Below are 144,179 nucleotides of genomic sequence, written 5' to 3'. Positions count from 1 at the left end.
AAAGAATTTGACAGTTTCTCCCAGGCACTATCACGCTAATGAATTAGTCCAATTTTTCCACTACTCTTGCTTCTATAACAAGTATTTACTTGTGGAAGTCACTTGAGATCGGGAACTGCTTTCCTTTTCTTGCCACCGTTATCAACCTCCACCCCTTCCCACTATGCCAGCAGCTAGTAGCCCTTGTCAGGTCAAGATAAATATGGTTAAGCAAATTATTCTGAGGGGAGAGGGAATACTGAGCTGAAATTGAGAGTGAAATTTAATAATCTGATAAGACTACAGATCATTACACCCCGAGACAGACGTTTTCAGGAGAAAATGAAACACTTTAAATGGGAATCTTAGTCTTCGCTCCTCCGCTCCTCCGCACCCTTACCCTCAGGCCAGAGTGCAGGAGGAAAGAGAAGGGGGAGGGAGCAAACCTATCACCCTCAGGGAAGGGGAGATAAAGAGCCACACCTAGAAAAGCAGAAGGTATTATCAGATACTTTAAAAAATGGCTTCATGTCGGTAAGATACTCGGGATCAAGTCCCGCGAGGGAGTGGTTGGCTGAGCTTGGTGACACACAAGCCCATACAACTGCTGTATGGAGCAGAGTGAGGAAGGATCCGATGTAAGGAGGCTCCAGCGAGCTCACTGGCTTCCCTAGTGGTAAAGGAGGCTCTGAATTTACAATCGCCCCAAGCCACACAAAGCAGGGGAGTGGCAATTCGTCAACAGGAGATCAGTGTTATCTTAAAAAAGGGGAAATGGATTGCTGGGCAATCAATCCAAAAGGATCAAGGTCCAGTTAGTGTGGCAGAGGCAAGAACAGCAACCAACAGTACCTCACCAGACACTTAGTGTCTGTTATCTGCCAGGCACTGTTTGAAGTACTTTACATTTGTTCATCTTCACAACCTCCCTATGAAGATGGGGTACTAATTTATAACTGTAATTTTAATAAATAAGTTGCCAAAGACACTCAGATGATCAGGGATGGTTCTAGGATTCACACCCGACCTCTGGACTCATGTTCTTAATCCCTACGGACACCTTCAATAGCTGTTTTAAAATAGATGCAGAAACTGCTTTCATACAGCTTCTTCTCACAAAAATAAATGCAAAATCAGAGCTCCTTGAAAGTACTGAGTGTATAATCAAATATACTCAGAAAAATGTATGTCAAATATATTATTTAAAAAACCCCTCTAGGACACGGGTTTGAACCCTGGTCCGGGAAGATCCCACATGCCACGGAGCAACTAAGCCCGTGCGCCACAACTATTGAGCCTGCACTCTAGAGTCCGCGAGCCACAACTACTGAGCCCATGTGCCACAACTACTGAAGCCTGCGTGCCTAGAGCCCGTGCTCCGCAACAAGAGAAGCCACCGCAATGAGAAGCCCGCGCACTGCAATGAACAGTAGCTCTAGCTTGCCGCAACTAGAGAAAGCCCGCGCGCAGCAACAAAGACCCAACACAGCCAAAAATAAATAAAAATTAAATTAAAAAAATAAACAAATAATTAATTTTTTAAAAAAAACCAAAACCCCTCTAGTATCAAGTTCATACCAAAAATAAGGCTAAATAAATGAGGCCATAGGTGAAGGTCAATATTATTTTAGAAAAAATAAGAAGTTTTTTTTTTTCCTAATGGTACAGAATTTAAAATTGCTTTCTCTGAAAACGTATCTGTCTATTGTAGACAAGGCCTTTTAATTCCTTTTTCTACTTGCATATTTTAAAAAACAAAAACAGTAAGGAATATGTTGCCAATAATTTTATAAAAATTCAGATATTCTCCAACTTCAAAGGAAAATTCCTTGTCACTGATGCCCATATCCTCTGCCAGTCCCATTCCCTAGATGAAAATAGTGTGAGGTGTCATTTTTTAAAACACCCCTGTTCACAAAAAACAGGCAGACTCCTTGATGGCTGTGGGATATTTCTATCCCAGAATCAGAGCCAAATAATAGAGAAAGCTATTAACTGAAATTTTATGTCACCAAATCTTATATGTCTCATATTTCTCTCCAAGAAAATGATAATCAAATTATTTGAGTGGCAAGGTAAGAAATTGAAGAAATATATCTTCTACTATATCCCAACTTCTGTCACTGCTCTGTAGTCTTAGTTTCAAAAAAAAGGAGTGATTTTTTTTTAACTTTGTCAATGTTAAGATCCATGGGAGAATTTGATAACCGAATCTACTCCATCTCCTTCTTTTAGGAAAAAAAAAAATATATATATATATATATATATATACACATATATATATGTATATATACATATGTATATATGTATATATATACACACCCATACAGACATAGGTACTTCCCACAAGTCTATAAATGATTTGGAGGGGGTTCACTGCACAATAAAGTCACTCAAGTGACAATAGTTTTATGGTAAGACATCTCATTTTCATTTAGTATTCTTTCATTTGAGAATCAACTTATGGAAATGTGTACTAAGAGATTAAACCAGGAAATATGACTTTTATATGCAATGATGTCCATATATATTATACATGATATAATATGCTATAATATAGATTATAAATATATACTATATATGTTATATATGATATAAAAAATAAAAGTTATATATTATTTTGCTACAAATTTAAATTGTGTTTCTATCACATAGATTGACATGGTACAGTGAACTTCTATTATTTTGAGTATATTCTGAGAAATATTATTGACTGCTAGAAAATTTCACTTTTGGGGTATTTTTCAAATTTTAAAATTAGCAACACTTTGAATATGAAATGGGTGAGAATAAGACAGGTTAAAATGAAACTTGAGTTTACTAATTTTTCTCAGCATTCCCAGGCTTTTCTGAACATTTCTAACCCTCCTCAATGCACCAGCTCTTTCTATAATTAAAAATATGCAGGATGAGGCACCACATATGTGTGTATGGGACACACAGGGTTTAACATTTTCTCATGTCCAGAGTAAACATTAAAGAATCTTACCGTGAAGTTCCCTCAGTATCTTCTATACCTAAACCAACTTTCTTATAAAGAGGCTCCTTTAGCTACTCAAACAGCATTTCTTCCATTAAATCAACCTTATCATTTTCTATTGCTTAACTCTTGAAATGAGTCATTTGTTAGATGTTTGATGATAAGATTATGAGATCATCATAGAAGGTGGATTTTTCTAGGAAAATAATTTATATAGATGTATTCTGCTACATGTGGGGAGGATAAAGAGGGGTCTGTTTTCATTTGTACCTTGGAGTGACCCTAACTTGAAAGGTGATTGTATCAGTATTACATTTAATTAGAAATTTGTTCCATGAAGAAATTGAATGTCCCAAGAACAAGCTTTAAGTCCCTGCAGGAAGGGGAAGGCTCCTGTCTGAGCAACTTAAGGCAAAGCCCTGTCTGTATACACAGAAACCCCAAGAGCATTTTTAATCACCTCACCTTAAAAAATGCATAGGCAACCAAAGATGACTAAAGAGTTGTAGAAAAGAAGCAGAATGAGGCAAACAATGAGAAGAATAAAGAGAAGAAGAAAGAGCACACTTAGGACCTGGGACAGCCATATAATTTGTGGTGCCCAGTGAAAAACAGTTGGGTCCCTTGTTCAAAAATTATTAAATATTCCAAGACGGCTACAGCAGAGCATGAAGCCAAGAGAGACCTTCTAAGCAGAGGGCCTTGTGAGACTGCATGATGGCACACCCATGAAGCAGGCCTTCCCCGTTTAGAACACAGAGCAAACTTGAATAAACCTTTATGGGTTACCCTCAGAGAGACTTGAAGTGATAATCATTTCCACAAACCAAGAATAAGACAAAATAAAGAAAAAAACAAATAGAAAACAAGAAATAACTCATGAAGTTTAAATACATTGAAAGCCGCATCAAAGTTTTCCTTCAGCCTTTAAATTTGGCATAAATCTGCTAATTGGCTTTGGCTTCAACCTCGGCCTTTGGAAAGTCAAAAAGGTGAATGCTTCCACGTCATTTCTGGCATTTCTGAGCTTGTATATGAAAAGTAACTGGATTCCCATGAACTCTAATTGCCTTATCAATGCCAGTAAAAGAAATAGACCACGCCATTCAGATTTATTCTTCATAACTGAATATTTACTTCCTTTGGAGTAAAAGATTCTTGGGTGTTTCATATGTTGAATCCTATTAGTAATTGAAGTATAAATATGTATGTATTATTACAAGTGTAAAATTCTGTATTATTTATATGATGACTCTATAAATTTGCATTTTTGTGAGAAAAGCAGTTATTTTCAAAGAGTTAAACTGAGAAATAAATCAGCAATCAAACTGAATATTGAACAAAAACTCATAACCTGAATCTGTGGAAATTAGTGGCATAGTACAGAATGCGAACGTTATAAATATTACAAGCACTTTTCTATATTTACCTTATTGGAAGCTCAAAACAGTTCTTTGAGATAAGTAGAGATCATCATGTACATTAGGTATTTCAGAACATGGAGGCTCAGAGAAGTTAGATTTGGCCAAGGTCACCCAGGTTGATAATGGAGGCAAGCAGACCAAACCAGATTTTGTTGCTCAAAACCCACTGTTATTTATTTCATACCATATGTCTTTTCAGAAGAACTGTGGATGACTCATGTCAAATATTTTTATAAATAAATGGAAGAGATAATTATTTTTCTTTGAATAATCAAAAAGGGAGATATATTCTTAAGGAATGCGTAGTCATTGTTCTTAATGAACCATTGGACCAAACCTTTTTTTTAACTGTCAAAAGACTCCTGAAAAGATTGTTTCAAACTGCGCATGGTGCACCAAGATGGTAAGATGGTTGGGATGAGGGTATGTAGGCCACTCTGGAAGCTGGAAGAATGCCAGGGTACCATCTCTGCTTCAGTCAGAGAAGATGGAGTTTTATCTGTCTTAAATAGGAGGCATATGAGTAAGCTATCTTTTGAAGTAAGGATTTCATGACTAAACAAAAAAATTTTTAAATAAATAGAATAAAATTATAAAAAGCCAGTGACACACTGATCTAGCTTATTGTTAATAAAACAATGTGCCCAGTGTTTTAACTATGGTCCCACAGATAGCAAATGAATAACTGAAATTTTATGTCTTGCTTAATGATCCCCTCCATATAGATCTTTATGGACAGCACACTGCCTATGATTTAATCTTGAACTTCTTTTCGGTATTATTTTCTACAAAGTAAACCATGACCACGGGCTTTGGTGTAATGGCATTTAAAAGAATTATTTTCTAGTATTTCAATCTTTTCCTGAAAGAAAAGTCATTATTTCCATTATTCCTATTGTTATGGGTTCTCAGTAATTCCACTTTCTTCTATGCACGAATACCATGATAACAAATCCCCTGGAAAAAAAGCCCCATTTTACACAGTCAACCATGTGTAAAGCCAGATTTACTAATAAGTGCATAAATCATGCATTTGCACCTGCATTAAAAAATGCTGCATTGTACAAATTATTTGCTCTTGCCAAGATGATGTTTAATAGAGCCAAGCCTAGCAAAACTGGCGTTTTCTATTCCTTTCCTCTGTCTGAAGTTTCTCCCATGCTTTGCTGAATCTATGTCCTCCAATCACATCAGTAACACTGGCTATCATTTATTAAACTCCTCTTCTGCACCAGGCATTTTACATGTGTTATTTGTGAAACTCAACACAACTCTGCAAGACATTTATTAGTTTCCATATTTTTCAGATGAGAAAAGTGTGGTTCAGGAAACTAAAGCGAGTCACATCAATAATCTCTACAGTTTCATAGCTACTTTATCACTTCACCTTCTGGAAGACTTTCTTTCCAGTCTTTGAAAGGAAACTCAAGATAAAATTTGATATATTCTCTTAATGGTGACTTTGTACCAAAAATAAAAGTAGCCTAGACCTATTCTGGAAATTAATTCGATCATACTTAGAGGAGTTGCTGAATATTGTCTTTATTCATATTTGATATCTTTCCTGACTTTCTGATACTTTTCAAGATCAAATCTCCAGGAGTAAAATTTGTCAAGAGTGTGTCACAATTTCATGATCAGAAGGTAACATTTTCTAACATTTTCACTTTGTAAAATAATGTTTATTTTTCCTTTTTATTTCACTCTGTAAAAATATCAACTGTAGGTATTGCTGACTTTATTTGTATTATTAACCTTATTATCAGTGACATTGTTTCAAGTCTTTCAAATGCTCATTTCCTTCCCCATGTTGAAGATCTGCATTTCAGCCAAATTGTTGACATTTTTAGTGTCAATTTTGTTGTTCAATTTTGTATATTTTGAATAGATTATAAAAAACAAGAATGATTTTAGTGCAATGGTATTTAAAGTTTTAGGATTTAATGGTGTTATGACTTATGTTTCAGTATTTAATATTCACATGAAGGAAATAAATGAATGATCTACTTTGCCATACATAAACCAGCCAAGGAAAAAGAGAGCTGGAGGGCATGAGAGGGTGGTCACTGGGAAGAGGGTACTGCCGGGCTACAGGGAAAATGTAAATGACTAAAATAATCAATAACTTACTTATTCTCAGGATGACTATATAATAATTTCTATAGTTTTATAGATAAATCTATTTTGTCATATAAATTAATATTCTGTGTCCATTTCAATTTTTATTTTATTTTGCTTTTTTTTTAGCTTGGTGTGTGGTTCTGTAACATGCTTTCTTAAGCAACAGAAGTAAAAAAGAAAATAACACAGGGATTTCTACTGATCTTATTACAAAGTAAGATGTGGATGGATAGCATCCTAATTCACAGGAAACACAGTAATATGTTCCTCCCTATTTCAGTTTATGGACTTTGTTCCAATTAGTCAGCATGAATCTAAAATAATTCTTTAAACTACAGGTAAGTCTTAAATGTTTCATGATCAAATTCTTTTATTTAAAAAGGATCAGATAAATAATTTATTCCCTTTTATTAGAAAATTCATGCTCTTGAACCACTTTATTAAAAAAAAATCTCTAAAATGTAAACTTTTACTTTTTTAATTATTATTATTTTTTTGCGGTACGCAGGCCTCTCACTGTTGTGGCCTCTCCCGTTGCGGAGCACAGGCTCCGGACGCGTAGGCTCAGTGGCCATGGCTCACGGGCCCAGCCGCTCTGCGGCATCTGGGATCTTCCCAGACCGGGGCACGAACCCAAGTCCCCTGCATCGACAGGCAGACTCTCAACCAACCACTGCGCCACCAGGGAAGCCCTAAAATGGAAACTTTTTATACGGGAATTTATTTAAATTTGTCACCTAGTTTTACATGCTTCCATTTAAACCTCTAGTTAAGTATGCCCACATTTTGTCAGTTACAGAGATACATGCAGAATATTTTATGAGAGACACTATGGAACTGTAAAAAAGTGTTCTGGACTTTGAATCAGGAAAACAGATCTCTAGCTCGTGTTTGCGAATAACTGTCTGTGCGCACTGCAGCAAGTCACTTCAGTGATCTGGGCTTTAGTTTCCTAATCCCTGAAGTGCAGTGGTTAAATTACATAATTTCTAACTCTTTATGCTCCAATATTCTAATGAGTCTATTCTTTCTCCCCACCTCAGTGGAAAATCACAATGATGGAGAATGATGAGAAAGACTTTATAAAGTTTTATTTGTTTCCTTTAAACACGTTTAAACACAAATAAAACAGATGTCATGGTCTTCAGAAGAAATCTCTCTCTCTCAGAGCTATCTATAAATTTTAGGCATTGAATAAATTCACTGTGTGTGTGTTCTTTGGTAGACTGGCAACTATTAATGTGACATTTCCTTCTTATTTTTCTTTTCAGAGAAAAGAAACCAAATTTAAAATTAAACATTATAACCCTTATTATTTCATTCTCTGTAACTGCATAAAATGGTCTACAAATGAGATTAGTATGTATTTGAGAGAGAAATTTGCAGGTTAATCTTCTTGATATTAGTTAATTGCAACCTTCTGTGAGTCTATGGTAACCTTATTTCCAGGGTTAGAGCCAGTTTTTTGCATTAGTTCTTCCAAAGGGACCACATGTCAAATATCCTTGGAACAGGGTACAATTTAAATTACTGGTGGTCTACTAGTTATTTTCAGTCTAGGAGAACAAACACCAGATGTATTATAGACAGACTTTAAAGGGCATTATAAAGAAAAGCGGGTGGCGGTAGGGGGAATGGTCTATTTCTCAAATTGTGGGATCGACCCATTGTTGCTCTGTGTAATAATCTCATTCCAGAAGAATTCAATTCATATTCGTCACCGTGTTCTTTGAAATGATTCCATGAATGAAGACTCTGTGCATAAAGCAACCTCAGAATTCACTACTGATCCCTAGCAAGTGACTTGGAATTTGCGTGCCTGATTTAAAGAGACGAATTGATGATGTACAGTGTGTCAAATCTTAAGGTTACCTGATAGTGTCCTGTGGTTTTGTTTGACAATCAAAATGTTTACTAATTCAAGAAACTGTTTCAAACAAAAGCCTACAAAATGAAGCTGCTTATTAAAGGTGAAATAAGTGTTAAAGCCCAAATCATTTTTCTTCTCTGCAGGGCAAGGCTTTCCTGGGAATTTTCCCGATATTTCTCTTATAACCCCGTCTCCATTTTCCTTCCCTGATCTCCAAGCATACACTGCTTTCAGGGTGACACTGACACTCAGCATAGCTATTAAACATGACTTTGTTAACTGCTCAATGAGGCCTGGTGTGAACTGAGTGGCCACCGTTGCCGGCTGTGCAAAGCCTTTGATCTTTATTTACATTTTGATTTCATGTTTTGGTGCTGGTGGTGGAGATTTTCTAACCAGCACTGGTTAAATGGATTTAACATTCTATACAAGTATTATTTTTAGCCACTATCTAATTAGTTATAGTCTGTTAGTAACATTTTCAACATAGGGTTATAACACAGTGAAGAAAATAACGACCACTTACTTTTCCCAAACATAGAGAAATATACACACTATGTTTTAAGGTAAGCATATTTCCCATTGAGCCTTGACTATTTTCTACCCTACATCTACATTTACATCAGGAGTAATTTAAATAAAAGTTCTTATCATTTATACCATCTCATGAACTTCACTGAACAATGTGCATTATACAGTTCCCCTGAAAATATATGCATTTTATGTGACAAAGAAACACAACTCCTTAAGGTATTATTTAGAGAGATCAAGATCAATCAGGGAATTCTATTAAAGTATCTATGTATTTGTCAATACGTATATTTTAAAGTTCTTTTAAATCAGAAGTAGGGGTTATAGAATCTCTCAGGCGTGACTAAATATGTCAGCATTTAAATCTGGAAATTTTACATGTTCTCATGCGTTTTGATTTAGTAAAGCATATATATACTTGCAATCAATATTTATAGAACAATTTGTATATCTATCTCTATCTTATATGGGATCAAAGAATTATACGAAGCCAAAGAATATTTAGAAGCTAATGATATCATTCTCTTAGACATTTCAGAACACATAATCTATAATGTTTAACCTGTTTCTTAATGAAAAGATATTATTTTAGAAGATGAGGTATTTAATCTAGAATTATTTACTATAAATCTAGAACCAGCCAAATCTATAATAACCCTGTTGGTCACCTAAAGGAACATCTTGAATGATTAATCTGATGTAATTATTAGCCCCTAAAGATTCTGGAGGTATAAGTATTCCTTTTTGTCCTTTGAAAGAGTATCATATGGCATCTCCATTAGCATTTTAAGTGGATCACACTGTGTACTGAAATGTGGACTTAAAGCTGTCCCCAAAAAGAATGTTGTTCAAAGATAATTGACAAATCTTTCCTCCTGGGAGTGGCTTTCCAATGGTCTCAATGGTCATTGAGCAATCTCAGCAATCTCAATGGTCATTACTTCTTCCTTTTTTTAAAATTTAATTAATTAACTTATGGCTGCTTGGGTCTTCATTGCTGTGTGCAGGCTTTTCTCTCGTTGCGGTGAGCGGGGGCTACTCTTCGTTGCGGTGTGCGGGATTCTCATTGCGGTGGCTTCTCTTGTTGCAGAGCACGGGTTCTAGGCACGCAGGCTTCAGTAGTTCTGAATCTTGGTGTCTAGAGCGCAGGCTCAGTAGTTGTGGCGCACGGGCTTTGTTGCTCCGCGGCATGTGGCATCTTCCCGGACCAGGGATCAAACCTGTGTCCCCTGCATTGGCAGGCGGATTCTTAACCACTGCGCCACCAGGGAAGTCCCTGGTCATTGCGTCTCTTGCTGTTACTCTTTAGTGCCAACAGTAATATCAGAATTTGTAAAAGCTGATTAATGCCCTGAGTTTTTGTTGTTGTTGTTTGTTTTACATATTATATGTGAGATAGATATAATTACCCCCATTTGCAAACAAGGAAATGAAACCCAAAATATTGTGTCCAAGCAGATTGTGGATGAACCATTCATATTAGGGACATTGGTTAATGGGCTTCCTGGAATTGGGATGGGGGTTGAACAAACTTCTGAATTCAAAAAAGTAACCTAGCAGTTCTATCAATCTACACTTCAGAATTAGTAGAAAACTTTTAAAAAATATATTCTTCTTTAGCCACAAAATATTTAGCATTTGTTTTTTCAACATTCATGTTTCATTCCTCTAGTATGTGCCTCAAACTGAAAATACATGACATTAATAAAGTCCTTGCCCTCAAGGAGCTAAGAGCCTAAAGTGAGAGAGACAGCCACATGACAAATATTGTAACCAGTTCATTGTACAAATGAGGAGGGAGGAACTACTTTTGTCTGGTGAAGACAGAGAAGATACTTCAGTGAAGGTGTTGGATTATAAGATAGAATGATGAAGAAAGAGCCAGAAGGTAGATAACTGGGAAAACTGTGTTCCAGGTGGAGGGGACACTCCATGGACACTTCTGAGTTAAGTGCATGGGACATTATAAAGTTTCCCAGTAGTTCTGATGAGCATTTCCTTGAGTGGAGGAATTTGCCATGAGATGAAACTGGAGATTTTGATTAGAACTGGGTTGGGTTCACCACCAAGCTGTGTGCATGTGGATCTAACAGCCGACTAGACTTTGAGAACTGAATTAAGAGACAGACCATCACCAAGATTGCAGACTGGCCCAGACTTTGAGAACTGAATTAAGAGACAGACCACCACCAAGACTGCAGACTGGCTCCTGGTGATACACACATGGGGCTGATACAAGTATCACCGGTAAAGTCTTTGAAAAAAAGAAACATGAAGGCTTACTCACTGAAGGCTGATCAGAACTTGTGGTCTGAACCAAACCAAGTTTTACCTGCTAAAACTAAAATATCAACATTCACATCAGTTCCTCAGGCAAAGAAATAACATGATCATATTTTGAGATCATTCTGGTGTAGAATAAATTTGAGGACAGATAATGGAGACAATGGAGAAATGTAGAACATTATTAGAGTAGTACAAGAAAGAAGTGATGAGAATGTAAACTAAGTAGTAAAGAAGAGTAATAGAGGTTATTTGAAAAAAAAATGCATGAACAGGTAGATATTGGGGATAGATTTAATATAAAAAGGTAAAAAGAGAAGAAAAAGTTAAAATGACTGCTGTTTCTTCCTTATGAAATTCCCACTAACAGAGATACAGAGGAAAGGCAGTGAGGGTGTATGGAGGAGATACAGTCACTTTTGGATCTTAGGACTCTCAAAATATCCACATAGATGGTGCTCAGTAGTTAGCAACTCAAATCTAGATCTCAGGAAGAGGTAGAGATGTTATGTAATAGTATTGTAGTCATGGGACTGTACAGAAAGCAAAAAATTAATTATTATAACAATAATATCATTAATATTAATAAACAAATACCATCTGTCTTAGATTAAGTTCCAGAGAGGCAAACTCTGAGACAAGGATACAGCTATGAGTGATTTATTAAGGAGGAAGCCCAGATAAAGTGGGAAAGGAGGGGAGAAGCAGGGCAAGGTAGGGGAATAAGCCAAACCAAGGAGCATCTCAGGCAAAATCCTCCAGAGTGGAGCTTCAGCCTGATGCTGTAGAGGGACTCAGAAGTTTAGGATGTGCCCCAGGGCTAGTGCCCCAGGCAAAAGGGAGCTTGAAAACCCTCAGGACTGCTTACCATTTAGAGATAAACTCCCTAAGCCCTTGCAGTCACCCTCAGAGGAAGAGGCACAGGTGCTGGATTTTGAAAGTGAAATCACACAGTGGATGGGTGCATGGGAAGGGCACACACTGGGGGGAAGGACAACAGCATCCACCACTATCTAAACACAGTGGTTAATTATAATTTGTTTTTAGAATATTAGGCACTCTTTGATGTGGGAAGGAAGCATGAAGTGGCTGGAAAACTGGAGTAGGAATGAAGAGATTTGGCCTTTAGACTATCTCAGTCCAATGTAGTGGGAAGTGGTTAGTTCCTTGACCTCTTTATACTACAGTTTTCTGATCTGTTAAATGGGCGAAATAACATTTGCCTTGCTGCTTGGGAAGTAATTTGGTGTAATGAAAAAAAAAAAAGGAAAGTAAAATTTCAAACTGGAGCTGAAGAATCTGTTTCAAAAGTTTCTTTTTTGGAATGTTACAACCATTAAATAATCTTTAATAAACTACATATAAATGCCAAGTGTTATGATCAAGACCTCTCTCTACTGTACTACCAATGCAAGAATGATTTAAGGACTGGGGAGAAATCAGCTTTATCAGTAATGATTAAAATGTTTCTCTTGAACATTAACTCCTATTGTTCAAATTCAGAAGAAAGGAAATTGTTGCCATCAACAGCTAAGAACTTTGAAAAAACAAATATTCTTCTTTTCCTGGTTAAAAGTTCTGTTCATGGTTAATATTCTTGTATTCATCCATCTTCTGTGGAGAGAGATGACCTAGATTTATAACCACTAATAGCTGTATGAGTATAGGACATTTGTTTAACATCTCTGTGTCTCAGTTTACTTATCTACAAAATGGGAGATAATACATATTTCATCAGTTGTTGGAAATATTAAATAGGTAAAGTGCTTTGAGCAATTTCCAGCACGTAAAAAGACTTCTGTAGTTGCTGGCTGATATATATATTTATTATATATCATATACATTTATTATATATAAATATCATATCCTATAGATCATATATGCATACATCTACTATATAGATATATATAATAAAACATAAATAATTTTTTGCATACCAGAGGATTATAACTGCTAAGGCCATAGAGAGAATTCAAAAAATATATGTTAAATGAGTGGCTGAATTCTGTCCTATGATTCTTCGGCTTCTAAAAATAGGGATAATAACTGAAATTATTAAAAATAAAAATTAAAAATATTCTCTCTTCTATTCTGCCCCCAATAATGTCCATGATATATTGAGCCTGGGGAAATTTACTTACTTTTGTGATCACAAATGTATTTAGTGGATTATGCAATTCATACAGTTTATATTCTTAAAAAGGGGGTTTACTATTTTGCTTTTATCTTGTATGTCACATATGGGATGAAATAGTTAAAATTTCAGTTATTTATAAAGTAGCTTTTTTTTTTTTTTGCGATACACGGGACTCTCACTGTTGTGGCCTCTGGCTCCGGACGCGCAGGCTCAGTGGCCATGGCTCACAGGCCCAGCCGCTCCGTGGCATGTGGGATCCTCCCGGACCGGAGCACGAACCCATGTCCCCTGCATCGGCAGGCAGACCCTCAACCACTGCGCCACCAGGGAAGCCCTAAAACAGCTTCTTTTTACACATAAGATGGTGTTGGACTAATAGCGAAGATATTTACTTAACAAGATTGCTGAGAGAATGTCAACCAAATTAGAAAAATGTACAAGATTAAATAATTTACTTAAACATGATTAAAAAGAGAAATCCTTTTAAAGTGTTTCATTGTATATGCTATTTATGGACTATTTCATTTTGTAAATGTCATAATGTTTTCTGTTTGGTAGAATCTAAAGTTTTGCTCAGCATTAATGGTTCACAACTCTCTTACAGTTAAAAAGCACACAGCAGAACTGGTGGACCAGCTCCTACACCAAGAGTAGTTGGTTATCTGTGTCTCTAAAAACATCCAAGTTCCACACTTGTTTCTAGACCAATTAAATTCTGCCACCTATAATTAATTTACAAAATCCACTAAGGACCTTAGAGAATGATTAATCATTAAATGGAATGGAATACCTAGAGGTAGGATTAAATACTGTTGATATTATATCTATCATAAGAAAATGCTTGCAACATGGACAAAGCCGTGGTGAGGAAGGCAGCTGGGCTGCATCACTTTCTGTTCATCCAACTTGACCATGGGTTACCAGGGTTTTCAAAGCCAATGCTCTTTTTATTAATGCCTTATTCCCCTACATCACCAGGCTCGTTGTTTAGTCTAATATACTTTCTGCTTAGCCAGTTCCATTCAGGATTTTCTAGTTCCTTCCCATTTGGCTGTGGCAATGCATTCTTGTGAATGGGGGACATTCTGAAAAGTTTCCATTTTTCTCTTTGGGAAAGAATGTGGAACATAGAGCTATTCTAATTTTTATTCAACAGAATTCCATTTAGTATGATTTTCCTGAGAAAATAATTATAGTACTGACAATAACAATAATAGCTGAAATGTATTGAGTATGTAATCCATGCCAGGACTGTGCTAGACACTGTACATTTATTATTTTATTTAACACTTAAAACAACCATAAAAAGTAAATGCTAGTATTATCACCATTTTATAGATGAAGAAAATGAAGTGTAGGGATGGTAAGTAGCTTACTTCTAGGCCCTGGAAAAAAGTGGTAGAGCCAGGATTCTAGTCTTCACAAGCTGACTCCAAAGACTGGGCACTCATGATAAGTTTTTTAAAAGATGTAGATAATTATCTCATGAGCTTCTTGGGACTTAGGAGAAACTCATACATTGAGTAAGTAATAAAAATGTATACAATTAAATACTGTACTTTTAGTAGTTACCACAGACAACCGAGAGAAATCAAAAGATAAATGTGAATCTGGGAATCTTCAGGGAAGATGGTCAAGTTTTTGCATTTTAGAAAAAAAAAAAAAAAGAAGAAAAGAAAAAATCAAGAATTGAAGGTAGGAGCATTGGAGTGTAAAAACAAGTTAGAGGGTAAAAAGAAGGAAGCATTTCAAAGACATCAAGAAAACAGCCTGGCTCCTTCTGAAAGGCCAAAGCACCAACAGCAGACAAAGATGCATGAATACTCCTCAAGCCCAGTGGCTTCCAAGGGCTCTCCTGAACTCTAAAATTCTTGGAGTCAAGTGACACCATGCCTGCTTCAACTGAAATTGCTCTCCATCTACCTGCACATACAGATACAGATGTACATTCTGGCGGACACACAGCAAGCTTAATCCAGCCTCATGGCTTGTTTCTTTGCCCTAATCACTTTTCTTGAAAAGTTAATATCCACAATGACAGCTTATGTCTTTTTTTAGGTTTACAGTTCACATGAATGGGTTTCATGACATGATATCCTTTAATATTTATTACAATCTGGAGCATAGTAGGTGTTCAGTAAATGAATTAAAAAAGAAAAAAGGAAAAGGAAATGTCATAGATATATCAGGGACTCCTACTTTCTTATTCCCCAAGAACAAGATTTTAAACTTTTGAAAGTTTATTTTCCACTATTGTCTCTCTTCTGCCAGATTAGATCTGAAAATAAAGAAATGTAGAGTACTGGGTCTCTTTCTCCCTGCTTGTAATTATTTCCTCCAATCCGGATGTAGTTTCAAGGGTGGCCAACACTGTCAATCACCTCTACCCTCCTTTGAAACTCCTTGATTATGGGAAAGTGCTTTGCATGTAATCACTTCAGTTACTCAGTAAAACTTCTCGTGTTCCTTCTGCTGTTTTTTGAATTTGGGTATTTAAAGAGGCTTTGCTACCTTTTCCTTATATTCTTTAAAAAATATATTTGGAAGGAATACAACAAGATGGTTTTTAAGTATGATCACACATCTAGTTGTCCAAATTAGCTTACCCAGCCTGGAGGGTCCCTAGGATTGGAGCAGACTATTGGGATGGCAGAGGCATCAGAATGAGGGGCTTTTAGCTGAGGGTTAATCTGAAACTGCAGATTCCAGGGAGATCACAAGCTGGGAACTTGGTAGCAAGCTGTTGCATTTGAAACCATTCATTTTGTCAGAAATTCCCTGGCATGAAGTTCTGGGGTAACTTTATGGGCGATACACTTCTCTGGCCTTGAATTTGGTTTTTTAAAGAAAAGCAAAAACAAAACAAAACAAAACCAAAAACAAATAAAGCGACCACAGCAAATGACCCTCTTTGCTGGACCTCCCAGTGCAGGGAATGATAGCTTCAGAAAGAGATTCTCTCTTGATCTTTGAGGGCTATGACCTGCTCTATGATATTATAGTCACTCTGCTGGCAAAATCTGCAAAGGAAGCTGCCAGGCTCCTGATCACAGGGGGTGGTGTGGGGTTTACAGGACTGGGCGAGGACTCCCTTCCCAATTGGCTCAGTGACTACAGTCCTTTCAGAATAACCAGTCACTCAAACCACACGGTGCCAGGGGTCACAGATTTCCCCACGTGAACCTCTGCACCCTTAGAAACTCAATCATGGGAAGTATGATGAACTTTCAGATTCAGTAATACATCCTCCTCTTATTCGAAAACTTACTCAAGACTGTATCAGCATCACTTGAAAATAAATACATTTATTAAGCACCTACAATGTTCTAGGAACTATGCTAGGCACTGGTGATACTGAGGTGAATGAGATCTGGCTTTGACCTTCAGGAGATCACAGTTAAATGGAGAAGTTTCTCCTTCTAATGGAGATTGGAATCCTCCTTCTAACTTGCACTGGGCTTAGGCCTTCATTCCCAAGGGATTATTTCTGGTGGAGCAAAATCAAATGATACTTGAACTGCCACAACTCTTCTCAAAGACAGTTTCTGTCCCCTATAACCAATTCCAGTCAAAATCTCCAGGCTGTATGCTCCTGTGTCCCAATTTCCATTTGCTTGATGTAAGAGAGCTAAAGGCAGAAGGATTCTGAATTTTTCACTTAACAGCCAAAAATTAGAGAAAAATTCAAGTAAGAAGAAATGAGGATTTGAATCAGATGGTGACATTGGGAAGATAAGAGCAAAACAAAACAAAAAAAAACCTGACAAAATATTTTACATCAACAGGAAAGTAGTTTCTATATTAATTCCTTCAGTTCCACAATCAAAAGGACAAGGAAGGTGCTTAACACTCATTAACTGTTTGTCAGGTTTTTTGGTGTAATATCTTCCCCTTATTCTTTATAAAACTCTTGTGAAGCAAGTACACCATTTCTATTTTATGAATTCTCTTTTTATAAGATAAGGAAACTGAGATTAAACTAAGTTGTCACATAGAGACGGTGTGGAGAAAAGGGAACCTTCCTACACTGTTGGTGGGGATGTAAACTGGTACAGCCACTATGGAGAACAGTATGGAGGATGCTTAAAAAAACTATTAAAAATAGAGCTACCATATGACCCAGCAATCCCACTCCTGGGCATATATTCAGAGAAAACCATAATTAGAAAAAATACATGCACCCCAATGTTCATTGCAGCACTATTTACAAGAGCCAGGACATGGAAGCAACCTAAATGTCCATCAACAGAGGAATGGATAAAGAAGATGTGGTACAGGGCTTCCCTGGTGGCACAGTGGTTGAGAGTCCACCTGCCGATGCAGGGGACATGGGTTCGTGCCCCGGTCCGGGAAGATCCCACATGCCGCAGAGTGGCTGGGCCTGTGAGCCATGGCAGCTGAGCCTGCGCGTCCGGAGCCTGTGCTCCGCAATGGGAGAGGCCACAACAGTGAGCGGCCCGCGTACCGCAAAAAAAAAAAAAAAGAAGAAGATGTGGTATACACATACAATGGAATATTACTCAGCCATAAAAAAGGATAAAATAATGCCATTTGCAGCAACATGGATGAACCTAGAGATTGTCCTACCGAGTGAAGTAAGTCAGATGGAAAAAGACAAATATGATATTGCTTATATGTGGAACTTTAAAAAAAGGCTACAAATGAACTTATCTACAAAACAGAAATAGAGTTACAGATGTAGAAAATAAACTTATGGTTACGGGGTGGGGGATAAATTGAAAGATTGTGATTGACACATACACACTACTATATATATAAGAGATAACTAATAAGGACCTACTGTATAGAACAAGGAAATCTCCTCAGTACTCTGTAATAGCCTATATGTGAAAAGAATCAAAAAAGAGTGGATATGTGTATATGTATAACAGATTCACTTTTCTGTATACCTGAAACTAACACAACATTGTAAATCAACTATACCCCAATTAAAAAAAAAAAAAAAAAGGAAAACAGACTTGTAGTTGCCAAGGGGGATGGGGGGAGGGAGAGGGATGGATTGGGAGTTTGGGATTAGCAGATGCAAACTATTATATATAGAATGGATAAATAGCAAGGTCCTACTGTATAGCACAGGGAACTATATTCAATATCTTATGATAATCCATAATGGAAAAGAATATGAAAAAGAATATATGTATATTCTATATATATCTCAATCACTTTGCTGTACACCAGAAACTAACATAACATTGTAAATCAACTATACTTCAGTAGGGGCTTCCCTGGTTGCACAGTGGTTAAGAATCCGCCTGTCAATGCAGGGGACACAGGTTCGAACCCTGGTCCAGGAAGATCCCACACGCCACAGAGCAACTAAGCCCGTGTGCCACAACGACTGAGCCTGCTCCCTAGAGCTGCTGAGCCACAACTACTGAAGCCCATGCACCTAGAGCCCATGCTTCGCAACAAGAGAAGCCACCGCAATGAGAAGTCCGCGCACCCAACGAAGAGTAGCCCCGCTCACTGCAATTAGAGAAAGCCGGTGCACAGCAACGAAGACCCAACTCAGCCATAAATAAATAAATAAGTTTATTTAAAAAAACCTATACTTCAATTAAAAATTTTTAAGAAGTAAAATAAGTTGGCACAAAAAAAAAGCCAAAAAAAAAAAAAAAGTAAAAACAAGTCGCATTTCTGAGGCCATAGCTAATAAGTGGTGAGCTACATTTTAAATTTGTTTACCTCTTTCCAAAACCCTTGTTATTTCCTCTAGAAGTGTATACAATCATTACTTCTGTTTTACAGATGAAAAATTGTTTTAAGGAAGTCATGGAACTGGTCTAGCCTGACATATCCAGGGAAGTTAGAAGAGAGATAGGAGAGCATGGCCAAAGAATAGTAGCTGATGCTTCCTGAAAAGAAAGGATGTGGGTGTCAGCTAATTCAAGATTCTGAACCTGATATGAAAAATGGTAAAGTCACCAAAAACGTTTTATAGGTAGAAGGGTTAGTAAGTTTAAAGAGGAAGTTAATATGGTGATTTGTTAAACTGACTCTGAGTTGATATACAAATATTTTATTGAGATGACCAGAAGGTAACTAAAGATAATTGAGAGGGTAGGTTATGTGACAGGCTTATTCTGGACATACAGCTTTGAAATTATACCTGCTATTTCCTTTTGATATTCTGGTCTTAACTCTCTTGTTAGCTCTTCCACTTAGCCTTCCCTAGTCCAATCTAAATTTTCCATTCCTACCTACCCATCACCATCTTTTTATGTTCTCATAGCACTTATTATTTCTGAAATAACCTTAATCATTATTTATTTACTTGTATGCTGTCTTTTCCCACTAAAATATAATCTCCAGGTGACCAGGGGCCTTTGCTTATCTTGTTTACCAGTGTATCTTCAGAGCCTAGAACTATTATTGGAAGAAAGGCACTCAATAAATTTTTATAGAAAAAATAAGTGAAAGAAAGAAGGAATAAATGTAAATAATTAAACCAAAATATATGTGCGTCTCTGAATTAAATACTGAGGATTCATAATTTAGTGAAGCTTATTACTTGGTGTTAAGGAGTTAAGGCATGACTATAAAGCAGTTTTCTGTGAGAAGGTATTTAGGTATAAGAAAAAAATGAAAGACTAAACTCTGGGGAGCAGCCAAAGACATGGTGTGTGGGACAAAACTGATGCAATGAAAAAGAAAAAGAAAAGTATGATAGAATAATATAAAAACTAAGTGAGAAAATTGCATTGTGGTGAACATTTGTGATACAGGATAAAAAATTAAATTGCATTCACTGATTAATTTCAGAGATAACAAAAATATGTAGGGCCTAGTTAGATGCTAAGTTATTAACTCTATCTTCAGTCTTTCTTATTCAAAAATAAGTAATATGTTAAAAATTTATAGTAATTTTGCTTTTGGCCCCTAACATTCCTGAAATGTTTCAATGGTAATGTGTGAAATACAAATTTGCATGTGCTTTTTGGATCATATTTACGTAGTATAATAAATATATAATAACAATAGAAAAAATACAATAATCTATGCTACATCTGAACAGTTAAGTGGAATTATCCTTCTCTACAGCAGAACACATTATTTGGCCTGTTACATATTATCATTTTCCTCTGAAATCAGTGGCCCTATGTGGAGATATGTGTAACATTAGTGGTAGTTCAATAGCTGGAAAAGATTAGCAAGAATGAAAACAATATTTCTCTTGGCAGAAAATTAAAATTACATTTTAATTACTACCACTAAAATTTTATTTTAGTGAAAGTTATACTCAGTTTGTAACTCATGGGGCCACTGTGTACTTTATAGTTAGTTTAGTCTCCAAATTTGTTTGAGTTTTGACTATTTTATCTTGAATGTCTTTGTTGTTATGATATATTCAATGGGAGGTAAAAAACTGACTTCTCTGTTTTTATTTCAAGAATTAAAATAAAGAACTTACAAAACAATTCCATTTCCTTCAGAAGTCACTTTCCTTTCTGTCATTAACAACAATCACTTTAAATTATAGATCCATCTAGAAAATTCATATCCTCTTTTTACATGACTAGATCCTATGCACATTTTTAACCATAGTAGCAGAAAATTAGGTTAATCATGAACACAATTAATGTACCACATTAGTAAGGCCTTGGGTAATTTTTATTCTATTGAAAACAATTATTTTTCATTCTTAAATATATTGAGTCATTAAATTTTAAAATGGACTTATCTTTTTAAAATATTACACTTCCAGAAATCTTTAACGAATAGTTATCAAAATCTTGGTAAATAAAAGCAACACAGTAATTTCTCTGCACACATTTTGAGTAAATATTTATTCATGTGCATTCATTTTTCATTAATATTTTCTTAATTTATTAATAAAGAATGGTGATTTAAATGCATTTTATTTCTATAAATGTTATGAAAGACTTCTTATCCATTGTTTTATTGTTTATTTTGAAACAGCTGCAGTCTAATGTTCCATGCCTGAAGTCCAGTAATACATGCGTGATTCACCAAGTTCTATATAGATTCAAGTTTTAGGTGAAAACAAATTTTAAGAATCAGTGTAGGTGACAGAATCATCTAGTTAAGACGCTTATCTTCATCTTTCTCCCTCATTTTCATGACACAGATTTACTTCAGTAAGATTTTGATTACATCTGCCAGAATGAACAGAACTCAGGTTGCAGTAAATCTGCTTTAGAACTTTGTTTCAAAAAAAAAAAAAAAAAAGAATGGTAAGCACATGATAGATAAATACTAAAGGAATACTAAAGGAACTCATTATTTCACCAGTTAGCTGCAACCTGCTTTGCTCTGCTGCTCGACTTTCAAGAGGTTATTTTTCTTACTCATTTTAAACTTTATTCTGAAATATGATTTTTTTCTCCCACAGGCATTTTGCCAAACCTTAATAAATTTAGTGAGGTCTGACAAGTCTGTTTATATTTTTGTGAACTATGAAGATCAGGGGTTCCTGGAGTAGATGTGAAAGAGTGTTAGGTGTCATTTTGTTAATTTAAAACACATTATTGGACAGTTATTCCTGATCCTAATGGTATCATAATTAAATTTTATTCCAGTTAAAAAACAGGATCTTTAGTTTTAGATGTGGGTGAATATTTCAAAGGCTTTTCTTTGTGATTTATGAATACATTTTGCATAGTTGTTTTAATTTTTGTGTTCCAAACAGCATTTACTTAATGATATGCATTTTCCCTAATTATGGTGGATTTCAATTTTGAACAAAAGATAAAAATTCTAACACCAAATATTTATCTGTAAATATTACATAAATCATATGTAAATATACGAGCTGATATAACCTTATAAGCATGAGTTAAAGCATGGATTACATGGGAAAATAACCGTTTAAAATTACTGCATTTATGAGGATTTATTATGTGGGAATAGTTTTACTACGTCGTTTTAATACTCCTATAAAATATATTTATGTACATTTTATATTTTATTGTTCCTAAATATCCATGAAGTATGTGAATATTCACAAGGCTGCTTGAAGAAGTGATACTGAGTGGGCACTGAGAGACCACAGTGAACAAAACGTGGAGAAGGAAAATTTGCATCTGGATAGAATTGGTATGCTTTGATCCCCACAGTATCCATCTCCTGGGGTTGTTAGGAGGGTTAAATGGTATGTTGTTATACAAAATTCTTTCCCAGTTCTGGGCACATAATAGTTTGTCAATAGATGGCAGAGTCTACATTATAAGAATTGAATCCAATTGACATCTCTTTAGTTTTTAATTCATGAATAGAGTTAATCTGAGTTTCACTCTGTGTGGATTGGTTCATGTTTATGGCATTCCCTTCTCCTCTGGACTTGGTGATTTATGAGGGCAGTTGAACTTAAGAAAAAGCTGAAGTGAGTGTTTGAAAGGATTGGAATAAGGTGCACTGCTTAAAGAAGCAGTACACATCTTTATGTGTTTGAATGGGAGTAGTTTTATTTTTCTGGCTCCGGGAGGCAGAATCAGGACCAAATACATGAAAGTTATAAATGGTAGACGTCAGATCAAGATGAAAGAGAATTATCTAATGGTACAAATGCTCAACAACAGACAGAGCTACCTAAAATGATGGTGGAGTTCTTGTCTTTGAAGAAATAAGAGGGGATGAATGACTACTAGTTGAAGGTGTCTCTTGCAACAATGGGTAATCGGGATTTTGGAATCAATATTTTATTTCAATATCGAAGAAGCCTGTAACCACTAATAGGGTTCAGAAAAAATGGAAAGTTATATAGACGTACACAGGAATGGGGCAGTCCTGAGTAATGATTACGAGAAATGACTAATCCCACACTCACCCACCAGATGGAGAAATCAGTTATATTAATGGACAGGTTTCTCCCCATTTTCCACATTTAATTCAAGTTCAAATTAGAGGAAACCCTTTATCCCTTGTCCTTAGACAACCGTGCAGTATATTACTTTTTGTTTTGTTTTGCTTTGTTTTGATAGAGGCTAGTAATGTAGCCTTCATAAGCAGAATGCTTATATCTGCCATATACTAGTTGTACGTAGTAAAACTCAGACCCTCATCTGTAAAGTGGAGATAATAATAGTACCTATCCAGATGTCTGTCGTGATTTTTTTAAAATATCTTCTATATTTTTCAAACATACTATTTCACATAACTCTGTGCCTTATACTTTTTTTAAAAAAAAATAATTAATTTACTTTGGCTGCCTTGGGTCTTCGTTGCTGCAGGCAGGCATTCTCTAGGTTTGGCGAGCGGGGGCTACTCTTCGTTGCAGTGCGCAGGCTTCTCATTGTGGTGGCTTCTCTTGCTGCGGAGCACGGGCTCTAAGCATGCGGGCTTCAGTAGTTGTGGCTCGCAGGCTCTAGAGCGCAGGCTCAGTAGTTGTGGCGCCCCGTTTTAGTTGCTCCGCGGCATGTGGGATCTTCCCAGACCAGGGCTCGAACCCGTGTCCCCTGGATTGGCAGGCAGATACTAAACCACTGCGCCACCAGGGAAGCCCCTGTTGCGATGATTTTTTAAACTATTTTGTCTCATATTATTTTTTCCACATCTTTATTTGAGTATAATTGCTTTACAATGTTGTGTTAGTTTCTGCTGTACAACAAAGTGAATCAGCTGTGTTTTGAATAGTGCTCCCATAAATGTTTATTATTATTTATGATCTGGAGTTAATACATTTAACTTATGGCAAAATTAATAAGGGAGATAACCTGGTGATTTCCCATGCACATTTCTTAAATTAATGAAAATGGCATGTCTAGTTATTTTTAAATTAGAAAATACAGTGAAAATATTAAGGCTGCAGAAACTGGAAATGGATGGATAGTACTGACGAGCCATCATCATGACCAAAAACTATGATAAGTGAGGAAGAAAGGAAGAGAATAAACCCAGTTCTACTTGCTTACTCAACAGTTTAGAAATCACAGGAAATGTAATACAAAGAATGGAAACAAAAAATGAAATGTAAAAATACATGAAATAATGTAATATATCTCTAGTGGCTCTCTAAGGTTATCATTGCTAGGCTTATTGGTAGAAGATAATTCATCCTTTGGATGGGGATCATATCTCCTTTCCTTTGTATGGTCTCATATCTATTAGCACACTGGGCAGTCAAAGATTATTAACGTTATTTCCCAGCAGGTGCAAGAATTGGAGTAGGTTTTGACATATGATTTTATGTTTGTAGTAAGATGTGTAAATACAACAGTCATCCAAGAAACTGTAAATGGGTTGGAGGGGATAAAAATACTTTCAATTACCCACTTTACACCCATAGGTCCTAGAGTATGTGGCCAGGCTTTTTAGCAAAATCCATCTGTGTTTGACAGACTTTGTGTAATTCCTATAACTATTTTTCTGCTCCTTTTTAATAAATTATTTGGCTTTTTCTTTGCACTGCTAAGTCAATTTTTCAGTTACTTTTGCACAAGAACTTTGGATTTACATCCCAGAGGAGGCTCTGGGAAGTTTTAGGGTATCAGATAAACTTGGACTGGAGGAGTGCCAGACATATAAAAGAGTCTCCAACAAGGATAATACTAGTTGTAAAATCCTCCTTCCTTAGGAATCTGAATAGATAAAGGAAAAGATAGTTTTGCAACTTCCCCTTTCAAACATACAGATCTCTGTCTTTCAAAACAGCAGTATTGTTTGCTAATCTTCCTGCACTGTCAACTGTGATTTTTTTGGGCTTTCTCCTGATTACTTGAATAGACAGCACATTGCAAAACGTCTCTCTCAGAGAGTAGTTAGTGCATTATTGCACAGGGCAAGGCAGAAACCACTATGAGGTTAAGATTGCCATCACAGACTGGTTAGTACAGACGGTTTTTTTTTTTTTTAAACTTCCATATTATATCATTCAATCAGGACTTCTTGAATACTTACTAAGTGAAAATACATATGAAGTGAAAGCATCTTTCCAAATTACCTTTCCAAAGCTAATTTGGAAAGATACAAGGAAACATAAGGCTTAACTCCTACCTTTAAAGAGTTTACAAACTACTCAGGGAGGTTAGACATACACATATGTATTAGTTTTTATTGTTGTTGTAACCAGTTACTACAAACCTGGTGGCTTAAACAATAAAATTAATTACCTTAGTTAGTGTAAGTCAGAAGTCTGACATGGGTTTCGCTAGGATAAAATCAAGATAACAACAGGGCGATGTTCTTTCTGGGGGTTCTAGGGGATAATCTGTTTCCTTGCCTTTTTCAGCTTCAAGAGGCTACCCCAATTCCTTAGCTTGTGTCCCCTTTCCTTCATCTTCAAAGTCAGCAATTTGCACTTCTCTGACTCTTTATCAGTCATCATGGCTCTCTCTCTGAAATAGCTGGGCAAGTTTTTCTGATTTAAAGGACATTTGTGATGAGATAGCACCCACTTTGATAACCAAACATAATCTCCCATCAAAAGATCCTTAACCTTAATCACATATGCAAAGTTTCTTTTTCTCTTTTGCTATGTATATTCATTGGGTTGATAGGTTAGGACACAGACATCTTTGGGAGCAATTCTTCTGCCTACCACAACATGTGCAATCACTGTGGCATCTTTAGCACCTAGCAGAGTGCTCCATAAATGTTTTGAATCAATGAATGGAAAGATTTATAAAGCAATATATTAAAGATACAAGGAAAGTGTGTTTTGGGTTTTGGAAACAGATATCACTTGTACATAAATTTACAAGACCTGGCTATGGCTACAGAAATATATAGTTGTTGGAAGGAAAAGATTTCAAGTCAAAAGATTCAAAGATATCTATTTAGAATTTATTATAAGTACATGCTTATAGATATGTCATTGGATGTTGTTAAATTATCAAAAATAAATCTAATTTGATGCATGTAAATAGTTCCTAAGTTTTGCTATTACAAATCATGTACTATTAAGATAGTATTTATTAGAGCTGAAATCAATCTCAATAGAGCATCAACGGACATAGACCTTGGGTTTTGCCTTAAATCAATGTCTAAAGATGTATGTCAGAGAACAGGGGATATTTGAGTGTTCTATAAAAGTAGAACTTTGCTTTCACTTTAAATTTCTTTTTTGTAAAGAGCAGACTTTGGGTCACTTAAAAATCTAGCGGTCTACTAAATGGTAAACTGGCTTTCCTTAGAGGAGTTTATGGTAGTTTTGACCAATAGATTTTATTTATGCACTCATGTGTGTATCTGTAAGCCTATGTGCATAAAATTAAATGGTGAATTTACTACTATTTTGTCATGCTGTTTGAAGACAAACATCAAAAATTTTGGATACGTTAGGTGAAAATTCATAAAGCTTATTCAGAATCTAAATAGTTTTGGGTAGTCACTAAGATATTCCAGACAGTGCTGTAGGCTCTAACTGGCAAGGTGGACAATATCTATTCAACCATTTCCTCTGCAGACTTGAATGTAAAATGAGTGGGTAGCTTGAGTTACTTGGAAATAGGAAAAAAGCAGTGAACGTTTTAGCATTGAGAAAGGGAGTTGATAAGAATCTTTTGGATAAAACATGCTGGCATTTAATACCTTTTTTACTGATTTAATGGAACAGAACACAAATACTGTTAGTTTCTTGATGCCGTATTTCCTTTAAGTAACTTCAAGGAATTTATTTTAATGACATTTAGCCAAGCAAGATGCCAATGCAAAGCTGAGCATGCCCAAAACTTTTTACATTTTAAATTACCAAATTATTTTACTTATATTTAATTTTCACTCACATTACTTTATAATATGGAATTCTGTGGCTCTTTCTACTTCCCTAGATTAGTTAATACATGGATACATATGGAAAACTTAAATTCATATTTAGTGCCACTTAAAATTTATCACAAAATATTAACAGACACTTTGGCTTAAATAACTGTTAAATACTAGGGGTTTTCCTAACATCATCATGCCAAGAACATGTCTTCCCACTGAATTTTAATTTAGGTATTTTCTGTTTGAGATATTAAATGACAAGAGCGTCTAAAAGGACAATAATAATTAAAATTGTATTGCATTCCTAAATACTTCCCATGTGCTTTGTATGACTATTCGCTAATCACTATGTTACCAAGGCTACTGCCCCAGCATCATACCCCTGCCTCTCCCTTGAATGGAAACCAATCACTCTTACCTAAATTTCAAGAGGAAACTGCAAAGAGAAAACAACAAGAACTGGTTAGAACCAACTGGGCCCAAGATGGTGGAAGACTTGACTTCCAGCAGTCCTTGAGCCTCATACACTCATTGTAACACATTAGCATGCTAAATGACACATCCGCCAGTGCCATGACAGTTGACAATTGCTATGACAACAACCAGAAAAGCCCAAGCAAGGACTGAAAAGGAGGGTTGCATCAGTTCCGGGTCCAAACCACACCCATGTGAATAAGTCATGACTATTCCTTCCAATTTTTCCTTTTCCCCACCCTTTACCTCAACCCTCCTATACATTTGGTGTCTCTGCCCAAATTGGGTTGAGAAGTTGATTTGTGAACTAAGTTCTTGCTTTTCAATTCTTTGGGCATCGAATAAAGCTTGTGCTGTTTTAGTCTCAGCATCAGTTTCATTATTGGCTATGCAAATCCAATTGGAAAAAGAACCTCCCTGGCTGAGACAAGGAGGTCTAGGCTGTGGCTAGGGCCCCGGCGTGGGGGCCAGTCAACCAATTCAGCAACAATTACTATAATTAATAATTATAAAATAAATATAATTATAAATAATTGTTACAAGAAGTTGTCCTCTCCCTGGACCCACAGATCAGGCATCGCGAGATTTTTACTCTCTGACAGGCAGAGTCGATGTTCCTACTCAGCCCTGAAACAGCTACAGAAGACAGACCATTGCCCCTCTGCTTCCCATAAGATTATGGGAGTAAAATCTCTGAGCTGGGAATGAGACAGGAGGGAAGGGGGCAGGGCACAACTATTAGCCATTGAGGATAAGACAAAAACTGGTTAGAACAAACTAGGCCCAAGATGGCAGAAGATATGACTTCCAGCAGACCTTGAACATCATTATATGCTCATTGTAATATATTAGCATGTTAAATGACACACCAACAGGCGCCAGGACAGTTCTGAGGCCGACCATAAAAGGCCAAAAATTGAGGGGACTTCCCTGGTGGTCCAGTGGGTAAGACTCCTCGTTGTCAATGCAGAGGGCCCGGGTTCCTCCCCGGTCAGGGAACTAGATCCCACATACATGTCGCAACTAAAGATCCCACATGCTGCAAGTGAGACCTGGCACAGCCTAAATACATAAATAAATATTTAAAAAATTAAAAAAAAAAAAAGGAGGTGGAGAGGAACATGGGTTAAAGACCTATGAAGCACCTCAGGGTCTTGTAAAACTGAGCAATGACCCAATTCCTGGAAATTTCCTCCCCTTCCCCAAAATGGCTGGAATAATCCTCTCTCTCATTAGCCTATGAAATTACCCAGCCTGTAAAAACTAACCACCCCATATTTCGGGGACTCTCGCCTTCTGAGATGGCCCACCCACTATCTATGAAGTGTGTATCTCCCTGAATAAACTTGCTTTCACTTAAAAAAATTATTACAACCCTAATTTTAATCAGTTTGCCAATGAATAGAGTGAATTAATTTTTCCAGGTTTGCTCAGTAAGTGAAATAATTAGGACTTGAACTAGCTAGTCTCGACTTTGCACTCTTTGCATACATTAAGAAAGAATTAAATAAATCCATAATAAGGAATGTTAAATTGTAGGGCCTTAAGGTTATATATTGTATAGAAATCCTGAATTAAAAATTAAGCAAGACACTGTTTTTTTTCTGATAATTAACTTGTCAGATGATGCAGAATAACCATAACATGAAATAGCACTTCGGAGAGTTAGGAAGTTGTTTCTGAGCAAAAAGTTAGGGAGAAAAAAAGCAAAACAAAACCTAAAACCTGGAAAAAATATTAGTATACCTTTAAACACAAGAAATGTTATGATAAATATATTGTTTTGGGGTTGGATAGAATAGCTAAAGAAATTATTTTATTTACTTTTAAAAGGAGGTTATAACCTCTCTTATTCATAAAAATAAAAAAATAAAAGTTTAAGATAGCTATAATCGAGTGTTCTCCATTGTGGGTGTCCTGCTAAATGTCATCACCCTATTCAATAAATGAGGTGGAATTCTGTTTTAGAGTTTCAGGGTGAGAACACTTGGTTCATTCTAGAGTTATTTTTCTCCCGTCATTCAGGATTAGATTAAAGCATCCAGCAACATACTTCATCTGTCCTTTAAGGCTGGCATTTTACATAAGTTTGTTATTTTCCCCTAATATTGTGAATTGAAACAGCATATAAATTTAGCAATTAAAAAAAAAAGTTTCAGGAACCATGAATTTGCCTCCTCATATTCAATGCTGCATTGCCAGTAAAAAGTGATGTTTCTGATGGATTTGGCTCTATAAAGTCTCCAGGGGTCCAGTGAGTACAAATAGTCCCAAACTTGAAAGGGGTAAGAAGTCAGCCAAGGACCCTACCATTTAGAGTAAGGAGTCCCAGGCTCATAGATTAGGAATTTAAGGGTAAGCTTGCTTAACAACCTAAACCCCATTGCCTTACAAACAAACTAGATAGAAATTCAGTCATTTAAAAAAATTACCAAGGTTATTATGTTATATGGGACCATGCTATCATAGCATTAGTTAAATAGCTCTTTAAGTAACTCATAAGTAGGGCCAATAGACCAGATGAGCTATGTACAGTATAGAATATTATAAGGAAAAAACACTCCCCCCCCCGCACCCCCCAACACACATACGTCCACATTCATGTGAAAGCAGTACTCAACCAGGTGAAGCCTTTTTCTCTCAAGTTTGAAATATAATTCCTGCTATTGAGTGCCATCTGGTAAACGGAGTTGCCCTCAGATATCCCCAAGACCACAATAAACATGCAACATGTATATATAATAAAAAGGAAACCTCAATTTTATTGTGTGGCTTTTTAGATGTAAAAAATAAATGGATCAAACAGTCGCTTTGAAAAATTCCTTACTGTGAATATTTGTTTTCTTATACTAATGATTTTATCACTGTGGGATTCTAAACTCAGAAAAAAGACATGATTCCCTAAATTCATACATTTTACTAATACGTCAGTGTCCAATGTACCAGGTGTGGAATACTTAGGCTTTATAAGTTTGGGGGCACTCCACATTTAACAAAGCAGCCAACACCTGGAAATACATAAAAGCTGGCCTCTAAACACAAGGTGATAAGTGTTAGTTAAGTAGGCCCCCTGGATTCAAAGAATGGCCCCTCGTGGCTCAAAAAAAGAAAACTGAAAATGCAGCATCATAGTTTAGTTTTAGCTCAGATTTCCTGGTGTTCTCAATGCCTATCTTCTCTTTACTCCCCAAAGGCAAGGGATAGCTCTAATCATGACTGTCCTTTTGGTTTCAGAGGAATTTTTTCTAACATACCCTGCTATTGCTTTATAGACATTAATGAACTGCATGAAGAAAAATGAAGATTTCTGCTTAAGTATGTATGATACATTTCTACAGAAAAAATAACCCTGCTTTTTCACACACTGGACCATTCCTACCTTGTGATGATGTTACTGTCATTTTCCTGGATGTTGCCTTGTGGTCTTACCACAAATTCTGCAGCAGAGTTCCTGGGAGTGTGGCAAAAGTCAGGGGTAAGGGTTGAGCCTATGATTTGATTGAGTAAACATTAACCTTTTTAGTGGTAAATCAATGTTGAATTAACTTTAAAAACCTTACGTTACATCTATAATGCATCCTAAAGTCCTGCCAGCCGTTTTCAATTAGGTCATTTTTTTAAAAAAATGTAATAGACAAAGACCTACCACCTTCCCAGAGACCCTATACTTGAATGTATGGGTTGTATCACATTCCTTAGTAGACAAGTGTTTTGTTAAAAATACCTATTTTAAAAACTTTTTCTCATGACAAATTTTTCTGTGCTTGGTCTGTCCTGTGCGCCTGACATATCCTCCGAACAATGACCTGTCTTCTGTTCAAAAGACAAAGTAATTTGGAGTTCTGTTATACTTGTTCAAACTATGTAAAATACTAATAGAAAGAAAGTTGGGGGATTTCAAAGTAAATGTCACCAACGTACAGATTAATTTTTAGTATTCTTTTTCTTTCATCTTTAACAGCCATTGTTTTGCTCTACCCCTCTTCTTGAGCCTACAATCACATTAAAAGGACATTTAAATGACATCTTAGACTAGATAAACATTATCTAACAGAACTTTCTGCAATGATGGAAATATTCCGTATCTGCATTGTTCATGATGGGAGCGACATACATTTGACGGTTAAGTATTTGAAACATTGATAGTGCAACTTTGAAAGTTTAGTTTTAATTTTACTTAAGTTTTTACATAGCCACATATGGCTTGTGGCTAACATGCTGACAGCACAGGGTGAGGTTTTTACATGGCCATTGTACCCTGTCTTGAAGAAATTTTCAAATAAACATGCTATCATGCCTACTTTTATCATATTGTTTTCTGATTCTGCTTCACTTATTTATAAATGTTTTCTATCTGCTCCAAAGTTTTAGTTGAACTAGTACTCAGTGTTAGACATTAGACACTTTTAAATTTTGTTTTCTGAACAGCAATTACCCAATAAACATTTTCTATCCCTAGAACATATACTCCTTCACTAGGAGCTACTGTTAAAGGTACCTGTGTCTTAGTCTTTTTGAGCAGCTACAACAAAACACCACAGAGTGGGTGGGTGATAAAGAACAGAAATTTATTTCCCACAGTTCTGGAGGCTGGAATTTCAAGATCACGGCACCAGCAGATTTGGTGTCTAGTGAAGGCCTACTTTCTGGTTCATAGATGGTGCCTTCTTGCTGTGTCCTCACATGGTGGAAGAGGCAAGGAATCTCTCTGGAGTCTCTTTTATAAAGGCACTAATCCCTTTCCCAAAGCACCTCCCAAAGAGTCTACCTAATACTACCTAATACTATCATCTTTGGGAGTTAAGATTTCAATATTTGAATTTTTGGGGGGACACAAACATTCAGACGGTAGCACCTTGGATATAAGTCAAGGCAAATTAATGTGTCGACTAACACTTTATGTACATGCTCTGAAATGAGCTGTATTATCTAAAGGAAATCAATACAAATCATAATGAATTTTGCAATATTTCCTACATTAAAGGTAATCAACACAATTGTTTAGTGGTGAGGCCTACAGATGAAAAATTACCATTTAGAGGGTGGAACAAATAAGTAGGGAAAGAATGAGAAGATATGGTTGCATGGGAAAGATAAGCCATCTCAAAGATGACACAGGTACTTTTTTTCTTACATTGAAGGCAAGAATTGCATAAAAGTATAGTGACCACTAAAGAATTCATATAAGTAGAATAATGAAATTTTAAAGCTAGGAAGAAAGTTGGAAATCGTTCAGTCTGGATCTGTCAGTGTGGCATAGTATTTGATAGCAGTGACTTGACACCTGGATAGCTGTGGCTTAGAATCGCATGCTATTGGCAATTTAACCTAAAGCGAGTTACTTATGATCTCTAAATCTCAGTTTTTTTAATCTGTAAATCAGAGACAATAATAACACTTACCTCTTATACTTATATAGCTTCTGTTCAGGGGTGGGTGGGTAAGTGAGATAACACATTTGAAATGCTGAGCCAAGTATCAATACCTGCTACAGAGTAGCCCACTTTAGTGGTCGGGAAACTGAGTTTCAGGGAGATTAATTAACTTTCTCAATTGTAACTGGGATTTGAAACCAGGCATACGACTAAACTGAGTCTACAGGAGTAGCAGTAGCAAACAGAATGGTACCACGTATGTGCCAATCACTTAATAAATGAAATGACTAGTCCAAGAGTGCAGAACTCATTAGTGGTCTGCAGAGCACAAAGTCCTATCAGTTCCACTCTGATGTAAATGCAAACATCACTGGTGCTTGAGAAACAGGAGGCTTTTGACGACAAGGACCTTTCTTTTCTTTTTGGGGGGGAACCAAGTGCAGGCTTTAAAAAAAAACTACAGGGGCGTACATTTTTCCATTCAATCAATCCAGTTTACATGGAATACTAGAGACCTTAAACTTATGAAAGATTTAAAATGATATTATATGGGCAATGAATATCCATCCTGTATTTAAGTAATTACACAAATTATAGCATTTAAAGTATTCTCCTTATATTTTGTTTCATCAAAAATTTTTCAGAAACAGTTTTGGGGATTTACACAGTTTAACACCTAAGGAGTATAAAGGTAAGAGCAGGGCATGGGGAAAACATCATTATTATAATTTAGAAAGAAAAAGTATTATCAAGACAAAGTAAAATAACAGCACAATTCATTATTTTATTTGTGTAATTTATCATAGTTTTGGGAAATTTTAAATTGTTTATATTTTGGTTTGTTTTGTAAATTATTATTAAGCATCTCCTATGTTTGGTCTTAGGCTAATTTTAGTGATTATAATCTTGTACAAAAGACATGCGGTTCTTCTTATGAGGTTTACAGAAGTTAACCCCATCCTATGGGTTGTGACCAACAATGTTCAACTCTCCCACCTGAATCTTTATTCCTTTGGGATCTTGAACAAGTTATTTAATAATAATAATAATTTACTTAAGTTTCCTCAACTATAAAGTGGGAATTATAATAATTCTTTTTAATGTAGGTTTATTGTAAGGATTAAATAAGAATCTTTTTAACAGTACTTGGTACAATGCTTAGCATACACTAAAAACTCAATGCATATTAGCTGTCATTTCAATATAGATAAACCAAATAACCTGTCAAAATAGAAATATAAGTAAATAATTCTAAATAAGGTTAAGCATTTATTATATTTAATGTGCCAATAAAAAATTGTGAAAATATGTGACCTGTTAAGTAAGTTTATTCAATTTCTTTTCAGTGCCCTGAATCTCTTATCCAGGATAGATTTTGCCCCAAGCTATAATGATAATTGCAATTATGCTTATGGCCCTGATTCTGTTTTCTCTGAGAAAGAGAAAACAAATAGAAAGACTGGTCTTCATTCTTTACCTATAAGAATTTACTTACAGAAAAATCTAGCTTCTTTAAAAGGCGTCTGAATCCCTAGTAAAGCACAGGAGATACCATGGGGCAATTCAGAATCATGGTCACGCAATATACTGAAATTGAGCATTGTAATAGAAAGTGAAAAGGAAAGTAAAATAGGCTGACGAATGATTTTTAAGTTTGCTTGGTTTTGTTTCCATAAGGAGAAAATGATCAAAGAGAAAGATTAACAATAGGAAAAGGTAAGATGAAGTGGATTCCTCAAAACTAGTTCTTAATCACTAGCTTCTCTAGCTCTCCCCCAACCTTACGTTCTTTCTGGAGGTGGGGGTGGACTGAACTGGAGGATGAGTGAGCACTGTGCAGGGAAGGCTGTCTGTGGATGGTTTTAATTTCGCCCACTACCATCTCTGTACAGCTGCACACTGCTCCAGAGACATTCCACATTATGCCCACTTTCCTTTCTTCTGTGGACAGAGACACTGTTCCTACCTGTACCCATTTCAGAGATACATGGGCAACTATCCTCCCAAATCCATTAAAAATAAAGCAAGCTCTTACCTAAAGTAATCAAAGCATCACCTCAAGGTGCAAAGACAAATCTCTAGATAACAAGCGTCTGTCCCTTATCTCCACCGCCACCCCAGTGCAAGCTCCTCCTCTCTCCGCTTAGATTTAGGGAGGCTGCTGAGCGCATGCAGGTGGGATGGAGCTAGAGAAGAGAGGGGTATGAATTATTTATGAATTCAGCCCCCTTAAGAGATTTCCAGTGAAAGTCAGTCTTAGAAGTTACCCACATGTGTGAGTGTGTATGTGTGTGTGTGCACAAGGACATCTAATCCATGCCACATTTATCTGTCAGGGAGAGGCAGTGGGTGATCCCAATGTCTTAGACGTTTTAAGAAGAGTACATGACCAGATTTTATCACAGACCCCAAATCAGACACATTTCTTCTATGTGCTTTTGGTAGCTTTGTGGTGACTGGGGAGCTTAGCTCAGCTTCTGAAAAAAGCTACCTGCTTTGAGCCCATTGGGCAGGGGCAATTTTCCTGCCTGACAATGTGGGTGCTTTTGTTTTGCTTGTTTATTTATTTTTACCCCACAATAACATATCCTTTTCTCACCGGACCTCTTGCTACCTGGGCTGGACCTGTCTGCGCTCTGCCTGCCAGCCTGCCTCCCCCCTCCTTCCCAGGCTCTGACCACCTGGGGAGCCTGTGTCCCTGTTTGGAATCCCTGGATTGCTCCAGTAGTGAAACGAGAGAGATTAGGAGCTGACGCACATTTGACAGAAAGGCAGTGCTTTGCTTTCTTCTTATGCTGCTTCCCCTTCCTCTTTTCCCAACTAGAGATGTAAACACGTGTATTTTCCTGTTTTAAATTTAGCGAATTGGTCCTCTGCCTGTGCCTTGATTTAGCTACTGGGCTGAGCCTTGCAGCTCCTTTCCCTGCTCGGATAGGAGCCACTGGGATCTGGAGCTCCAACTTCCAAATTGAAGCTGGCCTCAGGCCAGGTGACCTTCTCTTTGTAAGTTTCTTTCCTCAGCAGAGTGGGGGTGGGGTCGTGGGGAGCTGGGATCTTTTTGGTGCTGTTGCGGGGTGGGGGGTGGTGAGGAAAGGAGGGGGGTGGAAGAGAGTAAAGGGCTGTTGTTAAACAGTTTCTTACCGTAAGAGGGAGTTCAGACCTAGATCTTTCCAGTTAATCACACAACAAACTCAGCTCATCGCAATAAAAAGCAGCTCAGAGCCGACGGGCTCTTCTAGGCAGTGAGTCGGAACAGGATTCTTTCACGCAGGCATCGCCAGTGGGATCCGCCAGCACATCCAGCAGCACCATGTGGGTGACCAAACTTCTGCCAGTCTTACTGCTGCAGCACGTCCTCCTCCACCTCCTGTTTCCCATTGCCATCCCCTATGCAGGTTAGTTTTCTCTTTTCTTCCTTCTTCTTCTTCTTCTTCTTTAACTCTCTCTTGCTAACATCTCCTTTTCCTAATGCTCTCTCTTTACCCGATTCCCAGCATCCTTCCTTAACTCTGTATGTGGTATGGGTTTTTAAATTCTCTCATTCAGCTTTCTTTTGACATTCTCTTTCTGTTTGAAAAGCATTTAAAAAGATACTTAGCATCCCCTCTGTTGTTTCCATCCCCCTCCCCATTGATCCAGCCCCCTCTCACTTAGCCTGATAGTCAGGGATGGTGGGATGGGAGCGAGATGCTAACACTGGCTGAACTTTGCTGGTTTGGATAAATTTAAAGCTGAAGAGAGGGGGGGAAAGTGATGGTCAGTACAGCAGGGACGTTTTTTTTTTTCCCCAGAGGAGAATTTTCCATGACAATCCACTACCCCACATCACTCAGTCAACATTCAGGGCCAAATTATGACTTAATAATTTTCATTTGGAGAAGGCAGATTAAAGTCTGAGTATATGCATGTTATAAAAATGAAAGAGAAAGCCTCTCTCCTAAGGTCTCATTCTTTTCTGGGTATGGATGCCTGCCCTTTTGAAACTGCAGGGCCAAGGAGGCAAAAATTGTGTGACTCTGATTATAGCTGTAGAAATGCTCTTTTCAGTCTCCCATTTTCTCCCCAGAATTTACAGGTTGGGAAGGAGTTGCTTGGGAGTTCATATTGCCTGGAAGTTTAGAGGTTTCATTTGCTGCTTTGGGAAGTTTTCTGTTGTTATCAGGGCAAGAGGAAACATCTGTATTTGGTTGTGTTATCACTGTCGTGGCTGCGATGCCAACGGGAGAAGGTAGTGAGCATCATAGGTGGGCACAGGGGAATAAAAGAATGGAATAAATGCCCAGACAGTAGACATAGTTTTTTTTAAATAAGACAGAGAAATATCTCAGTTATATCTTTTGAGATAAGTTAAATATGACATTTATCAGACCTCCAATCTAGTTTCCAATGTAATACAAAGGTTGAAAACACCAAGAATTTGCAAAATGACGAGGAAAATCAGTCCCACCTGGCTTTCTTCGATTTTGTGATGTCCCTTTTGGAAAACAACGCTGTGTGGGAAGTGTCAGTTCGAGAACATTTATGTTAGATTTCTGAAGAGGTGAAAAAAAAAAAGTTCAATCTAGCAGGTTATCACCTTTGAGATGGGTCATGTTAAAATTGATTCTTATATGACATTGCTGCTTTGTGGGATTTTGAGTATAAATTGAAATGACAGCTAATATTTTGAGGAGTTTCATTTTCAAAGATCAAAATGTTGATGGGCTGAAGTAGAATAGGGTTACCTGGAATCATCTGTGCTTATGCATGGGGAACACAGTGTGGAAAACCCAAACAGTAGATCAACCATAGACAATGTCTATTTGTTTTTGGCATGCATTGCGAAGTTTTGGCAGGAGATATACATTTGTAATTATATTTCATTTTGGCTAATGTTGAAATGACTGCGTTTCCTGAGGATAGGGGGAATGCAGCCCAAGAGTATGCCGCAGGCAAGGAGAGGCCAGTTGGGAATTACAAGTAATAGAATAATTCCTAAAGTGGATAATGCTAAAATTGTTAACAAAATAGGGTCTGCCTTTGTCTGGGTGGCAACTTTATTTTGATAGTTTTTTCAAAAAATTACATTCCTCAAAGTGGAAAACATGGATAGTCCTCTTAGAACATATAAAGAAAGTCTGTTCTTTTTTATATCATCTAACATTGAACATTTAGAATTTTGTTGTTACTTGCTTAGGTTATACTTTTTGATTTAGCTTATGAGTCTGCTTTTTTACCTATTGTGAAATAAGACAATATTTGAAAAGAAGTGGATACTATAATGAGGTGACAACCAGTTATGAGCAGAATATATTATGGAGATATTTTTAGAGAAGTTTCAAAAAACTTAAAGAAATGTTCAATATAATAGACCCAAGCCATCTTTATAGGAATTAGTTTACATAGGATTATCCTCTATCCACTCCCACCTACACTGGATACAAATATCCAATCCCCTCTAACAACAACAACAAAACATTAAATGAGCACCTACTATCAAGGAGCCTGTGGGAGATGTACAGATGAACAAGCGAGAAAGAAACCTACATTTGTTTTTTTGTTTTGTTTTGTTTCTTTTACTGACTCTGCACCCCAATACCTTCTTTTTTCTTTTAACATTTTATTGGCGTAGGCGTATAATTGCTTTACAATTGTGTGTTAGTTTCTGCTTTATAACAAAGTGAATCAGCTATACATATACATATATCTCCATATCTCCTCCCTCTTGTGTCTCCCTCCTACTCTCCCTATCCCACCCTTCTAGGTGGACACAAAGCACGGAGCTGATCTCCCTGTGCTATGCGGCTGCTTCCCACTAGCTATATATTTTACCTTTGGTAGTGTATATATGTCCATGCCACTCTCTCACTTTATCCCAGCTTACCCTTCCCCCTCCCCGTGTCCTCAAGTCCATTCTCTACGTCTGCGTCTTTATTCCTGTCCTGCCCCTAGGTTCTTCAGGACTATTTTTTTTTTTTTTTAGATTCCATATATATGTGTTAGCATACGGTATTTGTTTTTCTCTTTCTGACTTACTTCACTCTGTACGGCAGACTCTAGGTCCATCTACCTCACTACAAATAACTCAGTTTCATTTCTTTTTATGGCTGAGTAATATTCCATTGTATATATGTGCCACATCTTCTTTATCCATTCATCTGTCGATGGACACTTAGCTTGCTTCCATGTCCTGGCTATGGTAAATAGTGCTGCAATGAACATTTTGGTACATGACTCTTTTTGAATTATGGTCTTCTCAGGGTATATGCCCAGTAGTGGGATTTCTGGGTCATATGATAGCTCTATTTTTAGTTTTTTGAGGAGCCTGCATACTGTTCTCCGTAGTAGCTGCATCAATTAACATTCCCACCAACAGTGCAAAAGGGTTCCCTGTTCACCACACCCTCTCCAGCATTTATCGTTTGTAGATTTTTTGATGATGAAACCTACATTTGTTGAGCGACTGTTATGGACCAAGTTCTAAAACAAAGCTTATTTAATTCTAATAAGATTGGCATTATTGGATTGACTCATCTTACATGAGGAAACTGAAGTTAAAGATCTTAATTTTTTTTCTTATTATCTTACATATTGGATAGAGCTGAGATTCCTACCCAAATCTATGTGAATGAAATATGCAATATGCATTTTTCCCTTTTATTTATATTGAATACAGCAGCGATGAAATCAACTGAAACTCGCTCTAAAAAATCCATTTTGCTAAGTAATATAGGAACAATTCTGTGTTAGAAGTATTATTATGTTATGGTTGAGAGTTCATTTCTAGCTCAGAAGATCGAACCAGGTTTAGGGAGTATGCAATACTCAAGTTGAGTGTGAAAATACAGGTAGTAGTACGGTCATTACTTAAGTCAGGGGAACACAAAGTGGCTGAAGGTACTGAAGCGAGGACAGGCAATCATGTAGGGCTGGTGTACTGAGTACCTGAGGAGGAGTATGGCCTGGGTTTGGAAAAGTAAGAGAGACTAGCACGTAGGCTTGAATATCATGCTAAATTACACTACTTTAAACATTATGGGTCACAGCTGGAAGGTTCTGAGTTGACAAGATACCTGACTGAAGTGTGGTTGTTTTAGTTGGTGTGTGGAGGAGAGCTGCAGGCAGAAACAGACAGTGAAGGAAGAGACCAGGAGGAGGATGAATGAGGAAGTGGCATGGAAGTAGGAGGAGGGAAATATCTAGGGAGGTCCCTATTCTCACACTGAACATCATTTCATTTGTAAATCTTTTTGGAAGAGATACTTATGCTGCTTCTCAAATACCAACATTTGATTTAAATCTGACTTGATCCCTTCCTGACATCTTTATTTATGATATTGTTCCCTTCTCTAAAGAAGGGATGAAAATTGTCCACTTGTGAAACCCAAGTCCTAGATAATAGAAATGAAGATTTGGACTTGTATTTATGATTTTTGCCTTTGGGAAGTAAATCTCCAGTCACCACCATTCCCTTCCATTAATTATTTGTGTACTTTCATCTTAACATCTTGCCACTTCAAGCTGTTAATCACTAATCATGTGGGTAGATTTCTCAGAATATGTGGAGCCAGATTCCTGCTTCTTTCCACACCCTGCAAATCCTTTCCTTTGCATGATTTTTCTTTGAAGTCAATGGTTAGTCCATACAGAGAAGAAAATATATGAGGTACTGAGAGAAATGAGTGTGAGGCCCAGGGACCAGAGGGAGAAATGTGTCTTTCTTCAAGCACCTTGATACATTTGACCCTACTTTCTGTTTGTAGTTTTTCACTAAGAGCCTAATGATTTCAGTTTTAAAATAGGGACTTTGGTTTCTTCAGGAAATATAGCTACAGAATGTTTTCCCATACTGAGGGAAGAGGGAAAAGGAGTTGCAATTTAAAATATAAGAAAGCATGACAAAGTTGCAGTGATCTCTTACCCTTTGATTTCATTTCAATGTTTTGTTTATAAACTTCAACTAGCAGTCATGCACAAAAAATAGTAGGGAAAAATCTGATCCAAAGATATTTTTGAGTTTCTTCCCAAATTAAGCTTGTTTTTAACTGTTGTTAAAACAAGCATCAGTTGTTAATACATATGGAAGAGAAAGTTAAAAGTATTTTCAGCAAAGGAATTTTATTTTCAGATGCTGTTTTTTGAATGACTTCTGTTTTGAATTTTTCTTTTATTGAAGAAGGAATTAATTTTATTGATGTGTGGATTACATGACGTACAACTAGCTTGAACTTCGCATTTTTGAATAATTAGTTACTGACCTAATGATATGACTGAATTATAAGGGAAAGCTTCTAAGTCATGAGAAATAAAGAGTGAGAAGGGAATCTTAGTATCTGGTTCTGATTGCCCCTGATTAGATTTGTAGCCCCAGACAAGCTTTTCTCTCCTATTTATTATCTAGTAAAGGGAAATCATAGATTTATTTGCTTTTCAGGATACTTTTTGATCTTTAGATGAAAGGTAGTGATCGAAAGTTTATCAGCAAGCAAAAGTAGACTATTTTTATGAGGTACAGCCAGGCATTAACACATTTCAATAGGACAGCTGAGGATCTGCAGAATTAAATATAATCAATGATCCCACAGAAACCACTTTTCTCTAGTCATCCTCAGTGCCTTCCTTCATGTTGTATGGTTCTGAGAAAAGAAACCAGAGCATTGACCAGGTATTCTATTTTATTTGGTAATTGGTAAAATACATGTCTGAACTCAATGTTTGTCTTAGACTTTTAAAATTTAGTTTTATGTTCTTCTCTCACACTTAAACATAGGTAATAAATACATAATACATTAGGCCAATTTTAATCCTATACTTTTAGTTAATTGAATTTATTTTATATATATGTGCATATATACACACACATATATATGTATATATATACACACATATATATGTATATATATACACACATATATATACATATTATATATATACATACATATATATATATATATACACCACAATTTTTCCACTTTGGCAGATAGTTTTTTGAATAGATTTTCTGCGTCCATTAACCACTATTTGTTTCTGAGAAGTATTCCAGGAATTCAGATGATTTTTATGCTGTGAAACATTTCACAGCACCTAAGAAAGAGTGCACTAATGTCAAAAGAAGTGGAAACTCTTAGTGGAGAAACGTATCTCCCATTAACATGGTCCTGTGGCAGAAACCAAAATTTGAAAAGACTAATACCACTTCTTTGCTTGGGAGAATAACGGTTTCTTCTCTTATGCCAGAAATTAAAGGATGAAATCTCAAAAACAAAACTAAAACTTTGCATATTCATAACATTTTTAACCCAAATTGATTTCCAAATGATTGTAGTTTAAATAGCTCCTTTTAGTTCACATATAACTTTCATTTTGTAAATTGAGTAATGGGATATTAGCATTTAAGGTAATTAAACAAAGTCACTTGGCAAGTCAATAAGAATGCCAGAATTATCATCAGTCTGCCAACGTTATGCAAGGCGTTTGATCCACACTCAATAAATAACATGTTGATGGATTATTTGGTTGACTGAATTTCTATGTTAAGATGTCTTTTAAATTATACCTGTTCTACCATAGCCATTCCATCTTATAGGGCAAAGAAAAGTTGAAGAAAAGAAAAGAAAAGAAAATGAAAGCATTATTACAGAAATTAGTACCAGTCTTTTGGGGATTGTGTTCTGGAGTTTTATAGAGAACCAAAATTTAGAGGAATTCATGTTTTCTCTTATTTACTGTGGACTTCAGGTTAGGATAGATATTAATGGGTAGCATCTCCATGTTTAATAAAACAACTGGAGCCAGTGGTTGCTGGCAGACCTAAGAGTATGATGGCATTCTTGGTACCTCACTCTGTTAAGCCATATTTCCAAATTTTCTACAGAAAAATTTTCACCCTCTTTTCTTGGCACATTTCACCACGTTTAAAGACAAGAAGTGATTTCCTGTTCTGCCATCCAAGTTACTTCTCTACTGATAGCTTTAAGCAAATCTTCAGAAACTGTTTACAAGCCGTTATTTCCACATGCTTTCTTAGCAAGTCTTAGAGAGAGATGGCATCATACGTGTTTAAGAGTGGGGGCTCTGAAGCCAGGCAGCTGGATTTTCAATCAGATCTTCTAAGTCATCAACTTTCCCGTGTCTTGGTTTCATATCTTAAAAATGTACGTATTATTACTGCCTTTGTTATAAGGGTATTCAAATGAATTGACAGGCAGGGGAGGGGCACAATTATATGCATCCTTGTTCTACAACAACTGCAGTCTCTTAGACAATTTGATCCTCATTGTGAAGAGATGATTATCATTAGAAACCAGGTAACTTTGGGCAAATTAAGAATGAAGAAGCAAGTTCTTCATATTCTAAAGTTATCCATAAGATTAAGTCTCTTGGGATGTTTTAGCTTTGCTCTTCAGCTTTTTAATAGGAGGCTTCACGCTATCTAGGGGCCTGGTACAATACTTTGATGAAGAAAAATGATATTGCTACATTAAAGGATGAATTTTTACATACATTTGATTTACAACATTTGGCTTGATTTCAAAACAAACACTTCAGTGATACTGAGAAATAGTGCCCAAAAGCACAGAAAACACTTATGTAGGAAATGAAAGGGCTAGAATATGAATAGTATGAAATACTTTAAAGACCAAGTCAGAAGAATTTACCCAGTGCACCATTTTTAGTGAGAAGTTTCTCACCTGTCATTGACTTGGCTTATCTAATTAGTACTATAATTTACATAAGGACCAATTGTAGAAGGAAATGACAGATTTAATTATAGAGCATGATATGATATGTCCTGGCACTTCCTTTCATACTGTTTGGAGAATACCGTGTTATTTATTTCTTAAGAGTGAACTCTGTCCTAATTTTTAAAAGCATCCTTCATTTGAAAGAATGTAGATGAATGACTCTGTATGTGAAGTTATTTTTTCTTCACTGATTAACTATTCCTCTCTTGCTCTTAAGTATCTGAGAGTATCATTACCCACATTACTCCACCCCCCAACCCCTGGAGGTCTGGTATGTTGTCAGATAAAATCATTACCTCGTAGATGATTCTTAGGGATATTTTTTTCTATATGAGCCTTAAAAGCTTTTCCCCTATGTTTTTAAAAAAATATTATTATTAATAGAAGGACAGAAGAAAAGAAGAAACACACTTCATGAATTCAAAAAGTCAGCAAAGACTACTCTAATTAAAGAAGACCCATTACTGAAGATAAAAACAAAAAAAATGAACACTGCAGACCAATGTGCCAATAGATGTATTAGGAATAAAGGACTTCCATTCACTTGCAAGTAAGTTGCTTCATTTCGTTCTTAGAATAATTTTCCAAATATAGCATGGACTCATTATCATCATCTGTTTTGTATTCAATGCAATGTACTCTTAAAATTGTAAGCTTGATTTTAGTTTTAACTCATTGCAACAGCAGACTTAGCTCTATTTGATGGAAATATGAGTAAGGGAGAACACATAAACTGAGATCTTTTAGAATCCACAGTGGCTTTAGTTATGGAATTTATATTTTCTCATCTTATGAACAGTTGAACTTTAGGAACTAAAATTCAGTTAGATTAACTTTTTATCTCTCTAATATTTTACAATATTCAGAGTAAACTTTTTTTTTCTTACAAAGAGGAGTGGAGGAATTTTCAGAATAGAAGTTGGCCAACAACCAAAACTTACTGCAACTTGTATCATTGTCTTTAGGGATGTAAATAAAAAACATTGAGATAATTAGTTTAAAAAAACTAGAGGGACTGTTTAAAAGAAGTTAGCGGGTAGTGATGATGAAGTTTTAGGTGAAAAGTGTTGGGGCAATTCAAAGAGGCATGAGGGGACTCAAATGGAGAGTTTTCTTATCTTTTGAAAGTTTCTCTGTGACCTCCCAGGGAAAAATTCCTTACAACTTTGCCAGTATGCCAAAGGATAAAACTTGGAGTTTTGGGCCATGAAGGTGACAATTTCATCTGAATAGTTTCCAAATTGCCAGAAGGAAATGCATTTCCTAGTTCTTCATAAATATTCCCTCCCCACACTTACTTTCCACCTTTTTATTCCCTATTTCATCCCACTTTAACAGAAGTGCACATGGTATCCCGTCACTTTTGAATTCTACTCTATTACATTTGGGTAGTTAACACATAATGTGAACACAGATTTTAGTAATGTCATGGCAAGAGGTCCTAAATTCGTCTTGCCTTTCTCAGAGAAGTAAGTGTTATGGGCCCGAGGAGAAAGGACATGGTTAGAGGAGCTCTTCAATAGATTTAGCAGGAGGAAAGACTATCTCTTTTCTATTCATTTAGATCTCCTCTGGAAGTATTTTTATAGCCAAACTGCCACTTTCAGGGAGATATTTCCTGGCACTGGGAGTGGGGAATTAACTTTCCAAGTAATTCTTATGATAATTCCTTCTTTCCCTGACTTTCCTAGAAAAGCCTTGAGATTAAAAAAAATAAATTAGAGAAAACTACTCTCAATCAACAACTCAGCTGTGTAGATTTATGGAGATGTTCTTCTGGCAATTGAGGAGGTTGGATTTATTGTATTTTCCCCTTTCAGGGTTAGAAGGGCAGGGCAAAGGGAATGGAAGAACCACATCTCATTGTTGATTTTTAACTTTGAATTTGAAAATACACTCTCTTGGATCCACAAGTAAGGAAAGTATTGCTAAGCCTCGATTTTCACATTAGTCAGCCTTATGCCTAGAAAAAAACCCAAACAAAACAGCTTTCCCTTTGTTTTATTTAGGAGAAACTAAAATGATTTTGCTGCATTGGAGAACATATGTGACCAGATTAATAAAACTTTACATATCCCATATATATGAGGTTTCATGCTTTTCAACCATATTCTGGTTGAGTTATATTTAGTCTCCAAATTTATGGCAACCTGTGCAGAAAACCACATGTAGTAATACCAATGTACAGCTAAAGTTCTCTGCTCAGAAATGGTGTCATCCTTCACACTTGTGTATCCTAAATATATATACATACTTATTTGGAATCACTAAATACATTTCTTATTCAGAATTGAATGGACATACTTGTGATATGCTGAAAGTAGGTTCTTAATGAATTAAAGATCTTTTTGAGGACTTGTTACATGAACTAGAATCATTGAAAAACAGTGGCAAACACACTAAAATGTTTGGAAAATACCAACAATGCTGTGTGAAAGCATCTGTGATTCAGTGGGCATAAGGTGGAGGTCTCAAATTTTGTTTCCTCTTGAGAAGGTATCAACAATATTGACTTTATAGAGACTGAAGTTGTTTTTTGCTGGATGAGAAAGATGACCAGAATGCCTGATTCTAAGCGTTTCAAAAAAATTACTGTACATGAACTGACTCAAGAGATGAAAATTTCTAACCATGACTGAGTAACTGGTACTGGAATTGCCCTTCTGCCATAAACAACTCAACAAAATAAATTATTGAAAGGAAGATGATAGTTAAAATAAGGCTAAGAGAAAGACTCCTAAAGTCAAACTTCAAAGAAGATATGCAACTCATGGAATTTGTCAGCTTGGATCCAGTCCATATGGAGGTGTAAAATGATACAAGCAAATACAATTTTCTGAGGGTATATGGAATTGTAATGGAATGAGAGAAAAGGGTGAATGAAATCAGCAAACTGGAAACCCTGTCACCCACTTTCCAGATGGAATCACCTTTGTATTCACAGAAGCAAATCTCACATGTTCCTGATGGGGCTTATGAGTCACTTGCAAGGCAATCTCATGTCAAAGCCATATTACTGAAAAAAAAAGTAGTAGTTTATATATGTGTGGTACATTTTTATTTTAATGTTAACTAGTAGGTATTTGAGTCTGTAATTTTAAAATTTCTTTTTAGATGTTTGTTTAGTTATCTCCATATGTATTCTTTATCTAATTACCGTGCTTTCAAGGTTATTTAACTCTCCCCCCAACACCCTACAATAGGGATATAGGAAATTTTACATGTATTGCATAAGTTTACTATCTACCAGATCAAAATTCAAATATATTATCAGCTAGTTTTTCTCTTTTCAAGTTATTCTGCCACAGTTGCAAAAACAGACTTTTATGTTTGTTCTTTAATACTATTTCAACTGTAAAATGTTCTTGTAGGTGGACATTTCAAAATGTCTACGTGTAAATCAAAGCACAAAGTTTATACATATAATTTTTGAAGTTAGTTAGATATAGAATAAAATGCACTATGTAAAAATATAAAATAATAGTTAAAATACTTTAATTTTATAACATCTTTTTAATATTTGTTTTATAAAAGTTATTTCCCCTTATTTAAAATTACTTAAAAGTTGTTACAATGTTAAGAAATAAATGACTAATTTGAACTACATAAAATTATAAGAAAATTATGTGCTTTCAAAAATATATGATCTGGGGCTTCCCTGGTGGCACAGTGGTTGAGAGTCCGCCTGACGATGCAGGGGACATGGGTTCGTGCCCCAGTCCGGAAGGATCCCACATGCCGCGGAGCGGCTGGGCCTGTGAGCCATGGCCACTGAGCCTGCGTGTCCAGAGCCTGTGCTCCGCAGCAGGAGAGGCCACAACAGTGAGAGGCCCGCGTACCGCAAAAAAAAAAAAAAAAAAAAAAAAAAAAAAAAAATATATATATATATATATATGATCTGGAGGAGGACCTTCAAGATGGCAGAGGAGTAAGATGTGGAGATCACCTTCCTCCCCACAGATACATCAAAAATACATCTACACGTGGAACAACTCCTACAGAACACCTACTGAACGCTGGCAGAAGACCTCAGACCTCCCAAAAGGCAGGACACTCCCCACGTACCTGGGTAGGGCAAAAGAAAAAAGAAAAACGAGATACAAAAGAATAGGGACGGGACCTGCACCTCGGGGGGGGAGCCGTGAAGGAGGAAAGGTTTCCACACACTAGAAGCCCCTTCACGGGCAGAGACTGTGGGTGACGGAGGGGGAAAGCTTCGGAGCCGTGGAGGAGAGCACAGCAACAGGGGTGCGGAGGGCAAAGTGGAGAGATTTCTGCACAGAGGATCAGGGCTGACCGGCACTCACCAGCCAAGAGAGGTTTGTCTACTAACCCGCCAGGATGGGTGGGGGCTGGGAGCGGAGGCTCGGGCTTCGGAGGTCAGATCACAGGGAGAGGACTGGGGTTGGCTGCGGGAACACAGCCTTAAGGGGGCTAGTGCGCCACAGCTAGCTGGGAGGGAGTCTGGGGAAAGGTCTGGACCTGCCGAAGAGGCAAGAGACCATTGTTTCATGGTGTGCAAGGAGAGCGGATTCAGAGCACCACCTAAATGAGCTCCAGAGACGGGCGTGAGCCGTGGCTATCAGCATGGACACCAGAGATGGGGATGAAACGCTAAGGCTTCTGCTGCCGCCACCAAGAAGCCTGTGTGTGAGCACAGGTCACTATCCCCACCTCCCCTCCCAGGGGCCTGTGCAGCCCGCCACTGCCAGGGGCCTGAGATCCAGGGACAACTCCCCCCGGGAGAACACACAGTGCGCTTCAGGCTGTTGCAACTTCACACTGGCCTCTGCCACCGCAGACTCGCCCCTAATTCCATACCCCTCCATACCCCCCAGGCTGAGTGAGCCAGAGCCCCCTAATCTTAAAGCTGCTCCTTTAAGCCCCTCCTCTCTGGGCGACAAGCAGACGCCAGAGGGCATCCTACATGCAGCAGCAGGGCCAGATCCAAAGCTGAACCCCAGGAGCTGTGTGAACAAAGAAGAGAAAGGGAAATTTCTCTGTGCAGCCTCAGGAGCAGAGGACTAAATCTCCACAATCAACCTGATGTACCTGCATCTGTGGAATACATGAATAGACAACGAATCATCCCAAATTGAGGAGATGGACTTTGGGAGCAACTGTAGACTTGGGGTTTGTCTTCTGCATCTAATTTGTTTCTAGTTTTATGTTTATCTTAGTTTAGTATTTAGAGCTTATTATCACTGGCAGATTTGTTTACTGATTTGGTTGCTCTTTTCCTTTATATATATATATATTTTTTTCTTTTTTTCCCCCTTTTCCTCTTTTGGTGAGTGTGTATGTGTATGCTTCTTTGTGTGATTTTGTCTGTATAGGTTTGCTTTTACCATTTGTCCTAGGGTTCTGTCTATCCATTTTTTTTAGTATAGTTTTTAGTGCTTGTTATCATTGGTGGATTTGTTTATTGGTTTGGTTGCTCTCTTCTTTTTTTTTAATTACTTTTTTATTTTAATAATATTTTTAATTTTTTATTTTAATAACTTCACTTATTTTATTTACTTTCTTTCTTTCTTCTTTTTTTTCTCCCTTTTCTTCTGAGCCGTTTGGCTGACAGGGTCTTGGTGCTCCAGCCAGGGGTCAGGGCTGAGCCTTTGAGGTGGGAGAGCCAAGTTCAGGACATTGGTCCATCAGAGACCTCCAGGCCACTCGTAATATCATTTGGTGAGAGCTCTCCCAGATATCTCTGTCTCAATGTTCAGACCCAGCTCCACTCAACGACCAGCAAGCTACAGTGCTGGACGCCCCATGCCAAACGACTGGCAAGACAGGAACACCACCCCAACCATTATCAGAGAGACTGCCTAAAATCATAATAAGTCCACAGACACCCCAAAACACACCACCGGATGCAGTCCTGCCCACCAGAAAGACAAGATCCAGCCTTATCCATCAGAACACAGGCACCAGTCCCCTCCACCAGTAAGCCTACACAACCCACTGAACCAACCTTACCCACTGGGGGCAGATACCAAAAACAATTGGAACTACGAAGCTGAAGCCGGTGAAAAGGAAACCCCAAACACAGTAAGTTAAGCAAAATGAGAAGACAGAGAAATACACAGCAGATGAAGGAGCAAGGTAAAAACCCACCAGACCAAAGGAAGAGGAAGTAGGCAGACTACCTGAAAAAGAATTCAGAGTAATGACAGTAAAGATGATCCAAAATCTTGGAAATAGAATTTAGAAGATACAAGAAACATTTAACAAGGACCTAGAAAAACTAAAGAGCAAACAAACAATGATGAACAACACGATAAATGAAATTTAAAATTCTCTAGAAGGAATCAATAGCAGAATAACTGAGGCAGAAGAACAGATAAGTGACCTGAAAGATGAAATAGTGGCAATAACTACCACAGAGCAGAATAAAGAAAGAAGAATGAAAAGAATTGAGGACAGTCGCAGAGACCTCTGGGACAACATTAAATACACCAACATTCAAATTACAGGGGTCCCAGAAAAAGAAGAGAAAAAAGAAAGGGTCTGAGAAAATATTTGAAGAGATTATAGTTGAAAACTTCCCTAATATGGGAAAGGAAATAGTCAATCAAGTCCAGGAAGGGCAGAGACCCATACAGGATAAATCCAAGGAGACACATGCCAAGACACATATTAATCAAACTATCAAAAATTAAATACAAAGAAAAAATATTAAAAGCAGCAAGGGAAAAGCAACAAATAACATACAAGGGCATCCCCATAAGGTTAACAGCTGATCTTTCAGCAGAAACTCTGCAGGCCAGAAGGGAGTGGCAGGACATATTTGAAGTGATGAAAGGGAAAAACCTACAACCAAGATTACTCTACCCAGCAAGGACCTCATTCATAGTTGATGGAAAAATTAAAACCTTTACAGACAAGCAAAAGCTAAGAGAATTCAGCACCACCAAACCGGCTTTACAACACGTGCTAAAGGAACTTTTCTAGGCAGGAAACACAAGAGAAGGAGAAGACCTACAATAACAAACCCAAAACAATGAAGAAAATTGTAATAGGAACATACATATCGATAATTACCTTAAATATAAATGGATTAAATGCTCCAACCAAAAGACATAGACTGGCCGAATGGATACAAAAACAAGACCTGTATATATGCTGTCTACAAGAGACCCATTTCAGTCCTAGGGACACATACAGACTGAAAGTAAGGGGATGGAAAAAGATATTCCATGCAAATGGAAATCAAAATAAAGCCGGAGTAGCAATTCTCATATCAGACAAAATAGACTTTAAATAAAGACTATTACAAGAGACAAAGAAGGACACTACATCATGATCAAGGGATCACTCCAAGAGGAAGATATAACAATTGTAAATATTTATGCACCCAACATAGGAGTACCTCAATACATAAAGCAAATGCTAACAGCCACAAAAGGGGAAATCGACAGTAATACAATCATAGTAGGGGACTTTAACACCCCACTTTCACCAATGGACAGATCATCCATAATGAAAATAAATAAGGAAACAAAAGCTTTAAATGACACATTAAACATGATGAACTTAATTGATATTTATAGGACATTCCATCCAAAAACAACAGAATACACTTTCTTCTCAAGTACTCACGGAACATTCTATGGATAGATCACACCTCAGATCACAAATCAAGCCTTGGTAAATTTAAGAAGATTGAAATCGTATCCAGTATCTTTTCCGACCATACCGCTATGAGACTAGATATCAATTACAGAAAAAAAAAACTCTAAAAAATACAATCACATGGAGGCTAAACAATACACTACTAAATAACCAAGAGATCACAAAAGAAATCAAAGAGGAAATCAAAAAATACCTAGAAACAAATGACAATGAAAACACTATGACCCAAAACCTATGGGATGAAGCAAAAGCAGTTCTAAGAGGGAAGTTTATAGCAATACAATCCTACCTGAGGGAACAAGAAAAATCTCAAATAAATAACCTGCGCTTACACCTAAAGCAATTAGAGAAAGAAGAACAAAAACAACCCAAAGTTAGTATAAGCAAATAAATCATAAACATCAGATCAGAAATGAAGGAAAAATAAATGAAGGAAATGATTGCAAAGATCAATAAAACTAAAAGCTGGTTCTTTAAGAAGATAAACAAAATTGATAAACCATTAGCCAGACTTATCAAGAAAAAAAGGGAAAAGACTCAAACCAATAGAAATGAAAAAGGAGAAGTAACAACTGACACTGCAGAAATACAAGGATCATGAGGGATTACTACAAGCAACTGTATGCCAATACAATGGACAACCTGGAATAAATGGAAAAATTCTTAGAAAATCACAACCCTCCGAGACTGAACCAGGAAGAAATAGAAAACATAAACAGACCAGTCACAAGCATTGAAATTGAAACTGTGATTAAAATCTTCCAGAAAACAATAGCCTAGGACCAGATGGCTTCACAGGCGAATTCTATCAAACATTTAGAGAAGAGCTAACACCTATCCTTCTCAAATGCTTCCAAAATATAGCAGAGGGAGGAACACTCCCAAACTCATTCTATGAGGCCACTATCACCCTGATACCAAAACCAGACAAAGATATCACAAAAAAAGAAAACTACAGGCCAGTAACACAGATGAACATAGATGCAAAAATCCTCAACAAAATACTAGCAAACAGAATCCAATAGCACAATCCTACACCATGATCAAATGGGGTTTATCCCAGGAATGCAAGGATTCTTCAATATACGCAAATCAATCAATGTGATACATCATATTAACAAACTGAAGGAGAAAAACCATATGATCGTCTCAATAGATGCAGAGAAAGCTTTTGACAAAATTCAAAACCCATTTATGATAAAAACCCTCCAGAAAGTAGGCATAGAGGGAACTTAGCTCAACATAATAAAGGCCATATATGACAAACCCACAGCCAACATTGTTCTCAATGGTGAAAAACTGAAACCACTTCCACTAAGATCAGGAAAAAGACAAGGTTGCCCAATCTCACTACTCTTATTCAGCATAGTTTTGGAAGTTTTAGCCACAGCAATCAGAGAAGAAAAGGAGATAAAAGGAATCTAAATCAGAAAGAAGTAAATCTGTTCCTGTTTGCAGATGACATGATACTATACATACAGAATCCTAAAGATGCTACCAGAAAACTACTAGAGCTAATCAATGAATTTGGTTAAGTAGCAGGATACAAAATTAATGCACAGAAATCTCTTGCATTCCTATACACTAATGATGAAAAATCTGAAAGAGAAATTAAGGAAATACTCCCACTTACCATTGCAACAAAAAGAATAAAATACCTAGGAATACACCTACCTACAGTGACAAAAACCTGTATGCAGAAAACTATAAGACACTGATGAGAGAAATTAAAGATGTACAAACAGATGGAGAGATATACCATGTTCTTGGATTGGAAGAATCAACATTGTGAAAATGACTATACTACCCAAAGCAATCTACAGATTCAGTGCAATCCTTATCAAACTACCAATGGCATTTTTCATAGAACTAGAACAAAAAAATTCACAATTTGTATGGAAACACAAAAGACCCTGAATAGCCAAAGCAATCTTGAGAAAGAATAATGGAGCTGGAAGAATAAGACTTCTGGACTTCAGACTATACTACAAAGCTGCAGTAATCAAGACAGTATGGTACTGGCACAAAAACAGAAATATAGATCAATGGAACAGGATAGAAAGCTTAGAGATAAACCCATGCACATATGGTCACCTAATCTTTGATAAAGGAGGCAAGAATATACAATGGAGAAAAGACAGCCTCTTCAATAAGTGGTGCTGGGAAAACTGGACAGCTACATGGAAAAGAATGAAATTAGAATACTCCCTAACACCATACACAAAAATAAACTCAAAATGGATTAAAGACCTAAATGAAAGGCTAGACACTACAAAACTCTTAGAGGAAAACATAGGCAGAACACTCTATGACATAAATCATAGCAAGATCCTTTTTGACCCACCTCCTAGAGAAAGGGAAATAAAAATAAACAACTCAGACCTAATGAAACTTAAAAGCTTTTGCACAGCAAAGGAAACCATAAACAAGACAGAAAGACAACCCTCAGATTGGGAGAAAATATTTGCAAATGAAGCAATGGACAAAGGATTAATCTCCAAAATATACAAGCAGCTCAATATCAAAAAGGCAAACAACCCAATCCAAAAATGGGCAGAAGACCTAAACAGACATTTCTCCAAAGAAGATATACAGATTGCCAACAAACACATGAGAGGATGCTCAACATCACTAATCATTAGAGAAATGCAAATCAAAACTACAATGAGCTATCACCTCACACCAGTCAGAATGGCCATCATCAAAAAGTCTGCAAACAATACATGCTAGAGAGGGTGTGGAGAAAGGGAACACTCTTGCACTGTTTGTGGTAATGTAAATTGATACAGCCACTATGGAGAACAGTATTGAGGTTCCTTAAGAAACTAAAACTAGAACTACCATACGACCCAGCATTCCCACTACTGGGCGTATACCTTGAGAAAACCATAATTCAAAAAGAGTCATGTTCCACAGTGTTCTTTGCAGCTCTATTTACAAAAGCCAGGACATGGAAGCAACCTAAGTGTCCATCAACAGATGAATGGATAAAGAAGATGTGGCACATATATACAATGCAATATTACTCAGCCATAAAAAGAAACGAGACTGAGTTATTTGTAGTGAGGTGGATGGACCTAGGGTCTATCATACAGAGTGAAGTAAGTCAGAAAGAGAAAAACAGATACGGTATGCTAACACATATATATGGAATCTTAAAAAAAAAAAATTATGAAGGACCTAGAGGTAGGACAGGAATAAAGGTGCAGTCATAGAGAATGGACTTGAGGACATGGGAGAAGGGGAAGCTGGGACGAAGTAAGAGAGTGGCATGCACATATACATGCTACCAAATGTCAAATACATAGCTAGTGGGAAGCAGCCGCACAGCATAGGGAGATCAGCTTGTGCTTTGTGACCACCTGGCGGGGTGGGATAGGAAGGATGGGAGAGAGTCGCAAGAGGGAGGGGATATGGGGATATATGTGTACATGTAGCTGATTCACTTTGTTATATAGCAGAAACTAACACACCATTGTAAAGCAATTATACTCCAATAAAGATGTTAAAATAGTATATATATATATATATATATTATATATATATATATATATATATAGTGTGGAAGCAAAAAATCTTTATTCTTAGAAAATCTATGTGTTTTTCTTAAGTAGATGCTTATACATGGTGACATTATAATTAGCATGAACATGGTTAAGAAGGAGTTTTAATACTATTTCTTAATGGAAAGAAAATTGTTCAGAATTCAAACTTTATTTCCTGTATTTTTAGAAATGGTAACACTTAATGTGTTGAAAATTTTAAGTACTTTATATTCTCAGTTAAGGGATTTTTGTATTTATCATTTTTCTTTAGAAATACTTTTTTTAGTGAGCAAGAAAATACCAATGTAATACTTAGCTATAGGAATGATAATTTTAGGAGTTAACACATTTCAGCAATTTTTGTCAAGATGATATATCAAAACTGTATTCTCTCTGATATTAGTTTTTTATTTAAATTAAAAATGCTTATGCAAGCAAATCCATTTAGGAAACACTGACTTATGCAAAGTTACCTAAGAGCAGGATTTTCATCGCCTTTAATAAGCTTAAATGCTTTATAACTCACCAAGAAGGGATATTATATGCAAAATTTCCCAAACATTTGATTTTAGATCCTTCTTTGCTGGAGAATCTCCTGGGGTGGTGATTTGTCTAATGCATTTTAGGACATGTCACTTTAGAATGTGCTTTATACAATTACAACCTTTAGAAGTTAATCATGATATTTCAAATATAATAATTTGTATATAACTGCAAAAATATCTTCCAACTTGCTGTGTACTTACAAAAAAAAATAAAGTCTTCAGAAATATTCCAAGTAGTTGTGCTATATATTGATTTTGCTTGTTGAAGACCTCATTCTTCTATGTGTCATTGAGAATAACATGAGACCATTTCAAATTTTATTCTATCTGATATTTAAATCTACACCTATAAAAATTTAATTTTGTTCTGTCTTATTTGGCTAGCAAAATGGTAGGTTCAAATATCCCTCATGTTTCTGTATATGTAATAATGCGTCTGTTTTTATATTGCCTTCCTTGTTTAAACCAGGTGCCTATTCTTTAAAAACTGTATAAATAGTAGTATTCCTTCTTTTCATTCAGATATTTTTTTCAGGGCCTTTGTTTTTGACAAAGCAAGAAAGCGATGCCTCTGGTTCCCTTTCAATAGCATGTCAAGTGGAGTGAAAAAGGAGTTTGGCCATGAATTTGACCTCTATGAAAACAAAGGTAACTTCCTTCTCCCTAAATATTTCGTAATGAAACCAGTATAAAATATATGTAATTGCCTGCCACAGTGCACTTTCTAACTGATTTTTCCATTATATCATGGATCTATTATGCAGTCAATTCATCTATTAAGACAGATGACACTACTGCCTTGACTATTTTCAGTATGGTACTTTAAAGAGAGCTTTTCCCAAATTTTCCATAGTTAGATTATCCCTCCCCTCTTTGTTTATTTCTAGTAACATCTCCCGGAACTGATATTCTCCACAGTCGTTTTAGAAAGTGCCACCTTAAGTTATTAGTTTAAGACATTTTATATAACAGCAAATTTTGAGTTTACTAAAGTATTCTAAATTTTAATAACTTTGGATAATTAATCTAAGTTATAGTGATGATAGCTGATAACAACAAAACGTGGAGGTTTTGAAAAATTAGTTGGATCTATTCCTAGTTACATACTTTTAAAAAATCTTTGAAAGAATTGAGACCATATTATTAATTTGTCTACTTCGGTAGTTTGATATTATATTCACAAGGTGTTTATTTTGTTCAACAGTGGATTTATAATAATAAAATAATTGAAGAATGTTTACTAAATGTGTATTTTACAGAATAAATCTCTCATTACACAAAATAATAATCATGAATTATGTTTATGATAATACTATTTATTTCAATTTTAATGTTTTATTAAATCATACTGTGTTTTTTATTAAACTTAGGTATTTAGTAATATACACAGACATTTCTTTGTTAATAGGGAAAATGTTTAAATGAAATTAAAATTAATTCATGTTAGAAAATAAGATGATCTCTATATACCCCAATAATTCTGTAAATCCTAAACATAATTCATAATCTAGTATAAAACCATCTTTAATCTTCTAGGTTGCTAACAACTGTATATACTATTATTGGATAGAAATATACAGCTTGTTTCAATTTGATTGTCCTATAATTTAGCAGCTGATCTGTTAGCAAAAATATGAAAATAATAATCAGCATAATGTAATTATCACATACACACACATACACAAAAACCCACACAATTTTACTGATATAAAGACAAATCAGTTATTTCCATTATCTTAAAGTAACTTTTTGAAGTCAATATAGGTTTACAAATTTTTGTTTTTAATATGTTCTTAAAATGGTCTGTGAATTTGAGCAAATCATTATGGTAAATTAAATTTGCCTGTCCAGTTGAGTATATAGAATAATCTACATTAAGTAGGTAGACTAATCTCTACAGTTATCCAGGTATATACTCACAAAATTAAAACTCCTCAATGGTCTTTTTTGTTTGTTTTGGATTACTCTGAAATGTATTATTTTGAAAATATTAGTAGAACTTTTAGGCAAGAAATTTCAATATGATTTGTGATGGTTTATAAGCATTACTTAAAGATTTGCATGGAATTTTATCATTTTTATTTTTAATATACACAGCAGATATGTTACACATAGTGATAGCATTTTTCTCTGCTTTCTTCTGATAGACTACATTAGAAACTGCATCATCGGTAAAGGAGGTAGCTATAAGGGAATGGTATCTATCACTAAAAGTGGCATCAAATGCCAGCCCTGGAATTCCATGATACCACACGAACACAGGTAAGAATAGCATGAAGAAAAGAGGATAGAGCCTCTCTTTTATAGGTGTGTTACCAATCCCAGGTTAGTGCTTCAGAATAATCCTACACTTCTATAATAATTTAGCCAACTCTGCAGAAGTGTATTAGGCCAAAGCTTATCTGAATTTGTAACTGATATTTAGCCAAAGAATAAAAAAATTATCATTAAGATGTAGCCTAACATTTTTTCACCTCAAAACCTCAATTTATAGATCTTGATGTTTGGGAAGAAATAATAAAAAAATAATTAAAAAAATTTTTTCCCTCTCTTTGCCTGCGAAGAGGCACAGCACTCTGCAGCTGGAGTGGAGAGGTTGCCTGTGATAAGTTGGAGATGGAACAGATTCTGATCTTACATAACCAGGGCCCAAATGTTCTTTAACCATGGTGGTTCTCAAACTTGACTGCACATTAAAATCACCTGCTACAAGCCCTTAACAAATCCTACCACCCAGTCATCAACACAGACCAATTAAGTCAGAATCACTTGGCACCAGTATTTTTTTAAAAGTTCCCCAGGTGATTCTAAATCACAGTCAAAATTGAGAACCTCTGCTAAAAATTCATGCCTCAGATTGACCAACTTTCCCATTTCACCTAGTGCCTAATGACTAGCGAAAACTTCTTATTCCTTGGAAATTAAATGTCTACAGTGAAGAGAAGAATTGTGTTCATTATAACAGATGAATGCTATTTAGGCTCATTAGGCTCATTAGTCTGAGAATTTTAATCATCATGGAGGAGAAGTATAGATATCTACTCACTAGAGAGCCATATATAGCCAGAGTTTTTTAAGATTTATTTCACAAAGAATTTTAACAGGAACTAAAGTAGTTTAAAACAGCTCTCCCTGGTTATTAGATGAATTGGAAGACTTAGTTTACCATGTGCCAAGTACCTTGTTGAGCAGTATACCTGGTTTATCTCATTTAATCCTCTCAAGAACCACAAAGTAGGTGATTTTATTAGTTCTATTTTTTATATGGTGAAACTGAAGAGCAAAGATCCTTAGTAACTTTTCAAGGTCATGCACGACTAGCAAGTGGTATGGCCAGAATCTGAGGCCAGCCAGTGTCACTCTGTATCCTATGTTTTAACAACCCCAGGGCCTTAAACACCCACCAAATCAGTAGGATACATGCTATGACCTGTTTTTGCAATAGAAGTAGTAACTTGCTTGATGAAGCCACTTTTTATTCCATTTCATTCATTTGGTGGGGGGGCAAAACTATGCAAGATGATTTTACTTCAGTAAACAGAAACGGAGTTCACTGGCCCACATAAAAAGAAAAAGAGTTGGTTGCTCTACACTGGGATCAAACCTGTGATTTTGGCCTTGTTAACAACAGCTAGTAAGTGTCCAAGCAGATCAGCTTTACAGTGTTTCAATAACAGAAAACAACTAATTTTTCCAAATTCATTACTTATGAATTACATGAGTACCTCCAAAACGTAGTTTTATCTTTACATTACAAAACAAACAATGTAATTGGTTTTGTCCTCTCATAAGGATTTGCATGGTGTCACTCCCTGCATAGTGAGGAAAACATTTTGCTTAAATAGATGGATCTAAGTTTTTCATGAACAAAGGAATGGCGTTTGAAATCAATCCTACCCTAGTTGAGGAGAGTGCACTGGATGACCTACTAGAGGTCTTATTTCAACCCAAATTCTCTATGATTGTCATTCTCTGCTACAGGAGTACATGTGAAATAGATCTCCCTGGGAACTGGCTTCCCAGTCCAATCAGCTATTTTACCAACAAACATTTCCTTGTGATATAAAGCTTTAGGGCTGAGAGGACCTTGTACATTAATCAATTTTTTTTTATTCAATGGGAGAAACACATTTTCATCAATTAGCAACTTATTGGAATATCTACATGCTAGGTTAATACTTTTAAGTGTTAACTAAAGATTAACTCTATGGAAAATTGAAAGAGAAATATATATCTATATACATCTGTCTAGAGGAGTGATTTATTGTCAACTCCCTAAATTGAAATATTTTACAAATGGCTTAATGGGAAGATGATGATAGATGATGAAATTAGTACAGAAGCTTAACTAGAAAATCAGGTGACCTGATATCTACATCTATATCCTTCACTGGCCACCCAGCATTCATTAAAGAAGCAGATGATGGAATGGATCAAGTTTCCTATGAGCACAGTTCATATTAAAAGAAAAGAAAAGGTGGCCAGCACCCAGAAGATCTAATTTATGTTTCAAAGTATATTTGGATATAACTCAATTTTAAATATTCCTTCACTTATCTCTCTAAAAATAAAGCCTTGCTCACAAGGACAGAGAACCAAAAATAGTATATATGTGAGTAAAAGTTTATTACAGAGCCTATTGACTGGCACAGGGTGTGTGTGTGTGTGTAATAGGTTCTCATAAACATGTGTTGAATGAACACATAGAGTGCAAAGATCAGCGCTAGGCTTTATCGCTTGGTCAAGTATGGGATACTAAAGAAAAGCAGACTGAAAACTTCAGAATACAAAAGAAAACCAGTTAATTGGGGTAAAAAGTCATATACACCAAAGACTGAAGAGAAGAGATGACCCAGACTGCTCTTTACCCTGCATGTCCTAAAGAGGAATGTGATATGCATTGATATAGAATTGTGGAAAGCAGCACACATTTTTCTCTTCATTTTTCATTTCTATTAACTCCAGTGGGAAAACTTTATTCATCTTTTAACCATAGCTAGTTTTGATTTCTACTTTATCACTTTCCCTTCCTACTTGCATTTTTCCTACTAAACTGTTGACTTATTCATTCACTACTTCATTTTTTTAAAATTAATTAATTATTGTCTGTATTGGGTCTTTGTTGCTGTGCGTGGGCTTTCACTAGTTGTGACGACCGGGGGCTACTCTTCATTGCGGTGCACGGGCTTCTCATAGTAGTGTCTTCTCTTGTTGCGGAGCATGGGCTTTAGGTGTGCAGGCTCAGTAGTTGTGGCTCACGGGTTTAGTTGCTCCACAGCATGTGGGGATCTTCCCGGACTGGGGCTCGAACCTATGTACCCTGCATTGGCAGGTGGATCCTTAACCACTGCGCCACCAGGGAAGTCCCATTCGCTACTTCTTCACAGCTTCTTCTTTGCTTTACAAATCCCCTGGAAAGGTATATATGTGTATATGTATGTATGTATGTATGTATGTATGTGTGTGTGTGTGTAACAAAATCTCTAAAACTGTAGATATTTTATATGTGTGCATTTAACATGTGTTAAATCATTATTTAGTTTTTTAAACTTAATACATAAAATGATATAGAATGAAGGAGCTTATAATAATCTAATTCATTCCATTCATCTCGTAAGTGAAGTTGAAAACCCAAAGAGTAAGTAACTTATCTAAGGGCTAGTGTCATATACTAGTCGAGTGATACATATGGGGCAACAATGTAGATTTTTGTGATCAACAATAACTTATTTTCAGTACTATACTATACCAAGCTTTTTCAGAAAATAGAGTTATAGGGGGATTTTCTTAGGTAAATTTGATTAATGTGGTACTTTATGAAAAAAATACAAAGTAAAAGTCAGTTTTCATTCTATCAGAAAAATGAGTATTTCATTATAAATTTAGTATGAAAAATTGAAGAACTGGCAAAGTGAAAGGAAATAATTTTCACACAATGGCACAAAGATTATCTTAAATTATTCTGGAATAATGGGGCTAAAATTAAGACAAAAGATGACTTATTTTTCCTTTGAAAATTATTGTTAGGAACTGTAAAGTCATGATAAGTTTTCATTATATTATAATTTTTGTCAGTCATAAGACATAATGTCTAATTTTTGTTCCCCAATATTTAAAATGCTAGTGAAGTAGGGATATAAACTCTTTATGTAAAGACATTTTGGCATTTCATGTTTATAATACTTAATAGATATCTTGAAAATGTTTGGTTAGTAGTAAGTCTCTTGGACTCTTTATTTTTGACCAATAATTTACATTTTCTGAACACTTAACTCTGGTGTATTTCCTGTCCAAATTAAATAATTTCATTGCAAAATGTTGCTTGGTACCCAAGGCATGTCCATATTTATTTTATGCCACAGCATAACAAAAATGATTATTTCTTAACTAGAGGTTTCAGTGGGTAGGAAACATATTCGAATGGTATTTACTGAGAGACTAAGATCTTTGGACTTCACTGTAATTTAAGTACCATTTAGATCTCAGAGGTCAGTAAAGTAGAAATTAAGCTTTATAGCAAAAATTGAACTGAGTATTGAAAATGTAACTGGATTTTCAAAAAGAAGTGCTTACTAATGTTACCTATAGATATATATTGTTTACTTATGCTTTTTTTGTGTGCAGTCTAGCAGACACTTGCAGCATCATTGAGGCCAAGGTCACAAGCAGTACAAAAGAATAAAAAGGGCTTTGAACTCTTCTGCTCTTATGTTGAAGTACTGTGTGCTGGTAACAAAATTATAACCAGGGCATTAGACATTTTAAATGAAGGTAATATATTGCAGTCTGCATGCAATGGCCAACTATTATGAACTAAACCTGAAAGCACCAAGCCCCAGTCACAGGGAAAACTTTTAAAATTTTTAACGAGAATAAGCATTTCTGTTTTTTACTATGACAGTCTGAAGACTACTAAGTGGAGTGTGCTTAATAACAGATGGAGTTTATTAAGTGTCAATTACTCTCTCATCTCTTTGAACTTCTCAAAACAACCACATAGGTGTAAGATGTTATAAGTTATGGTTATACTCAGTGTATAGGTAAGCTAGTAGGCTGAAAGAGGCTAAATTGCCCGCTGGGGTTTCCAGTTAGTAAGACAGAGCTGAAATTTGAGTCCAGATTCAATTTGTTTCTAGACCCTTTGTTCCTGTTACTTTATCAATCTATTTCTCAATTGTGCAGAAAAATGGGGGGCTATCATTCATAAGAAAAGCATAAACAAATAATTATCTCAGATAAGCAGTGTAATAGTGAGATTTCAAGGTCTAAGGCAGTGTTTCTGCAGTCCTCTCCTAAGTGGCTTTCCTCAATCATTTGCTGCCTTTGAGTGGAACTTTGAAATTGTGGCTCAAACAATGTCAATTAGGCTCTAGAATGATTGGCTCTTAGTGAATCCAGAGATGAATCATTCTTAAGGCTGCTGAATACGAGAATTCAGTTAGGTAAATGTCTATAAAATTTAAGTATCTTAAGCATAGATGGAAATGACAGAATTCAAGTTAATATCTATGGAGGTCTGAGATAGAATAAAGGATTTCTCCACTTTTGGGAAAACATACCCACTAGTTAGTAAAATTAATAGCCCCCCCCAAAAGTTGCATGCTCTTATACTGTAATGATTATCATTTTAAAACTAGCTTTTTGCCTTCGAGCTATCGGGGTAAAGACCTACAGGAAAACTACTGTCGAAATCCTCGAGGGGAAGAAGGGGGACCTTGGTGTTTCACAAGCAATCCAGAGGTACGCTACGAAGTCTGTGACATTCCTCAGTGTTCAGAAGGTAAATGAACCTGAATGCCATGTGGGGCACTCTGCTCTCCCTTTGTGTAAAACTGCAACTCACATTAAAGGTTAACAGAATTGAATCAAATCACAATGAATATGATGTTCATTCAATTGCAACTATAGATCATAATTCGAGCATTTTTATAGGATGTTTTAAAAACTGATTATCATCAGAATAATGCAAAATAATGGAGCAAGTTATCAGTTTGAATTTCAAAAGAGCCTGAGGTATCTCTTCGGGGAGAGTAAAAGTTTGGGCTTCCTCATCTGCTGTTTTGAGCTCATAATAGCTCAAAATCTGCTCCCATACATCACCTGAAAGGAGCAGAATGACACTTAGCCCTTTATGAGTAACGCTAATTCTACTCATCCAGAACCCACTTCTGCAGAAGTTTTGTCAAAGCTATTTTGAAGTGGTGTGGCAAGGGTATACGGACCCAGAAGAGAATAAAGGAAGGGGATCACTGAAAGTCCGCGTGCCCTGTGTGTGTTTTGGTGAACCAAATTTGATACATAGTCTGGAACTGAATACCATTCAGAATGGTATCTGAAGAGATCAAAACAGTAGATCACAGGCTGTATGGAAGGCAGGCACTCTAAACCCATGTCTGTGTCTTCACCTCCTCTCACAGCATGAAAGGGCACTGTCCTTACTTTTACAGTGGAAACTGAATGACGGGCAAGAAGGAAGAGTAACCATTTCAGCATTGTATATGGTTTCATTTTTCTTGGTTATCTGGCTACTGAATAGCTGGCTTTTTAGTTCTGTCAGAAACTAAAATACTGAAAATCAGAATGAAACATGGATTGAATTCTGATCAAAATTTAGTAGCATTTTGAAGTACCTGGGGTGGGGATTACGGCTGGAATGCTGTCCAATTTTTATAGTAAGGTATTTTACCTGTTTGTTATTAACCAGATATTTTTTGAACTATTTCTTCCATAATATTCATTAAGTATTAGGTTGATATTTATCACATAAAAAGGCCATTGTTAGCTAACTGTCACAGAGAAGGTGAATTTGTTTTCTGTTGTTAGTTAATTTAACATTCTTGAATTCATGTGCTAGAGCCAGTTCCATCTGTTTGTAAATTCTTACTTTCCATTCCATATCATATTCTGTTCACTATAACTTCTTCATTGTTTTTCTTTTCTTTTAAAAATAATAAACTGATCTGTGATAACGTTATGAATGTCTGTTTTGTATGAATAAGTCTGTAATGTTTGTCTTAAATTTACACATGGAAGAAAACCCTACTTTTAGGGAACTCTCCGCTATCACAGTTTTCTGAGGTTGAAAGTTATTGGCAAGGAGTTTTCTTTATTGGTTTTGTTTGATCTGGGACAGTTTTTACAAGGGAAGGTAAATTGGTCAAACTTTAAACAGTTTAGCATTTACCTTGCCTGCCTAGTCTGTGGGAATGTGATTTTTCAACCCCTGATTTAAAAGAAGAACCTTCATCAAACTATATTGGCATATATCTAAAATGACAGGCAATGTAGAATAAATGTGATAAAAAATAAATGCTTGGAAAAATTTCTGGTATTCCTTAGCTCATTAGAGTATACGTCCCTAATATTTTTTAATGATTTGAGGTCATCGCACCTCCCTTAGAAAAGGGCATTGATCATTAGTATGAAAGGCACATGATGCTATCGGTCACGGTGGCATTAAAGGTTGCAGATATGCTTTTTCTGGAAACAACTAGAAGCCTGAAAGAGTAGAATAACCCTCCTGTGAAAGAAGTAAACCAACACCTGTCCTATAGGCTAAACATATTTCAGGGACTGTGAATTGAGCTGTGATATTTAAATTCATGCTAACATAAACAATGTTTTAGCAGGATTTTAATGAAGAGGATCTAAAATAAGAAGAAGCATTGTCAATACATTAATGAAGAAAAATAGCTATTTATAAAATGGGTAATACAAAATATACAAAATAATGTTGATATGATGTAAATTTCTATTAAAATACATATATGAGGAAAAAGCCTCAAAATCCACAATGCTTAAATAGTATGATGGGTGAGACATTTTAATCTATGGATATTGTAAATGTCAAGTTCCAAAGGTTATATTATTATGGATGAAATATTAATGATCACATCATTTTGTATATTTTAAAATTAAATAAGAAAAGTATGTGGTCAACTTTGGACTGTTCTTTGGAAAAGGACAAGTAGAACAGTATATATTTTTTGAAAATTTTTTAACTATATTAAAATATTTGCTAAATAATCACCTGAAATTTGTCTGCAATTTTGGTTCATAAAAATATATCTGGTATTTAAAGATTAAAATTATTTTCTTTTAATTTAAACCTTTGAAATATATAAAGCATTCCAAAATGAATACTCGTTTATCACATTTAGAACCTTACATAATTATGTAAAGAAAATATTACCATTAATGTTTAATTCAAAGATTATGGAAAACAGAGGTATATAAAATTTGACTTCTTGCTTTAACATTTGCTTGGGATTTAAAAGAAAGCAATCACTAATCACTGAAACAGATTTTTTAAATGATAAATATTCAAGTAAATGCATTTTATTAAGCCATAATCATTATTTTTAAATACCTTACACTTAAAATACCAAATAATACTGCCATAACTTTAAATGTGTAATTCCATACTCTGTGTGGCAAAAGACTTTTAAAAACAAAGATTTAAATAAAACTATTATTTATAAATGTGGATTTGTGAGACTATTCATATTTTAAACATTCAGTTTTGCTGAAGTAATCACTAGAGTGGATTTGTCTGAGAGATATTTTCAAAATAGCTGTTTTAGTCTGTAAACTCAGATCACTTGTGCTTTTATGATTGATAAAAATGGAACACAGTAATTTTTGAGTTTAGTTAGTATATGAGAAAGGTGTTAAATTAATCCTAGTTATATTACAATTAATGTGTAGTTTTGGGGGTTTTCTATTAACAATTAGAGCAGAACTATAATTAGAAAAAGGTATTCATTTACTTATGAATATAAACATTTATTTAGTTTGAGCTTTTGTGAACTGGGACAGTATTTTGCTTTTGTTTGTTTTTTTTTAAGGGAAGAACTTGCTGGAATGGTTAAATAATACACTGGCAACAATAGAGAGAGTCAAAAGGAAATACAGCAGGAGGTGCAGTCCTCACCCTCTTGCACTCCTATATAGATAATGCTTTCACCTGAGTCCTTGGTAGGTAGGTGGACTTGGTTTCCACCTATACGGCTTGACTTTGAGCTGGGAAAACTTAAAAGAGTCTTAGAATTCTTGAAGTTTGAGAAGTAAATATGAGTTCAAAATTTGCCTTTCTCGAAGTAATTTTTATGACTAAATTGATGGTTTGATGCAATGGAGAAACCACAAATTTTTCATCCTTGAATAAGATGGCCAGTCTCGTTTCTCCTAGCCCCCAATAGGTGAGAATCCAACAGGCGGGCAACCTACTGCTATAAACAGGAGCGAAGAGGGTAATGAGGACAATACTGAGCAAAGGCAGGGAGACTGACTTTCTAAAAGTTTTGCTTTCAGCCTATCTTAAAGTATGACCAGTAAGAATGTGTAGGAAACAAGTTAAAATATGTAGAACAAAGAGGCAATTAGGGAGAATGGAAAGAGCGCTGGACTGTGGGTCAGAGGACCTATGTTCCAGGCACAGATCTGGCATTTTCTGTTTTAGGTAAGTCCCTTAAAACTTTTGTGAGCCTTGTTTTCCTCACTGCAAGGGTCAAATGATTTCTTATATGTTAAAATTACTGAATAATCAAAGAATATGTAACTATAATATACTTAGCATCTCAGTCCTATCACAGGATTCACTTAATTCCCACCCCAACAGCAACTTTCATTGCCTTCGAAAACCTAACATTCTTCGGGTTAACTTTTATTATTTTTCAATCTCATTAGTTCTGCACCTGCATTCATAACTCTCTCTTCACTTCACTATAAACAGCATACTAATTTATGTTTCTGTACCGTTTATGTTATTTTGCCCCTTTGTAGTTTATCCACATCTTATCCATCCTTCAAGGTCTAAGTAAAATCCATTCTCTCCTACAAGCCAAACACTAAGAACTTTCAGAATTGAATAAATTATCTACAAACTTGCTACTCAATGTGAGGTCCAAGGACCAGCATCATCATCATCCTCTGGGAGCTTGTTATTAATGCCCCAGTCCTGACTCACTGAATCAGAACTTGCCCTTTATTTAACAAGATCTCAAAGTAACTTTTATGCACATTAAAGTTTGGAGAAGCACTGATCTACCACTCATGCTGGAAAGCAGTCACCTTACAGAATCACCTGTTTCATTTGTGTAGCTATGTTTCCTTAAGAAAATTAAAAATTCTAAAGTTTCAGGAGAAGTGTTTTTAAATAATGCCCCAACACAGTTTCCTGGAAAATACTTTTATTCACTCTAATTAGAAAAGGATATAGTCTTATAAACTGCATTTTCTGACTGAGACAAAATAGGTGTATTTTGATTCCTGAGTACTATACAAGATTAGAAATTGTATGCGTGGATATTTTATCCCCTTATTTGTGATCACAGGATTCTATTCTCCTCTTTCATTCAATACAAAGGAGCAAACAACAATGATCAATGTTGTATCATTTTCTGTGAACATATCAAACCTGCATTCTTTTTAAAATGGGAACTAAGTTTGTACCCCCATTCAGATGGAAAGCTGAAACGTGATACTACATAACCTATGTGGGACTGACCTTGGCCAACCAGAGCACCTTTATCGGTATGCTCTTGGATCCCTGTCATTTATATTTCAGGAGCTTACTGACTGTTGTCTGGGGGATCTCAGTATCAAATGAGAGGAAGCTGAATTGGTCCCTTGTCTTAGTTCATAGATCAACCTGCACGAAAAGAAGCAGATGGATCAGGCCAAATGGTTTCATGTTTTAGGGATTTAGTTATTAACGGCCTATTAGGTTATAAAAATCAAAGTTCAAAAGTGACGATTCTAATAATATTCCCGAACTTCTACAAATAATACTCATTAGGCTAGATCCCGGTGGATAAAACTAAACACTGATATCTTTTCCCACTTCAGCTAATGTTAGACAATCAGTAATCACAAGATACAAATGATGTGTTTGGGGAAGTTTGCCGGATCTGTAGGAAAGCCAAGCAATGATTTATTCCACAGGATGCCTGCCGTGCTACAAATCAACCTGTCCATTTGAGAAGCCTTATTTTCAGCTAGTTGATGTGATTCAGAGTTTTCAGTGTGGTATAAGAGGCCAGCCAGAAGAGAACTATTAATTAACTTCACAGAGTCATCAGCAATATCCAGCATAATTAGATCAACTTACACATTTTAAAAACAGTGAGTACAAGAAGTTCAATAGCAGGTCATGTTCTATCCTAAGCTAGATAAGTATGCAAGTCTGCTCAGTTATTCGATGTGGATACTCACTGATAGAAAGGAACCGTGATTTCGTCCTGTAAAATATTCACATTCTCAGATCTGTCTGGTCCTGATCTTGGCATTAACTGTAGAAGTATGATGTGTACTCATTTTAAATTGTGTATTTTCTGTGTATGTGTTGCAGGGTAAGTTGAGAGAAGAGCACTATCGTGTTGACAGTATAGATATTGAGAGCCCTGGCATTTTAGAACAACAAAGGGAAAATCCCCAAGAATTTTCAGTTTCTAGGTACCTTTTGGACAGTTATGAAAAAATTAGAAAGGCAGCATCTTGGCCCTATGGTAAATCTGTATGACACTAACTACAAAATTCCCATTTAAACTGTATGAAAAGTTCAGTAGGGAGTATTTTATACCACTATTAATGGATATTAAGCCCTAATTTAAAGTTAAAAGGGTATATAAGTTTTTCTAAAAATATCCTTGCTAAATAGGTGATTTACTGTTCTTTAAATGGAACAGTGGTGTTCTTGATTTTGCTGTCAGAAGCAATTAACATGCCATGCTTTAATTTTATTAGTTGAATGCATGACCTGCAATGGGGAAAGTTATCGAGGTCCCATGGATCATACAGAATCAGGCAAGATTTGTCAGCGCTGGGATCATCAGACGCCACATCGGCATAAATTCTTGCCAGAAAGGTAAAATACCACCAAATCCTGCGTCCAGTGATTCTGTTTGCAAACTGTTATTTGCCCCATGGCAAGTTACCATGGAAATTCTCTTGATATAATGTTTTCCTGATAGTCTTGGGGCACAGGGATTTATGATGAGGTATGTGAGAGTGCTGGCTTCACCTCCAACTGGGCTTGGCTGACTAGGTTAAGAGTCCCTGAAATCAGGATGGTCCTGAACACAGAAGCATCAGTGGCTGGAGAAGGAAAACAGTAATAGAAGCTTCCTCTTTCCCTTCCACAGCAGCAAAAAGAGAAAAGCTCATTCAATAATAAGCACTTTGACAGGCCCAAGCTGGGGAGGGCGGCATTATTGTTAAATAAAAGTGAATGTGAATCTCCTTCTAATGCCACACCTTCCGTGACTTAGGTAAAGTGGGGTCAATGTGTGACACCGTGATGCAGGTCATGCCCATAGAGACGGAATGAAAGGTGGAGCAAACAATTCTTTGGCTGCTTTCTTGTGGTGGATTTTGAAGTTGCCCATCTGGAAAAGTCAGGCAACCAAGTCTACTTTTCTCCTCAGGAGTAGGTTTTGAGTTTAAATGGTTTAAAAATTATGTGTATTTTGGCCCATTCATTTCACAGGAAACATTTTAGTTGAAAAAAATTTTTCCTTCTTTTTATTATAAAGAATAAAAATACAAATAACTATAGAAGAAGGTCTATCCCCACCTTTCTTCTGAAATTGCTGAAAGGTGTTTTTTCTTTCTTCTTTCTCTTTTTGTCTTGCTCTTCTAGATGAAATTAAAACTGCTTTGTTTTTTAGTGCATCTCTTGTCTTTTAAGTGAGAGCAGAAGGAATATGGTAGCAATTAAAAACAACTCACCAATTCAGGACCCTGTTAATTTAAAGGGAGGTGGGTATAGAGAAAGTGGTGTGATGGAGTGTGTCTCTAGCTCTGCTGGAGGTGAGGGCATGACCTAGGAAGACTCTAGCTCTAAAATTGAGCTATCATTAGTAACATAGCTATTGAAACCTAACTTTCAGTTTGAACTTTAAGTCTGCCCTAGAAGAGGACCTGTTTTCTTAATGAGCATTCTACACGAGGTCATGTTTATGTAATCTTCCTTAATTGGGCTTTGTAAGAAGGGGATTCAGTTTGGGGCCTCAACCAGTGGACCGGTACCAAGTGGACCTAACTTATTAGCAAAGGGGATGGTACTCTAGCCTTAGTAGAATATGCACAGTAATAGATTCAGCAGTTAATGATTAGCAGTCCTCGTAAGGCAAAACATAGAAAATCTCTGCTTTCCTCAGCTAACAGTATCCGAGCTAAGTCAAATGTTATTTTGTGAGCTGAGAGCTGGGTGGTGTTCCAGGCAGATTTACATGACACTTTTCTTGGTGTGGTTTGCAGATATCCCGACAAGGGCTTTGATGATAATTATTGCCGCAATCCTGATGGCAAGCCGAGGCCATGGTGTTATACTCTTGACCTTGACACCCCCTGGGAGTACTGTGCAATTAAAATGTGCGGTAAGTTAGGGTCAAATTTATTGCTTCCTTTTCCTCTCACAGACTGGATCTAAGCAGGCGATTATTAGAGAGACAGGTTAACAACTATTTTACTTGATACTTTAACGTGTATAGGTTTTAACATTTTTAGAATGTGTTACATAATCCTACCCAATCTTTTGCATTTTCAGAGAGCCATTATTTTGAAAGAGATACACACACAAGTGCACACGTACACACAAAACATTTATACTTATGGTAAAGACAAACATTCTCATGTTACCAAGAAAAAGGGAAAAAAAATCTGCAGAGGGAGGAAAATGATCAGGGATTATGTGCAGTATCATAATGTCATTAGGGCCATAAGAGCTAGGACCTCGGATTCTTACCTTCCAATCCTGTATCCTTTCCCTACCTATCCTCCCAGACATAACATGAGCTGTCAACTGACTATGCACATCTTCTGGTGAATGACAGAGGCTGCAATGTAGAAAGCTAAGTCTAACAGAAGCTTCTCACAGATATCTTTAATCTCTAGTAGCTGATCCTCACCTCTCTGGCTGTCCTTATACACAGCCTGCATTCTCTTTCAACCTGTTTTTTTTTTTTTGAGGTACGCGGGCCTCTCACTGCTGTGGCCTCTCCCATTGCGGAGCACAGGCTCCGGACGCGCAGGCTCAGCGGCCATGGCTCACGGGCCCAGCCGCTCCGCGGCATGTGGGATCTCCCCGGACCGGGGCACGAACCTGTGTCCCCTGCATCGGCAGGTGGACTCTCAACCACTGCGCCACCAGGGAAGCCCTCAACCTGTTTTTTAGCAGTCCTACTATCCTTCTACATACTGGCCTTTACCCAACTTTCCTGAGTTTATGATAAAAGTTTCTTTTCTTACTTGCTTTGTGATATCCCTTTAAATCTTGGTCCTCTCCTCCACAGTTAACTCACACACTTTTATTCTTCTCTGAAATAATCCTGGATAATAATTAGACATAAACATGCTTTTATTTCTGTGTGTACAGTCTTATGTTTTCAACTGGATCCTAAAATGCTTTCAAATCAGAATTGCATAAATTTAGTAAGGTGGAATCATGTTATAAATTGGCTGGCTAATATAAAGATATGTATATCTAGAGAGAAAAATGTAAAGACATACAATCAGGTACCAGCACCCAGAATGATAAATGTACAATTATGAGGCTATGGATAGGGATTTGCATATTTCCCTAGATTGGCATGATGAGGCTCTTTCTTTGAACAGACTTATTCAGTATTATCTACACTATGATACTGCCAAGGTAAATATCTCTCCACTTAGACCTGCTAATAAAAGGAAATGTTTTGGACGACTCAAATAAAGCCCACAGAAAGGAGATGTGTCTGGCATATGTGAAATAACTGCAGAATCTGGAAGGCTCTCAATGTGAACACAGTGTTCCAAGGAAATTGAACCATCTGTTTGGTTCTTTAAAATAAGGGATGACTCTTGTGACAGTGTTTCTCTGTATAGATTGGTTAGTTCAACTCAATGAGTTTTTAAATCTTGTTAATCTGTCCATAATTCTAGACCAGCTAGGTACAATAAACCCATAGTTTCCCCTCCATTTTTCTTTTTGTGTGTGTTTTAGGCACTCAAAAATTGTCTCTGGAATAAGACCAGTATAAACAGACACACACACACGCACACACACACACTCACATGCATATTCACTGGCACGTTCACCTTTCAACTGGCATGCATAAGACTGGCTATTTTTAAAAGACATTGGGAGAGGAAAAAAATAGAATGAATATGACACTTCTAACTATTAGATAAATTTCTTTTTCTTTTCTGTCCACATTTAGCTATTTATACAACTAACGTGCAACAATTCTGATGGCTTTTTTAAACAGAGGGTGATGTTTATAGGATGCTAATTCTGAGAAAATGGTGGCAGAATTTGTGACCCAAACCTATATACAGTATATAGTATATACAACCTATATAGTACATACAACCTATATAGTATTAATATATACAACCTATATACAGTATATAGTATATACAACATGATGATTAAGGGGTGCTGAACCTCCTGGGTTCCTCTGTATCCGTGAGTTCATCCAACCTTGGGATCATGTAGTACTATAGCATTTACTATAGAAAAAAAACAGCGTATAAGGGGACCCATGCAGTTCAAACCCATGCTGTTAAAGGGTCAATTGTAGTGAAGATAAAAATATTTTCAGCTTTGGGAATATTTTAAAAATGTTTTATTACAGGACAGATTTTAGTTTCTAATTTATATAGAGAGACTACATTTTTATTAAAATTAATGAAATAAAGTGACATTCAGGAATTTTGGAAAGCATAAGAGAGAATGTCTTCCAGATATTTTGGCTTATACATATAGTAAAGGCTACAATGCAAAACTAAGGAATTTGGTGATGGTTTCAATTGTGTATTAATTTTCGATTGCTGCATAACAAATTCAGAAACTTGGTAGCTTAAAATAACACATATTTCTTATCTCATGGTTTCTGTGGGTCAGGAGTCAAGGCATGAGTCAGGTGTGTCCTCTGCTTAGGATCTTACAAGGCCACAGTCCTGGTGCCCACCAGACCTATTGTCTCATCTAAGACTTGGTGTCCCATTCCAATATTCTAATTCAGTTTCTTGTGGTTGTAGTGCTGAGATCCTCAACTCCTGGATACTGCCTGATGTTTCCTACCACATGACCCTCTCCACAATATGGCAGTTTAATTCTTCAAAGCCAACAGGATAGCTTTCTGTTACTTTCAACCTCTGACCTCTGCACCCTCTTCCATTTATTTATTAAGAATATTTTTCAAAGGTATTAAAATTTTATAAGCCAACTTTACCCAACATTCTGCACTGGGGATGAATGTCAAAAGGACTTGTTCAGAAATCATATCCTTTAGAACTTCCATATAATTTCTTTCCCCTTAACACAGAGTTGTGAAAGGTAAAAATAACAGTGTTTTGTTTTCCTGGGAAAATAGTATATCTTTATTTGGGAAAATGATTGAAAAATAACTGGTCAGTTTTTGCCTCCACACTGTGATTCAATGCAGAAGGCTCTGCACCTGCTTTTAAAGAGCTCACCTGATTAGGTCAGGCCCACCCAAGGAAGTCTTCCTTTAATTAATTTCAGGTCAACTGACTGGGAACTTTAACTACATCTACAAAGTCTCTTCACTTTTGTGGTACAACATAAGCTAATTACAGGAGTGGCTCTCCCATTATATTCACAAGTTCTACCTGCACTCAAGGGGAGGGGATTACAGAGTGTACATCAGTGGATAGGAATCTTAGGGGTGTATTAGAATTCTGTATACCACACACATATTTACATGCACTAGTTGTAAGAGAATATTGATTGTCACTTTTTATTTGTATCATTTGATTCTTTGGTGAGCTTTCTGGTTTTCTCTCAGTCCCAATTGCTTGAATTCATTCTGAGTTTTCAATATGTTTGAAGAAAAGAATAGAGTTTATGATTGTGTCACTTGTCTCCTCTAAAGCTGAAGGGGAATTTTAAAACTCTTTTTTAAAATTATATAATAACTGTATAAGAAGGTTATAATTGCTACCATTTATTTAACATCTACAGAAAGGTGCTTTCCATCTACTGTCAATAATCCTTATTTCAATTCTACAAAATGTGATTAGGTAGGCCAGTGAGAAAGGTGTGCAAAGACTTGATGGGTGAAGCAGAACGGCAATATTCAAGACATGGTAATTAGGTTGATATGGGTAGGATGGGGTAAAGACAGAGAAATGGAAGAAGATAAGAAAAATAAGATTGATGTGAGGCAGATGAAGTCGGATCCAAGAGTAGCCCATCCAGTTGCCATGAGAAACACTGAAAAGTTAAGCAGGGAGAGTGGTCTTATCTGATTTGTCATCTAGAACAGTAGCTTCCAAATCGGTATCTATGAAACCCCGGGGAACACAAAGACTGTCCTAGGGGTTTATGGGCATGGATAGGTTAAAGGGCTGAAATTCCAGCTCCTAGTTTTCTATATGAGTTCTTTTCCAAAGTCTTCTGCTTGAGATGCATGTGTTCCCAAGGAGTCAGTCAAGTTCAACTTCCTGCCTGCCCATTGACAACTGCCCTTTGCTACTTTATTGAAAAAAGCCAAACTGCTAATCCTTCCTGAATATTAATGTGGTGCACTGTCCTGGGGACACTAAACAAAGAGACCTTTGAAAATACTATATATTAATGCTGTTTATCATTTACGTTCTGCTAATAATTGTATAACTCTATCCATAACATGTATACATATATATGTATATTTGTGTGTTTGTGGCAGTGTGTGTGTTTAGTATAGTGTGCATTTATCTCTTAGAATTTTGTGGTCACAAGAAATTTTTTTAAAATTTAAGTATATAAAAATCTTTCAGGAAAGTATGATAGGTGAGGAATAAAAGATTCTCCAACATAAAATAAAATACATTACACTAAAATAACATTCTGTGGGTAAAGTGGAATGGAAAAATGATTCAAGGAGAAAAAGAACTTGATAATGTACATTTTGTCCAGAAAAAGGTATAGGTATCAAATCACTGTGGTATTTAGAGTCCATTAAATCCATTTAGAAGAGTGATATAAAAATTTTCAATTTAAAACTATCGATAGTTAAAACATGCTAGAAACCACATCTTTTGCAGCTATTTAAACTTAGCACAAAAAATGTAGATGTCAACTTTAAAAACAAGAGAGGGAATATAAATATTTTTTCAAAATTATTTTAGTAACAGGAGCAAAAACAAAAACAAATTAAAGAAACCAACAACATTTGAAGACTGCTGGTCCAGAAGAATTACTATGTATTCTGGGTAATTAGCATGGAGGCCGGTGCATCTGATAAGAGTTGATTTTAACAGGCAAGTAAGAAAGAGAATGTGAACTAAGGCAGTAAGCAGTGACAAAACAATGTGGAGGAGGATGTGAGCAATATTAAAGAGTTAGAATGTCCCATATATAATGATGAATTGGATAATGTGGGAAATGAGAGGGAAAAGGTTACCCTAAGTTATTGGGTAGATGATACATATTTAAGAGAGGTATAAATTTGAGGAGAAAGATAGTAAGTTTGGTTCTGCTTATATTGAGATGCAGGTGCTTCATGTCTGTGCTCAAAGTACATCTAAGTTCAGTCTTCCCTGAAGGTCATGCAGAGTCATAAGTGAATGTGATAGCAGAAGCCTTGGACATAGTAGCAACCCCAGGAAGCATAGAGAGAGCATAATGAGTTTTTGCCCCTTTTCTATAGAATTCATTAAATAAATATTTGTTGAATAGCTCTTATACGTCACATGCTTTCCTAGTTGCTGGGAACTTTCCTAGAAGTGAACAAAACAGACCAAGATCTATGATAAAATTAAAATTTCAGAATTTTAGCATGAACTAGTAAAGTAAAAGCTGACACTGCCTTGACACTGGGCTGTTTACACCAGATCCAAGGTTTTGAATACTGCTCTCAATTCCTTTTATTTGTTAAAAAGCTGAATGAACTACAAATTTATTCTTGTCACTTTGCTTCCAACTTTCAATCTTACAATTAGTATAACACTGAAAGTGAAGGATGAACATTGCTCATCCCCTGACAAATGTGTAGCAGGGTATTCTGGGACAGGCCTTCTCAGTCCTCCTTCACACCATGTTCTTCAGAAGGTGATGTCTACCTAAATGGCAGCAGCCCACACATATTCTGGCTGTGTAACTTTTAACAGACTTCCAAGAATATGAAATTTTAAGACACTGCAAACATATAGCAAGATTGGAAGTCCCATGCAGTGCTTAAATGAAGTACTGATATTTTTATGGTTTTCCCCTATAATAATAACTTCATATTCTGAATAAGAGTTTGTTCTATACATTAGTTCACTGCTTTTCAGAGAGAAATAATATTTCTTGGGACTAATTGTGCTTTTCTGAAGTGAACTTTAGTAGCTCTTTGGCAACTGAAAAGCTAACTTGTGGTTAATGTCCCTTATCTTGTGGTTGATGTCCCTTAGATATCCCATTGAGTATTTAAATCAGTTGGACTGAAGATATCTTTACACATTATTGAGAACCCCAAATTGTCTGCGTGGGTTACATGAATCAATATCTACTGTATTGGAAATTAAAACATAAATTTAAAAACATTTAATTCATTAAAAATAATAAGCTCATTAATAAATATAACATTTTAAAAGAAAAATAACTATTTTTTTCAGAAAAATAGGGAGGACAATGACGTTGCTTTAGATTTTTTGTAAATTTCTTTAATGTTACCTTAATTAGAAGTCGATAGCTGAGTGTCTCATATTTGCTTCTGCATTCAGTCTTTTGGGATATCATACATCAAGTGCAACTGGAAATTCCACTGTAAAAAGGACAAGTGACATCTTAGCATTGTTATGAAAACAGTTTTGACCTCCTAGATCCCTGAAAAGATCTCTGGAACCCCAGGTATCCCTCTGAGAACAACTTTCTTGCTACATGTCATACGTGTAAGGCTGATGTCCCATTAAAGTACACCTGCTAGGATAGACCTGTTGGCTGTTCCAATTGTTCCCCACCTTTTACCACCAGCAACTTGCCTGGTTGGAGACTTTTATCGTTTATTATCTTTTTCTCTGATTTTCTTCATTTATCCTATAGGATGGTCTAATCTGCTTTTTTTAAGCTCTCTTTTGCATGATTGGTACCACCATTTACACAGTTTAAACTCCAAAAGCCTAGAACAATCCTAAACATGCTCTTTCCTTCACTCCTCACATTTGATCCATCATTAAGTCCTGTCAATTTTATTTTCTATGTATCTATCAAATCTCCATTTCACTTCATCACTGTCTCCTTTATCCAAGACAGCATTATTTTCATCTTGAATATTTGGGTGGCCTTCTGAGTGGAGCTATATCCATGTTCACCAGCTTTCCCCTCCAATCCCTTCTCCACACTGCAAACAGGATGACATTTAAAAAAAAATCTGAATATATCATTCCCTATGCCTAGCATACCACACACATACACAACAGTTTAAAACTCTTTAATCATTTTCTTTGATCTTAGGACACAGACAAAACAAAACCATCCTTTACTCCTCCACCCCTATCTTTAGCCTCATATACATTTCTCTCCATGCTCTCTGTTCCAGCCAGAATAGTTTTCTCCCTATACCTCATATTTTCCATATTCTCATTATAGTTCCTTCACCCCTGCCATCTCCTCTCCCCTGAAAAATTTTCTCTTCCTTCCTCACCTAGTTGACAGCTACCCATTGTTCAAATTTCAAGTCAGTTATCATTTCTTCATTTGACTTCCCCTGACTCAGTCAAATTCCTTATTGTATATTTATAGCAACATAAACCTCTCCTTCCATGTACTTCTCAGAATTTGGTTTTTACATTTATTTCTGAAGTTATTTGGTTAATAGCTGTCTCTATCAAAATTTGTAAGCTCCAAAAGAGTAAGGACCGGGTCGTTTTTGTATTCCACAGAGTTACCACATTGCCTTGCACGTGACAGGAGTTCAATAAGTCTTTGTTGAATGAACCACGGTTACCTTCCTGCTCAGCGGTAGTTTTCATTTTCTTTTAGTGTCTCCTGGAATTTCTTCTATGCTTCTTGATTTTCATATGAAAACTTGGCTTTTCCCAAACATTGCCAACCAGGAAGATTTGCTTCATACCTTCTTCCCATCACCTCAACTCATTGTCAGTTTTCATGCTTCCATGAGCTAGTTTTGTTCCTTCATTGCTTGATGTCTTGATGTCTTTTCATTCAACAAAATAAACAAATCTTGTCATATTTTACCTTATTTTTCACTTCCTCTTTCTTTTCCTTCTTATTTTTTAAACTTCTAGATATGTAAGTGTCCACAGCCTTTTTATATTTTCAAGAGCTTTACTGAGGTATAATTGATATGTTAAAACATCACATATGTAATGTACACAGTTTGATAGGTTTGAACATATGCATACACCCATGAATCCATCTTCACAAAGATTATAACCATATCCATCACCTGCAAACATTTCCTCCTGCCCCCTCTTGCCTTTGTGTGTGTGTGTGGTAAGAATACAACTCTCTTAACAACTGTTTAGTATACAACACAGTATTGCTAACTATAGGTACTATGTACAACATAGTATAGTAGATCTACTATACATAGCAGATCTCTAAAACTTATTCATCTTGCATAACTGAAACTTTATTACCTGTTGAACAACTCTCCACTGCAGAAGTGTGGCCGAGGCGGATCTTTGATAGTTAAGATTTCTATCAAAATTATCATTGTGGACTGAATTGTGCTCCCCAGCACCCACAATTCATATATTGAATTCTAAGCCCTGAATGCATTTGGAGCTAGGGCTTTTAGTAGATAATAAAGGATAATGAAGTATAATGGCGGGATCCTAATCCAATGGGATTTGTGGTCTTATAAGTAGAGCATGAGAGTGATCTCTCTCTCCATACCATATGAGGACATAGCAAAAAGGTATGTCTATACCTACATCTACAAGCCAGGAAGAGAACTCTCACCAGGAACCATTGGCTGCCACCTTAATCTTGAACTTTACAGCTCCCAGAATTATGAGAAAATATATTACTGTTGTTTAAGTCACCCAGTCTTATTTTGTTACAGTAGCTTAAGAAGATATGTTGCCATTGGTACTACATAAAAAGAATCCTTCCTCCTAGTAACTAGTGTACGCTGGCATCATTTTAAAGGAATATGTAACATTTTAAACTTCAGTGTCTTTGTGTGTTGGGAAAATAATTTTAGCAAATTATTTTCTTTCTTAAAGAAAGCTGATTATTTCTCTAAATTTTATTAATTCATCCAAGGCCAGAACAGAGATTCATAGAAATATAATCCTCTTATTGTATTCTGTGTCAGGAAAAAACAATGCTATCAATATCCTTTCTCAAGGGAAAGATCTTGTATTGGAGGTCTTTTCCAAGTCATCTTCTAAGGAGTAAGAGTATAGGATTGAAGACCTTTCATGAAAGTCTTGTCTTTTGAGTATTTTATACCAGAAACGTCTTGGATAAAGTCCAGAGAAAAGTTTCAGACAGGAATCCCAGGTCCACATGGATAGAAAACGTGCAAGCAATTTGAGGTTTGTGCTTTGGAGGTCTTTATACTATTTTCCCACGTCAATTTTAAAACAAGAAGCTCTTTAAATTTACATTGAGCCTGATCCTGCCCTCTGTGGCCCAAAGAGCACAAGTCTGTTGATGGGAGAGTAGCTTTACACACTGTTCTAAATATCCAGGGACCATCATAAAGTAAATCCTATATTTCAGTTGCTCTTCAGTAGCTGGGAATAGGAAGTGGGTTGGGTTGAATTATTCCAAGAATAATCAGGTATTTGTCCAATGGCCTAAGAAGCAACTTGTTCTTAACCAAAGGCAAAAGAATAGCAATAGCTTGTCACCACTAAGAAATCCAGGTTTTTTGGAGGGTTAAGGGGACAGTAAACATAAGGATTTACTTATTGTCCATGTAAAGCTTATGGATCCCTAGGTGTGGTTTTCTGTAATATACATTTGCACTCACATTCTCCAGTTGCCATTCACGGACCTCTGTCAGGGCCTTGTGGCCTCTCCGCAAGGATTTGGCTAGTCTTTCACAGAGAAAAAGTTTCGATTTATTCTATGTTGTCTTGTTGTGTTGATCTCTTTCTGTTGGGGGGCAAGAGGGTCTTCCCAACAATTACATAACAGTTAATGTTCATTCTCTCAACAAATGTATTCAAACCTTAAAGTTCTCTACCAAATAGTAGAGCAATCAGATCATAGCAGGTCCACACCAGCAAAGTGAAATTAGTGTTCCAAGAGGCAACCATTATATTTGATCATGTTCTAACAGGACAGTGAAAAATTTCAAGAGCAAATGTTGTTTTCTTTAAAGCATTTCCAAATAGAAAACTTCATGTCAGTCATGAAAGAAAAACATTCCTTCACTCACAGGCCACTGAGGATCATATAAATATCTTTGCATCTGCTTCCAAAGGGTGACCACCACTGACACCCCTGGCAAAATGTTTTGTGAGGAACTCTCAGAAGAGTTCCTGGTATTTTCAGTGTGAGCTTGGTAGACATACTTGCAAAAACATTTGTGGAAGCGGGGATGCAGTATTTTAAAAACACGTTGCTTTGGCTAAACTTGATAATCTTCAGCTGATATTGGGGATGTTTCTGTGTTTCTTTAACTCTTCACTAGGCCACTGGAGACTCTTCAGAGCCTTCCCTTTTTCAGGTCTCATGTTTAAGTATTAAGTCCAAAGGAATAGCTTTCCCAACATTTAATAGCCCTTTCCCAATCAATTGGCATGAAACATTTGTTTTGTTTTGGCACCAAATTTTGATGTTTATATAGTGGGACAGCTGAAGGAGTCTGTTTTATTGCGGTTCAGGAATAATTCCTTTTGTTCGAATCATAAGTATTCAAGCAGGCAACAAAGATCAGACATTTATATCACAGTTAAATGGTCTATGGACAAATCATTCATCATGGTCCCCATCAGATAATATTTATTAAACAGCTGCATGAAGTCGCAAAATAACTCTTACTAATTGATGAAAACTGTAGTTACCTTGTTGTACTAATATATCTTTTTTTGCCTATATTATTTATTCTATACATTACCACCAGAATCATGTAGCTTTTGTTTATGGGGTTACTTTTAGCAGCTGAATGTGAAATGGGATAAATACAGATGCACTAACTTCAGAGGGTACTTTTTAAATAAAGAAAAATACTATGTGAATACTGCTAGTTTGTAGTTAAAATCAAAATAAATATTTCCACTGAATTAAAACACAACAATAAGTAACATTGTCAAGTTGTTTTAGTTATATATTTCAAAGTTACAGATGCTTATTAAAATGAGACAAAAATAATAATATTATTTAGATTCTTTACATCTTGATAGGGCCTGACTTAGTCAGCTCAGGCTACTATAACAGGATACCAAAGACAGGGTGGATTCTAAACAACAGAAATGTATTTCACATAGATCTGGAGGCTGAGAAGTCCAAGATCAAGGTGACAGTAGGTTTGGTGTCTGGAGAGAGCCTGATTCCTGGTTCACAGATGGTTCACACTTTGCCCTGTGTCCTCATATGGTAGAAGGAGCAAGGAAGCTCTGCAGGGTCTCTTTTATAAGGGTACTAATCCCATTTATGAAGGCTTTGCCCTTACAACCTAAACATTTACCAAAGGGTCCAACTCCTAATACCATAACATGGGGATTAGGATTTCAACATATGAATTTGAGGAAGACACAAACATTCAGTTTATAGCAAGGCCTAATGAAAATTTGTATTTATTCTGTACAATATTGTATTTTATTAATGTGCAGTAATTCTTTGTATTCTGTAATTTTTGTAATTTCAAAAGGTTCTAGTTTCCACCTCCAAATTAGAATCTGTTAAATAATCCAAATTATTTAATCCAAATCCAAAATTTTGGTTTTCAATCTAACCATTTTAACTTACATTGTCTTTTAGTGAATATTTAGTGACCCCCTTAAAATAAGTTTATATCATAAGTTTTAAAATATAATAATGAAGGTTTAGAAAAAAATCTTTGACATAATTGTTCAAATGAGGGTTTCACTTTTAAAGTGAAAGATTCTTTAATTAAATCTTGCTGGGAACCTCTGCAGTTGAAGTGCAAAGTTAGTACAACAATTCAGATCTCTGAACTTGACACTGAAATTTTAGTGTATCAATCAGCAGTGAAATATTTTCCTCAGTATTCTTATATAGGTACTCTTTTCTCTGACCTAAGGTTTTTGTAATATAGATATTTCTTTTCACAGGGACTCCTAAAATTTGAAAACTTTACCCTTAAATTAGAAAAATTTTAATCTTCTACTAGCTTTTAAATTGTATCATTCCTCTTTTTTCATTGTTTAGGTTGATGTCTGGAAAATCATACTAGAGTCCAAGGAGCTCAGTGTGTTAATCTCTGATGGGCTTAGCCTTGAACTAGATACTTAGTGAAATGTGATAGGCCCATATCTAGCCAAAGGTGGCCCTGGTTGACTCATCAAGACTGGATCCTTTGGTTACAAGTTCACAGTGCTAAAACAGTACTGAGAAGAATGGATCAGTAATACACGAATAAAACAAAACACACACAAATAACTAAGAAAGTAAGAGAGCTGTAGTACCCAAGTCAGGCAATGAAATCTGTGATTAGTGGAAGTGCTTTTGCTCTGGCTGCCCTAACTCTGACCTTCCTCCCATTGTCAGTATTCTGAGTCCTAACTGAGGTCACAAATTTGCTGCCCAGGAGCTTGTACCCAAGAAGTGGGGGAATCAAAACTTTTCTTCTTAAAATGTTAAGCTAATGAATTGATAGATTCCTGGGGACATTCGTTTTGTCTTCTTTCACATCATAGTTTTACAATTAGAATGATATATGTCAGTACAAGCTTGAACTTTTTCCTGTTTTACAGTTGTCACCCTTTAAAGACTTCCCACACATACTCATTTTCCTCAAATCATGTAACAATCAACTCAAATCATCAGAAAAATAGCTTAGTAGCATTTGTTTTAATGAAATATAGTTCTAACCCTCAGAACCTATGAAATCCATCTTATTTTCTATTTCATCAAAGAACTTCAGGTAATATTAAAATCGTAATGAACTTGGTTAAACAGCACCAACTTCTTCTATAGAAGTCATTTCTCTCAGTCCAAAATTTTTGTTCTTCCTAAATCAATATATATTACAAATATCAATACATATAAATTCTCTAAGCCATCAACTCTCAATAACCATTCTATAGGTCAATCTCTCGACATTTTCTCATGTCCATTTGAATTTCCTTTTAATTTAGGATATTTCTGAGCTGCATTTCTATTCCCTAAAGTAGATACATAAGAAATAAAAACACATTTTAAGATGAGCTGAAGAAGAGATTTGTTTTTAAAAAGGAGAGTTATTAAAAGGGCAATTTTTGGAAATCTGTACATAAAACATTCTAGTGATTGGGATGGTCATTAATTAATCCTCCTTTTTTTCCCACAAAACTTCACAGAATAACTCCAAACTTAGGCTCTACTTAGTTTGCATGGGACTCAATGAAATAAAGCATTCAGCCACATAAGGTAGTAATTATTTGTAAGAAAGAAAGAAATTTAAAATAAAGTTAAAGAGCCACTTTAAAAGAATTTACACCATTAAATATGGAACACTATTATAGACATCCCTAGCCTCTGAAGGCATGTCTAATTCTAACCTCTCCTTTGGAGAAATGATGCACCGAATTCCAGAATGGGTGAATCAAAGACATTTATTTATTCACTTCTTAAACTATCCTAGAGGCTGTCAACTTGAGTTTTATGCAGAGGCACCTTGAATAACCATTTAGGTTATAAAGGTAATTGGGGAGTTTACATGGAAACAAACATTTTCATGAATGTTTTGAGAAGGTATATGAATTTTAGTTGCTCCAGAATGTTTTGAGTTATATTTTATGCAAGTGAGTAAACCTTAAGACAAAAGACAAAAGTTCAAGTTGTGGTAAATTTAATTTTGTACTTTAAAAATTTTCTTACTGAGATTTTCAGGATCTTCATGAAGTATGGTAAAGCACTGCAGTTGGACTAGGAAAAAGGCATCAAATAAATCTGCCTAGAAGCAAGTAATATTTCTTAAATGCCAACAAGTTGATTAAGAAGAAAAATGTAACATATCAGCTTAGAATATATTTATTATTTTAGAGGAAAACCACGGTTAATACCATTACCAACTTTTTAACTATTTAAATAAACTAATTTTAGGAGTAATTGTATAGTAATTTCAGAAATACTGTATATTTGGCATGTATAAATTATAGTGACATATGGAAGTAAAATGCCTTTAAAGAATTTTTCAAGAATAAACTAATTTAGTGTTTGAATGAAAAGAACTGGAATGGAGATAGTAATAGTGACAAACTGATTTTTAAAAAATAACTCTGTTCTCTAGACTAGCATTAATTTTCTTTTTTGTACTTTTTTTAATGGCCAAACTTACGGCACAGTGCTAAAATTTCCCCACTTGGTCACTATATTATTTGTAGATGTTTTCCAATTTCAAAAGTAAGAAAAGTGATTTTTAAAAAACATATACACAATACTTAAGCATTAATAAATAGAGAGATTTTACACCTATTGTTAATAATGAGTAGATAGATCCAGGAAATTTAAATATTATTAAATGATGCTTTTTAAAACAGGTCTAGATAAAGTCAAGCCAGAATGTTCTTTTTATAAGTAGAGAAATTCTATGGTTGAGTCCACCATGTTAATTCCTCCTTTCGTTTGAGTGAGACAGTAGTGATAAATTGAATTTTTTATTCCATTCAATTATTATAAAAATTATGTGACAGAAAACCCTGCTAATAAAATGCAAGTGAACACTAAGAGGTAGATGACAGATTGAAATATTTTATTTAAATTTATATTTCTTTTTACCAATAGCTCACAGTACTATGAATGACACGGATGTCCCTATGGAAACAACTGAATGCATTCAAGGTCAAGGAGAAGGTTACCGGGGCATCATCAATACCATTTGGAATGGAATTCCCTGTCAGCGTTGGGATTCCCAGTATCCTCACCAGCATGACATAACTCCTGAAAATTTCAAGTGCAAGTGAGTAAATTAGAGAAATATAAATTTCAGTAGGCCCTGGGGGAAATGAGGCAGAGTGGTTGCTTTTTACTAATTTCTGTGTGAGTGATCCTTAAACTTTAGTGTGCCTAGAGAAAATTCAGCAATGAAAAGGCAGATACATCCCCCCAGAGACTTTGATTGCTCAGGTCTGAAATTTGGACTTGAAATAATACATTTTAACAAGCACTCTTGGTGATTCTGAATCAGATGGTTGATGTACCATCCATGCTTTGGGAAACACATCCCTAGGTTTCTGATCACAGCTTTGCTCTTGCAGGTCTATTTAATAAACCTATTAATGGTAATGATAACCAGGGAAGTTTCAAACTAGTGCCTTCTTAAATTTTCATATTAACTTTAGGGGAGATTACAAGGCACACCTTGATTTCAACCAACATTGTAAACTGATGAGTTTTCAGCCTTGAAAAAAATTATTTTTAAAATTTTGAATGAGTGATTTTTATTGTTTCTAAATTTTCTTTAAAAAGTGGGGAAATACAACAGCTGTTTAGATGAACCAAGCGGAAGAAACTGCCCTTGAATATCAATTACATAGCTGTTATGTTCTTCTCCATGGCTGCTTTTCTTCACCACTTGACTTTTGTTAGACAGACAGCCACAATGCCATGTGTTTTTAAATTGCCCACCTTGTTATTAGGAACATAAAATGATTGCTTTTAAAATTTATAACACACGTGTCATTCATAGTGGCTTTGCTGAAATAGCACCTATAAATAACATATATTGCCTTTATGTAACTGGCTTTTAATAAGAGAGCTTAACATTTCAAGATGGAGAACTATGAACATTAGTTGGCCCATCCACTGGAGAGGGGATATAGTCTATGCTTTTTATTTTATTTTTAGATTTTAAAAGCCAATTCAGAGTTCTTTGCTTAGACAGTAAATATTCATCTGTTATGTTTTTAAAATTATTTTATAATAACAAATTTAGAGTTGCCACTCTGGGGTTTATTTCCTTCATTTTCTTCACAGCAATTCACTCTCTATTTTTGACCCATGTGTTTCATACCTCAGAAATAAACATAAAAGTAGAGAGAGAAAAGAAAATGAGAAACGAATAGTTAAGGGAGACAAAGGAGACTGTCAGTGCCATGCACACTTTTTGTCAACTTCTAATGACTGGTAATACTCAAGTTAGAGATTGTGTATGTGTAAGTACCCAAATGAACCTCATCTGTAAGAAAAAAGATAATAATTATAGAAATTGAATCCACACATTTCACAATTAAAAATGATCAAAAGTTTAGCTTACATGTTATTGGAATTTAAGCCATTCTTTCTTAATTGGTTATTTGGTCAAGGTAACCAAACATAAATGTCAAAACAACCAAAAAGTGAGCTGTGTTATAAAACTGATAAAATCTGACTCAACATTTTACTCAGAGTATTGATGCCTTTACTGTTTGTGGGCTAGCAGAGAATGGAATACTGGTTGAGTATCTCTGGTTGTACTAAACACGATATGCCCCAAAACTGAGACTCTTTACAAATGACGATCCTTAAAACACTATTTGTAGGGCAGGAATAGAGACGTAGACGTAGACGCAGAGAACGGACATGTGGACACAGGGTGGGAAGGGGAGGGTGGGACAAATTGGGAGATTAGGTTTGACATAAATACACTATCATGTGTCAAATAGATAGTTAGTGGGAATCTGCTGTATAGCACAGGAAGCTCAGCTCGGTGCTCTGTGATGAACGAGATGTGGGGGGCAGGGAGGGAGGGAGGGAGGTCCAAGGGGGAGGGGATACAGGTATACATATAGATAATTCACTTCATTATACAGCAGAAACTAACACAACATTGTAAAGCAATTTTACTCCAATCAAAACAAAACAAAACAAAAACACTATAACTGAACAATAATGCCTGTGGTGAATGTACATGAATCATATAATCATTAATTCGCTTTAATAATTATAAACACTTCTCTCTTCAAGTGAAGGGAAAGAACTTAGAAAAAATATTTGAGCAAACCTTGACTCTCATTCTTGCTTAATCTAGATTAATGAGGTGCTTCTCGATATAGATTATAAACGCAGGCCTAAACTAAGATTTTTGATAGCCTCAGATCTCTGTTTAATTATCTTGCCTTAAATTAACAACTTGAAATAATTTAACCAATTATTCATCTAAAATTGCAAATTTGCGTACACTTTATGTAAAATTCAATGCACGTATTTTGTACTGACAGTTTTTTTAAACATGAGTATAAATTGTTCAGAAGAAAGAAAAGATTTTCTTCATCATTCCAGTTAATTTTATAAGAAGGGTAAAGGCTTGAATATAGGTTATAAACAAGAATATTTGCTATACAATGGCCTTAGCTATTGGCATTCACTGTTCTTACAACCTTAAATAACAGTTGTATCAGGACCTATTTTGGCTAGATAAACTATTACCTGTTGATTTTATAACCAAACTCAAGCTTCTTTAAAAACTTTTCAGTTTCTAATGGTCAATTTGGATAGTAATAAAAGTGTAGTATTTTTAATTGGGCCTAAATGAAATAAATAATGTACCTCCAATAGACTGAATATTAATTTTGTTAAATTATTAGCAGGGATTTACAAAAAGAAAGTACATGCTTTCTTCAAATTAGAAAGCATTATCAGGAGAGCAAATCATAAATTTCACATTTTATTTAATGTGAACCTTGCATTAAGGTAAAATCCTTTTATATACAGATAATATTAGTTTAGACTTTTTTCTTATTGTGAACTCTAAATGTCTAACTATATCATTGGTAAAATAAAGGAAGTACATGTATTACATTGACAACTTTTTCTATAGTTAGGTTATCTATATTGTAATTAGGATTTAATTTTACAGAAATATAAAATTGCATGTTGTAATCTCTAAATCAAGAAAGAACTACGTTGGAATTAAAAGAAATCTATGTAGTGAATTAAATAAATCAAAGAAATACAGAATTTAAAGAAGAAATATCTGTCATGTGTTTTGTGGCAAATGTTTGAATAGGTGGAACTTCATTTTTAAACAAGAGAAATTAAAGACTACTAATTATAATAGCCTTTCTTCTGTAAAGAGAATGTGTTTCTACGTTATATACAGTCCATGAAAAAGTAATAACAGACCAGTTTTTAAAAATTGTAACAGTTGAGAGTCCACGTCTTGAAAATGAGTGAGAAGAATGAAGTGGTACTATTTCTCTCTTTCACGAAGCAGTAGTGTTTGTGTGAAACTCCAGGTCTGTGGAAGAAAAAGAATTCTGACATCTGACAGCATTTTATTTCAGTAATGTGGGCAGTGTCAGTTGTGTATACTGAATTCTAAACTGTTATAACTATCCTAAATCTAAAACGTAGGGCTCTATTTATAGAATGCATACATTCTAGGATTCTAGAAATGTAATAACACTGACTTCACCAATGTAAGAAACCCTGGCAATTTACATTAACATGTTTTTTCTCAATAGGGACCTAAGAGAAAACTATTGCCGAAATCCGGATGGGGCTGAGTCACCGTGGTGTTTTACCACTGATCCAAACATCCGAGTTGGCTACTGCTCCCAAATTCCAAAATGTGATGTGTCAAGTGGACAAGGTAATAGCTGACATTTTGCAGTGTGGGCATGATTAAATTCAATGGAAATGCCTAAATGGAGTACACATTACAGCAGAAGACTTATTTCTTGTTGCACTGTTAGCAAACAAAGTCACCAAGCCTGAAGTTGGATTTCTTTTATATATTAATTTGTTCAATATCCCTTTACTTATTTGAATGTATACTAGTGCCAGGGACAGTTTTAGGCACTGTGGATATACCAGTAAACAAAACAAAATTCTCTGACCCCATTGAACTAATGTCCAGGAAACAAAAACAAGCAAAATTAAAATGTAGGTGGGGGGCTTCCCTGATGGCGCCGTGGTTGAGAGTCCGCTTGCCGATGCAGGGGACACAGGTTCGTGCCCCGGGCCGAGAAGATCCCACATGCCGCGGAGCAGCTAGGCCTGTGAGCCATGGCCACTGAGGCTGTGCATCCGGAGCCTGTGCTCTGCAACGGGAGAGGCCACAACAGTGAGAGGCCCGTGTAATGCAAAAAAAAAAAAAAAAAAAAAAAAAAAAGTAGGTGGGGATAGTAAGTTAGTTTGTGTAAGTGCTAGAGAGATAAATGTCCCAGAGTTAGAGGGAGGAGGATGTTGCTATTTTATCTTTTAATGGTCTGAGAAGATCTTACATATTAAGGTAACATTTAAGGAGAACCTGAAATAAGTCAGGGAGCAGCATGTGCCACGTGCACATACTTGTAAAGAGCATTCTAAGTAGAGGAAACTGCAAATGAAAATGGCATGAGATGGGAGAGTGCTTGAAAAGTTAAAAGAAAGAAACAGCGCATCATTGTGGCTGGTACAGAATGAGCAAGGTTAGAGAGCAACTGGGCTAAAATTCCATAAGCCTAGTAGAAACTGGAAGGATTTACACTTCTATTCTGAAAGGGGAGAGACTCTGTTGTAGGATTCTAAGATGGGAACTAAATGATCTGTCTGACTTAAATTTTAACTGGATGACTCTGGCCGCATTATGAAAAATAGCCAGAACTCCTGACAAAGGGCCAAAACGGGAATCAACTGAATGATTGCTTCAGTAATTTAGGCAAGAGACGAGAGTGATGTGGACTGGGGTGTTAGTAGTAGAGATGATATGTAACAGTGGGATTTGGGATAAATCACCATTGTGCTTGGAAACATAGACACCATTGAAAATAATTGTTTCATGGAGCAGTGGTTGAGAAAAGTCACATTGAAATAGGTTTAAAAAATAATTTGTCAAAAATTAATAATAATGGGCTCTGGGCATTTATTGGTATATAATGAATTAGGAGTTATGATTTTTAAATAATCACATTCTTTCACATAAATTTAATTATGATGGTCGTGGTCATGGTCAGTCCTAAATCATTCTAAAAAGTCCAAGCCAAATTTAAAACTCTATTTCATGGATTTATTGCCCTGTACATACTTCTTCCATCCCCTGACTTTCCTCAGTGCCATTTTTTGTGAACAACTCGGAAAACAGTTGTAGAGGGAAGAAGAGATGAGTCCCTTTTCAATCAATTTCACTGTTCTTGGGCAGACTTTAAAGGTCAGTTGGAAATAAAGTTGAAACCAATGATTAAGGAAGGTTTGGTACCAGCTGGATCTTCTTTGTCCCTGCCTTAGTCATTTAAACAATTACTGATAATTTCTGAGTGATAGAGGCAAGTGAGAACAATTGTTTTATAAGCTTCTGATGTGTATTAAGATGCTTTTATGTACATAAATATCACTTATCAAAGATCAGGTAATAGAATATGAGGATTTGGGGTTTTGAAAGTTAAGCTGATGTTATTGCTTATATAATAGAGCTGCACATTAATAGATGAAGAAATTAGCTTTAGGGAATTTAAATAACTTGCCTGAACTCTCAAATTAGCACAACTGTGAGTCACTCAAATTCTCCTTAAAATGACCTTTCCATTACTCCATGCTTTTTCCTTTTCATTAATACTTTAACAATATATTATATTCCTTTTCTTTAACAATATATTATACCTGATTTATGCAACAATGTGCTAGGCTCTGTGGGGCAATTTGAAAATGAATAAGTCCTACTTAAGAGACACTGTTAGCCAATTCAACATACAGCTGTGAAATTTTAACAGAGAGTTATGTCATTGTATAATACTGCCAAGCTAGTAGTATGGATTGTTACATATTTGATATGTATGCATGCATGCACACACACACACACACACACACACACACACACACAAAAGGATGTTGCTCTTATCCTTCTCTATATAGAAGGAAATATAAATTCCACATATAGGTTGATGAGTTAAAAACTTTTGCTCAAATCTTGCAACATCTGATTTAACATATATATAAAAGCTCTTCCAGTTGGATATTAAATAACTCTGTTAAAAAAAAGAAAACTGAAATTGCAGAATTTCTTTAAAAATACTGATAAAACACAGTGTATTATACTATATAAGGTACATTTAAGGCAGGAAACAAAACACAATTCACAGCTTTAAATATTTATATCAGTAATATACATAATGAAGACAGGGAAATGAAATTTCCCACTCAAAGAGGTGGAGGAAAAAGTAAAACAAAAGCAACAAACGAAAGAAAACAACTAAGATAAAAGCAGACATTAATAAGGTAAAGAAAAGAAAACAGTAGAACTAATGAATAAAGCCAAATGATGATTCTTTGAAAAAATTAACAAAATAGACAACCACCAGATAACTGACTCAAGAGAGGAAAAATATATGAAATAATAATTATGAAGGCAGAAATAACCAGTGAAACAGGAAAACATGAGATTATTTTATACAACCTCATGTAAAAACTGAAAATGAAAGTTAAATGGGTAATATACTAGGATAATTCAAGTTATTTGAATTGACCCTGATAGAGAAAGAAAACTTAGACTCATTCCTACAGAAGAGACATGGAAATTTACTAATAAAGTATTCCACCACAAACACATCATGCCTAGATGAATTCATAGACCAGGTGATCTCAATGCTACGTAAATTGCCCTGTAGCTTAACCAATGCAGTAAAATTTCCAAATTATTTTTATGATGGAATTATAATACTGAAACCTAAACATGATAAAGGTATCACAGAAGAAAACTATAGACTTATCTCATTTGTAAATATTAATAGAAAAATCTTAAATGAAATTTGAGTGAACAGTTCAATAAAGAAATTAAGTAAATAATACATAATGATTGAGTGGAGTTTAGGCTGAGAACAAAAATGGTTCAGTTTTAGAAACCCATTAATATAATTCATCTTAGATGTAAGAAAAACAACCATATAACAAATCTTAATAGATTTTGAAATTACTGTGACAAAATTCATGCATTTTTCATAAAAGTACTCAAGAATCTGTGGAATACACACATACTTACACACACACCCATATATCCACTCATGTATATATATATATATATATATATATAGTATATACATATAGATATATAGATGTAGATGTAATCTCAGTCATAAAACCACCACTTACTTGATGCGAAAACATTAGAGGTATTCTTACTAAGGTCAAAAAGAAAACAAGAATGTCTAGCATCTCCTTTATTATTTAATATTGTAAATATAATTTAACATTATATTTCTCTTTAACATTGCATTGTTGATATTATTTTTTACAATAAGATAAGAAGGCATATTTATTGATTGAGTAAAAAGGCAAAAGATTTTTGTGAAAATGATATAATAGTAATATACTTGGAAATCTGAATTCAAATAATAAAAAAATCACTAAGGTAGCAGGATACACAATTAATATACAAATATTAATAGCATTCATATATGGCTTTGAAAATCTAATTAAAGAGAAAACTACATCTATAATAGGAAACAAAACTGAGAAAAACTTAGGAATAAACTTAGGAAAGTTGTTGAAATCTATGTAATTAAATTTTAAATTACTACTGAAAGCCCCAAATTGTACTTTAACATGTAGAAAAACATCCCTTGTTCTTGATATGAGAACTCAACATCATAAATACATCAATTCCACCTAAGCTAATTTGTAAATTTAATGTGATATTTTCTGATATCAAAAACTTCATTCTAAATTTTTCCTAGGAGAATAAACCTGTAACTATACTAAGAAAAACCTTGAGAAAGAAGAGTGATGAGAGGTAAATAACCCTATCAGATGTTAAAATATTTTATAAAGAGTTTATAATTAAAAGAATGTAGTTCTAGCACATGAATAAACTGACAGAACACAGAATCCAAAAATAGACTCCTTACTGAGATTATATTTAAAATGTGGCACTATATGTCACTGGGTAAAAATAAACTTTTAAAATATAATAATGGATCAATAAAGTACCGTTTGGAAAAATAATAAAATTAAATCCATGCCTTACACCATACCCGAAAATAAACTCCAAATGGATAAGAGATGTAGTGTAAAAAGGGATACCATATATATACTAGAAGTAAACTTGGAAAAATGCCTTTATAACTTAGATGTGGCGATATGCTTTTAATTAACACTAAAAATCTAAAGGCAATAAAAGAAAAAAATAATAAGCTACATCAAAAACTTGCCATGGCAAAAAACATAAACAAACCCATCATATTTAAATTCAAAAGACAAATTTGGAAATAAGTCTTAAAATGTATATCACAGATAAAGATAAATATTTTTAATATATAAAAACTGTGAAAGTGAAAAGTATAGGACCAAAAAACTTAAATAATGGACAAAATACATGAACAGAAAGATTTCTTTAGAGAAAAATATAAAAATTCCCTTAAATACATGAAAATTATGCTTAAATTCACATGTAACAAGAAAAAACTAAAATATAAGTGTTGAGATTTTTCATAATATGAGACTTTTATTTCTCACATATAAATTCACAAAAATTCAAAAGCTTGACAACACTATCTTGGCAAAGCTGTATGGGGAAATTAACTCTCATGCTTTGCTCTTGGGAGTGCAAAATGATAAAAATCCTTATGGAACAGAATATTACAATAATTAAATTACATATACATTCACCTTTTGGACCAATAATGCACTATTTGAATATACAGTTCCAATAATATGCAAAAACACATGCACGAGTTTTTTATTGCAGCATTTTCTGTACTAGCAAAACAACCCAAATCTACTCTGGCGAAACCACACAATGGAATACTGCAAATCTGCAGAAAGAATGATAAAACTTTTCATGAACTAATATGAAGTGATTTTCAGGTATATTATTTTAAAAAAAACAAAGCACTAAAATATATATTTGGTATTCTATTAGTAATAAATAAAGGGATTTACTACTAGTAATAAAGAATGGGGTATAATAATACATATATAGAATATATATACATATAATTATATATTTATATTACATATGTATATGTGTGTGTGTGTGTATACATCTTTGCCAAAAAAGTAAAAAAAAAAAAAAAAAAGAAATACAAGAGCCATAAACAAGAAACTAATGAAATTGGTTACTTGTAACGGTGGGTAGTAGTGGGTAGAAATATGACACAGAAGCAAGAGGGAAAATGAGAACACTCTGAATACACACTTTCATATAGTTTTGACTATCAACCAATATTAATGTTTTAATAATGTTTTAAATGTTCAGAAAGTAATCTCAAGAAAGATGGAAAAAAACACAGAAATGTGCCTATCTGTATATCAAATAGATACCATTACTACAGAATTTAGAAAAAAATTCCAAATAATTTTTAAACACAATTTTCTGACTATATATAGCCTCACTGGAATACATTTAAAGTTAGATAACTTTAAATACCTTTTGAACTTTAAAGTGTAATTTTGCTGTATTAGGATGTAGCAGCTTTAACATTATTTTGTGTGCATTGGAGAATTCAGAAAATGAGGAAAAATACTGATGTTACCTAGAATCATGGTTCTCACTATGGGAGAAGAAATACACAAATGAAGAGGAGACAAGGAAGAACTCTGGTGCTAGACTGGAGTCAGAGGGATCAGTTACTCATGAAGACACACACACACACACACACACACACACACGCACACACTTCCCAGCTCTATCAAATGAAAGGGACTAGAAACAATGGTACCAAATAGCAATGAGCACACATAGCACCCACGTCTTCTCCTTACCTTTCATCACTAACATAAACAATGGCTCCTTGGTGAAATTGAAGATTCCAGGCCTGGGGCAAGAAAAACATAAAGTGAAGCTGGAATATCTTATGCCAGCAAGTTAATAAGTGCTCAAAATTTATGTCTTCCTCTCAAAAACCCATAACCCAGATCTAATCATGAGGAAAACATCAGACAAACGCAACTGATGGACATTTTACAAAATACTAGTTCTCCTTAAAACTGTCAGGATCATCAAAAAACAAAGTCTGAGAAAACTGTTACATCTAGAAGAGCCTTAAAAATCATGACAGTTAAATGTAAGGTGGTATCATGTGGGATCCTAGGACACAAAAAAGTACACTAGGAAAAAACTAACAATTTAAACAAAATATAGGTTTCTGTTAGTAATAATGCATCAGTATGGTAAATAGTTGTGAGAAATCTATCATACTAATATAAGATAGTAAAAGTAGGGGAAACTATGTGGTATATTAGAATTTTCTGTACCAACTTACAACTTTTCTGTAAATTAAAAACTATTCTAAAAAAAAGTTTGCTAAGAAAAAAAACACCTAGCTCATATTCAAATAAAACGGTGGTAGTGGTAAGGAGGATCTCTTTCTCTAATACAGAAAACACAGGTGTAAAATCAAAAATGTATCAAAGAGCAGTACCAATATATCACATTGCACAACTGCTTTCTTCAGTAAGAAATTATCTGAAGAATTTACTACCTAACAGCCAAAAGTTTAACCTTTCCTAATGTAGAAAAAAATAGCACTGTCAGAGGAAAATATTTTAACTGATATATTCTGCATATGTACAAGAATTGGATTTTACAAATTTATGCTTTCTGAAAACAATTTTATTGTATATGGTAATGACTGATATATTATCTGTATCAAATCCTATCCTATTTGAGTTTTTCTATCTAAGTTCAAATTTATGGATATCAAAACATGACTATTGAATATATTATTATATTTCCTTTTTACTAAATTAACTAAATCCTGGACAAATTATTATTCATTTAAAAATTTTATTAGAATTTGTACCTATTATTTATTCTAATCACATAGCATATTTAAAACCAATGATAATATACTATGGCTTACCAACTTTAAACCAGAGAATAATCTTAATGTTAACGTATGTTTGTAGATAATATTTTATAGTTAAAACTACAGTTTTTATTCATATAAAAATCAGAATTCTTAAATAGTTACTATTAAAATATGCAGGATTATTTCAAAATATGGAATAGTGTTTCTTTTCAAATGTAGAACTGCAACTTACATATTTGAAAGAACTTAACTTCTTTTTATTATTTTTTAAAATTCCAAATACGGACACTTCTATAAATGTTTAATAGAACGCAAACTGCTCAGTTGAGAAAAAGTGAAAAATAAAACCACATGGGAAATGATAAAAGACACAGGAGCCATTTTAACATGGCTGCCATTGGCTAAAGATGGAACAATTTGAGCATCAAAATGAACAACGGGAATAGATAATATATCATGCTGAATAAAAAGAGAATCCACGAGTCCACATTTACATTACTACTTCTACTAGAAGACTACTACTACCACTGCTACTACTACTAGTAGTAGTAGTACTACTTAAATGGAAGGAGTAGAGGAGAAGGAAAACTTTCATTTACAGAAGAATAACAAGAAAGAAAGAAAAGTAGGAAATAAAAAAATCATTTTAAAACCAGCAGAGTAATAACTGATTCATGCAAAATTAATCAAAGTATGCCTAAGCCATTTTGTGAAAATTTGTTTGGGAATAGGATGTAGTCAGCCTCAAAGGCCTCAAAATTTTTTTGTTTGTTTATCTTATATATGAAGAGAAGTTTTTCCTTTATACCACTTAACCAAGTTATCAAACTCATCAACAATAATTGAACAAACTGACATCGTGTGTCACATGAAATAATCCTGAAAAAAGGACAAAATATCACCTAGGCAATATTTCTGTATTTAACTTGATTTCATTCATGAGAAACTAATCAGGCAAAATGAAATTAAAGAGCATTTGTGAAACAGCTGGCTTGGATGACTCAGAATGTCAATCTCACGAAAGACAAAAATCAAAACACAACAAATGTGACTGGTATACGAGTGCTCATTATATCATTCTTGTGACTTTCCTGTGGAGTAAAATTTTTCAGAAACTATTGGAAAATATATGTCACTCACAAAATTCTCATTTCTTTGGTGTCCCTAAGAGCCACTCACTTAATTTTTTCTTTGATTTTTTTTGAATTTGTAATTTGATACATAAACTTTCATTTTAATGAAGAAGAAATTTGACTAAAAATAAAGATATTTTATGAGAGATAGTTAAGTGTCTTTGCTTTGTACAGATTTCAGTGCTTTGTTTTAATTTTTATGTTGATTTTCATGAATTCATATGCTTGTAAAAGAAGTCTTTGTCCTATACTCCCTAGTATTCATTAGTCTTCTTTCCATATATTTTATGTTTAGATTGTTATCGTGGGAATGGCAAAAACTATATGGGCAATTTATCCAAAACACGATCTGGACTAACATGTTCGATGTGGGACAAGAACATGGAAGATTTACATCGGTATGTAAATTTCTTTCTTTCAATATATAGTATGTAGTGATAACAGCAAATAGGTATATTGAGGTACATTGGTATTTCTTTCTATTCATTTATATATTATAGTAAGCTAATAAAAACATTAGATTGATCGTTCTGTGCAACTCAATTTAACATTTTCTCTCTACGTGGCAAACTTAAATAAACAATTCAAAGCAGTACATATTTATTGAGGATTTACTATGTGTTCTGCTGTGTAACAGGTGCCTCGGGAACATTAACAAAAAGAACATTAACCTACATTTGGGCTCCACCTTTAAGCATGATATAGTCATACGGAGAAAACAATTACACAACTGGATAAGACATTGTATAATGAAATGCCAAATCTAGTGTTTCAAATAGTATATTATAGGATTATATTCTCATAATTATTTATTAATATTAGTTTATAAAATTGATAAGTGACCATCTTCATGTATATACACACCTTAAAATTCCACTTAACTACTAAAAACTTATTGAGACATGTTTCCTTGTATAGCTTTATTCTGATACACATGATTTTTCTATAATTAAAGAAATGGATATGTAATTGAAAAAAATCTATATATTTCAGAGAATTAGAGATTTTGACATTGGACATATTCTCAACAAAAGCAGTTATCTTCCACTTGACCCCAGCAGTAGTGCTAGTGTGTTTGAAATTACAAAAGACGTATGAGACATAGTTGCAACATAGAACAGAGTTTTATTAAATATCCTGGAATATATACAGCAGGATTAAAAGAAAAATGGTAGTGTCTTTTTTTTTTTTTTTTTTTGCGGTACGCGGGCCTCTCACTGTTGTGGCCTCTCCCGTTGCGGAGCACAGGCTCCAGACGCGCAGGCTCAGCGGCCATGGCTCACGGGCCCAGCCGCTCCGCAGCATGTGGGATCTTGCCGGACCGGGGCACGAACCCGTGTCCTCTGCATCAGCAGGCGGACTCTCAACCACTGCGCCACCAGGGAAGCCCGGTAGTGTTATTTAATAAAGTATCTACAACATGGTTGCTTTCTGTGAGTTGTTATCTCATTTGACCATCATAATCCTATATGGAAGATATTTCTGTATGTGTGAATAAGAATTTAAGGATCCAGAGAAGTTGAGTCATTTTGCTCCTGGTTCCACTTTAGCTTTAAAGTTCTTATTCTCTTTCAAAATTTACTCACTAGTGGATGGTATTTTTTCGACTAATTTACTTCACAAACAAATAGTGATAGTTATAAAGCAGTGTTCTCTAACATAAATATGCAACTGACATATGTAATCGCACTTGTACTTTTTAAGTTTTCCAGTAGCCATACTTACAGAAGTAAAATTAAATAGACAAATTTTTAAAATAATGTTTTTATTAATCCAATATTTCTAAAGCTTTTCATTTCAATATGTATTTAACATAAAAACTATTAATGAGCTATTTTACATTTTTATATTAAAGCTACAAAATTTGTTGTATATTTATAATTATAGCACCTTTCAATTTGGACGAGCCACATACTAGCTTTTGTGTGGTTACTCTGGCTAGTAGCTACTGTATTGGACACTGTAGCTCTAGGACTTCAAAGTTAAGCAGAATTCTGACATCATGGATCTCACTCTAGTATGGAATGGCAGAAAACAGCAAATGCCAATGTCATATTAGAAAATCCACGGAAAAAGCATATTTTATGTTATGGGGCTGCAAACAAGTGACACTCACACTTAAATGGTCAGGAAGTTTTCCTACAGGAAGGGATGTTAGTTGGGACATACGTAATAAGAAGGAGTTAGTCAAAGGAAGTGTAGGAGGAAAAGTACATCAGGCAGAAGAAATAACTTGTTCAAAAGCCCCAAAATGGAAGTGTATAAAAATCAGAAATAACTTTAATAAGGTTGAAACAGTATAATTTGGTTAATGTCCAGAGAAGAAATTCTCCAGTGGCAAAACCATACAGGACCCTGTAAGCTGTGTTAAGAAATTTGAAGAAAAAAGAAACGAAATTGAGTTATTTGTAGTGAGGTGGATGGACCTAGAGTCTGTCATACAGCATGAAGTAAGTCAGAAAGAGAAAAACAAATACCGTATGCTAACACACACATATGGAATCTAAGGGAAAAAAAAAAAAAAAGGTCATGAAGAACCTAGGGGTAAGACGGGAATAAAGACACAGACCTACTAGAGCATGGACTTGAGGATATGGGGAGGGGGAAGGGTAAGCTGTGGCAAAGTGAGAGAGTGGCATGGACATATATACAATACGAAACATAAAATAGATAGCTAGTGGGAAGCAGCCGCATAGCACAGGGAGATCAGCTCGGTGCTTTGTGACCACCTAGAGGGGTGGGATAGGGAGGGTGGGAGGGAGGGAGATGCAAGAGGGAAGAGATATGGGAACATATGTATATGTATAACTGATTAACTTTGTTATAAAGCAGAAACTAACACACCATTGTAAAGCAATTATACTCCAATAAAGATGTTAAAAAAAAAAGAAATTTGAGTTTTATCCTAAGCATTAAAGGAATTCATTCAAGAATTTTAAGCAAGAATTGGCATGATTAAAATTAATGCTGATTTCAACACTGATATTTTTAAAAGCATTTTTAGAAATATGGTGGGGTGGATCTAGCTCTTCACGGACTTGTGAAAGACAACTGTAACCAACTCTGCCTTCAGTGATTCCATATTAGAAGTCTGACAGTTTTATGGTGGAAGTAGTTACAGTTACACTACAGAAATATGCAAGAACAACAAATAAAGACCCTCTGCCCCCATACACACTTCAGAGTGCTAGTTGTTAAACATTTACCAGCATACCACTGGAAACACGTCGCATATTTATTCAGGGATGCAATGGTTATAACTCAATTCATTGAGTTTAGGTTTGCCTTTGGAAATAGTTAAAAGTCATTTGGAAGCAACTTGTAGGGTACTGATGAATGATTAAGTTGCACGGTACCATTTTGGTTTAAGTACAAACTATGACTGAGTAAAGAGGTAACACTGTGTGGTGGTTTTGAACACTGACTCTGGAAAGAGCCGTGTGTTCAAACACTTGTTCTACAGCTTAAAAACCATGTGACCCTAGAAAAATTAATTGTCCTCTGTGGATTTCAATTTCGTCAAATACAAAATTGCATAATCTTCGAGCCTGTCTCATCAGGTTGGTCTAAGGGCATATATGTAAGTCATCTGTAATAGAATATGTCACATAGTAAGTACTGTATGTCTTTACTGTCGTATTGGTCCAAAAAGTAAATCCAAGTTTAGTAAGATAGCTCAAGTTTCTATGTTGAAGCTCTTCCCAGTTTTTTAAAATGACACATTAATTATGTTCAAGCATGGTAGTAATTAGTAATCCAAAACAAATTAAGTTAGGATGTATAGTTTTCATGACATGGTCAGGATAGCCATGTAGAATTTGACTTCTTTAATGTTACTGAGGTAAATGTAAATATTGATGTTATATGAGTGGGCATGGTCTTATAACATAGAGTATTTTTGCTTTACTTCTGTAATAAATTTAGTTAAGATGTAAAATGAGAAAGGCTGAAGTGTTACTCAATTATCTGTCAAAAAATCATATTTTGTAACTATATGACCAATGAAATTTTAGAATTTAATAATTTTATTAGCACATTATTATTGTTTTCCGTGTATCTTCCAGTACGTTGTCATAGTAATGTTGCTAGTGATGCTTCTTTACATGTTTCTGAAACATGAAAAAATACTTTTGCAATAGCTTGCATTTTCTATGCATTTTCTAACTTAGATCTTTGTCACAGGGGTATTGTTACCTTGCCAGTATAGTTATTAAATAGAAGCAAAGTCATAAGATCTTTTATCACTTTATCTATGCTGATTATTCAGCCTTATTCCTGAGTTAAAGAACATCCTTCCAAACTGCAAGAACAACAACAAAATAAGTCTCAAAAAAAAAAAAACAAACCCAAAATTCACAGCAGGTAGCTTGTGTTGTATCTGTAATGAAAGTTATGCACTAGGATTATATCTTCTTCGTGACATTTTGTTTCTCTTGGACAAGATGTGCATTTTGTGATGTTCAGAGTTTGTTGTTTATGCAGGCATATCTTCTGGGAACCAGATGCTAGTAAGCTGAATAAGAATTACTGCCGCAATCCTGATGATGATGCCCATGGTCCCTGGTGTTACACGGGGAATCCTCTCATTCCTTGGGATTACTGCCCTATTTCTCGTTGTAAGTATATTTTGTGATCTTTTTCAGGTGAACCATTTTAAATGGTTCTCCTCTCTCTAAAATGGTTCTCCTCTCTCTCTCCTCTAAAATGATACCTTAACCAGAGGTGGAAATAGTATAGGAGGGCTAGAGTTGATCCCAAAATAAGGATGCATTCCAGACAGCAACACACATACAACTTCATCTCTCCTCTAGACAAGGGGACAATCTGCTGAACTTTTAAAAGAGATTTTCCTCCCTCAGAAGATTTCTATTTGGAATTCAGAAGTAATGCATGGCCATTGTTCTGACTGGGCTAGAAAGACCTCTCCGCCCCCCACCCCACCAATAAATACTAACTGTTCATCCTCTGAAAGTAGCAGAGCTCTTAGCAAAGTCCCCAGCCCACTAACAGGCCCATAAACACATCAGAGATAGTTGTGCTTCCATTATCTTCTCAGCTGTTTAGGCCAAGACTAAGAAGCCTAAAACATTCCATCTACTTCTCTGAGCCCAAGATGATTTTGTTTAAAACGTATTAGCACATAAAGTAAAAGATATACATAAAATGTATAATATATGTCTGATACACTTCATGTAAAAGAGCACCTATATAGCAATAAGTAAAAGATGAGATGATTCGAGAAAACTGAAGATGAATCTTCAAGAATAAACTTAATAAACAAATGAAAAGATGTTAAAACTTAATAGTAAGAAAATATAATAATTATAATGAAAAGATAAAAGCATAAGAAATCATTTCCACCTATCAGGTTGGCAAATAAGAAGGTGATTGCTAATGCCTAATATTAGTGAGAACCTGGGTAATCAGACTCTCTCAATACTGTGCTGCTCTGTGTACTGGGAAGCCTGTATTGAAGTCAGTTTGGGGAAACGTATCAGGATTTTCAACCTCTGCACGACTGACATTTTGTGCTGGATAAACCTTTGTTATGGGAGGCTGTCCTATGCATTATAAGATGTTTGGTAGTGTCCCTGGCCTCTACCCACTAGATGTCAATAGTATCACCTCCACTGAGAACTGCTAATGGAGAGTAATGTATATTGAGATGAAAATATATCCTCAATATGTTATTGATTGAGTGAAAAAGACTTATAAAGCTCTCTTAGTAACAAGAGACCATTTTACTGTAGTACATGTCTCACAGCTCTGTTTATAGCAGATATCTTTTTTTTTTTTTTTTTTTGCGGTACGAGGGCTTCTCACTGTTGTGGCCTCTCCCGTTGCGGAGCACAGGCTCCGGACGCGCAGGCTCAGCGGCCATGGCTCACGGGCCTAGCCGCTCTGCAGCATGTGGGATCTTTCCGGACCGAGGCACGAACCCATGTCCCCTGCATCGGCAGGTGGACTCTCAACTGCTGCGCCACCAGGGAAGCCCTATAGCAGATATCTTTAAACACTATGTTAAACTGCCTTCTTGTTTAAAAAAGACTCGTTTTATATGTTCAATAAGAGTCCTGTTTTAAGAATATTTTTCACGTGAGACAAGGCAGTATCAAGTACCTTGAAAATAGCAGCAAAAATACTCACTTTAAAAGAGATTAGATTAAGAAATGATATTTGCTTTAAAACATAAAACACAAACACAAGTCTATATTTTCCATAATATACATCAAATTAAAGAGATAATTTCTCACCATAAATTGTAACACTAGTCACGTTTCATGAAATTTTAGCATAAAAGCAAACTTTTAAAATATGATGTTAATCGATTATATCTATAGTTAAAACTTGGAACTTCGCAATCTATTTTTAATTAAGAAATTTTCTATAATAGTAAGTAAATATCTTATATGTTCACAAAGAAATAGTATTTCATATTGTTATATTTCATTTCATCAGCTTTAATCATAGCCTTTCAAATTAATTAGTGTTCTCCTAATGTTCCTAACTTATCCCAGATTAGGGTTTGCATAGGTCCTGAAAATGTTCTTTTATAGAAGATGTCTTTCTGGTTTTAACATTAAAATACACAAGCAAACAGACCAACCTTTCCAACCTCTCTGGTGTACAAAAAAAATTTTTTAATGGTGAAAGTTGTTATTTTTTCTAAGTATTAGTTTTATTTCATGGTACCTCTTTGTGAAGTTTCTACGATTAAGAATAATGGAGGCTAATAGACTCTTTAATGACCTAGGAAGAAGGATAAAAGTCAATGACCTGGCTTCTAAAACAAGTTCTATTGCTTTCTCTATAGAATTCCAGATTTCTAAAAATCACAGTAGCCTAATTTTAGTACGTAGATATAGTTAAGAGTAAAATGTTCCCATAGAAAACTGTGATTTGGCTTATAAATTTGAGACAAGACTAATAACTTTAAAGTTTTTAAAGCATATTTTCAACTAACATTTTTAAACTAAAAGTAATGTGCTATTGAAAGACTTCAGGGTGTTGCTAGTATTTGATTAAATGCTACTGCAGATAACTCATTTATTTCAATGTATTCTGAACATTAATTAATTTCAACAAATATTTCTACACTGTCATTTTTCTAAATAATATTTATAGCCAGGATTTATTTACAGTTTTCTTGCTGGTGAAAGGCTAATAAAATTTATCTATAGAAGATTTGAGTTCTTATTTATTTAACTTCAGAGACTATATATCATTTTCATACTGCACATTTGTATTACAAACATGTAAAGGTTTGTATTCCTTTTAAAAAAATGCTTACAAAATAATATTTAACATATATTTTTAAGGTTCTCAAGATGCAAAAATAAAACTGTAGAAATGTCTATATTTGTCTATACACATATACACAGTATATCTTAGAAAATTCTTAAGTATTAAGAGAGCATAGTGGTTTAGAGTTTCAACTCTGATTTCCTGGGTAAGGATTTCAGTTCTATCACTTTAAGTGCCTTGGGTAAATTACCTCCACCTCAGTTTGTATTTATTTATTCATTTGTTAATAATTTTAAATTGTGCTCCTATTGTGTGCAAAGCCCTATATATCATTCTAGGTATAGAAAATATAAACAATGTTTCCTACGCTCAAATCGTTTTCAGTGTACAGAGGAGACATTTTACATACAAAATCGCAAATAAAGTCATTTAAATACACACATATTAATATTAAAATATATAATAAGAATGGGAATACAAATGTCAGCGTGGAAAAACGTGTGCTGTTCATAAAGTTTTGAATTTGAGTTGAAACTTTAAGGATCTATTAAAAGAAAGTTTTATTTATGTTTTCAGTAAGAGCACATGTTTGGTTCTGAGGCCATATAAACACACACACACACACACACACACACACACACACACACACACTCCTACACTTCCATAGGAAAAACTTTTATCATTGACATGTTTTCCTTCTTCAAATTTAAGGTGAATCAATATAAAGTAAGATTTGTATCATATATAGTTGTTCAGATTTGAGTACTATGGTGGAGACGTAAGGGAAAAGTAAAAGAGGAGAAGTGAAAATAGTATTTTAAGGTAAAATGGAAAAGGCCTAGAAAGCAGAAGAAACTAGAATGCTTTCAAAAAATTCATAATCTAACCAGCAACTCAGAATCTCTAGAAATCTGATTTTAAGTGGTAATGCAGCTTCTTCTAAATTGTGAGAAATGTTGGCTTAGAGGAAAATCTATATATATATACTCTTAATTATTAAAGCCCCTAAATGATAAGATCTACACATTTTAAAAAATTTAAATATTTTAGTAAGGTACAATAATGAACGAAATACTTTGTTGACGTATTAACTTGATGCATAGAAATCGGAAACTTGATATGCAGTTAAGAATACAATGAATAGTGTAGTCTTTCTCACCACAAACGATACAAAGAATAGATATCTAGTTTTTTATTTTAGAATTTTTATGTAAATAACTTGAGTGGAAAAAGCAATATCCTTGATGTTTTAATGACCACAGTCGGCCTCCATCCTAATTTGTACTGTGAACTAAAACAATGACCTCAGGTGACTAAGACAAAACCATCCCCAAGAATAAACTAAAGGGAAAGGGAAATGATGAAATTTGTATGTTTACGCTTATTCACTTAAAATATCTAGATCTGGAAAATGGACATAAATAAAAACGCTTTAGCATGTATTAATTTTCTCAAGATTTCCCATAAATAAAAATCAGATTTGCGTCTATTACAAAGGAATCCATAGGCCATTTTTGTTTTGTTGCCGGTTTATTTGAGCTCAGGGCACTTCCAGAGACTAACAACCAGCTGGGTCTAAACAATGCCTGACTAAACTCTATGTCATCAGTTTTGGACAGTCACACACTAAATTCCAGGAAATGTACTTCATTCATTGCTACTTAAGTATTTTCAAATCCTAGCATCCTCCAAGCCTTTCTCTTGGCAGCAATTAAACCCCACTCAGTAGGGAGGTTGTAAAAAAGTAGTAAGTATGAAATTTTAGTTATAATTTATTGGCAGTTTCTGGTGTTCTTTTTTTTAAATACTTTTCCCCTTACTACCTAGAAAAACCAGTCTTTGAAATATACTAACAAAGCATAATTATATTTGGCTATCCCTCTTTTTCCATGAGTGACCTTGATTTCTATCTTCTCGAATTCTTAAAAAAGTTTTCTGAAACATAGGAAGTTTTAATTATCCTTAACCATAAGTAAAAAAAGTAATTTTCAGAAAAAATATAAATGGGTCAAATTAAAGCTACATAGTTTATCTATATGAATGGCCCAAATAAACAATAATAAGCATTAGTGCTGTTCGGTGGAATGTTCATTGTGTACGATGTTTGGCATCTTGGGAGAATGAGGCAGCTCCTTGGTGCTAGCAGTGTAATTCAAACTGCCAACATCCATCAAACCACATACCTGATAACCTTCACAGTCATAAAACAGGGCTTTCCTCACATGACCCACTACCAGTAGGTGCATGCTTTCAACTTTGTCTAAAAGTGATACATAATTACTCAAAAGAGTATTATTGCATTTTATTTTTGAATAAAATGTAAAGAATTGTAGTAAATTATCCATTTATGGATATTTGGATTTCAATACACAATTCTGGTTCTATATAACAGAAATATGTATGTAAAAATTATGTATATACATATATATTTGTTTTTACAGGTGAAGGTGATACCACACCTACAATAGTCAATTTAGACCGTAAGTAATCTTTCAAAATAATATATGAGTCTCTATGTGTCAGAAGTGATGTCATTATTTTCTTCATAGAAAAATAACTTATCATTATATAAACTTCCATCATAAAAATAAAATAATCTATTTTATTTTATTTGAACATTTTTTTTCTGTGTGCATGTGTAAAGGTGTTACAAAGGCAACTGCATACTGAATATCAAAATTCAATGCTCTGTCACAAAATATGTTATATTTAACTTTGAAAAAAGCATGTATATTGCTTTTACCTAATTGGGGGCAGAAGGTATCCATTGGACTTTCACCATCCTTTAAATTAAATCAGGATGCTACAGTCAGAAAGAATGAAACCAGAAGGTTGGAAAGTTATGCAGTGTCTTTATCCTGCTCTATCTTTAAAGCTCTTTGCATGCTCTACGAGGCAAAAGATGACACAATCTGAGAGGTTCAGTTAATCCTCAGCTTAAGGAAATCTGTTGGGAGCTGCTTGTATCCGATTTTCACACATTTCTTGGGCTGAAGGAAGTTACTCAAATGTTTTGATTTAAGAGACCACCTGCTATGTCCCAGGCTGAAGAGCAAATGGAAATCTATTTTAGACCATGGACAAGAGTGGAAAGGATAAGGCAAGGAACACCAAGGAGGGTCAGGAAGAAGTTTACTTCAAAGAATTCTAAATTATATCTTTTGGATATAATGATTTAGACATAATTATGTCATTTGGATTAAAATTTCAATTAATATAACTTTGGTAACATGTTGCAAAATGGTTCTACATTCTTACTATACAAATTCATGAGTAATAAACCAAATATAGTTTTTTTATTTTCACTTAGGCTATTGCTTTTCATTGACATTTAGAAATAAGCACTGTAAATAACATTGTTCCATTTTATGTTGAGGTTGTTAAGGGAAATACAATTAATGTTAGACCTGAAGAACTTGTACCTAGTGAGCAAAGCCACTGTCACTATCATGGTAATGCTGTTGACCTTGAGTTGATTAGTTTTTCTGTGCTACCCATCTACTTAGATGAGGATAGCAAACATTTTGGGCCTGATTTGGCACTGTAGTTACGCTATTTACCTTCTTTTGTCCAAAATGTTCTTCTGACACAATTACAGTAGTTACATTTGTGTAGTTACCATTGCACTAAAGAAAGCTGAGAGGCACGGATTATTTCAAAATGTTTTATCAAAATGTTATGTTTGGTCCTCTTTTTAGATCCTGTAATATCTTGCGCCAAAACAAAACAATTGCGAGTTGTAAATGGGATTCCAACACGAACAAATGTAGGATGGATGGTTAGTTTGAAATACAGGTAATTATTAATAGACACAAATCATACATATCTGGATTATTTGCAAAAGTTATATTCCCAGCAGTATGGCCACGTGTAGTCGTGCAGGTTGTGCCCTCCACAAGGCACCTGTATGAGGCGGGGCACAAGAGGGGACTAATCACATTCTGCTTGCCAAAAGCCATGGATTTTGCAATTTGTGCCTCCAGAGATGGTGCCATTTTAAATGCTTACAAAGGTCCCATACGTGTTTGCATTGTCCCTGATATGGCACTTCAATTCTCGTAAAGCAAACGACAACTACACAGAGAACCTACCTATACCGTGATATCACCATATAGTTATACTTATGTTGTTAATTTCCCAATCTAGTATATTATGAGATTATTTTTTAACTTGTCTATGTACAATCATATCAAAAATTTTATATTTGTTTTTAATTTCTGACTTTTTAATTGTCATTCTAATGAAAAATAGCAAAAATTTAAAATTCTAGGACATTTCATCATTAAGGAAAAGATTAATAAATTATACTGATAGTTGAACAGTCTTGAAATTATAATATTCAGTGTGGATAAAAAAATTCTTGACATGTCTATTTCTCAATGTTGTAAGGATCAATGCCATGTTCTATGTAAAATTTTTCAAAATATACTATTATACAAAATTAAGATTAGTAATTATGTTGTAAGAATTAAATATTGAAAACAGGAGTTAGCTTAAAACCTGATCATACAACTTTCTATGTACTACACATATTGTACTGTATGGTAATCAGAATGTTAAAATATCTTTGTCTATATCTATCTGTATTGAAGCCTCATCATGCAACATACACCAAAGTGCACCTGAATTCTAGCCACATTTTCCCTTGTTTTCAAGACACCCCATGTTTCTCTCTCTGAGGCTTTGTGCTGTGTTTCCCACTGTATGTTGTAGCTTTCTTCCTCTGTATTTTATGCCTGGAAAATCTTTCATTCTTTAAATACCAACTGTAATATCTCCTCTTTTTGGAAACCCTCCCTGTTCCTTTACCTCTAGCCTCCTAGAATAGAGGAAGAATATCCATTTTTTTTAACCATAACCAAATCACAGTGGCATTAAATTAGAATAGAGACAACTTGAAACTGAAGTGTTTTTTAAATAAGTCAATTCTTAACAAGCATGAAGTTTAAATACTTTGATATATATATGACTTTAGATACCAGGTAGAAGATGGCCTAAAGTTCTCTTTTAGTGTATCTTTATTCCAAGGAGTAACTCATCAATTTTTATAAATATTTATGTTGATAATTGTAGGGTAGCTGTCCTGGGTGTGTAGTACCGAAATAGATTTATGAAACTCACCAGAATATTAAAGCTGCTGTGCAATATGAAGACTTAATGAAGGCTGTAAAACTGGGGGGAGGGGGGTTATTTTCTTTATTATAGAAAATGTTCCAAGAATCTACATCTTTGAACTAATTAGAGGATCTTTGCAAATCTCATTACTCGAGAAAAAAAAAAGGCAAATACTTTTCAATTTACTCTTATTCAAAGGAGACTTCCTTTGGAAGTCACCATCCTTGGAGAAGCAGGTGAAACTGTTTTTCATCAGATCAGAGTAGTATAAACTTTTTTTAAAAAGTACTTTTCTTTTTAAATGCAAGTTCTTAGTAACAACAGCTGTTTAGCTATTCTTCCAAAACTCACAGAGAGGAATAGAAATTCAAACTCGATATATATTCTTAACCTCCTGTGTGGTACAGGCCATAAATAACTGTGGTCTTAGTCTGGGAATCTTATTCTATTACCCTCTGAAGCACTGAACATCTGTACTCTTTGGAAATGTAAATTGTGAATAGTTGTACTTTTTTCCATGTGTCTGCCAAAAAATAATGGATTTACAGATTTTGGATACATCAAATAAATGTTCTAGTATTTATTATTCTCTACAAATATTTTATAATTTCCCAGATCTCTCTTGCAAAATTGTTTTGATTTTATAAATAAATGTTATATTGTTGGTCTTAAGCTGAACAAACAAATTACTCAAGCTCAGTTATACTCTAAGTTAATATATCAGAACTACATAATGGTAATGAAAGAAGGGAATAGCACATAAATATTATATATGGTTACCACCAGATGGTTTTTCGGTTTTAAATAAAAACTCAAATTTGCAGTTTTCATAATCAAACACTGAATTTAAAATAGGTCTAATTATCCTATATTTGTAGCACATACTTTCTCACACAAGAATAGACACACACACACGTGAACATATGTGTTGGGAATGGATCTTCATGTGTAGTGACAGGGTTCCTCATACAAAAATAAAGTTGCTTTCATAAAATTGTAATCACATTATGAAAAAAGTTCTAATGCTATAATCATCAAATATCATCCTTCTGATAAAAGGATTACTCGTTTTATTCTAGTGGGGTTAAGGTCTACATTTTTCTCTCAATGTGTTTAACAAATGGAGCCATAGGTTTTGCATTAATTGGCAGGCACCCTTTCTGCACAGAGGTTACTTGTTTCTCTTTCCTCTTTCTCTTAGAAATAAACATATCTGTGGAGGATCATTGATAAAGGAAAGTTGGATTCTTACTGCAAGACAGTGTTTCCCTTCTCGGTAAAGTATTTCTGAAACCAATATTTGTTTTGAGCATTTAAAAATATGTATGGCTTCCATTTAGCTTTTAGGCTTAAGAATGTGTATTCATTTAACAGAGATTCACCAGCATAGGGTGAACAAATTAATTTCTTTTTTTAGATTTAGCTTATAAAATTTACCTTGACTTAACTGATACTTACTTATGGGTACTACTTCTGTTCACCTCTTTCCACGATTGGCACTACTCTCATTTGAGGAAAAATTTTGCTAGAATTATGTTAATAATTTTTATCCCAACCTCCTTCTTGCACTGTATATTTCTAGATATTCTTTTTCTGAATTATCAACAAACTTCTCTCAATCCTCACTTCTTTCTTATGTACAACAAGCCTCAGAATAATACTGAGAATAATTTTCAATGGAAATTAGCCTAAGGAAAAAATAAGGAGGTAGCATTTGTAAGCTTACTCCTTGATTCCCATTAAGGTCACATTGATTTTGTTAGTATAAATATTCAATCCCTATTAACAAACCAAACACACACATTTGAGATAAAAAGGAAAATTTGCAATAAATTATAACTCATGTAATGTGCTTTACCTGAGAATGTTTCATAAATGACCTACTCTCTAGCAAAAATAAGCAAGTTTTCAAAAAAAAAAAAAGCCATTTAGAATTTCAGCAATTTAAAGGTTCTTCCTGCTTATATGTTCTTGTAGAATTCAGAATCTCCCATAACAAATGTGTTGCTCTTTATTATATTTTAAAGTTTAAATTTAGGTTATTTATCTGCCCTTATAAGCTAATATAACAATATATGTGATTAATATTACATATTTTAAAGTTATTTTTTATATTTTAATTTTTTACTTAGAAACAAAGACTTGAAAGATTATGAAGCTTGGCTTGGAATTCATGATGTCCATGGAAGAGGAGATGAGAAACGCAAACAGGTTCTAAATGTTACCCAACTGGTATACGGGCCGGAAGGATCAGATCTGGTATTACTGAAGCTTGCTAGGTGAGTTCCTTTAGATAGTTTCATATTTTTAATATAGACTGGAATTGTTGAAGCTTTTTCTTCAACTATGTTCTTATTCTTTCTCTCTCATGTAGATGTATTATAAAAGCATATGTCACATGGTGTGTGTGTGTGTGTGTGTGTGTGTGTGTGTGTGTGTGTGTGTGTGTGTGTGTTCAGAGGCAGAGAGAGGGGCATTTTCAAATTTTTCAAAAGTGAATAAATGAAATTGGACCAACAGTATGATCAGCCTGCTCTAAAACCAAAGGTTAGTGAGCAATTATATGATAACTTTAACAGGTAAAATAATGATTAAAAAAATAGCAGTGACCATTTGTTCTTAAATATTTTTAAGTAAATATTCATTTCTCTACTACCTACTCTGAAGCACAATTGTTTATTCTCTCTAAATGAATCATATTAAACATTCACACTACATTTTAATATGTTAATTTTGTGTTGAATCCAATCAAGGTTACTTACCATTATATTTTCTCTTTTCAGGCCTGCTGTTCTGGATGATTTTGTTAGTACAATTGATTTACCTAATTATGGGTGCACAATTCCTGAAAAAACCACTTGCAGTGTTTATGGCTGGGGCTACACTGGATGTAAGCTATTTTTAGAAAGATAAGGCAATATCATATGTATTTTGTAAAAATATTTTGTATTTCTTTATTTTTCTCACCTTACCCTGCGCTCATTAACTGTACATATTTTGCGCCATTCTAGTGATCAACTCGGACGGTCTATTACGAGTAGCACATCTCTATATTATGGGGAATGAGAAATGCAGCCAATATCATCAAGGGAAGGTGACTCTGAATGAGTCTGAAATATGTGCTGGGGCTGAAAATATTGTATCAGGACCATGCGAGGTAAAAACAGAGATTTTTATGTAAGGAGTATGTGATGGATAGCATAGTTTCTTGTGTTTATATTTTCTATTTTTCTCAAATGAGAATCATTATAAACCAACCTGTTCTAAGAGAGAGGAATTGAAAAAGATAACCCTTATTATCCTTGTACAATTTTTTAGCTAAATAGTGAAGCAACCCATGTTTCATTAGCAGCAAACTAAGATGACATTTGTCTCTCAAGAAACAAGAAAAGAATACAGCCAAAACTCTAAGAGAAAGCTGTTCAAATTAGAAGTATCCAATATGCAGTTTGATACAATAGCTTGCATTTTTCTAATGTTTTTCTAAATGTATCTGATCTTCCCAAATTCTAACTTAACTCTATTAATTTTAATAAGAGATACATGCCTGCTTTTAAACTTTTAAATATGTTTTTGGTTAAGCCAGTGTGTGTGTGTGTGTGTGTGTGTGTGTGTGTGTGTGTGTGTGTGTGTGTGTGTGTGTTTAAACAAATTCTATTTAAAAAACCAAAAGGTCAAAGTTTATGATTTTAAGAGCTTGGACATTTTCATTTGTTAAGCAACTGTTCTTTCCACTTGGCAGTGTTCCTATCCCTGTTTCACATAGACAAGCTGTTAAACTGTTATTTTTGATGTTTTTCAGTTAAAGAATTTTAAAATTGCATTAAAATAATACGATTAAAAACTGATTATGTGTTTATAACCACTTTCAAATCTGGTGTTTTTTCCAGTAAATCAGTATCACTAAGGTTTTCATCACAAATGAAAATCTACTAGGAGAAAGAATTATTTATTTATCTGTTTGTTTACTTATTACTGAGTTCTGTAAACACCAAGTTTTGAGCTAGACCAGATCTTTGAGATATTTAGAAAGCTTGCACTTATCCCAGCCCTACTGCCATTACTACTTTGACATCTGCTCTTCAGGAATAGCCTATAATCGGGTTTGTCATCTATACATTCTTAGATTCCTAACTTTAGCACTGAAAAATTTATCACATAGTTATTTTTATCTATATAATCAATCAAATTGATTCAGCCACTTCTCAAAAATGCACTCATCCTCCAGGATTTTTTTTTTTTTGCATCACTGATATTTGAAACAGGGTAATATAATAATCAAACCAGGGAAATCTAGACACCTAAAAAAGTCTCCTAAACATTTGTATAATAGCAATAGCATCATATTTAGTAAAAGTCCCTCAAAATCAATTCTCAAAATGAATTGATTTGAAGAGTTCATATCAGTAATCACTGGTGCATTAATTTAAAAACCAGATTAACAGGGCTTCCCTGGTGGCGCAGTGGTTGAGAGTCCGCCTGCCGATGCAGGGGACACGGGTTCGTGCCCCAGTCCGGGAAGATCCCACATGCTGCGGAGCAGCTGGGTCCGTGAGCCATGGCCGCTGGGTCTGCGCGTCCGGAGCCTGTGCTCCGCAACGGGAGAGGCCACAGCAGTGAGAGGCCCGCGTACCGCAAAAAAAAAAAAAAACAGATTAACACCTGTGGCAGAGTTTATATGAAGTCTCTTTGAATAAACTATTTTCCTTAGTGTTTTATCTTCTATTTCACCCCCACCTTGATTTTCTCTGTCACAGAATGTTAATAGCTCTCTTCTTTCCACCTGTATTACAGAACTAAATTTTGCAGTAGTTTAGTTTTATCTCATCATATCAGTACTGGGGGAAAATTAAGATAGTCGGAAGCACTCTTCTGAATACAAAGATGCCAAAAATTAGTCACTGCAATCCTAGGAAGGCTACATGGCCCAAAAAAGTGATGCAGCATTTTTTAATGATTATATATAACAATATGTATAAACATATATGTATATAAAAATATACACACAAATCATTTTATCAATCTATTCATCTTTCATCTATCACCTATCTATATATGATGATACAACAGGATTACCATACAAGAAATGCCATGAAGTCACAGACTACCTTCCACAAAGGGGAAAAAATATAAATATAACTATATTAACTACTAAGACTAAGTGGAGAAACATTCCTTCTTTCTGCCTGGGAAAGCAATTTCCACATAGTAAACAGAATTATTTTACCACCTACAGGTTTTTATTTAACTGTTAAAATCATTCTGGGGGCAGGATTGAGGGAAAGGAAAAAAATTAGAAATAAGAGAAAACTTAATGTGGGTTAATCCTTAAAACTGTATGATTACAGGTGAGTTTTTGATACGTGTATTTTTCTACATTTTCCAAATTTTCTATATTGAACATACTTTGACCATCAGAAGTAAGTCAAAATAAATATGAAATCTACCTTCTTAAAGAGCTATCAATGGTCACGTGTTAATTAGTCTGCATTCAACAAAGGCAAAAAACACTTTAAAACATGAGTCATACTTAAATGATAACTACACATGATAGAACACTTTGAACTTTCGTACTTATCTCAGTCCAACAGAAAGACAACCAATGGCCTAGTACATCAATTTTATGTCTTCATATTTCAATGCAAGTTATTCTCTTGTTTTGCACATATGTATATTTGAGATATAAATCGATACAGGAAATGTTAATGAATTGTCAATTTTTATTTCTAAAATAATACTTTGTTGTTATTGTTGCATGTCTTCTTCCTAGGGAGATTATGGTGGCCCACTGGTTTGTGAACAACATAAAATGAGAATGGTTCTTGGTGTCATCGTTCCTGGTCGTGGATGTGCCATTCCAAATCGTCCTGGTATTTTTGTCCGAGTGGCATATTATGCAAAATGGATACACAAAATTATATTAACGTATAAGGTACCACAGTCGTAGCTGATGTAACTGTGTCTGAAAATTCCAATAATACAACTCTCCTTTACATGAAGATTTCAGAGAACATGGAATTAAAATGTAACTTAAAAAATCCCAAGACAACTACTTGAGTGTCATGTTTGTTAAGATACTCACTAATATTTATGGGTGTTTTCTGTTGTTTCGTTTGTCAGTGTTATTTTGTAAATGTTGAAGTGAATTAAGGTACATGCAAGTGTAGTAACATATCTCCTGAAGATACTTGAATGGATTAAAAAATGCAAAGGTATAACTGCTGGATGCTAAAGATATAATGGAAAAGATCAACTAATCTCTCTCGGCTGCTTTCCAAGGTTAGTTTCTCAATAATAAATAAGCCATAAGTTAAACATTATTTCAACCTCACAAAAACAATTTATATCTTGTGTCCTTAAATTGTAACTCTATATTAAATTATATTACCTTTAATATGCCATACATTATATTTCATTCATTTCTCCTCACCATGTATCCTGTAATACTGGTACATATACTCCTTTATAAACGCATATACCTATACACAAATGCCTGGGTACACATGTGCATGCACTACAGTTCAAATTGTAGTGTATCTAATATAGCCCCTAAATGTTCTGAAATTGTGTACTTATAGTTTTTCCTTAATAAAAATATAAAAAATTCTAAAGACCAGTAGAAATATTAAAGAAAGGTGCAAGATAGAAGTGACTAGATCATCCTCCATCCATAATCTGCAGATGACCTCTACTGGTTGGCACGTGAGGTGTGGTCATGACCTACGAAATTAAATAACACCTAACCTAGGTTCTTACATATATTTATTATCCAAGTTATTTTATGTAGTTTCTAATTCTTAAAGAGAAGAGGCTAATATGTGTAGTAGTATTATTTCTTTCCTTCAAATTTAGGGACAATTATTTATGCAAGATGTTTTTAGATATTTTTTCCTAAAGTATTTAAAAAATTCTGAGATGACTAATTGAAGTTTAAAAGTGTTTTGGTCTTTAAAATGTATGTAAATATGTTAACTCTAAGACTTGCTGCTGTGATTGGCTTCTATCTCACCTTCTTTAAATTAAAAACAATATTTAAGAGGAAAATTTCCATGTCTCTAAAATTTGTAAACAGCTTTTCATCAAATTATGCATTAAAATATATATTGAAGAAAGAAGTCAGAACACTTTTCTCTACCTGGAAGTCTTTTAGCCTAATAAAACTTTAGTCAAGTAAAGGAAAAAAAATGTAAAAGTAAAGGAAAGGAACTAGCTTGTCTAAACTCTGTATTCAGTTATTTTTTAAAGTACAGTTAAATCTGCTGAATGAGATATTTTATCAAAAATATCTTCATTTTATCTTTATTTTACATAGATCTTTCCTAATGCATGGGAAATATTCAGATTTTGTATTCTGTATGATAACAACCAAATCATACTTATTGTTGTATTAGTCATGATTAGCTAAAGATCATGTATTTGCCAAGAAATGAAATAACAAAAAGTAATAGGATAGGTCTGAATTTTCACAAAATATTCCTGTATAAAAGTTCTCTAAAAATAATTATTTGAATATTTTGAATCTAGTATTTCCATTTCTCTAATTTGTTTCTTTTGGATGGTCTCAATTAAGGCCAGGGATTCAAATGATGCTCTAAATTCTCCATAAGACAATGTTCAATCTTGAGTAAAACGGTTTTAACTTTACTCAAGAGCTTAGTCCACAGAGTATAGGGCAGCAAATCCAGAAATGTTTTTCCAAATTGTGCCATTTTATTTATTTATTCTCTGTAGTAAGATATATGCTGGTATCAAGAAACAGTGAAAGCAAAGAGAGATCCAACAAGTTGCTAGTCCATACCAGCTTACCTGATTGTATTTCTCTCTCCCTTGTGTACTATACCATTATAATCAACATACAGAAATTTCAAAGGCATATTGTCTAAATATTAAAGTATTTTTCAGTTTCTTCTTGCTAAATGGCAAAATTTTATTGTCACATATTAATTATATGTGTAAAACATTTACTGAATTGTAATTCTTTTAAATACTCACATTTTAAAATATTTCTTTTATGTCTTTTCCTCTAAATTTCCACAGAGAGATAGGGATGACCTAGATACAAAATGAAGCTAACTTTATAGACATTTTGAACTCAGTGTTTTCCATTTTATTAAAGGGTAAAAACAAGACCACCAATAAACCATCAGACGTGTAAAATGCAGTTCTTTCTTTGAGAGTTTCCTTTTAATAGGAGGAGATTGATGGAATTGATAATAAAAGCAAGATGAACAAGACCCATGTTATTTTAGGTGGTACAACAGGGAATAATCATGTCATTTTTCTCTGGTGAAAGATACTATTTCCTGGGCATTCTTTTCTTAATAAACTACAAAAAAAAAAATCCAATTTATCTAAAAATCCATTTCGAGTCACGGAAAAAAGATCTTTTAAATTAGAAGTTTTCAACGTTATTTTTATTTTGGCTGTTTGAATAATGGTTATATGCTGTTATAATTGTGGACATTTTCTTATGTCTACCAGGAATAGTAATGTAAAATTAAAATATTTGTCATAATGCCTCTGCCGTGCAGAAGGGATGATAATCCTTTTGTATACTTCTTTAATTTTATTGTAAAATGTGTAATGACTTTTACCTATCTGCTGTGGGCAGGTCCTCAGTACAATGGTTTATATTGAGTCAATCTCTAGTATTAACAGGCTCTTGCTTGCTATCTAAGTGTTTCAAACTATGGGAAATGTGAGACACTGGAAGGCAAGAAAAATAACAATAATGACATGTGATAGCAAAATTGTATTTCACTTATTCCTGTGAATATTTCTTGTTGGTACCAATGGTACTGTACAAAGTGAATGTTATAGCCACAATATTCTCTTGAAAAAAACACTGTCAAGAAATAAGAAATTGCTGTCAGGAATTTTCTTGTTGTTTCTAAACTTTTTTTAAAAAGAAATAATGGTTTTGCAATATAGGGATCATGAGGTAAAGAATTTTAGTAAACTCTCATACTAAAAAACTTTTAAATTGACTTGGTCCAAAAAAGAACTACTTTCAATCAATTATATCCCATATTTATAGACAAACTCATTTGAGAAATAAAGTTATTTTAAATGAGATATAGTCTTTATGTGAATAAATTACTCCTCACAATAAAATCCAATAAGAATTTATCTTTCAACGTTCAACTGAATTTTCAGCTAAGAATTTACTAATACAAAAAAAGATGTTAAAATTCTCTGGACCCTGTAAATCTTGACAGTGTAATTTTAAGTAGGTTCATTTCCATTTGCACAGAAAGTTTCTGTCTTTAGGAAACTGAAAATGGAATACTGTGGATGTTATGACTGTCTTGTGTGTAAATAGGAAATAGATAATCTGCCTATTGAGTGGTATAGCTGGACGCTTACCCAAAAGGGGAACACTGTGGTTATGACGTGTATATACATTTTCTGTAGTTAATAAAGTTGTTATTTTTATAACCATGATTATTTTATTATTAATAATAATAAAATATTTTATCAAAATGCTCTCTTTTTCTTATTTTAGTTATATACATGGATATATTTGAATCTGCTCTAGAGCCTAATGCAGAAAACAACAATGATCTCATTGACAGAAATAACATATACTTTGTTGCAAGAAATGTCATGTAACCTGTCTATAGAACTAAGACAAAAAAATATTATTCTATTCCAACTTGTATCTATGGTAATATCAGTGGTCTTCAGTAAACTATTAATCTCTATGCACTTCAGTTTCTCCCATTGCAAAATATAATTATTCATTCTTCATATCTGCTAGAGTGGTGCTATGATATAATTTGCTTATAAATATATATATATATATAGTGTCATCATGAATGATCATCTGAATTTCTTTACCATATCACTATATATTACAAAGGGAATTATAATTCAATTAATCAATTTGGAATATATCTTCAAAATATGCATTAAATTCAGAATAAATATGAATCAAATTCACTCATTTCATTCAAATTGGAAGCAAAATTGGAAGAACTAATTATAAACTGATCTAAACAAAAAGAATTCTGTAACACCATTGCCTATTTCAAGTTATATTATACTGCCTCTCCCTCCAAAAGGCTGCTTGGGATTCCCTGGTGGCGCAGCGGTTGAAAGTCCGCCTGCCGATGCAGGGGACAGGGTTCGTGCCCCAGTCCGAGAAGATCCCACAGGCCGCGGAGCGGCTAGGCCTGTGCACCATGGCCAGTGAGGCTGTGCGTCCAGAGCCTGTGCTCCCTCAACGGGAGAGGCCACAACAGTGAGAGGCCCGCGTACCGCAAAAGAAAAAAAAAACAAAACGTTGCTCTACTAATTTTTCTGGCATAGATACTTATCTCAAGTGATGATTAATGTATCTAATTCTAGAGCCCATTATAAAATACTTAATCTTCTTGATGATTATGGTCCAAGCAGAATATATGTAGTCAATCTTTTTCGGTGTCAGTAAGAATATTTCAAATGTATATCCTGTTCGATTTTTCTAAATTTTGACTTTTTTACACTCTTTTCTAAAACTCCATTCTATCCTAAACCTATACTGTGCTACTTCCCCCATGATCCCTTACCCACCCCCACTAACCCAGCAACAAGATTATTTTTTTCTCTGTATTTATGACTGTTTCTGTTTTATTATGATTGCTCATTTATCTTTTTTTTTTAGAGTCAACGTATAAGTGAAATCATACAGCATTTGTCTTTCTTTATCTGACTTATTTCACTTAGCACAATACCCTCAGGGTCTATCCATGTTGCTGCAAAAGGAAAGATTTCATTCCTTTTTTTTACAGCTGAGTAATATTCCATGGTATATATTTACGATTTCTTCTTTATCCATTCATCTATCCATGGGCACTTAGGTGGCTTCCATACCTTGTCTATTGTGAATAATGCTATAATGAACATGGGGTGCATATTTTTTTGAATTAATGTTTTCATTTTATTTGGATATATACCCAGGAGTGGAATTGCTGGATCGTATGTTAATTCTGTTTTTAATATTTTGAGGAACCTCCACACTGTTTTCCATGATGGCTGTAAAAACTTACATTCCCACCAACGGTGCATGGGTGTTCCCTTTTATTCACATTCTTGGCAAGTCTTGTTATATATAATCATTTTGAAAATGGACATTTTGACAGGTGTGAGGTGCTATCTCAATGTAGTTTTGATTTGCATTTTCCTGATGATTAGTGATATTGAGCATCTTTTCATGTGTCTATTGGACGTCTTCTTTGGAAAAATGTCTATTCAGGTCCTCTGCCATTTTTTAATCAGGTTGTTTGTTTTTCTGATGTTGAATTGAATGAGTTCTCTATATAGTTTGGATTTTAACCCCTTATCAGATACATCATTTCCAAATATCTTCTCCTATTCAGTTGGCCTTTTCATTTTGTTGATAGTTTACTTCACTGTGCCAAAGACTTTTAGTTTGATGGAGTACCGTTTGTTTATTTTTGCTTCTGTTTCCCTTGAGGACATATCAAAAAATATTGCTAAGATCCATGTGAAAGACACACTGCCTATGTTTTCTTCTAGAAGTTTTATGGTTTCAGGCCTATGTTTAAGTCTTTAATCCATTTTCAGTTTATTTTTGTACATGATGTGAGAAAGTAGTCCAGTTTGATTCTTTGCCATATAGCTGTCCAGTTTACCCAACATCATTTATTGAAGGGGCTGTTCTTGCTTCCTTTGTCATTGATTAATTGACCATATAAGTGTGGGTTCATTTCTGGGGTCTCTGTTCTGAACCATTGGTCTATGTGTCTTTTTTTGTGCCAGTACCATACTCTTTTGATTACCATTACTTTGTAGTATAGTTTGAAATCATGCAGGACTGTACCCCCAGCTTTGTTTTACTTTCTCAAGATTGTTTTGGCTATTTGGGGTCTTTTGTATTTCCATACAATTTTAGAATTATTTGTTAATTTTATATCCTGCAACTGTACTAAATTCATTTATTAGTTCAGATAGCTTTTTACTGGTGTCTAAGGGTTTTCGATATCTAGTATCATGTCATCGGCAAATAGTGACAGTTTTACTTCTTTCTGTCCAGTTTGGTTTCCTTTTACTTCTTTTCTTCTCTGATTGCTGTGGCTAGGACTTCCAATACTATGTTGAATAAAAGTGGCAGGAGTGGGCACCCTTGTTTTGTTCCTAATCTTAGAAAAAATGTTTTCAGTTTTTCACCATTCAGTGTGATGTTGGCTATAGGTTTGTCATATATGGCCTTTATCATGTTGAGGTATTTCCCTCTACCCATTTCGTTAAGAGTTTTTATCATAAATAAATGTTGAATTTTGGCAAAGCTTTTTCTTCATCTATTGAGATGATCATATGATTTTTATTCTTTAGTTTGATAATGTGGTATGTCACGTTGACCAATTTGTGGATATTGAATCATCCTTCTATCTCTGTGATAAATCTCACTTGATCATGGTATATAATCCTTTTAATATAGTGTTGAACTCAATTTGCTAATATTTTGTTGAGGATTTTTGCATCTATGTTGATCAGTGTTATTGGCCTGTATTTTTTTTTTTCTTCGTGGTGTCTTTGGTTTTGGTATCAGAGTGGTGCTGGTCATAGAATGATTTCAGAAGTGTTCCTTCTTCAATTTTTGGGAATAGTTTAAGGAGGATAAGTATTAACTGTTTAACTGTTTGGTAGATTTCACCTGTGAAGCCATCTGGTCCTGGACTTTTTTTGTTGGGGATTTGTTTTTTATTACTGATTCAAAGCCATTACTGGTAATTGGTCTGTTCATATTTTCTATTTCTTCTGATTCACTTTTAGGAGATTGTCTGTTTCTAGGAATTTATCCATCTTTTCGAGGTTGTCCATTTTATTGGCATATAATTGTTTGTAGTAATCTCTTATGATCTTTTGCATTTCTGTGATGTTGATGGTAACTTTCCTTTTTTCATTTCTGACTTTATTGTTTTGTGTCCTCTCTCTGTTTTTCTTGATGAATGTGGCTAAACGTTTATCAGTTTTATTTAACTTTTCAAAGAACCAGCTCTTAGCTTCATTGATCTTTTCTATTGTTTTTAAAGTCTCTATTTCATTTATTTCTGCTCTATTCTTCAGGATTTCTTTCCTTCTACTAACTTTGGGTTTTCTTTGTTCTTCTTTCTCTAGTTCCTTGAGGTGTAAGGTTAGGTTGCTTATTTGAGATTTTTCTTGTTTTCTGAGGTAGGCTTGTATCACTATAAACTTCCCCCTTAGAGTTGCTTTTGCTGTGTCTCACAGGTTTTGGATTGTTGTATTTTTGTTTTCATTTTCTCCAGGTATTTTAAAATTTCTTCTTTGATTTCTTTAGTGACCCATTGGTTATGTAGTAGCATATTGTTTAGCGTCCACATGTTTTTGTGGACGCTAAACAATATTCATTGTTTTCATCTTTCTAGTTTTGGTCGTTTCTTTTTCCCTTAGGGAAATTCCTTTAACATTGTGGTAAAGTCAGTGCTGCTGAATTCTTTTAGCATTTTATTGTCTGTAATCCTCTTTATTTCTCCTTCAAATCTGAATGATAGCTTTGCAGGTACAGTATTCTTGGTTTTAGGTTTTTCCTTTCATCATTTTATATATATTTTGTCGCTCTCTCCTGGCTTGAAAATTTTCTGCATAAAGTCAGCTGACGTATTCTGCTTTGCTTTTAATGTGCAGTCACCTCCACTCAGTTTAAGCTCCATGGAGACATCAGCAATGTCTTTTTTTTTTTTTAAACATCTATATTGGAGTATAATTGCTTTGCAATGGTGTGTTAGTTTCTGCTTTATAACAAAGTGAATCAGCTATACATACACATATATCCCCATATCTTCTCTCTCTTGCGTCTCCCTCCCACCCTCCCTATCCCACCCCTCTAGGTGGTCACAAAGCACTGAGCTGATCTCCCTGTGCTGTGCAGCTGCTTCCCACTAGCAATCTATTTTACGTTTGGAAGTATATATAAGTCCATGTCACTCTCTCACTTTGTCCCAGCTTACCCTTCCCTCTCACTGTGTCCTCAAGTCCATTCTCTACATCTGTGTCTTTATTCCTGTCCTGCCCCTAGGTTCTTCAGAACAATTTTTATTTGTTTTTAGATTCCATATATATGTGTTAGCATACAGTATTTGTTTTTCTCTTTCTGACTTACTTCACTCTATATGACAGACTCTAGGTCCACCAACCTCACTACAAATAACTCAATTTCATTTCTTTTTATGGCTGAGTAATATTGCATTGTATATATGTGCCACATCTTCTTTATCCATTCATCTGTCGATGTACACTTAGGTATCAGTAATGTCTTGTTATTAATATTTGTATATTCATTATTTTGCACAGTGCTTACACATAATACCCAATATATATTTTATAATTATTAATATTCTATAATCCATCCTCTTTTTGAGGGCTTATCAGTATTATCCAGAGATTTTGTAGTGTTTGTAAAAATTGTGCAACTCTCACTGAAGGTTAAGAAATTGGGGTTTTATATTTAACTGCATTATTTAGATTTGAATTAGTAAGTGGGACTATTTAAAAATAGTTATTGTACTTCACACACTAGAACATATAGCTGGAAAAGAGAGGAATTAGTAACTTTAAGAGCTTTTACATTTATATTTGTAAATGTAGTTATTAAAATAAAAATGGAAAACTAGATTTTAGTTTGCCAATGGATACAGGTATTTACTTCATACAACCTAATATAATGTTGATTATGTTGGTGAATATTTTACTGTCTGATTTTCGTTTATGAAGCCTTGATGTCATAACTTTTAGGGGAAAAGGATTATGTCAATTACTGCAAAAAAATTCTGATTCAACAATAGTCCACTCAATACTTATGTGCAAATATGCCATCTGCTGTGCATTGAGAAGTTTCACAATATTGTTACTTAATTAGCAAAGGATTTTCATTTGATGAGCTTTCTTAATTGAGACAAATCTACTCAGGTAATATGTTACAATAAAATGAAATGGAGAAAAAGCAGATAAGTATTTTTGTGTTTCTTTTCCATATATTTTTAGCACTTTATAAGATATTGTCTACTTTTCAGATATCTTATTTTTTAGGTGACTAAAATCCAAATTCAATGACAGTATGGAATATAAGACTATACCCTAAAACTTTTTTTTCTATAAGAGAATAATAATAGAATATCTAAAAATAGAGATTTGACACCATGGATAAAAGTTAATTAGGTCTCTTTAAAGTAGAGAAGAGAAGGTGCACATAGGATTTAACAGCTTTCTTTGGCTGTTCAGAGTCATTCTGAGAGGAAATAAATGCTTAGATTTTTCTGATTAAGAAAGTAAGAATTTGGGAAAAATAAGATTGATATTTCTGTCAGACAGTTTAAGTATCAGGTAGAACTCCCTAGTTCTGAAGACTATAGAATACAAAAATGAATAAGAAAACTGAGAACCTCTTAACTATGGACGTTTCTTAAAATAGGGAATATTTCATCATTGACTTGGGTAAGCTTTACCCAAACTGGTCTGTCATGGACCACCACTCTGCAGGACACTAAAAGCTGTGCTGAGAACAAAGTGTTTGGGGCTTGAATAAGTTTTAGAGATGCTGGGATGCGTTTTTGTTTTTTTTTTAAACATCTTTAGTGGAGTATAATTGCTTTACAATGGCATGTTACTTTCTGCTGTATCACAAAGTGAGTCAGCTATACATATACAAATATCCCCATATCCCCTCCCTCTTGCGTCTCCCTACCACCTTCCCTATCCCACCCCTCTAGGTGGACACAAAGCACGGAGCTGATCTCCCTGTGCTATGCGGCTGCTTCCCACTAGCTATCTATTTTACGTTTGGTAGTGTATATATGTCCATGCCACTCTCTCACTTTGTCCCAGCTTACCCTTCCCCCTCCCCGTGTCCTCAAGTCCATTCTCTATGTCTGCGTCTTTATTCCTGTCCTGCCCCTAGGTTCTTCAGAACCATTTTTTTTTTTTTTTTAGATTCCATATATGTGTTAGCATACGGTATTTGTTTTTCATCTAAAGCATTATTCTTTACTATCCCCTTTCCTTCTTAGTCACAATCATTTGTATTTCCTAAATCCACTTGTAAAAACTAAATATAATGAGTCAACCTAAACTTAACAAACACAGAGTATGAGTATAGATTGTCTACATTCACAGTCAATGTCCCATTTTTATTCTCTCATCTTCTCTATTCCTTTTTCACTTGCTGCCTCCCTCGATTGTATCTTACCTGTGACCCAACAGGGAAAAACAAAATTCTCAATATATTAATGTTGCTCTGTAAAATATTACAACCCCCTTCTCACCTTCAAGGGCTTTAGCATCTTCTCCTCTGCCATAACATACAAGTGAACTTGGCTGGACCTTCAGCAAGACTGCACAACAGGAAAGAACTGAGGTATCAAATGGAGGCACAAAGGCAAAAGTTCAACTGTCCCCTTGACATCACTACTTGGATGTGCTCTCAGCATCTGAACTGAATGCATCCCAAACTAAACACTACTCCCTCTTTTCCCCTCAATCTTCGTTTCAATAAAAGGCACATCAGTCTGGTTTGCACAAACTACAGTCCAGAAAGACACTTTTTACCTATTGGCCTACGAATGTCTATATGAACTGTCCTTGACTGTTTAACTCATCCATTACCTCTTTTCCTTTTGTCCACTGTATTTCAGCTATATCAGACTCTTTCCATTATGGGAGTAGGCTAAACTCTTTACTTCCTCAAAGCCTATGCATCTGCTATTCTTTCTGCCTGGGATTACCCTGCACCCACCAGTTTTTGCCTGACTAATGCCAGCTTCATCCTTCAGCTTAAATGTCACAAATTATCCCCCCCCCACTCCTGACCCAGTTACACATCTTAAAGTATGATGCACTTCTATTTCAGAACACTTATCTCAGTTAAATTGTTATTTGCATAGTCTCTCCTACTAGATTGTAAGCTCCATGAGAACATGGGCTAGATTTAAATTCTTCACACGTTTACCTTCAGTACCAGCTAAGTACTACATAATAAATATTTTTTAAGTCAATGTATCAGTAATTATCTGCTTGCAGGATATTTTATTTTTCATTCAACTCCAAAATACAAGCTCTTTATAATTTCTAAATTTTGTTTGTTGTTAAAATAGTAACATCTCCAAATTGCTTCAGTTGTAGTGTTGGGGAGGTTGTTTCTACTGGCCTCTGTCATACACTTCTGTTTCATGTCAGCACATATTTATTGATCACCTACTACGATACGGCTAGGTGCTGGGAATACAATAGTGAATAAATAAAACTTGGTCTCTACCTTGATTCTAAATACAGGCACGTCTGGGAGATAAGCATAAAACAAGAACCTGAAAGTGTTAACTGAGAAGTGTGAATAACTTCTGGAACATATGGTAAGATTTCACTGAGCTTTTTGCTCATCTTCCTCTATACTGTTGTAGCTTTAAATCCTGCTAATTTGAATATTAGCTTTTTCTATTTTATGAACATTTCCATCATTGCATTACTAATTATTATTTTTTTGATGCAAAACTTCAGAAGAATTTTATTGGATTTATAATTGTACTCATTGAGCATAGGGGTGATATTGCAAATTTTATTCTAACTTTTTTTGGGGGGGCTGCGTTGGGTCTTCGTTGCTATGCATGGGCTTTCTCTAGTTGCAGCGAGCGGGGGCTACTCTTTGTTGTGGTATGTGGGCTTCTCATTGCAGTGGCTTCTCTTGCATTACTAATTATTTAACTAAGTTTACAGTTCCTTTTCTTTCATCTTTCCCCTTTTTATTCAGTTTTCCCCTTTTTATTCAGTTTTCCCCTTTTTATTCAGTATTCAGTTTTTATTCAGAAGCAGTGGCTTCTCTTGCATTACTAATTATTTAACTAAGTTTACAGTTCCTTTTCTTTCATCTTTCCCCTTTTTATTCAGTTTTCCAGGTTCCTAATCTTTTAAATTCTGCCACCTTTTCCTTACATTCCTTACTCTTATGACACTTTTGGTAGACTCAGAGAGGTTTATGCATTTATTATCAAGGAAATAATGTAAGTTCTCAAAGGGAGAGAACACTAACAATATTAAGAGATGAAATTATAAAGGTTTCTTTTGCTAGTGCAAGATTGATTAATGTTTTATCATGGTAAGTGTTTAATTATATTTGAAGATGATCTAATAACAATAAATAATGTTTATTCTGTGCTTTCTATTCGCCAGACTCTGTTTTATCTCATTTAATCATCATTACAAAGTTATATAGGCAGGTTCTATATTCATTTTAGAGAAAAGGAAGTGTTCAAGTAACCTGTACTAAGAAGATACTTATGGGCAGATTTTCAATATTAATTCTGCTTGACTCTTTCACCCTAGCCTGTCTAATGTGTATTTAATTTAATTATTTTCCAGCAAAGGAGGGCAAAGGGGGAAACTCTTATTTAAACAAGAAAACGCTGCCATCATCTGGGAACTATATGAGCAAAAAGCTATTCAGGGGTCAAATTGCTTTTCAAGCAGGGCTTGCCCAAATCTCTGTGAGGCATCAGCTAAAGGAGCATGGCCTCCTCACCTTCAAATATGAATGGCTAAAATACGAGTTGCTTGTAATGCTAATTACGATGGAGCTGAAGGTCAGTGGGGTAAGGAGCTAGTTCAGCAGGGGAGGTTTCTTTATCTTTGATGGGGGAGGTGGATATAGCTATTGACAAAAAAAGTACAACAGCCTCGTGAGATACAAATAGAAGGAGCCGTAGAGAAACAGGTAGTGGTAAGAATTCAGAGGGGCCCCAATGGGGAAAAAGAACTCAGAATTTATTTTGAAACAAAGAAAAGTAGTAATGGTGCTTGTCCTTTACTGCAGATACCAGAGGGTGCTATATGAAAGAGGGAAAAACCGTCAAAGGAAATTATAATCTTTTACAAAGGGCCACTGCGGTCCTGGGAAAAACTTGATTTAATATTTATTTTTTGCATTATACTCCATGAAACCATAGACTTTGATAGCTGCAAAGGCTGTCAATTTACAGAGAAAAAAAAGAGAAAAGTGTAATTACTTATCTAGGGTCACACATCTAGAGGCAGAGCCTATCCCGGAAACAAAATCTACTCGTTTTTAAAATTCAAAACCTTGGTTTTATTATTTACGTATTTTGAACTGAGGTCATAAAATATGTAATACTGAAATTTAGTCAATACCTCAAAAGAATTACAGTACTTAAAAAGAATTTTAAAAGACAGGTTAACAAAAACTTAAAATACTGCCCAAGTAAAAGTGACGTCCAATTTACTTTACAGCCTAAAGGGATCTGGCCTAATTCCTGGCAGAGAGGGCCATCCCAGGTAGAGATCTAGAAAACTCCACCACAAGGAGTAAGCCAAGGTGGATGTCATCTGGCTTCCTTCCCTAGCTCAGTTTGTGATCTGACCTGTTCTCTGACTGGGAAGAAGCCTTCTAAGGATAAGCTGGGGGATTATTTTTTTGGCAAAAATGGAACTGAAATGCAGAAGAAGCAAAAACACATGCTAACAAGCAGTAGCATAAAATGAAATGATGTGCACAGGACTGTCCTTTCCAACCCCTGGGGAAATAAACCTACTGGGCTAACCAATTCAGAAATTGATAAGAGTTCCTCACCCAGAGATTTTACTTTTTAAAGCAGTTTTTAAAAGATTGGCTTTATTTGCAGATTAGAATTGCTTTCAGTTCCTCCTCTAGGGTCAGGGCTGTTCTGTGGTTGTGCAACCTGTTAAGGAGATGAGTTTGAAACTCTAGCTCTAAAATTCCCCAATACAAAGTTATACATTGGGATTAAAGGCTTATTAAAATAGTACTTATAATTCCCAATATTATACACATGATTTATATATTCCTCAGCTACCTTAATTCATCAGTTTGAATTTTCAAACTCTGCCTCTATGTACCTCATGAGCATTCTCAGGACATTCACGTCTAAAAACATAACAAAGGCCTACTTTAGTGTAGTGATCTTGCCTCGGAAACGTGCAGTCTCTGCTCCATGTAATAGTCCTGTTGGGGGAAGAGGTAGGGTTGGCAAATGTGGCCTCTGGATCATTTCAAGTTTTATCACTTCAGCATATGGTCAATGATGTCGAGTTGGATAAGCTTGAGTTTTGTGGAGTTTTTTTGGTAATAGTAATGACAAACTGAAAAATGTTTTTATTAACCTCACAATAATGTGCCACACATTTTAGTCAACTGAATTTTTTTTGGATTTTTCTTACAGTGCTATGCACTGTAATGCATAGCATTACATTTTTTTTTCTGCAAATAAAAGAAACTATCGATAAAATGACTTACAAATTTTGTTTCTCTCTTATGTGAAAGAGAGCTGAAGGTCTTCATACAAAGCTGCTATGAAGGCTCCTTGGTCATCAGGTTTCTTTTTATGTTTCTGAGTCACACTGTCTTGGCAGGTGCTTTCGTCTCAAATCATTTCAGTATCCATAGTGGTCTGTGGTTTTTGTCCGGGCCTGCAGTACCACACCACCTGCCCACACTCAGTCCCCACAGTTGATGTCGAATACTGCCAGTCCCAGGGCCATTTTATAATATGTTCCTCGGGGGGAAGATTCTGTGGTAAGGGCAAAAGTGAGTTATTGTCCTGACCTATAATTGGCAGTGGTCCTTTGGTGGTCAACAGTTGAACTCGGATGGTGTTCACTAGTTGTCTCTGGGTTAACGTGGCATAGGCCCTGGGATGATTGCTGCTGGAATGTTCGGTTATAGATTTCCTGTCTCAATTGTTGCTTAAGTAGTCCTTTCATCCTTTCAATTAGCCCAGCAGCAGTGGGGTTGTAGGGCAGGTGGAAGTGCCAGCATATGTCATTTTTAGAGGCCCATTCCTGAACTTTGTGGTGGGTAAAGTGGGTTCCTTGGTCACTATCAATGTCGATGGGGGTCCTGTATGTCGTGCACAGCTCTTCTAGACCCTGCATAGTGGGTTTCTGCATTGCTTGATGACTCACATAGGCCTTTTATAATGTCTCCCACCTGTTGTAATGCATTACAGACTGCATATAGCTGTTGTTCTCTCACACTGTATCGTTGCTCTGACCCTTGCCATAGCTATGACCAAGAAAGGGTAGTCTTATCATTTTGCCATTGTCACAGGCCCCAACCAAACCTGGGTAACTGGCCATTACATTGAGTTTAGTGTATCAAGAGTGCAAAATGCTCTCTTGAGGTTTACTCAGAAAGACAAAACTCCTGTGCCTCTTTCCACCTGGATGTCCAATAGGTACTTCAAACAGTATCTTCCAAACCTAGAACAGGTTCTTTCCCCCTAAACCTGATTTTCCTCCAATATTTTCTATTTTCTATTCCAGTTGTGGCAGTACCATCTGCAAACCCACCAAACTAGAGCCCTGGCTTCTTATAGTGAGAGCCCTGGTTCATACCATTCTTCTCCCCCTTCCCCACCGCTCAGATCTCCAGGTGTGCTGATTTTAACACCTAATTATGCCTTGAAAAGGATCATTCCTCTTCCTTTTTACCTCTTCTTCCCTGGTTGAAGCCCTCATTATTTCCCTCCACTGCCTCCGTATCCTAAAAGGCTAAATCCAAATTCGTTCTCCCTTAAGCCATCCTCTTCCATCCTGATAGAGTGATCCATTTAAAAGGCACATATGACAAAGGCAGAACATACATATGACTCTCCATCTGCCAGGATGCAGACCCCAAGCTTCTGAGTGACCTCAGAGCTCACTCCATACCTCTTCCCTCCTAGTTAACTCTGCTTCAGGCAAACAGATAGCATGGTAGCTGCTTTAAAGAAGCGATTTGTTTTGTTTTACTGTTTGTTTGTTTTTATTTGTTCCTTTGTTTCTTTCTTCAATAACTTTGTCATGGTCTGTCTTCCTGAAATAGTTCTGCCTACCATCTCTGTGGTTTGCTAACTTCTTAAGTTTTGAGGTTGACCCTAGGTGTAGCCTCCTCTTGTCCTTTATCCCAACCAGCTGACTGGCTGGGTCCAACTTTCTTGTTCAGTTTCTGCCAGCCCTGTTGTCTGGGAGCAAAACACTGCTCTAGATCAATTCCATCTGTTTTCAGATGGATATCCTTAAAGAACCTACTTTCCCTGAAGCAACAGAATCTCATTTCTGTAGTTGTTAGCTGGGCCTAGCCCCTTGGAGCTTGAACAACAGTCAAATGTAAAACTCCTGTGACATTATTCTCACAGTTGATCCCTCTTCCTTGGAACTTCTGTTTCCACATCATGTCACCTAATATGCTCACAACTGCAGGGGGAAACAGGTGTTGATCAATGAACCATAGATTCTGATATTTTTGCTTTCCCTTCCATGAAATGGAATTTAGAAAACAATACACATAAATGCTTTCTAAAATAATTATGACCTTGGGTTTGTTTTAGTTTTTTAGTTAATCAGTAGTAGTTTGGATCACCCTAATTCTCCAGTTAAGTAATTAACTGTCTATACTTCTGATACTTTTGTTGTTATAGTTTGCAAGTATTCTGATAGTAATATTTTTGTTTATTAATACAAAAGAAAACCCCATGGGTGTGGGTTTTTCAGTTAAAATTAGGTTTGGCTACAACTGACAAAAATTCAAAATAATAACTTTATTTCTGTTTCATATAAAAGCAATCTGGAGGTAGGAGTCCAGTGTTGGCATGGTAAATTAAGGAAATTATTAGGGATTCTATTTTATTGCTGCATTATTCTCAGTACTCAGCTCTGTTTCAGGTCCAAAATAGCTGCTCAAAGTTCTATCATCAAGTCTGTGTCCCAGACAGCAGAAGAGAGAAAGGAAGGATGGAAAGGCACCCTGCGTGTAAGAGCACTTCCCAGGAGTCCCCTGGCCATAACGTAGTCACATGGCCAAACTTGAGCTGAAACTGTGACTAGGATAATGTGATCAGACTCCATGTGCCAAGCTAAATACTGCAGACGCTATTACTAAGGGAGAAGTGGAGAACAGATTTGGGGAATGCTAGCAAACTCTGTGATAGGGAGGATTTACTTTTTTAAGGAAAAATTTAAATTTTTTGAGGAGAATGCTTAACATATAGCTCTCTCTTCCTTGTGTAGTAGGGCTTAGAGGGGGAGAGTGGAAAGATAACAAATTAGCATTATTCTAACACTTAGAGGAATACTGACATAATTATCTAACTCACTAATAATAGCATTTTCTTTAAATGACAGGATCAGGCTCTGAAAGGGACAATCAGGTATTCGTAAGGAGTTCAAATAAGTGTTCCATGTTATTCAGACTGAGAATGGGAATATATGCTAAAGAAAATTTGTAGCCCCCCACATTCTCCTTTTATATTCTTTTTTTTTTATTGTTTTCATCTGATCGTAGTCTTAAAATTTCACTTTTTAATACAGTTTACTTCTTATTATGTGTACTTTCTGGGGAAAAATGTATTGTACAGTCAGTGTACAGTCACTGGTATTTTGATAGGGTTGCATTGAATCTGCAGATTGTCTTGGGTAGTATGGTCATTTTAACAATATTGATTCTTCCAATCCATGAACACATTATACCTTTCTATCTGTTTGTGCTGTCTTCAATTTCTTTCATCAGCATCTTATAATTTTCAAAGTACAGGTCGTTTGCCTCCTTAGGTAGGTTTATTCCTAGGTAGTTTATTCTCTTTGATGTGATGGTAAATGGGAAGCTTTCCTTAATTTCTCTTTCTGATACTTCATTGCCAGTATACTGAAATGCAACAGATTTCTGTATATTAATTTTGTATCCTTCAACTTTATCAAATTCTTTGATGAGCTCTAGTAGTTTTCTGGTGGCGACTTTAGGATTTTCTGTGTGTAGTATCATGTCATCTGCAAACAGTGACAGTTTTACTTCTTCTTTTCCAATTTGGATTCCTATAATTATTTTTCTTCTCTGATTGCTGTCTCTAGCACCCCCAAAACTATGTTGAATGAAAGTGGTAAGAGTGGGCATCCTTATCTTGTTCCTAATATTAGAGGAAATGCTTTCAGCTTTTCACCATTGAATATGATGTTAGCTGTGGGTTTATCATATATGACCTTTATTTTATTTTTATTTTATTTATTTATTTATTTATTTTTGCAGTACGCGGGCCTCTCACTGCTGTGGCCTCTCCCATTGCGGAGCACAGGCTCCGGACGCGCAGGCTCAGCGGCCGTGGCTCATGGGCCCAGCCTCTCCACAACATGTGGGATCTTCCTGGACCGGGGCACGAACCCATGTCCCCTGCTTCGGCAGGCGGACTCTCAACCACTGCGCCACCAGGGAAGCCCAGCTGTTGCAATTTAAATCAAACATATTTATATTCTTGTGATAAAACATGTAGTAGATAAAAAAATATCACCAAAGCCTGACACTGTAGGAATTTCTTTTATGGAGTCTATGTACTTATGAGGAAGAAAGTTTTATTCTACGATGGTCAAATTCTTAAGTTAAAGTGTATATCTAATGTAATGCCTACTTTTTCATTATTAAATAGACATTTGATTTGGAAAATATGATTAGGTAATCTACTTCAAAATAGTGATGTGTTATATACCCAAAAATTTAAAGCATATTTATTAAAGATAAGATAAAACAGCTAATATTTATTGAGTGCTTCCTATATGACAGACACTAGAGTAAGAACTAATACAGTTTTCTAATTTAATCTTTAAAATAATCTGTATATCTTCATTTTACCTGCAAGTTAATGGAACATTAGAAAGTAGGCATGGTTGATAGCTATTAAGTGTTCACAACCAATTTGCGCTTTTTACCACAGATTTTTTTCATCTTGCTCTACCATGACATGAGCTTTATTCTCAGTCTTTTATAATATCAGGATGAAATAGCTAAAACATCTATTTTGACAGATATACTAGTGTTGTTGCTGTATTTATATGGTCTGCCTTCCTGGGTTTTAAGTATATGTTTCAAGGAGTTAAGTTATTTTCTGCTTGTTGATATTCATGAAAATTTCTTGTAGCAAGACAACAAACAATTTATTCAAGAATGTGAACCTTGGACCTGCTCTAAGTTACATTTGTTAATTAATTTAACCTGCACGTATTTATTGAACAGATGTTATGTGTCAGGTACTTTTCTAAGCACTGGGAACCCAGCAGTGAGCTATCCAGGCAGTAAACCAGTAAACAGATTTTTAAAAATATAAAAACAATGGTTTTAGAACTGAGAAATAAAAGAGTAGGAAGATAAACAAGAAGAAAAGCCTGTAGTATTAGACCTATAATCAGGGAAAAACTCTCTCTTCATGAGAATCATATTTGAGTAGAGATAGAAAATATAGGGAGGAAAAAGATGTGCTCCATGGGGAGGGAAGACAGAATAAAGGACATGAAATGTCAAGTACTTGGAGAATGAGAGCAGCAAGGAAGCCTGAGTGTCTGGAGGAGAGTTTGGAGAGTAGTGAAATGAGGTTTGGAGGTAGACAGGAGCCAGATCATATATAGCTTTGTAGGCCATGGTTAGGAGTATGGATTTATTCTAAACGTAACAGGAAGCTCTGCCTAGTCAGCTTGATGGAAAAGCCTCAGTCTGGACCCCTGCCAGATATCACTGCAGAAAGGACTTAAAGCTGCTGCCCACAGGTAACACATTTCACTTCTCTGTTCAGTTCATTGATAAGAGCGTGTCACGTGGCTAAGCCTGCATCTGTGAGAGACAGTGTAATCCTTCCCCAGGGAGTGGGAGGGAATATTTATGAATAATAACATAATGTACCACAATAGCTGTTACTTTGAGGGTCCTCTGTGCCACCCAAACAAATTTCAAATATACATATAACAGAATTTAAATCACATGATTTTAAATAAATTTTCTCAATTTTGCAAAAATCCCCACCAAAGTTCCAGCTCTTTCGGTAACAGACATATCCGCCAGACAAACAGGTCAACATTTCTATTTAAAGCTCTAGAAAAAGAATCACTGGATTATTGAGATAATTATTTTTGAAGCTCTTCACACATAAAATCAAGTTGCCTTCACATTGGGTTGGATGAATTTAAACGTCCATCAATAACATATGAAAACTTAAGTGTCACTGGAGCATCATGAGTAGTTTGTTTTCTGGCTTCATGTGTTTTGGTTTCTTCATATAGCACAATAGGAACACTTTTTCCAACTTTGATTTCCAAGAGGAGCTAGAGTTTCAATGCCCCCCAACCCCCACCAAGTCTCTCTAACTCCGAAGATGTCCCTTTCCATGCTCTTTCCACTAGCAATGGATATGTGGGGTGAAAAGAAACAAAGCTTTGTTTTGAAAACCACTAGGATATTCATTTTGTTTATTACTATGACATAACCTAGTCTATCTTGACTGACAGAATTACGCGTCAGAGGATTGCAACTAAGATACACTAAGACCCCTACTTGAAAGGTCAGTCAGCAACAGCACACAATAAGCATTAAGAGTCTATGACAATTTTGTCAATTATACCTCCATAAAGCTGAAAAAAGAAAAAAGATTCTATGGAATGAGAAAACAAATGGTGGTTTCATGTATGAAGTCAAAATTAAATTTCAGCTAGGCAGATACTCCAAATAAAGAGGTGTTGACTTAGAGCTTACCTACCTCTCATAGGCAGCTCTGGTTTGGGCCAGGGTGAGTGGTGTCAGGGAGTTATTTACAAGTATTATTATTGATTCTTGATAGCATGGCCAAGAAGGCTAACTCATCTAGCCTAAGGAAACAATTACATATATAGAGAAAAAAAGCATGCAAATATATTTATCATATTTAACTATTTTGTAATATTTCAACACTGAAAAAACCCTAAATAGCCAGCTTTAGAATGATGTAATATATAGTACAAACTCATAGATATATTTTGCTGCTATTAAAATATATGTGCTGAGGTTACATGTAAAATGCTTGTGCTTATGAAGTCTATATGCATAGCACAGTAAAAATAAAAGTGAAAAAGAAAACTGTGGGATGGCAAGAAACCAAAATGGTGACAACTATAGTCATAAGATGATGAACAAAGGAGTGATTTCAAATTATTTTTGCTACTTTTTACTAATTTTTATTACTCTATAGTGTATGCAAACACACACATTTGAAAAAGGAAGAAATAAGGGCTATAGGATTTGGCAGGTAGAGTGTTATAGTTGATCTTAGAAAGACAAGATTCAATTGAGGGTGAAAAGAAATTAAACATGATATACTGGATTAGCAGGTAATTTTAGTTTGTACTTTTCCAGATGTTCCCTCTCAGCCTTGGGCTTTCTAATCAGAAAAACATACTATTACAAATGCAAAATGTTCATAAAGTGTTTAAAAGAGAAAATCATAGTGCTCATCTACATGAAAAATAGCATTTTCCCCTTTAACATTGCCAACATTCTTTTATGCAACTCATAACGAGACTCTCTGTAACTCCATATTAATCCATTTCATAATCTTACACCATCAATTTATCATTTGAAAATGATGAAAACTTTATTAACTCTAGCTGGAGTCTCTGAAGAGATTTCTTTTGTCACTGTAGGTGCCATATACTGAAGTTTAATTTCATGCTATTTATCACCTCAGTCCCTGACCCCTTTTGCTTCTAATTCTGTGTTGAATAAAGGAGGAGATTTATCTTTACTTACTTAATTGTAAGCCACACAGATTGCCTCTGCGGTCCTTACAAGGCAGCAGTGTTGGTAGTCAGTAACCAACCATAAACGAGTGGAAACATGGCTCTGTATGTCTCTTCAATTACCCTCCCCTGGACTTTCTCAATGTCAACCTTATCACTGAGGTAAAGCCACTACTTCCCCTTTACATTTTTGTGAGCTGGATCCCTTTGTAAAAGGATTTGGTGTTTTGATTTTTAATGCCATATTTTGTGTCTTATCTTAGTGTAAAATAAATTGTGTGTGTTTGTATTACCAAGTTTCGTATTTATAATAAAAATGTAAAACATGCTTACAACTATAAAAAATGCAAAAGATGCAAAACAATATAACAATATAAGGTATAATTGAAAGTGACCAATCATCACAGAAATTATATTAACAGTTTGGCATGTATCTTTCAAAGTGTATCTTATACATATAATACTATATACTTTTGTATGCTCAACACTATATCATGTGCATGTTTCCATGATCACATTTATGGATAAATTATCTCTTATATCTGAAATCATTCTATATTTTAGTTTTATACATAGATGTCAGCATTTCACTTGAAAACTATTTGTTTTTTTGTTTGAATGTATATCACATAACTATTATGTCACTTTTTTTAATCACACTGCTCAATCCCCAAGATTTCCTTATGGCACCTTCAAAATGAGTTATTATTTTTTGTTTTGTCTTGTGAACATAACCATCAAAAATTTCTTATTTCAGTTTAAAAAGAAAGAGAAAGGGAAATGAAACATTGTGCTTTATATGTGCCAGGGTTTATACTAGGAACTTGAGGTGTATAAATTATTTTTTATCTTCATAACAACCCTGTGAATAAAAGCCATTGGTGATAAAATATTTACTGAACATCTGCCATGTACCTGATACTGTGTGAATTTTTTCCAGCTATCATGCAAGTTGATATATAATCATCATTTTACAAAAGGGAGGGAAAACTGGCTCTAAAGGTTAAAAAGTAAAGGTGATAAAATGGCTGTGATAGTATATGAACATGTCTGTATAAATACATAGCCTTTAATCTTTCCATTAAACCATTTAATGTCACTTATTTAAGTGTTAGTAATAAATAATATTTGTTTTAAACTGCTCCACATTTTATCTTCCTAAAATAAAATGTAATAATCCTACTTAAAAACCTTCAATGTCTTCAAATTCTCTAAAGGATTTAGTCTTAAATTATCAACAATGTTTAAAAGCCATTCAAACATTTGTCCCCTGCTTCCCAATACCATCATCATACTGAACTAATTTTCATTCACCAAACATGACATATTGTTTTACAACTTTGCATATGCTTTCTCACATGCTATCTCATTTCACTTCTACAAATGGTGAACATATATTCATATTTCATATACCATTGAATTGTCACCACCTCTGGGAAGTCTTCCTAGACTTCTTCAGAGAAAAAAATCACTTCCTACTAGGAGCTACTAAAACAATTTTTGCATGCCTTTACCATAGTACATATCATAATATAGCACAATTATGTTTTTATTTCCACTGGAACACAGACTTTTGGAAAGTAAGATCTGTGTTTGAGGCTCCTGTTTGTCTTCCCAACAGTCTAGCCTACTGGCTAGAATAGTCAGTGCTTAAGAAATGAGAGCTAAATAAATCCCATGAAATACTTATTTTAAGGTTATATACCAACTCTGACAACAGAATAAGAAATTACTAAATCTACAAAAAGAATATTGATTTAGTGTAAATCTGCATCTTTTGGGGGAGTGTATTTTTGTACCTTGTGGATGATACTGATCATGGTCTAAAATTTATCACTTTTGTGGCTTATTCTACTCCAGAGCTGATATAAAAAGGTCAGAATGCTGGACAGACATGTCTTTCCACTATAGGACAATTCAAAGAAGCCAATAGATATTGCCAGAGTTTACTATGGTATTAGGTCCAAAACATGTATATTGTTTTGCTGGCCACAAGAAGAAGACCTGAGGGAAGACTCCCTTGGCCTCCTTTTAAAGGCACCAAACCATTTCATGATAGCTATACCTTCTTCATTTATAATTTTCTAGTTCTGGTAAAGCCATATTGGAAAACCAGACTAGCATCTCTTTTATTGAAGTTTGCTGACATTTCAGCAGCTTTTGATTCATATTTATAATCACCCTCTTCTTACAATTTTAGAAACAGGGACTTTCCAGTGCAGATATAAGAAACTCATTTCAATAATATCCTATATTTGAAGGTTGTTTTCCTCTTATGAGCAACTTTACTGGTTGAACACATATTTATACTATCATAAAATTCTTTTCCAATGAGGTATTGATTTTTATAAACTGAAAGTCAATACTTTATTAAAAATAAGATTACATTTAAGTGAGAGAACGCTAACAAAATAGTGATTAATTACATTATTATAGTGTTTAAACTTCTTACCTTCAATTATTCCATAATATACTAGAAAACAGCTATTGTATTTAAGCATAGGATTGGCTTTATTTTGGCGATGAATTAAGTCAAGTAGATGCATACATGATGATAACACAGGGAAGTTAATTTGGAAAAGCAATCCTTTGAACACAATCTGGCACACACTGAAGTTATTCAAAGACACTCTATTCATCTAACAATAATCTGAGATTGGCATTGGGAAGAATACATTTACCCTTTTCTCATTTCATGCTTGCCTCTGTTAAACCCATTCTTAGTTTTTCTTCAGGGAAGAGCTAGTTGCTGGTCTCTGATCAGAGCTCAAGTACAAGATGTCATCAACCGCAATAACCAGCAAATGGGCTAACAATAACTTAAAGGGTGGTTGCCATTGTTCGGTTCTTTCTCTTCCACTTCCTCTTTGTAGGTGGTTGAACAGATAAGACCCTAGCTAAGCCTTCCAGCCCTCACTCTCTACCTCTGCCTAGAATACTTTTACTTTGGTTATATCATGACTTACTTTCCTCAGGTCTTTGTCAAAGAGCACAGCTCTCAGTGAGACCTTTCCTCATCCACCCTCACTACAAACTGCATTCCTATCCCTCTGGCTCTCCCTATTGCTTTTCGCTGCTTTATTTATTCCCCCATGCCAGCTATGATCATCCAATATACTGAAAATGTAATTTGCTTGTTAATAGTCTCTCTTCTCTCAATGGAACATAAACTCCAGGAAGGTAGAGAGATGTAGGTTTAATCTTATAATCCTAGTACTTGACACAGTGTACCAGGTACCCAGTATTCATTTACCACATGAACGGGGGATTAAAAAAGATAGATCAGCGGAAGGTTGTATGCCCAAGTTATACATTTCAATTCAAGTTCACCAGAGTTCTCCCTTGGCATTATAGACACTGTCTCAATGGGGACTTTAATCTTTAACTTGCTGCCATTCTTTAAGAATAATTCTACAGGGAAATTAACATGGTAGTAGAAGACAAGTGGTTAGTTTTCATAAGCAGGGGGGAATATGGTTATTTCTTTGTGTCTGGATGTAACTATCAACATATACCATCAAAATCTGATTATAATATCTAATAATAATAATAAACAAGTGCCCAATAAATGTTTGCTTATTCATAATAATGTAGAATTTTTCTTTATTTTACCCATCTGAATCTTTAGAGAAAATCAACAGGATGAGAAATCTGAAAAGTATCCTACTAGACTCCATGCCTGATTTTCCATCTATAAAATGTGGATACCTCCATAAAATGGAGATAATAATGGTATTCTCACAGTGAAGTGCTTACAGTTGTGTTCAGCACATATTAAGTGTCTAATATAAAATTAGCTAATATTCCCACCATCATTCAATCAGTTACCAGGCCTTGGTGAATCTTTCTCTTGCTGTCTGTCAACTCTATCCTCTCCTTTTTGTTACCAATGAATGATAATGTATTGTTTTCTAAGTTGTACACACGCCACTAGTAGTACAGAAGATTATTTTAGATTGCATATAAGAATAAATAAAAAATAGTTATTTATTTTATTTTAAGATAATATAAGTATTCTCTCTGAATGAATAGGTTTGAATTTTAAAGCAAGTTGATACAAAAGAAAGCAATAAGTAAAGACATATATAGGTAATACACTGATATGCAAAAAATCTTGATGACTTTTATGGAAATAACTGATGGTTGAAAAACATGTTATCTGGACTGTTTTTTTTACCCCAGCCTCATCTTTACTTCTTTCTATCTCCATAGTAATTTGATTACTGTAGTTTTATAATCATTTTGAAATTGGGAGGTGACTCTTCTCCCACTTTGCTTTTTGGCAAATTCCTTTTTGCTATTCTTGGTCCTTTCTATTTCTGTATAAATTTTAGGATTAGTTCATCAATTTCTGGGAAAGAAAGCCTGCTGGAAATTTGATAAAGTTGTACCGAATCTGTAGATCATGTGATTTTTCTTCTTTAGTCTATTAATATGGTAGATTACATTGACTGATTTTTGAATGTTGAAGTAGTCTTGCATCACCAGAATAAACCCCATTTGGTCATGATGTATAAACCTTTTATATGTTGCTGGATTCTATTTGCTAATATTTTGTTGAAAATTTTTACATCTATATTTATAAAGCATATTAGTCTATAGCTTTCTTTCCATGTGGTATATTTTTATGGCTTAAGTATCAGGGTAGTACTGGCCTCATAGAGTGGAAAAGTGTTCCTTCTTCCTCTATTTTCTGAAAAATTTTGTGGAGTGTTGATGTTATATCTCCTGTAAATGCTTAATGCAATTAACCAATTAATCCATCAGACTTTAGGCTTTTTGTGTGTGTGGGAAGATTTAAATTTACTAATTGCTTACTATTGCTAGTGGGATGTAAAATGGTGCAGTCATGTGAAGGGTGACCTGGGTCTCAGGTCTCAGATATCAGTCAACTGTCTTGGGAAGACACTATGGTGGGAATGGAGGACAAGGTAATAAAAATTAAAATTGTACTGAGATATCACTATATACCCACCACAATGGTTACAGTAAAAAAGATGGTAAATATCAAGTGCTGGAAAGGATATAGAGTAACTAGAACTTGTATCTGTGCTGGGGGGAGTGTATATTGGTGTGGCCACTTTGGAAAACTAGTTTTATAAAATAAAGCTAAGCATCCTGATACCCTATAACCTGGCAGTTCAACTCCTAGATATATACCTAACAGAAATGCATAAACATGTTCACCAGTAGATAGGTACTGAAGTATTTATAGCAGCACTATTCCGAATGGATAAATACACTGTAGAATATTCACACAATGGAATATAACATAACAATGAGAATTATTTATCTACAACTACATTTAATATGGATGAATCTCACATTTATAAGGTGAATGAAAGAAGACAGACACTAAAGTATATTACTAAAATATGAAATATAACTTTGACTCAATTTATATAAAATACCAAGCAGGCAAAACTAATCCATGTTGTTAGACATCAAGGTAGTGTTTACCTGGGGGGTAGGAGAGGTGGAGAGTAAGGCCTAGAAGCAAGCACAGGGAGTGCTTCTGGGGTTCTGGTTATGTTCTGTTTCTTGAACTGAGTAAGTTCAGGTTGTGAGAATTCATTGAGCTATATGCTTATGATATACGCATTTTCTGTATGCATTATACTTTAATAAAAAAGCCTAAAAACAAACAAAACAATCCCCCAAAACAAAACAAACGAACAAACAAAAACACAAATGGAGAATTTACATGCACACTTTAAAACTTAATTAATTTGTTATCTTTTAGGAAGTCTTATGAAAGGTAGAGCTGGTTATTTTTACCTCTATGATAATCTGACATTTTATATTATTTAATATTTTCCTCTATCATCTTATTTTTAGTGTTTTTCAGGTGTATATGCACAAATTATCTCATCCATTAGACTATGGTCAGAGGCTCTATCTCCACCCCTAGCAATAAACATGGCACAGAGCAGGTAATAAATAAATGTTGAATGGATAAATTAATGAGTAAATACATATGTATTCCTACCTTTCAAAAATATATATGTGTAGATATAGAGAATATAACAATCACTGTTAATGATTTACACAGACTGTACTTTCTACTACATTTTAACTGTATTTTTTTCACTGAAATTCCTCTCGAAAAGTTCCACCTTTCATGCGTTGCTAATTATCAAACACAACGCCTTCATTTCAGACTCCATCTGAACTCCATAAACATTTGAAACATTAAATGTTAACTCCACTCTTCTCCTCACTTCCCTTAGGACTTCAGGTGCAAAATACCTTTATTACACTTCCTGTTTTCCTAGGGCACATTTATCTGGTCTGCTTCTTTCTTTTTTTTTTTTTTGTTTGCGGTACGCGGGCCTCTCACTGCTGTGGCCTCTCCCGTTGTGGAGCACAGGCTCCAGACGCACAGGCTCAGCGGCCATGGCTCACGGGCGCAGCCGCTCCGCAGCATGTGGGATCTTCCTGGACCGGGGCACGAACCCGTGTCCCCTGCATTGGCAGGCGGACTCTCCACCACTGCGCCACCAGGAAAGCCCTGGTCTGCTTCTTTATTCTCCATTTTAATTATAAATCATCCAATTTTTCTAGATATAAATTTTAGCATCATTCATAATAATTCCCACTTTGTCCCAAACCATATACAATTGCATAAATGTTTTGTGCATTACTCATTAGATTGGTTTTTAATGTTAATGACTTGTGCGTTCCACAGTATTTCTGGCTTGAACTCTCACCTAGATATCGAAATGCCTTCTTAACCTGTTGTGTCAGAACCTCAAATCCAGGTAACTTACTCAAAAAAGGGGAAATTTGTTGGCTTATTTTATCAACTATGTACTGCCACAATAATTTTGCATCAGAAAAAAACATAAAATGTCGGTGGAATATAACACTAAAATTTATTTTGCTCTGTAAGTCTGTGAGTTGGGTGAGCAATTCTGTTGACATGGACTGGGTCTGAATAACCTTGGCTGGGCTAGTTTATGTGTCTGAGGTAGACTGGCAGGTTGGCTGCCTAGTAGTTAGGCTGACTCAACTTTTTTCCATATGGTTTCTCAACCTTCAGCAGGTTGCCCTGGGTTTGTTCTTATGGCAATGGC

General features: G+C 35.1%; 1 protein-coding gene across 3 annotated transcripts; it reads left to right on the top strand.

Moving 5' to 3' along the window:
- Positions 1 to 36,045: 36,045 nt before the first annotated feature.
- Positions 36,046 to 118,947, top strand: HGF (hepatocyte growth factor). Of its 3 annotated transcripts, none has more exons than XM_082846529.1 (18): positions 36,046 to 36,255; positions 43,969 to 44,134; positions 55,839 to 55,951; positions 57,451 to 57,565; positions 62,956 to 63,083; positions 69,050 to 69,170; positions 70,565 to 70,683; positions 85,146 to 85,320; positions 88,805 to 88,932; positions 97,493 to 97,595; positions 101,680 to 101,813; positions 106,884 to 106,922; positions 108,141 to 108,237; positions 110,759 to 110,833; positions 111,690 to 111,836; positions 112,341 to 112,447; positions 112,569 to 112,714; positions 115,328 to 118,947. In XM_082846529.1, the coding sequence occupies exons 1-18, from the start codon at positions 36,171 to 36,173 to the stop codon at positions 115,502 to 115,504; spliced, it is 2,175 nt and encodes a 724-aa protein (XP_082702655.1). In that variant the 5' UTR covers positions 36,046 to 36,170; the 3' UTR covers positions 115,505 to 118,947. The 3 variants fall into 3 exon arrangements, with proteins under 3 accessions (XP_082702655.1, XP_082702654.1, XP_082702656.1); XM_082846528.1 differs by having other exon boundaries at positions 62,941 to 63,083; XM_082846530.1 differs by lacking the exon at positions 36,046 to 36,255 and having other exon boundaries at positions 43,791 to 44,134; positions 55,826 to 55,951; positions 62,941 to 63,083.
- The last annotated feature ends 25,232 nt before the right edge of the window (positions 118,948 to 144,179 follow it).

Source organism: Leucopleurus acutus (assembly GCF_964270905.1).
Source record: "Leucopleurus acutus genome assembly, chromosome: 9".
Classification (NCBI taxonomy): Eukaryota; Metazoa; Chordata; class Mammalia; order Artiodactyla; family Delphinidae; genus Leucopleurus; species Leucopleurus acutus.
Note: the sequence above shows the minus strand (reverse complement) of the source record. Positions and strands in the feature narration are given on the sequence as shown.

Excerpts from the sequence above, each read along its gene's own strand:
- HGF (XM_082846528.1), top strand. The coding sequence starts at position 36,171 with ATGTGGGTGACCAAACTTCTGCCAGTCTTACTGCTGCAGCACGTCCTC. Across the intron at positions 85,321-88,804 it reads CCTGAAAATTTCAAGTGCAA|GGACCTAAGAGAAAACTATT; the intron begins GTGAGTAAATTA and ends TTTTCTCAATAG. Across the intron at positions 110,834-111,689 it reads AGACAGTGTTTCCCTTCTCG|AAACAAAGACTTGAAAGATT; the intron begins GTAAAGTATTTC and ends TTTTTTACTTAG.